Source organism: Mus caroli, unplaced genomic scaffold, assembly GCF_978045245.1.
Source record: "Mus caroli unplaced genomic scaffold, Mus_caroli_1 scaffold_7, whole genome shotgun sequence".
Taxonomy (NCBI): Eukaryota; Metazoa; Chordata; class Mammalia; order Rodentia; family Muridae; genus Mus; species Mus caroli.
The window spans coordinates 18827918-18949813 of record NW_028227262.1 but is presented as its reverse complement, the minus strand read 5'-3'; the positions used below and the strand labels follow the sequence as shown (position 1 = coordinate 18949813).

At 37.1% G+C, this 121896-nt stretch overlaps 2 protein-coding genes and 1 non-coding gene across 5 annotated transcripts; 1 reads left to right on the top strand and 2 right to left on the bottom strand.

Moving 5' to 3' along the window:
- Window positions 1–386: 386 nt before the first annotated feature.
- LOC110288857 (killer cell lectin-like receptor 4) lies at window positions 387–69653 on the bottom strand. The gene is made up of 12 exons (XM_085840856.1): window positions 69572–69653; window positions 52249–52282; window positions 50673–50809; window positions 49330–49419; window positions 48259–48477; window positions 44493–44637; window positions 22843–23003; window positions 20994–21083; window positions 19905–20123; window positions 18698–18840; window positions 16191–16294; window positions 387–522 (listed from the first exon to the last, which is right to left on the bottom strand). Exons 1-12 carry the CDS (start codon window positions 69651–69653, stop codon window positions 387–389), a joined length of 1560 nt encoding a protein of 519 aa, XP_085696982.1.
- LOC147003788 (U6 spliceosomal RNA) lies at window positions 37554–37658 on the top strand. Its single transcript, XR_015047724.1, has one exon. It is a non-coding gene; the product is annotated as a U6 spliceosomal RNA (small nuclear RNA).
- A 9532-nt stretch (window positions 69654–79185) lies between the features above and the next one.
- LOC110288768 (killer cell lectin-like receptor 7) lies at window positions 79186–95760 on the bottom strand. 3 transcript variants are annotated; one of them, XM_021155023.2, is made up of 7 exons: window positions 95649–95760; window positions 94075–94164; window positions 92642–92860; window positions 91321–91359; window positions 90558–90700; window positions 88151–88254; window positions 79186–79321 (listed from the first exon to the last, which is right to left on the bottom strand). In XM_021155023.2, exons 1-7 carry the CDS (start codon window positions 95758–95760, stop codon window positions 79186–79188), a joined length of 843 nt encoding a protein of 280 aa, XP_021010682.1. The 3 variants fall into 3 exon arrangements, with proteins under 3 accessions (XP_021010682.1, XP_085695697.1, XP_021010686.1); XM_085839571.1 differs by lacking the exon at window positions 91321–91359; XM_021155027.1 differs by lacking the exon at window positions 91321–91359 and having other exon boundaries at window positions 94075–94155.
- Window positions 95761–121896: the final 26136 nt, after the last annotated feature.

The following is a 121896-nucleotide window of genomic DNA, read 5'->3' as shown; positions in this document are numbered from 1 at the left end:
AAAATAATGAAGAAAGAAAGAAAGAAAGAAAGAAAGAAAGAAAGAAAGAAAGAAAGAAAGAAAGAAAGAGAAATAAAGACTCAGGCTGGTTATTAAGGTTCTTTATTTACTTCTATTGGTGTTTATGCAAACAAATAATAGAGATTCATCCAAGCTTTGGGGCATCAGAGAAGATCTGTCCAGTCTCCACAAGGAAGGAAGATGGCCTCTGTTCTGTCATGTCACGTTTCAGAGAACATTCCCAAAATCTTCCAGATTGTCTCTCTTTTTGCACTGCAGACTAAGTCCAATGGTCAAAACACTTGTTTGTAAGGAGTAATGAATTATTACAGGAAACAAATGAGAGTCAGAAAATTTCAGTTTTTACCTTAAAACTCATTGTAAAGTCAACCAGGGAATTTATCCAGTCTCTTCCCACAAATACAGATGAATGAATTATTACAGTTAACATTGTCTAGTCTTGTTTTAGATAAGAACATACATCTTCCATCTTTTACATTGTATTTCATTGTGTTTAAGGCACTGAAAAACAAAAATAACAAGGGGCAACTCTTTAATTTTGATCATTCACTGAAATAAGTCATGATTTAAAAAAATCTATTTACTAAAGAAGATAGAATATTTAACCTATTAATCATAATTTTAAAAATGGAATATGTTCCTTTGTATAAGTTCGTTAAAATGAAATGATCTCTATCACAAAAAAATCCCCATCTTTTTCACACATGCAATTTTTGGTCAGTGAGGAAAACCGATTTTCAATATTTCCAAGAAATTATTTTATGCTGCATCTGCCCTCCCACTTGTTGTTATAAATGGTAGGATAAAAGTAAAAACATATGTATAACACACAGAACAGAGTCTTATATGCTCATTGGGTAAGGAGAAAAGGGAAGATTTGAAACACAATCATGGATGAAAGCTTGTAACAATACTTTTGGATTGTTTTTCCCCTTTTCATTACTCACATCCTAGCTAATGGACCTTCACAGAAACATGGCAGTCTGTAGGTTGATATATTACAGGACATAAATAACCTTTTAAATTTTGTATAAATGCTTCAAGATTAAAAAAAATAATTAGAACAGAGAGGAAATTAGCACATATGCTGTAAGAGAATGACTGTGAGTTCTGGGACAGCCTTGGCTATGTAGAACAAGTAGAAGTCAAAAGATAGTTATTTAATAAATAAGATCTTCTTGTATAAACCAATTTAAATCATATCCCTACTCAGGCTGATATATTAGCAGGGGTTGGATCAAACCTCACATTTTCAGAGAAGTAATGCAGCCATTTTTTTTCCTAACAGAGAAATTTGACTAAATAACACACTCAAAGTGAAGATCTTCAATGTTATATTTATCTAGGACTAGTGGACACATTGTAGTCCCAGGATTTTAGAATTGAAGATAGGAGGATTCAAGGTTCAGTGCTAACCTTCCATACACAGGGAGCTTTAGGCTTGACTCAGTTAATGACACTCTTCCAAAGAAGGGAAGAAAATGAAAGCCATCCTTACTACTTGGGATTGAGACTTCAAAGGGACCAGTCATTAGCAAAATATGTCACTGTCTTGAACATTGGGTTTAAGATGAGGAGAAATTGAATATTGATACTTAACATAATTAGGGATGTAAAAGAAACAAGGAATATAAATTAAACCAAGTGTTTTGAGCATAGACATAACAGGTAAAATACATAAGAATGGAAATGCACATGAAATAGTTGTAAGACAGTCTGGTAGGTACAGTTAAAGAATCATGTGTGAATGTTGAATAAAGGCAAAAGTAAGAAAGAATCAGAAGAGAGCAGTTCATAAAAGATAATGACTAAAAAGAATTAAAATTTATATATTCACACAATGATTCAGAGATACATTAGGAGATACATGTGGAAGATACAGAGAAATAGAAGCAAACACAAATCTGTACATAGTACATAACACTCTGCACTAGGCCTTACAAAATTACAGTACAAGAAAGCACATGCCTGCTTGCCTGAGACCAGATGAGGGTTGCAGAAAAGAACTTTGGAAGGTGAAAAAGTGCTCTGTTTTAGTTTGATGGTTTCTATTGCTGTGATGAAATGTCATGACGAAAGCAATTTGGGAAAAGAAAGGATTTGTTTTGCTTAAACCACCACATTATTGTCCATCATTGAGGAACTTTCTAATTGAGGCACTTTCTCAATTCCTTCCTCTCAGGTGACTCCTATCAAGTGGATATAAAACTAGTTTATAGAATGGTGCTTGAAAATATGTACATATTTATTAAAACTCCTATTTATCATGACTTCCAGTAGATGCATTTATATGCAGACTCAACTTCAAGGCTTGGATTTTTGAATTTAATTGTCAGACAAATAATGAGTCAAACTATTTCACAACTTAAGGACATTACATGTGATTGCACTGTAGGATCCTGAATTTAAAGATATATTGATAGTGATAAGATCCAGAACATTAACCACTAGATACATATTGAATTATTGAGGCTTAGTAGGATGCTACACAATATATTGCTTCACCCTTGAAAGTATTTCTGTTCTAGACAGCTTTAATATTATTATCATTATCATCATTATTATTATTAGGGTTCCTAAGACGTAGCACACGGTGACATCAAACATACTATGAAGCCTAGGCTGCCCACAAATTCATACACTTGTATGATTGTAAGTCTTGAGCTTACAAAAGCAGATGGCTGCAGTGAATATATCTGTGATATTTCAACTTTTATCAAATGAATACAAGAGACAGGATGTATGTAGAATACAAAAGTTTGTATAAGAAGCTATAACTGGTCAAGCAAATATTCATTAATTCTAAACACACATTTTACAGCAAATAAATGAACTTTAAAGGTATAAATTATCCTATGTACAAAAGATAACAAACACTAACCAACCAAATAAGAAATTGAAACCTAAAATTACATATTAGTAATTAAGTGTGCTGTCAAAGCAGTGGATTTTGAAATGGTTGATCCTAGTGAGGACAAACTGTGTATTATTTTTCAGGATTATATATTTGTTTCTGTGTCATTTGAGAAACAGAGAATGATTCCTCGGAACTTAAGAAATGGCATCCATTCTACAAATGAAGCTGCTCTTTGTACCAGGGGAAAAATGGGTTTTGCCATGTTAAGACAGACTTTAGAAGAACGTTTCTTCCCTTTCCAGCTCACCAACCTATTTGCACAGTGGATTGAGAAATGTGGTTAAAACATTTGGTAACTAAGTATTCACAAATCATCAGAGAAGTCAACAAATATGACAAAACATTTTGCTTTTACGTTTCCTTCACCTGTCACACTGAATCAGAGAATGCTTCAGTGCTTCTTAGAAAGAGGAACAAAATACAAGAGGAAATATGGAGACAAAGTATGGAATAGAGATTGAAGAAAAGGCCATCCAGGAACTGCCCAACCTGGGGATACATCCCATATACATTCGCCAAACCTGGAAGTTACTGGTGATGCTGGAAGTGTTTGTTGACAGGAGGACAGAAGGCGGGTATGACTGTCTCACGAGATGTTCTGCAAGAGCCTGACAAATACAGAGGTGGGTTTTTGCAGCATTCCATTGTACTGAGTGTGGAGTCCCTGAAGGAGAAGTTAGAGAAGAGACTAAAGGAGCTGGGGGGGGGTGTTGCAGCCCTGTAGTGAGGAGAAACAGTGTTAACTGGCCAAATCCCTGGAAGTTTCATGGACTGGACAACAAACTAAAGATTATACAATAAGGGAACCATGGCTTCAGCCGTGTATGTGGCTGAAAATGGTCTACTTGGACATCAGGGGCATGTACAGCCCTTGGTCCTGTGGGGATTCAATGCCCCAGTGTAGGGGAATGACAGTGCATGGAGGTAGAAGTGGATGGGAGGGTGATGGAGCACCTTCATAGAAGGAGGAGGAGGGGGATGCAATACAGGGTTTTTGGAGGGAAGACCTGAAGAGGGGATAACTTTTGATATGTAAATAAAGAAAATGTTTTTTAAAAATCAGAAATTCAAGGCCTGTTTGGTAAATACAGTGAGTTTGAACCAAGCTAGGTTAATGAGAATTTATGCCAAAAATAGCAGAAAAATACAGACATTCAACAAGCTCATTGGATCTGCAATGTCAAAGAGAAAAATCTTTAACAAATGATCACCTTTCTTTAACATTGGATTTAAACCAGGGAGAAACATAGTGTTAAATTTATTATAGAAACAGAAAAAGAAGATAAATGAAACCAAGGTTGTCATGAACAGACAGGAGGGGAGAGGAAAGAGGAGTCTGGATTCAGTGTACACATTAGCCAGCCATGAGATTTTAATTGGGTACAATCAATGAAGGATGTGTATTGAATGTGAGCAAGGAGGAAAAGAATCCAGCAGACACTAACCCTTCACAAATACACATGATGCATATAGGCTGCATCATGAGATCTTAACTTTACTCCCATAATGATGCTCACCTAGACTTGCACACAAGAAGCACAAGTGAGGTTCACGCTGCTAACTGGGTTCATTAGAAGATGACATTGTAACAGATATGCAAGCATTTGTTCCTTTGCACTGGAGTAAATGCTTGTGGTGGCTGCAGGAACCTTCTCAACACTGAACTCCCTTAGGCAAACCTCAAGTCTGACTCAAGTAACACCATCATCAGGCAACAGTTCTATAGCATAGTCAAGGTACACAAAGATATCTTAACTTGGATGTAGGCATCTTCTCTCTTTCTGGCACCTCATTTTAAATGTTGCCACTTGCTCTTCTCTGACTGTGTATGTTCTATTTGATGTAAACTAATTTATTAATTCTGTGGCACGTCACAGAGGCAAATACCAGGAACTCAAGTGCTTGGGAGAAAGGGTTCGAATTCTAGGGCTAGTATGTGTGAAATTATAATTTATGTAGAAAAAAATTAATAATACTAATAATCTCATTGATTAAAACATATTAATACGTCTTATAGCACTATTTGTCTTCTGGCCACTTCTGTGACAGCCTGCTTTAGAGTGTCCTTCTAAGAAAGAGGAAGGTATTTTCTGGAACCTAGCTGTCCAGACTGACAGGGTCACATTTATAATATAATTGACCCAGAACCAGAATGGCTATGTTCCGGGGCACTGAAGAAAACTATTTCTGAAAGAGTTATCACTGGGGATATGATTCCTCAGATAGTTTCTGTACCTGCCGATGAAGAAGCTCAGTGAATGCCACAATGTAAATGACATTATGAACAAAACCAGACAGGATCAGTACATAAATCTCAAGAAAAAAGAAACAGACAACAGAATTAAAATCTTGCACATGTAAAATAAGCATGATGGATATCTTTAAAGTGAGAATAGACAACCAGACACCCCTGTCCATAGTCCCAACACCAGAGAGATGAAGATATGTGGATATAGAATTCAATGATAGACAAGGTAAGGTGAATTCTTAACTCAAAATAAAAACAAAATAATAAAATTACTTTTATTTGTAAATTATATAAAAAGAAACTTAACATAGAAATACCTAGGAAAGTTATTAAAGGATACACAGAACTATGCGGTGATTTCCTAAACTTTGTGTTTGTAAAAGGAAATTGACAATCAGAAAAACAGGGAAAAACAAAGGTATTAATAATGCAAGAGGGCTATTCTGAGGATCAAGGACAAATGTGGATAAGTACTGGAAAATAGAGGATGGGAGAGAATAAAGGATGGGTTAAACAAAACTAAGGATGTGTGGAAGGTCTTATGGAAACCCAAGAGTTAATAAGCTTATAGTTGACCAACACAAAACACATTCCATGTGTTCTGAATGATTTGGAGTTTTATGGGTTTTTTTTTTTTGTTGTTGTTTTTTTTTTTTTTTTTTTTTGTTTTGTTTTTTTTTTTGTTTAGTTTGGGTTTTCTTTAATGTGTTTGTTTGTTGGGGGCAATATTTTATTGGGCTTTTGTTTCCTTGATTGATTGATTTTATTTTACCTTTTTGTTTTTTGTTTTGTTTTGTTTTGTTTTGTTTTTGTTTGGGGGAGAGAGAGAAGTAACATGAAGTTGAGTTGGTAGGAAGGTAGGAATGTATAAGGAGTATTTAGAGGGGACAGAACCTGATCAAAATGTATTCTATGAAAAATGTAATTAAAAAATAAAATTTTAACAAGCAGCTGAAAGAGTAGGATGCAGGTACTTACACCCAACCAATGGACAGAAGCCAAGGACCTCTGTGGTAGAATTAGGGAAAAGGTGGAAGCTGAGGAAGAGGCCAACCACTAAACTTACCTAGATCCCTGAGATCACTCAGTTACTGAGACACCAACCATTCAGCATACACAAGCTGTTATGAGGTCCCCTATACAAATACAGCAGAAGACTGACTGGTTTGACCTCAGTGAGAGAAAATGTACCTAACCCTAGAAAGATAAGAGGACCCAGGTAGTGAGAAGGCCTGGTGCTGTAAGTGGGGTGTCTGTGGACATCTTCTTGGAGACTGAGGGAGGAAATGTGGGGTGAGGAGGAGCCATATGGCAGACTGGTAGGGGAGTAAAGACTGGACTGTAAAAACATGATTAGAGAATCATAAATAAATAAATAAATAAATAAATAAATGAAAAATTTAACTTTTAAGAATTACAATTCCAGAATGTAAGTTTTTAAAAGAAAACTAAAGTGCAAAGCACAGAATTCCTACAGAGTTATGACTTACTGGCCAGGGAGACAATAGGTGTCTCCCACAAAGCAAAGGCTATTGTTACTGCCTTTGGTTACCCCTCATAACTATATGGTAAGGCCCTATTCCACACATTGGCATCAAAACAGAGATAAATTAACTTCAAACCAACAAGCAATTGTCTTCACCAGAGATGGCTTTCTAAGGGTTAGTAGGTGCTTTGCAGGTTACAGGAAAGGAAATTTATTAATAATCCTATTCTATACTGGACACTGCATCCTGCAATGCTGTCCTGCTTCAGAACAGGCAGATGTGCCCAGTATTTCCATTATATAGGATAAATAGATGCTTTCTTATTGGAGCTGTGGCCTTTACCACAGGGAAAACATGTTTGGTGTTGTAATTCAAATCAAAAGTCCAAGACTGGGGAAGTCTCAGGCTCTAGGTTGGAATTTGCTACAATTACTATGCTAAGGGGTTAGGGGTTAAATTGCATCCTTTATTTTTTCATTAATTTATTTTTAAAATAATTTAACTCCTAATACAACTGATGAATTTGCATTGAGACATAATGACAACTCATGTTTCAATTGAAATATCAGGGCTCACCTGACACTGTTACAAAACCATAATCCTTTGTTCACTTGTCAATGGTCAGTTGTATTAGAGTCCAACAATTACCTGTTAACTGGATCTCTGTGGAACCCCAAATCGATAATGGTAAGTCTGTTTTCAAAATCTACTGCAGCCATTCTAGAAACCATGATCACAAGGACAAATTAAACAAGAGGACCCTCAAGGTCTTTAACATCTGATTGACTGAGAAGACAGTTAAAGCTGAGCCAGTGCAAATCGGAGAAGGGGTTACTGATGGAAAAACTAAGGACTAAGCAGCCCAACAGCAGTGGAGGACAAAACACCTTCACAGTCACCAGCAGCAACACTCACACTGGATGGCACACGGCAGCTGTCCACGAGCAACACAAAAAGCAAGCATCAGTAGTTTTACCCCAGAAAGTGGCAACTGGAGAGCACGGGCAGGCCCTAATTTTACAAAGCAAACAATGGGAGCTTCAAAGCACCTCTCACGGTGTACAAACACACCTAGAAGGCTTCCCAGGTGATGCTGGCCTGTCTTGTGGAAGCTGAGGAGCAGAAAGGCATTGGTTACTGTCACTGACACTGCTTAATAGAATCCACAAGTTACACCATAAAAGAAATAAACCTAAAACAAAACAAAAATCGGACTCTGTGTGAAAAGCAAAAAACAAAGTAAAGAAAACTAAGTAGTAGCTAAAGAAATAGCGTGTCTTTGGGGTCAAACCATATTTTTAAGGCATGTTAGAACAAACTTTCATTTATCTAGTTGCTAGGCAGGTCAGGCTTTAAAATAATATTGATGGTTCAGCTCTCCTCTGCTCCCTGCCATTTCATGTGCTGGCGGGTGTCATTTTCCTGTCCTTGGCTCTTTAATCCCCATCTTGGCAAACATCATGCACAACTCTCAGTCAGACTTGCACTAGAGGAACAGGGAGAGGGTGTGACACAATTTGGCCTGGGGAAGCGATGCCTGGGCACTATGAAGGGCTGGTGTAAACACTGGGCCTTAGGAAGAGCCTGTCCAAATGCCTGGCAAATGCTCCCACATCATACCTTGCCAGGCTTTCTCAGGCTTCAACACCCTTTACATGTTTTCATGGGCTATCCATAACATAAAGTTCCTAATATGCAATATCATAAATTGCTATTCATTATGGGATTCTGAAAAATAGAATGAGTAGGACAAGTTAAAGCCCTCAGAGGTCTCACACTAATATTTGTATTTCAGCAGATGAAACATTCTTCTTCAATTCATTTTTTTCGATATGTCTGAGTCAAAATCAACTTTTACATAATAGACTTTGTTTCAAGAAAACTGTTAGGATTTTTTTGTCCTATAAAATATGGTACTTCCTAAGTGGAGAAAATGGTGCTGAAGATCATGAAGTTAAATTGCATTTTTAACTTTTATATTTATGGCCTAAACCTGGGTTTCTCTCAACCCCCATCAAAGCAGCTTCTTTAACAGTGGGTAGAAGTCAGTGCAGAGAGGTGTAAATTGGTCAAAATGCTTAGGAGAAGCATTTTATGCTCAGCCCTAAAGGAGACATCTACATCAACTTCTTCCCCTCTACACTATCAGCAAGGCTCAGGGAACACATCAAAGAGGACATAGATAGATGTAGGCACCAGAGAAGGGGAAAAGCTCTGTTAAATGCAGTCTCTGGACAAGATGATTTCCATAAAGATGGGCTCAACATTTTACATATTGATTAATAACGTTTCTTATATGACAAATGCTGGAAAGAAGAGATTCATTCCTTTTTTATTATATTTCCACTGCTGGGCTTCTTTGCTCCAGTGGATAACCTATAACCATGCACCATAATTACAAGACATAAGTTAGCAGGGCACATGTCAGAGCTGATGCAGAGGTAGCCTTTAGGGCATAGTGGGGATAACACGATCACATTTTATTATATAAGAATATGTGAAGTACTGAAGAAAAACAAATATTATTAACAAACAGAATCAGTGAAGAGTTTTCTACCAGATTATAAATAATCATAAAACTTGGAGTCTACAAAACACCTGGAAATGGAAGAGACGCATACATATGTATGTATATCTAAACATTTCTATTTTTTTTCTTTTTTTCATATGTGTATATCTATATACATACACACATATGTACATACATACATGCACGCATGCATGCATGCATGCATACATACACACATAAATTAGTTTACAAAGTAGTGGATTTCCATTAGACTTTTTTTAAATGCCATGTTTTGTTTTTTTGTTTTTTTTTTTTGTTTTTTTTTTTTTTTATGAATACACTGTAGCTGTTTTCAGACACACCAGAAAAGGGTATCAGATCCCATTACAGATGGTTGTGAGCCACCATGTGGTTGCTGAGATTTGAACTCAGGACATCTGGAAGAGTGGTCAATGCTCTTTGCTGCTGAGTCCTCTCTCTGGCTCTCCATTAGACTTTTGATACATCTTCAATTTTGGTTAACCCGTCTCTACTCCCTCTTTTGCCCTATCCCTCATTACCATTCCTGCTTAAACATTAAATGCCAATATTAATTCCCTCTGTTTTTTATATCACATGTGCTCTCTTAGCCCCTCTATTTTTTCTTTTTTGTTTTTTAATTGTTTTATTAGGTATTTTCCTCATTTACATTTCCAATACTATCCCAAAAGTCCCCCATACCCTCACCCCCACTGCCCTAACCACCCACTCCCACTTCTTGGCCCTGGTATTCCCCTGTACTGAAGCAGCTAAAGTTTGCAAAATCAATGGGCCTCTCTTTCCAATGATGGCTGACTAGACCACCTTCTGATACATATGCAGCTAGAGACAGGAGCTCTGGCTGGTTCTGGTTAGTTAATATTGTTGCAGAACCCTTTAGCTCCTTGGTTACTTTCTCTAGCTCCTCCATGTGGGGGGGGGGGGCTGTGATCCATCCAACAGCTGACTGTGAGCATTCACTTATGTGTTTGCTAGGCCCCTGTGTAGCATCACAAGAGACAGCTCTATCTGTGCATTTTCAGCAAAATCTTGCTAATGTATGCAATGGTGTCAGCATTTGGACGCTGATTATGGGGTGGATCGTGGGTATGGCAGTCTCTAGATGGTCCATCCTTTCACCTCAGCTCCAAAGGTTGTCTCTGTAACTCCTTCCATGGGTGTTTATTCCCAATTCAAAGAAGGGGCAAAGTGTTCACACTTTGGTCTTCGTTCTTCTTCAGTTTCATGTGTTTTGCTAATTGTAAATTGTATCTTGGGTATTCTAAGTTTATGGGCTAATATCTGTTATCAGTGAGTACATATCATGTGAGTTCTTTTGTGATTGGGTTACCTCACTCAGGATGATGCCTTCCAGGTCCATCCATTTACCTAGGAATTTCATAAATTCATTTTTTTAATAGCTGAGTAGCACTCCATTGTGTAAATGTACCACATTTTCTGTATCCATTCCTCAGTTGATGGGCATCTGGGTTCTTTCCAGCTTCTGCCTATTAGAAATAAAGCTGCTATGAATATAGTGGAGCATGTGTCTTTTTTACCAGTTGGAACATCTTCTGGATATATGCCCAGGAGAGGTATTGTGGGATCCTCCAGTAGTACTATGTCCAATTTTCTGAGGAACCGCCAGACTGATTTCCAGAGTGGTTGGACAAGCTTGAAATCCCACCAATAAAGGAGAAGTGTTCCTCTTTCTCCACATCCTCACAAGCATCTGCTGTCACCTGAATATTTGATCTTAGCAATGCTGACTATTATAAGGTGGAATCTCAGGGTTGTTTGATTTGCATTTCCCTGATGATTAATGATGCTGAATATTTTTTTCTGGTGCTTCTCAGAAATTTGGTATTCCTAAGTTGAGAATGCTTTGTTTAACATGGAGCCGCATTTTTTAATGGGGTTATTTGATTTTCTGGAGTCCACCTTCTTGAGTTCTTTATATATATTGGATATTAGTCCCGTATCTGATTTAGGATAAGTAAAGATCCTTACCAGTCTGTTGGTGGTCTTTTTGTCTTATTGACAGTGTCTTTTGCGTTGCAGAAGCTTTGCAGTTTCATGAGGTCCCATTTGTCAATTCTCAAACATACAGCACAAGCCATTGCTGTTCTATTCAGGAATTATTTCCCTGTACCCATATCTTCAAGGCTTTTCCCCACTTTATCATCTATAAGTTTCACTGTCTATGGTTTTATGTGGGGTTCCTTGATCCACTTAGATTTGACTTTAGTACAAGGAGATAGGAATGGATCAATTCGGATTCTTCTAGATGATAACCACCAGTTGTGCCAGCACCATTTGTTGAAGATGCTGTCATTTTTCCACTGGATGGTTTTTGCTTCCTTGGCGAAGATCAAGTGACCATAGGTGTGTGGGTTCATTTCTGGGTCTTCAATTCTATTCCATTGGTCTATTTGTCTGTCGCTATACCAGTAGCATGCAATTTTTATCACAATTGCTCTGTAGTACAGGTTTAGGTCAGGCATGGTGATTCCACCAGAGGTTCTTTTATCCTTGAGAAGAGTTTTTGCTATCCTAGGTTTTTTGTTATTCCAGATGAATTTGCAGATTGCTCTTTCCAATTCATTGAAGAATTGAGTTGGAATTTTGATGGGAATTGCATTGAATCTGTAGATTGCTTTTGGCAAGATAGCCATTTTTACTATATTGATCATGCCAATCCATGAGCTTGAGAGATCTTTCCATCTTCTGCGATCTTTTTTAATTTCTTTCTTCAGAGACTTGAAGTTCTTATCATACAGATCTTTCACTACCTTAGTTAGAGTCACTCCAAGATATTTTATATTATTTGTGACTATTGAGAAGGGTGTTGTTTCCCTAATTTCTTTCTCAGCCTGTTTATTCTTTGTGTAGAGAAAGGCCATTGAGTTGTTTGAGTTAATTTTATATCCAGCTACTTCACCTAAGCTATTTATCAGGTTTAGGGGTTCCCTGGTAGAATTTTTAGGGTCACTTATATATACTATCATATCATCTGCAAAATGTGATATTTTGACTACTTCCTTTCCAATTTGTAGCCCCTTTATCTCCTTTTGTTGTCAAATTGCTATGGCTAGGACTTCAAATACATTGTTGAATCTGTAGGGAGAAAGTGGGTAGCCTTTTCTAGTCCCTGATTTTAGTTGAATTGCTTCCATCTTCTCACCATTTACTTTGATGGTGGCTACTGGTTTGCTGTAGATTGCTTTTATCATGCTTAGGTATGGGCCTTGAATTCCTGATCTTTCCAAGACTTTTATCATGAATGGGTGTTGGATTTTGTCAAATGCTTTCTCTGCATCTAATGAGATTATCATGTGGATTTTGTCTTTGAGTTTGTTTATATAATGGATTACATTGATGGATTTTCGTATATTAAACCATTCCTGCATTCCTGGAATAAAACCTACTTGATCAGGATCAATGATGCTTTGATGTGCTCTTGGATTCGGTTAGTGAGAATTATACTGAGTATTTTTGCATCGATATTCATAAGGGAAATTGGTCTGAAGTTATATATCTTTGTTGGATCTTTCTGTGTTTTAGGTATCAGAGTTATTGTGGCTTCATAGAATGAATTTGGTAGAGTACCTTCTACTTCTAATTTGTGGAATAGTTTATGAAGAACTGGAAATAGATTTTCTTTGAAAGTCTGATAAAACTCTGCACTAAGCCTATCTGGTCCTGGGCTTTTTTTTTTTTTTTTTTTTTTTGGTTGGGAGACAATTAATGACTGCTTCTATTTCTTTAGGGGATATAGGACTGTTTAGATCATTAACCTGATTCTGATTTAACCTTATTACCTGATATCTGTCTAGAAATTTGTACATTTCATCCAACTTTTCCACTTTTGTTGAGTATAGCCTGTTGTAGAAGGATCTGATGGTGTTTTGGAGTTCTTTAGGATCTGTTGTTATGTCTCCTATTTCATTTCTGATTTTGTTAATTAGGATGCTGTCCCTGTGTGCTCTAGTGAGTCTGGCTAAGTGTTTATCTATCTTGTTGATTTTCTCAAAGAACAAGCTCCTCTTTGGTTGATTCTTTGAATTGTTCTTGTTTCCACTTGATTGATTTCACCCCTGAATTTGATTATTTCCTGCCTTCTACTCCTCTTGGGTGAATTTTCTTCCTTTTTTTTCTAGGGCTTTTAGATATGTTGTCAGGCTGCTAGTGTGTGCTCTCTCCAGTTTCTTTTTGGAGGCACTCAGAGCTCTGGGTTTCCCTCTTAGAAATTGTGTGCCATAAGTTCGGCCATGTTGTGGCCTCATTTTCCGTAAACTCTAAAAGGTATTTAATTTCTTTCATTATTCCTTCCTTGACAAAGGTATCATTGAGAAGAATGTTGTTCAGTTTCCAGGTGAATGTTGGCTTTCTATGATTTATGTTGTTATTGAAGATCAGCCTTAGCCCACGATGATCTGAAAGGATGTATGGGAAAATTTCAATATTTTTGTATCTGTTGAGGTCTGTTTTGCGACCAATTATATGGTCAATTTTACAGGAGGTACCATGAGGTGCTGAGAAGAAGGTATATCCTTTTGTTTTAGGATAAAATGTTCTGTAGATATCTGTTAAATCCATTTGTTTCATAACTTCAGTTAGTTTCACTGTGTCCCTGTTTAGTTTCTGTTTCCATGATCTGTCCATTGATGAAAGTGGTGTGTTGAAGACTCCCACTATTATTGTGTAAGGTGCAATGTATACTTTGAGCTTTGCTAAAGTTTTTTTTTTTTTAATTATTGTGGCTGCCCTTGCATTTGGAGCATAGATAATCAGAATTGAGAGTTCCTCTTGGAAGATTTTACCTTTGATGAGTATGAAGTGTTCCTCCTTGTCTTTTTTGATAACTTTGTGTTGGAAGTCGATTTCATTTGATATTAGAATGGGTACTCCAGCTTGTTTCTTCAGACCATTTGCTTGGAAAATTGTTTTCCAGCCTTTCACTCTGAGGTAGTGTCTGTGTTTTTCCCTGAGATGGGTTTCCTGTAATCGGCAAAATGTTGGGTCCTTGTGTGTAGCCAGTCTGTTAGACTATGTCTTTTTATTGGGGAATTGATTCCATTGGTATTAGGAGATATTAAGGAGAAGTAATTGTTGCTTCCTATTTTTTTGTTGTTAGAGTTGTCATTCTGTTCTTGTGGCTGTCATCTTTTTGGTTTGTTGAAGGATTACTTTCTTGCTTTTTCTAGGGTGTGGTTTTTGTTTTTTGTTGTTGTTGTTTTTTGTTTCTTTGTTTGTCTGTTTTTTCTGCTATTATCCTCTGAAGGGTTGGATTCGTGGAAAGATAATGTATGAATTTGGATTTTTCATGGAATTCTTTGGTTTCTTTAAGTATGGTAATTGAGAGTTTGGCTGGATATAGTAATGTGGGCTGGCATTTGTGTTCGATTAGTGTCTGTATAACATCTTTCCCGGAACTTCTGGCTTTCATAGTCTCTGATGAAAAGTCTGGTGTAATTCTGATAGGCCTGACTTTATATGTTGCTTGACCTTTTTCCCTTACTGCTTTTAATATTCTATCTTTATTTAGTGCATTTGTTGTTCTGATTATTATGTGTCGGGAAGGAATTATTTTCTGGCCCATTCTATTTGGAGTTCTGTAGACTTCTTGTATGTTCATGGCCATCTCTTTCTTTAGGTTTGGGAAGTTTTCTTCTATTATTTTGTTGAAGATATTTGCTGGCCCTTTAAGTTGAAAATCTTCATTCTCATCTACTCCTATTATCTGTAGGTTTGGTCTTCTCATTGTGTACTGGATTTCCTGGATGTTCTGAGTTAGGATCATTTTGCATTTCTCATTTTCTTTGATTGTTGTGCCAATGTTCTGTATGGAATCTTCTGCACCTGAGATTCTCTCTTCCATCTCTTGTATTCTGTTGCTGATGCTTGCATCCGTGGTTCCAGATTTCTTTCCTAGGGTTTCCATCTCCAGTGTTGGCTCACTTTGTGTTTTCTTTATTGTGTCTACTTCCCCTTTTAGGTCTAGTAAGGTTTTGTTCATTTCCATCTCCTGTTTGGATGTGTTTTCCTGTTTTTCTTTACGGATTTATAATTCTTTAGCAGTGTTCTCCTGTATTTCTTTGAGTTACTAAAGTCCTTCTTGACGTCCTCTACCATCACCATGAGATATGCTTTTAAATCCAGCTTTTTGGTTGTGTTGGGATGCCCAGGACAGGATGAGGTGGGAGTGCTGATGATGGTGAATGGTCTTGGTTTCTGTTAGTAAGATTCTTATGTTTGCCTTTCGCCATCTGGTATTCTCTGGAGTTAGTTGTTATAGTTGTCTCTGGTTAGAGCTTGTTCCTGTCATGATTCTGTTAGCCTCTAAAAGCAGACCTAGGAGACTAGCTCTCTCTTGGGTTTCAGTGGTCAGAGCACTCTCTGTAGGCAAGCTCTCCTCTTGCAGGGAAGGTACCAAGATTTCTGGCATTCGGACCTGCCTCCTGGCAGAAGTTCTGTTCCTCTCACCAGAGGTCCTAAGATTGTGTGGAGAGGCCTCTAGGGACATTGGGGGTGTCCATCGACTCCAAGCCCAAGGTGACCAGGTGCTGGCACTGACCGGAAGGGACCTAAACATTTCTTATATTTTTAGTAATCAATAATTATGTAAGTGAACAACAATAAAAAATGTCACATGAATATCCGAGAGACTAAATGTACCTGCCATGATCATTCAATCACTTCACATCATCTCAAGTTGTTTACTTTCTAGGGGCCTTTGCCACTTAGAAGACAAAGACCTGAGATGTATGCAGTATTAAGCCTCTTTTGTTTATCTCCTAGACTATACATTTTCCCTCTGTAACTCTTGTTCAGACTCTGTCTTATGCAACTTGTCCTTACCCCTGAGCTCCATAGAAAATGAGGAAAGTCATAGAAAATAAGGAAAATGTGAAATGAGAGAAAAGCCTTTACACACAATCCTCCCAATTCCCACACTAGTGTTAGAGTCTGAAGGGCTCAGAAACTCACAGTTTAGATGGGCCATTGTCAATCCATGCCCAATCTTTTTTCTTGTTATCATATGACAATCCAATCCAGCAACTTTCTGAAGGAACCACGTGCTGAAGGAAGTTCTGTAAAGGAAAGAACAGACCTTACAATAAAATTTCTGATTAGAGAAGAACAAGAAGGGAAATTTCCCAGCATTCCTGTGTCATTCTCGGGTGGTCTATCCTCCCACTGCTCAGTCCCACTGTATTCATTTTCTAAAATGGATTCCTACTAGTAGCCCATTTAAATCAAAACTATGACACTTCAATAAGTTACTTAAAATAAAACCTCCAGGTGTCCTGAGATACTGGGTTCATTACATGATTTGTGACTATGTTTCTTAGACCTAGACTCTCTACATACCAAGCCTATCCTTGAACTCACAATCTTCTTGCTCAAGGCCCATAAAAATTTATAGATCATTAAAGAACTTCTGATACTCTATGAAATTAATTAAATGTGAATTCTGGAATACTTCATAAGCATTTAGGAAGTATTCATTTGCAAAGTAATGCCCCAAATTCAAGAAAATTTATAAAAATGAAAATTGCTCTGTAAAACACTGCATTAAGATCCATGCTCCAGAGAGGATACATTAGTGATAGAACTGAGTAGATATGGAGATATTTGCTAGTATTTAGAGTATTTTACATATGACACCTGAATGGCATGATGTCTATTTAAGTGAGTAATTATATTTTAAAATATGAATGTGTTTAAATTTTTGTTAGTTCTCCTCCCCCACCCTCTCTCTCTGTCCCTCTATCCCCCTGTTTCTCTGTCTCTCTGTCTGTCTGTCTGTCTGTCTGTCTGTCTGTCTCTCTCTCTCTCTCTCTCTCTCTCTGTGTGTGTGTGTGTGTGTGTGTGTGTGTGTGTGTGTGCTTTCCTCTTTTTTGCTGGTACAGATGTATTTATCTCCTGTGTTTTCCTGTATGGATTAACCTTCTAAGGTTGGATTTTTCCTTCTTATCTCTTCTATAGAGCTGGAATTGTGGAAAGATATTGTTTGAATTTGGATTTTTCTTAATATATTGTATTTTATACATCTATGTTGATTGAGAGTTTTACTGGGTACAATAGTATACATTGTCAATTAAGGTTTGTGATAAGTTGGAAGATATCTGCCCAGACTCCTTTCACTTTTTGAGTCCCTATTGAGAAGTTGGGTACAATTCTTGCTGTTCTGCCTTTTTAAGTTATCTGCCATTTTTCCCTTGTTGTTTTTAATATTCTTTCTTTCCTCTGGAGATTTTGTATTTTGATTATTATATGATGTGAGTATTTTCTTTTCTGTCCCGATCTAATTGTTGTTCTAAAAGCTTCTTCTCTGTTTATGGGCACCTCTTTCTTTAGGTTGGGAATGTTTTATTTTATGATTTTGTTGAAAGTATTTGTGAGCTTAGAGTTGGGCTTTTTAATTTCTTCTATTCCTACTAATTTTATGTTAGGTATTTTCAAGGTATTCCAGATTTACTGGTTGTTTTGTTTCATAATTTTTTATATTTAGCATTTTCTTTGACTAATTAATCAGTTTTATCTATTGTGACTTCTATGCCTCAGCTAAATAGATAATTCTCAACAGAGGAGTCTCAAATAGATGAGAAGCACATGAATAGATGCTGAAAGTCCTTAGCCATCTGGGAAATGCAAAATCAGAATAACTATGAGATGCTCTCTTACACCAATCAGAATGACTAAGATAAAAAACCAAAACAACAACAACCACAACAACAACAACAAAAAAAACAAGTGATAGCTCATGCTGGCAAGGATGTGGAGGAAGGGGAACACTCCTCCATTTCTGATGGGAGAGAAAAATTTCACAACCAGTTTGGAAGTGCATTTGGTTGTTTATGATAAAGCTAACAAGACTTCTACTTGAAGACCCAGCTTATCCTGGGCATAAACCCAAATTAAACCAGAAATGTCAGAATTTTGGAAACATTGTTTTCTTTTAAAGTGTCATTTCTAAAGATGGATATCTTTTTTACAGAACATAACGATACTATGCAGTAATGATTATGAATAGTTTCAGTGAAAATAACCCTGAGGCTAACTGTTCAAACCATATAATTCCACATTTCTCATATCATCCCAGTTTGCAAAGAAGCCCGGGGCTCAGCTACTTTCCCTGTTGTCATCTAATTACTCATCTCAGGCAGCCTCACTTCCAGGTTCCAAAGAGTAAATCCTAGACACAGGCACTCTAAGGAGAAAAATGACTGTCAGTAATAGAATAGGCTGTACCAAAGGATTAAACTTCATCTGGGAAAGACATGCTTTCTGAGAATCTCCTGTAGACTCCCGAGAAAGAGAGGAGACTGAAAGAAGTTTCTCTATACAAACCAGTCTCTACTTTACAGTTTTGTTTTTGTTACAGGAAAACCATATACAAATTAAAAAAAAAAACTGAATTCAGTATCTCATTATTCAGGGTTAGAGATTGTGTCTAAGAGAATAAAAGGCCAAGTAAGAGTTTGCAGTACCAGTTCATGCTCATCATCTATCTTCAGAAGAGATACGCTGGAATTCTGGCAGGTCTGTTTACATCCACTCCATGTTTTTCTTTCCATGACGAAATAATAACATTTTATACCATAACAGAACCAATATATTTCAAAACCTCTGCCTGCAACAGAGTATGTAAATGGGTAAATGTATTGTTTTCTGGTGTTCTTTTATCAGAACAATATATTTATTAAGCCTGTGAAAAAAAGTAAAATCTCACATGGCACAGAAATTGAAATTTTATGATACCCATAGACCCCTGCATTGCCATGTCCTATGAAACATTGTAAATATTATAGAGATATAGAAATATTTCTGGTGTCAATAATGAATGAAGCAGTAGAGAAAATGTAGGACATACAAAAAAAGAAAACTCTTTATCCTTTATAGGGAAATGAATCAGCCTAGCATGATGAATTATGCCTACAATCGGAACACTCCAAAGAGAGAAGCAGGAGGACTGCTTCCAGTTGGAGGATAGCCTAGTCTAAGTGATTACTTTCATACCAGCCTTGGCTATAATTCCAAGTCATTACGGGCTACAGAATGTCAACATGTCTCACAACAAACCCAAAAGAAAGATACTGACCTATGTGACAAACATCACTGAACTTGTGGATGTTTGCAATGTGAAACACACTAGGCTTAGGACAATGAAGAAATCTCCTTGTCTTTTCCAGGGAGAGTCCCCCCTTTTCTTTTTCTTACAAGTAGTTCAAATTTCTCAAGATATGTCAGATGGAAAACACACAAACACATAGAAACAAACACAAAATATTCTTATAACTGCATATATGTAGATTAACTAAGTCCATTTTAGTGTAAATAGCTCATAAATACACTCTTACTACTAAAAACTTCCATTTTCTGTCAGCAACAAAGTCGGAGATTCAGATTTTCCCCATAGACCAGAACAATCAAAATTCTCAGGGATAGCGATTTGTAATATTCTGCCCAGGGGGTCATTCGGAGTATCAAACAGAACCTGACTTTTAGAAATGATAAGATTCTCCTAATCCAAAGATAAATTTCTGAGTTTTCAAGTTCCTACATGAAATATGGAACCCTGAAATTATCCCAAAGATCACCAGCATCTTAATCGGCTGGTTGGACTTTAAAGCTTCCAGAGAAGGAATAATAGATAATAATGCAACTTTGTACTCATTGTATTCCTCTGCTACATACCTGTGTGCTGTGAAGAATCTAAAAAAGTCTTGGTTTCACTGTACCATCTGTTCTGTTCTCTGTTGAGGGATTCCAGAAGATCATTGCCTAGACGACACTCTAGAGCCATATTTTGCAGCATTTTTTCCTTTAAGTCGATGTCACTTTGCATGGTGCTACAGATATTGTGGCAGTTTAGAGTTTCCTGCAGTTCATGTTTTTCTTGACCATACTGAAAAACTAAATTAGTCACAGATAATAATATCAAAAATGCTTATAAGAGTTACATGTTGAAATTTAAGGTAAGAGAAAAAGTTTGATGTTGACAGGCAACACATACCCTTGCTTTCATTGGTACTTGAACATTTATAAATTAGCACTTCAATGAACTCACTATAAAAGAGATACTTCAATTTTTCTTTAAGTTTACTGTTAATACAGCTGAATAAAATTATGGTCGAAGTAACTTCATACCAGTTCTTTTTTGCAACACAGATTTACAAATAATTACCTAAGTAGAATATTTAGTGGATACTTAGCACTCTGAAAATTTGAACTAAAAATCACATTAAGAATGGTGCAGCTCTTATTAGAGCATATGGAATGCAATATATCCACATATATAGTTATGTTTTAGCACGTCCTGAAAGTGATTTCCTCTGTTAATGTGGAGAAAGTCAATTAAGTTTAACCTTTAATATCTCTGTACAGATGAAGTCTTCTTACTTAAGCATGACCTTAATATACCCTGAAGACATATAAAAAGAAGGCCATCAATTCTTTGCACAGCTCTTTCTCAAAAAAAAAAATGTTTGCATTAGGTTCACAATTGCCTGGACTCACAAAATAGACTATCACCAAGTCCTCAGAATGAACATGACCAGAAATGAGACCGAACAGTGGAACTTCCAACATCCCCAGAGCTAACAGAGTAAGTATAAGAGAACAGAACACTGCATTTTTTTTCTGGAAAAAATATTATTACTTGAGAGATTCTGACTCATCCCCTGGTTATAGGCAGAACAATGTACAGCATGTATAACTACATAGTTCCTGTCTAAAGCTATTCTTTAGGCAGAAGTTCAAAGAATGTGTATCTCAATTACTTACTGTTTGTCACAAATACTGCAACAATTACCAGCCGAAGGGAGCAGACTATTCCGAGAGCTATCACAATGACCTGACAGGGGACTGAACACACTTATATCAGCAAAACAAAGCAAAAAATCTCTATTAATAGAATAGATCTCAATGCTAATTACAATTTGTGTAGCATGGAAACAAGGGAAAATTTTGCACAAATCTATGATAGGAACTGACTAAAAATATACACTCAAAATTGTAGATTTCGACCTAAAATGTACAGACTCTAGAAATCCTACAAATATGAAGTCTCAAAAAATTTTGAACAAGTCCTTGGCCTTGTACAACGAATCCTCCTGACTCAGCTTAGAAGGAGCTAGATGACAGGCAGGTGCCCTCACCCAATTCTGTAGGAACAAAAGAACATTCTACCGAAGGCACTTGAGATATGGATACTATCCAAGTTCAAAATACCAAGCAGGGGCATGCAGTCCAACAAGGAAAATAACTGAGAATGGAGAGGAAAGATAGTGGGATGGATGTTTTTGAGAAATGTTAGGGAACCACAGTTGTTTTGGACAATATCTATATACATTCCCATTTTGAAAGTGCCTATAAGTTAAGAATCAATTTTTTCTTGCAAGTTCAAAATTGCTCTATATAATACTAAATACTTTGGTGTATCTATGGCATTTGGAATCTGAAAATCATGCCTTTGTTCACCATTATATAAAAAAAAGAAAACGATCTCATCTTGGAGCATAGCTGTGGCAATGTGTATAGAACAACTAAAATGGATAAAATTTGACATTTTACCTCAGTTACAGTAATAAACAAAATTATTCTTGATATTTTTGGGAACTCAAACTGGGGTTTGTTCATTTCCACATAGACTAATCCTCTTATCCCCTCTCCCTTCATCTCCAACGTTATTCTCAGGAAGAAACTTCCTCTTCTGATGGACCACTGTTTTAGCTTAATTACATTACATATTTGGATATTTATGACTATTAAAATACTTTCCTCAAGAGTGAAAGCATTGTTTCGAATGCATAGCTTCATTTCCTGGGGATTTTGTTTCTCTAGAACATTTGGTGCTTTTCCAGACCCCAGTTTGTCTGTTAGTTAGAAAGTTTGGATATTTATGACAATTAAAACACTTCCTTCTGGCATGAAAGTATTGTTTCTTTTTTCTTTTCTTTTCTTTTCTTTTTTTTTTTGTGGTGGTGGCAGGGAGGGTTTGAGATAGGGTTTCTCTGTGTAGCCCTGGCTATCCAGGAACTCAGTCTGTAGACCAGGCTGGCCTCAAACTCAGAAATCCACCTGTCTCTGCCTCCTGAGTGCTGGGATTAAATGCATGCATCACCAAACCCAGCTATTTGTTTTTTTTTTTTTTTAATGTTTTTTTTTTAAACACTAGTTTTTATGCTAGTTTTAAAGATTTCAAAATTCTTCTTGACTATACATAATAATAATAATAATAATTAATAATAATAATAAACTCCTAAAGGTTTCTCAATCCTTGATTCCCAAGAATTATTTTTTTCTTACAGTTTCCCATTGTTCTACTCAGTATATTTGATTTATTCCCTTACCTACAAGCATTTAAATGTAGAAGGGTTATATTTTTCTTTCTGTTTTTTTTTTTTAATTTTAAAACTTGATTGCTTTATTTTTTAAATTTAATTTTGAATAATTTTGTTCATAATTACCCTCCAACTAATACTCTTTTCTTCTCTCTCATCCTTTTGCATAAATAAGCCCAGGTGAAATAGAACATTATATATTTCAAAAAAAGGTAGTCGGATATTTTTAAATTACTAAAAATTTAAAGTACATTTTTTAAAAAGTGATTTTAAACACTTAAATCACTTACCTCTGAGGCCAGCTTTTCTAGGCCTCTGAGTCTCTTCAAGCCTCACCTGGTTCTGCAACCCTGAAGAATTATGGGATCTCACAGCTGAGAAAGTGACCTCCTGATCACTCATCTTGGGATTATGTAGAGTTTGTTCTCTGTTAAAATATGTCCTTGAGTGACTTCTAAAGAAAACATTAAAATTCCATCCTATTGTAAGGTACCTGGATCTGTTGATACAGAAGTTTGCGAAAGGGTAGTGTTTGACCAACTCCTTAATCTTCCAAACACTACAACATGGAAAGACATCGCTTTCCATTACATGTGAGAAACATTTGCAGATTTGGGTTAAAATTGTTAATATTTCTAATGGTAACAGCAATTTCTAGGAAAAATGGAAGAATTAAAATTTACTTCTAAGGCATTATGGTCACAGCCTGTTTGTTCAAAATATTCAGCACATAAAAATGTTAGGTAAAAGTGCTACCACTGAAAATCAATAACAAAAATTTAAACAATCTCTTCAAATAACGAAGAGTCAGAGATTTAGGAATAAATAAAAATGTTGCTTTAAAATTATTTACACATCTTGATAAACACATGAATACTAAATGATCTTTCAGTCTTTTTTTTTTTTTTTAAGTATGATTCTCATAGTTTTCCAGACACTACAGGAGGTAACTCAAGACACATAAATATCTCTTGGTTTGAAACTCCAGTCAGCTGAGATGTCCAACCTCTCCACCCAGCCACAGTCTACACATTCATCTACATGCTGGGACTAGGTAAGTGGATTCAAAAACATCCTACTGAGTGGGATAATTCAGGCCCATCAAGGCAATACTGTATATTCTCTCTCATCTGAGGCTTCTGGCTCAAAGTCTTCAGAAATGATTTGTTATCTTTAGTATCTGAAGCAACCAGGAAAGTAGAAAGGGGACTTTGCCAGTGGGGTCCCATGAGCAACAGAAAAAGGCATAGAGGATACAACACAATGTTTCAATCTTAAATCTACACAGTCATGTCACATATAACAAATTCATACATAATGTTGCAAGAGGAAGTTATATAAACAAAATTTCATTATGCAGCATACATGATCTAATGTCCATAAAAGATAAAATCTGATAATAGATATCAATGTATTAGTAAAGAATAAACATTTGTAACTGGCATTACCCTTACATTAATAACTTAGCTAAGAGCCAGCAGATAGTAAACACAAGCTGCACTTGTGATAGCATTCTTTTCTATTTTTTTTAATTTATGAAATTTACTGAAGTGATTCACTATTTGTCTTATTTCTTGAAAAAAGACATCCTTCAATTTCAGAATTCTTTTCCAAATTGTTATTGATTAATATTGCTCTTAGGTTGGGTGTGACAAGCCAGTGGGCATGTGTCCAGAAGCCACATTTTCAAAGTGAGTTCTCCCACTCCACTTTCTTTGATTTACAGGGATCAAGCTCAGGTATTCAGTAGGCAGTACATTTACACACTGACACACTCTACCTGGATACTATTATCACATCTGTCAAATATGTAATATATAAACATGTAATCCAGTTAAAGAGTCATGAACTCCATAGATTCCTCTACCTTGATTTCTTAGCGCACAAGTTCCCACATACTCTGAAAGAAAATCCCTGGTGCAGAATAACAGTTTCCACACGCTGCCAGATTTAACCTGATATAAAACAGCCAAAAGGGCTCCCATCAATCCTGCTCTCACATCACATCATATGAAATTCTCTAGAGTTTATTTGAACAATTGATTGAAAAACAATAAAAGCAACTACTGTTACCTGTGTCTCTACCTGAAGTGATGTGGGTAGAAGGAATGGATGCCCCAGTTGGGATGATGTGGGCCTTTCCTGGTCGGTATCCTCTTAGAGGCTCCAAGAAGAAAGGCAGAACTAAATTTCCTCTGAACAACACTCAATCTCACGGTTTTCTGCTCCTCCTCTTTAACAAATCAAAAAGAGGAAATTGCTTTTGAAAGCTGAGTCTGAGAGTAAGGGAAAGAAGCAAAATATTTTGCCACATGCTGCAAAACAAATGTATATACATGATATTTGAAGAGAGAAAAGATTAGCATTCCTGCACAGAGAGCAAAACCTGTGTATTTAGCAAAACCATTGGTAAAAAGATGGACTTAAACTTGTCTGCTCACAATTTTTTAATTGACTTTTGGAAATCTTCTATTATGTTGCTATTTTTTATATTTATTTTTTGATCTTGAATCATGCTAATGAATCTTAGTGTTTATTAGAAATGCCTTTAAAGCACATTTACACTGGTAATGTCTGCCTGTACATGCTTCTAGATTTTTAATCATAGGTAATATAGACTGTGAACAGTGATGTCATTCCATATAAAGTGGTTGACTGCTGATATTTTCATGGTACTGGGGTATCAAATCTAAGACAATGAGCATGCTCAGCAAATACTTTTTCCCTGGGCTATAGACTCATGCCTCGGTTTGGTTTCCTTCTGATGTTTTGTTTTTGGTTTGTTTTTGTGGTGGTGGTGGTTGTTGTTGTTTTGAGATAGTTTTGCATCAGTAGACCTTATGTGAAAGCCCTTGCTGTGCAAACATTGCTACTGAGGTTGCACATTCTTGTGATGATTCACATGCTGGATAGTTTAGACACTTCGTTGGGATTGAGGGTATGATTCAGGGTAGGGCATGTACAAAGTCTTGACCTCATATGACACAGTAATCATAATAACAACAATAATAGTAAAAATGACAATGAGTAACACAATCAATGATAATTACAGAATAAATAGAGGAAATTAAGGACTATTTGGTTTCAATAGTCTATTGCTATGAGTGCACCAATTTTACAATATGTTCACAACTTTCAAAAAGCTTTATTTTCATTTGATTGTAGGTTTTCCAACTGTCTGTCTTCTTTTTCATGAAAACAATTTAAATTGTTCTTTACTCAAGAGACAGTGATTAACCACGCACTGGAAAATTGAGGACGGTTCAAGACTAGAAGAGGAGCTGAAGATACACTGTCAAGCCTGATGCCTAAGAGCATAGGTAGGAAGGGACCCCCTGCTTTTCTCTTCCATTACAAACTAACTTTCAGCCAGCCTTGAATTATAACTACTCAGTGGCTTCTTTAGTTCTTTCTTTCATTCCACCTCTAATTTTTTTCTCCCAGTTTATAAACTATTCATGTGCTTATCAATAGACAGTGCTGCCTGTTTCTTATATGACCAAGGTCTGACTCCTTAAATTGTTTATTTTTATAGATGTACGAGAAGAACTTTTATGTTGATTATTATTGTTTCATGTGTGTATGTTTACAAATCCTTGAGTGCATACAAGCCATGTGGTATACAGAGGAATACTTTTGGGGTTAACTCTTTTCTTCTACAGAGAATTCAGTGAAACAATTTCTTGGCTCTCATCAGGCTATGTTGTAGTGCTTTTACCCACTAAGACAATTCAAATTCCAGTTTTTGATACTTTAACCCAAATATGTATGAATTACCACTCAAGTCTACCATTATCATGTACCTGACCTTCATTGAAACAGATGACAGACTTTACATCATCTCAACAGTGTAATAATAGTTCCGTGGATGAAGTGTGGATGATTCCATAACACCTCCAGCTAGTCACTTTTATCTGTAACCCCTCATCCTGGGGAAATCATTCTATTTATAAACTACACACATGCACAAGCACACGCACACGCAAACACACACACAAACACACACACATACACACAGAGGACATGGGAAGTGGGGTGAAAAGCAGCAGTATTGAACAAAGTGGTCGAAGTGTCCCTGTGCAGGCAGATGCTTGTGCCATATCAGCTTTCCTCAGAAAAGACTCTGAAGAAGTCAGCTGACTGACTTAAGGACACTATGGACCTATATTCCAAATACATCATTAATTCATGCATGAAATATGGATAAAATTGACACTTAAACGGGTCTGGGTTTTAGCTTCCCATGAAGCATGAGTCTGCCAGCTGAGGTGTCATTCGTGGAAATACCAAACCAGGCACTTGTGACTTCATGTCCCACCATTCACAGTTTCTTTCACCACAGTACATCAGAAGTCCTGTTTGTTTATAAGGTTGCTGTGAAGGTTTAATAAGATATACAAATAGCATTTTGTTTTCTTGTGTGTGAGACAGGGCCTCACTATTTAGCCCTATCTGGGCTGGAGTTTACCATATAGAACAGGTTGGCCTCAAAATCACAGAGATTGAATGATTCTTTCTCCCAGTTGCTTGGATTAAATGTATGAATCACCATTGAAGCTTCAAATAATGTTTTTAATCATAACCTGGCAACTGAATAGGAAGGTAATTCAATATCAAACATTACATGGGGGGCAACACTCCAGTCTTTGCTTACCATTTTAATATGATCAAAAGACTGATACTTTAAGCTTATGTTTTCCTGTAGTCATCAAGTTTGGGTCCCCTCCTTCTTAGGTTTGGTGTAACTGTAATCTGGAATACTGAAAGAACCTGTTAGGTTTCAAGAGAAGGTTACTTTTTCATGTTGACTTTTGAGCATTTTAGCTTCAGAAGCTTCTCTAAGACACAAATAGGCTAGATTTTCTAAGAGTGCAGGTTTTTGGAAGGACAGGATAGGGAGGGTATATGAGCAAAAGTGAGAAACTGACACATCTACAGCCTTGAGCTATTGCTGCTCTCAAAAACCCACATTCCTCCCTCATCTAAGAAGTTTATGTCACCTTGCACACGGAAATATCAATGGTGCTGAGACCTTCTTGCATCCTTATCTCTGCTAAGAGGGTGTCATCTCTACCACAGAGGCTAACCACATGCTCAGGGAACACTTCTTTGTGATTTCTGCATATTGTATGCGTCCTCTAACATCATGCAAAGTCTGTGAACAAGTGTGTCTCCAGTTGCATATGTAGCAGAGGATGGCCTAGTCGGCCATCAATGGGAGGAGAGGCCCTTGGTAATGGGAAGATCATATGCCCTAGTACAGAATATGCCAGGGCTAGGAAGGGAGCAGGAATGGGTGGGTTGTTTAGAAGGTTCAAGGGAGGGCATAGGGGGCTTTGGGGATAGCATTTGAAATGTAGATGAAGGACATCTGGGTTCTTTCCAGCTTCTGGCTATTATAAATGAGGCTGCTATGAACATAGTGGACCATGTGTCCTTATTAGCAGTTGGAACATCTTCTGGGTATATGCCCAGGAGAGGTATTGCTGGATCCTCTAGTAGTACTATGTCCAATTTTCTGAGGAACTGCCAGATTGATTTCCTGAGTGGTTGTTCAAGCTTGTAATCCCACCAACAATGGAGTAGTGCTCCTCTTTCTCCACATACTTGCCAGCATCTTCTGTCACCTGGATTTTTATTCCTAGCCATTCTGACTGGTGTGAGGTAGAATCTCAAGTTTGTTTTGATTTGCATTTCCCTGATGATTAAGGATGTTGAACATTTTTGTTTTCCGGTGCTTCTCAGGTCTTCGATATTCCTCACTTGAGAATTCTTTGTTTAGCTCTGTACCCCATTTTTAATTGGGTTATTTGAATTTCTGGAGTACAGCTTCTTAAGCTTTTTGTATATATTGGATAGTAGACCCTTATCGGATTTAGGATTGGTAAAAATCTTTTCTCTATCTGTTTGTGGCCTTTTTGTCTTATTGACAGTTTCTTTTCCCTTACAGAAGCTTTGCAATTTTATGAGGTCCCATTTGTCAATTCTTGATCTTACAGCACAAGCCAGTGCTGTTTTGTTCATGAATTTTTCCCCAGTGCCCATATCTTCGCGGCTTTCCCCCACTTTCTCCTCTATAAATTTCAGTGTCTCTGATGTTATGTTGAGTTCTTTGATCCACTTAAACTTGAACTTTGTACAAGGAGATAAAACATGGATCAATTCACATTCTTCTACATGATAACAGCCAGTTGTGCCAGCACCTGTTGAAAATGCTGTCTTTTTTCCACTGGATGGTTATAGCTCCTTTGGCAAAGCTCAAGTGACCATAGGTGTGTGGATTCATTCTGTGTCTTCAATTCTATTCCATTGATCTACAAATGTGGTACATTTACACAATGGAGTACTGCGCAGCTATTAAGAACAATGATTTATGAAATTCTTGGGCAAATGGATGCATCTGGAGGATATCATCCTTAGTGAGGTAACCCAATCATAAAAGAAGTCATTAGATATGCACTCAATGATTAGTGAATATTAACCTAGAAACTTAGCATACCCAAGATACAATTTGCAAAACACAAGAAAAATCAAGAAGAGGGATGACCAAAGTATGGATACTTCATTCCTCCTTAGAATAGGGAACAAAATACCCATGAAAGGAGTTATAGAGACGAAGTTTGGATCTAAGGAAAAAGGATGGACTATCCAGAGACTGCCCCACCCGGGGACCCATCCAATAATCAGCCACCAAATCCAGACACTATTGCATATGCCAGCAAGATTTTGCTGAAAGAACCCTGATATAGCTGTCTCAAATGAGGTTATGCCAGTGTCTGGCAAATACAGAAGTGGATGCTCACAGTCATCTATAAGATGAAACACAGGGTCCCCAATGGAGGAGCTAGAGAAAGTATCCAAGGAGCTGAAGGGGTCTGCAACCCTATAGGTGGAACAACAATATGAACTAACCATACCCCTAGAGCTCGTGTCTCTAGCTGCATATGTTTCAGAACATGGCCTAGTCAGCCATCATTGGGAAGAGAGATCCCTTGGTCTTGCAAACTTCATTTGCCATATATAAAGGGGAATGCCAGGGCCAAGAAGTGGGAGTGGGTGGGTAGAGGAGCAGGGTGGGGGGAGGGTATAGGGAACTTTCGTGATAGCATTTGAAATGTAAATAAAGAAAATATGTAAAAAAAAAAAAAAAGAAAAAGAAAAAGAAAAAGAAAAAAGAAACAGCTTCATGAGAGGCCCTTGGTATTGCAAAGGTCATATGCCCCAGTACAGGGGAATGCCAGGACCAAGAAGGGGGAGTGAGCAGGTTGGGAGCAGGGCAGGAGGGAGGGTATAGGGAAATTTGGGGATAGCATTTGAAATGTAAATGAAGAAAATATGTAATAAAATGCCTTAAATAAAATAAAAAAGATAATAAAAAAAACAAAGAAGAAGGAAAAGTAAAACTTTAGAGCTGTTTGTTCATTATTGTGGCTATAGCATTAATGAGAGATGAGTGCCTTACCAGTGTACTTGAGGAAGAGGGATGTTATTAAGAAAGACTAAACACAGAGTGGGTGTTTCCCTTTTGTATGGACAGAAGAAAGCATGCCTATAACTGTAAAGCCAAAGAACCACAGCTTTCTCTAAGCTTTGTACTTTTGAGCTCTAAATTTATAAAATAATGTAAACTGTTAGGAGGCAGAATTAGCATTGAAGAGTGACTACTAATGAAATGGACTTGATTGACAATTCAGTTTTGTTTCTTGAACCAAAGTGCAGCATAAACCATGACATACTAAACTCACATCTCTTATGACCAGGTTATAAATCTTTGAAGTGAAAAACTAGAAGGAATATTTGTTTTCTGGAGTTTTGTCTTTAAATTTATTGTAAAAAAAGAAAAACAAACAAAAACAAAAACATTTATAAGCACACACAAATACACATACACACACATACACACCCACACACAAACACACACACACACACACACACACACACACACACACACACACACACACACACACACACACGCATACGTTCCTGGTTGCTTTGCTGTAAAAGCCTTTATTTGTGAAAACACAATTGCCCATTCCTAAATGTTGAGATAGACACAATCACAATTCCACATTCAATCCTTCCAATCAGACCCTCAGACCTCAGTGCTATCATTGCACAACTGCAAGCTGTTCTTCCTGTCCCAGGCTGAGGTGAGGGATACCTGGAGTAGTAACCTGCCCACAGCAAAGGATGGGCTGATATCTTGCTTCACTGGGAGGACTGGTTTACCTTGGCCAGCATCTCACCTCTTCATGATGTCTTTTCTGGTAAAACTTTTACTACCGTAGAATATCGTAATTCATAGGTCTTAAGAAAACATGAAACAGTTCTATTTTGAGATTTCCTCTGTTTGTATTCACCCTGGGCATTTGTACTCATAGCTGCTTTAACACTCTGCCTAATCTGCCTACATACATAGTCCTTGATAGAATCAAGCACTGAGAACAAGAAAATGAGAAAGATGATTCAGGAATGTAGTAAGAATTATAAAAGGGGATCATATAGGGTTTCCTGTGGATATCTGGGCTCCTAAATACCCACGGATACAAATTACTATTGGAGAAGTAAGTTTGGAAACAATCTGTAAGACCTTTGCCTTTTCAGAGCAGACTCTAATCCAGCTCCACTGAACTCTCTGTGGAGTCTGTGGGCTCAGTTCATCCTCCTTCAGCACTCTTTTAGGTTTATTTCTTTCTCTTTTATTTCTTTTTTATAATGTGTGGTTTCATATAGTTCAGGGTGGCCCAGAATTAATATTTAGATGAAACTTCCCTAAACACTTGATCTTATTCCTTCTAACATTTTAGTTCCAAAATTTCAGGGTGATCTGCCATATGCAGCTGTCATATCATTCTTTTACTTTTGATTGTGTGCTTACTTTGGTGTTCCTTCATCTTGAATTTCATGTATTTTGGGAACTGTATTTTGGGTATTCCTAGCTATTGGGCTAATATCCACTTATCAGTGAGCGCATATCATGTGTGTTCTTTTGTGATTGGGTTACCTCACTCAGGATGATATACTCCAGATCCATCCAATTGTCCAAGAATTTCATGAAATCATTGCTTTTAATAGTTGAGTAGTATTCCATTGTATAAATGTACCACATTTTCTGTATCCATTTCTCTGTTTAGGGTCATCTGGCTATTATAAAGAAAGCTTCTATGAATATAGTGGAGCATGTGTCCTTATTACATGTTGGCGCATCTTCTGGGTATAAGCCCAGGTATGGTATTTCTGGAACGGGTAGGACTATATTGAATTTTCTGAGGAACTGTGAAACTGATTTGCAGAGTGGTTGTACCAGCTTGCAATCCCACCAGTAACGGAAGAGTGTTTCTCTTTCTCCACATCCTTACCAGTGTCTGATGTCACCTGAGTTTTTTATTTTAGCTATTCTTACTGTTGTTAGGTATAATCTTAGTGTTGTTTTGATATGCATTTCCCTGATGACTAAGGATGTTGAACTTTTTTTTTAACGTGCTTCTCAGCCATTTGGTATTCCTCAGTTGAGACTTCTTTGTTTGGCTCTGCACCCCATTTTTAATAGGGTTATTTGGTTTTCTGGAATCTAAGTTCTTGAGTTCTTTGTATATATTGGATATTACCCCTCTATTGGATTTAGAATTGGTAAAGATCTTTTCCCAATGTATTGATTGCCTTTTTTGTCTTATGGACACTCTCCTTTTCCTTAGAGAAGCTTTGCAATTTTATGAGTTCCTATTTGACAATTCTTAGAGCATACACCATTGGTGTCCTGTTCAGGATATTTCCCCTTGTGCACCTGTATTGGAGGCTTTTCCTCAAAATCTCTTCTATTATTTTCAACACCAGTTTATGATAAAAGTCATTGAAAGATTAGGACTTCAAAGCCCATACCTAAACATAGTAAAAATAATATACACCAAACCAGTTGCCAACATCAAACTAATTGGAAAGGAACATGAAGCAATCCCACTAAAATCAGGAACTAGACAAGGCTGCCCACTCTTTCGCTATCTATTTAATGGAGTACTTGCATTCCTAGCCAGAGCAATTAGAAACAAAAGGAGATTAAAGGGATACAAATAGCACTGTAAAATGTTAAGGAACACAGTATGCAATTGTTAACTGTGTAGCATGTGCAGAACTAATAAATCTTTATATATGTTGTCTTAGAATTATTAGTTTGAAAACAAATAGTGTTCATACACCTCTTCAAGGTCTATAACCCAATATAGTTAGTCACATTTACAGATGACCTCATTGAGTCTCAGGTGTCTCCCTTATCCCAGGTCTCTGTCTCACTCTGGACACTAAACCAAACAAACTTAACAAGAAATGTATTATTTCATTTCACATGTTACTACTGAATGTTATAGGAATATAGAATAAGAACTTAGGTGAAGGCTCAAAGCTGAAACCACACAGGAACTATTTTTCTGACTTGAAACATGGCTCAGATTTAGCTATTTCTCATTTCTTTGTTTTTTAAATAATTTATTTATATATTTGCCACTTTCTTTTCTCTGACCACTTCCAGGCTCACATACCACTACCCCATTAACCATTTGCCATTTCCTCAGAGAAGGTGAAACCTTCCATGAGTAAGAACAAAATGATCATAGGAGCGAGGGCCTTTGGAGTGAGGGAGGAGGGTGATGGGTAAAAAGGGTGACAGGATCAGGTGTGGCATGAGATTGGGGAGATGTACAACAGATCAGGAAATTGAACAGAGTTGTGTAGCAGTGAAGGATTGGGAACTGGGGAAAGCCACCAGAACGTCTCAGATCCCAGAAAAGCAAGAGGCTTCTAGGACCCAAAAAGAATGATATTAGCTGAAATACAAAATAAAGGGGAAAGAGAACCTCTAGAGACCATATCCAGTGGTTAGATGTGGCCCATATTTGAGGGATGAGGCCAACCATCCATCGACAAAATTTTAACCCAGAATTGGTTCTGTCTAAAGGAAATACAGGGACAAAGAGTGGATCAGAGACTGAAGGAAATTCCATTCAGAAACTGCTCCTTCCAGATGTGGATCCATACCATATGCAGTCATCAAACCCAGATACTATTGCTGATACCAAGTAGAGCTTGCTGACAGGATCCTGCTATAGCTGTCTCAAGAGAGGCTTTGCCTGGGCCTGAACAATACAGATGCTGATTCTTGCAGCAAACCCACAGACTACAAAGCATTGGGAGCCAAATGGAGGAGTTAGGGGAAGGACTGATGAAACTGAAGGGATTTGCATCACCATAGGAAGAACAACAATGTCACCAACCACAAACCCCAGAGTTCTCAAGGATTAAACCACAAACCAAAAAGTGCACATGCAGGGACCCTTGGCTCCACCTACATATGTATCAGAGGATGGCCTTATCTAGCATCTATGGGAAGAGAAACCGTTTATCCTGTGATGCCCTAGCATAGGGGAATGCTCTGGTGGTGAGGCAAGAGTGGGCATATGGGTGGAGGAGCACCCTCATAGGGTGTACAAGCAGGGGAAATGGAGGATACGATAAGGGGTTTGCTAAGGGGAAACTTTTAAGAGGACAAAGTTTGAAAAGTAAGTAGAGTATCAAATAAAAATAACAATTAATATAAAATATAATAATTCATTAAAAAACCTGACCTGGCACCTCTAATTACAGCACACACATCCTTTAACACTAAAGCCAGACAAGGCAGTCCAGATTAAGAAAGGGGATCCGAGGTAAGCAACAGAGCAGCAACAGCCATGAAGGGCCGAGTGTATGGGGGAAAGAGGGGAGTGAGAAAGAACCCATGTCCTGCCAGAGTTCAGGTGCTCTGGGTGGGTGGAAAGCCGCACACTATACATATAGCAGTGTGTGGGTGTCTGGCTGTGTTAATCCACTGATCCCATCTAGGTGGGTGGTAGACAAGGGGCAGCCCTAGGTACCAGGTTCTCAGCCTCTGGCATACCACCCTAGATACAGCAGAGGTACTGAAAACAGAATAGGGTCTTTGGAGTGGCACTTGACCTCAGAGATGAAGGGAGGTGAGGGCAGGGTGATAGGGGGCACTGGATGGTTACCACATGGGAGTGTTTGGACAGGTCCCTGTCTGGAGCACAGTGTGGCTTTCTAGAGGGAGGTTAGATGCTGATCATTATGGGAAAGCCCATCCCATCCTACAAGCATGGTTGGTCTTGATGAGCAGAAACAATCTATGGTTTTAGAGCTTTATTGTAGAAAGGCATGGAGAAAGGAGGGAAAGAAGAAATAGAGAGGCTTCCCATGGTCATAGCTATAGCCATGTGGAGAGAAGAGGGAAGGGAAAGAGAGAAGGAGGGCTAGAGAGTAAAGCAGGTGAAAGCTAAAGAGAGCAAAGAGGGGCCAAGCAGCCCCTCTTGTAGTGGGCTGAGCTGTCTTTCTCTTGCCAGGTAACTGTGGGGAGGAGTATAGTATAGGCAATAGTCAGGTAACTGTGGGGGTGGAGTCTAGCCAGAATGCCAGAAGCTTGGGACATTGCATAACTGATAATCATATAATTAAAACAGGCACTTGATTCTGGGAACGTGGGTCACCTTTCCATCCCTTGTAGATTTCTCTATTGGGTCACTGGAGCAAACGCCATTCAACAAAAATAGGCAGCCTAACACAATCCCACAAGCCTCTTCTCTGATTCTTAGAGTACCCATATGAAAACCAAGCTGTACATCTGTTAAAAATGTATAGAGGTCATAGATCCAGGGCTTACATGCTCTTTGGTTGGTGGTTCAGTTTCTGTGTTCACACATATGTCCAGGTCAGTTGTCTCTGTAGGACTTCCTGTGGTGTCCTTGACCTCTCAGGCTCTCTAAACCCTATCCCCCACTGTTCCACAAGATTCCCCGAGCCTTGCCTAATATTTGACAGTGGGGACTCTACATTTGTTTCCATCAGATGGATGAATGGATGAAGACTTCTTCCATTCATTCAGGAGACAGTTATGCTAGGTTCCATTCTGCTCGCACAGGAGAGTATCCTTAATCTTGTTATAGTTTGAGTCTTTCCCAAGAAATGGGTATCAAGTTGGAGAAGTCATTGGTTGTCCATTCCTACCATTTCTGCTCCATCTTAATTCAAGTGAATCTTGTAGGCTGGACAAAATTTGACTCAAGGTATTGTGGGTAGATTGTTGTCCATTTCCCTCCAATGGAAGTCCTACTTGGCTACTGGAGGTTGCCACTTCAGTCTATTTCTCCAGCTGCCAGGAGTTTCAACAAGGATGAACAGCATAAACACTAGGAGCTTCCCTGACCCCAGGTCTCCAGCTATTCCCAGAGATGCCCTCTTATTGGTTTTCTATCTCTGTATCAGTCTTTTGCTGCACCCTCACATCCACCACACTGGATCCCCATCCCCATTCCTCTCTTCACCCACTCTCTTACCTAGTTCAGTCCATTTATCTATCATGCATATTTTATTTTTCCATCTGAGTGAGATATAATCTTCTTGACTTGAGTCCTCCTTGTGACTTAGATTCTTTGAATCTGTGGATTATAGCATGGTTATTCCGTACTTTATGGCTAAAGTCCATTTACAAGTGAGAAATATGTTTGTGTCATTTTGTTCAGGGTTACCTACTTAAGATTATATTTTATAGTTCCATTCATTTTCCCGCAAATTTCTTGATGTTATTGTTTTGAATGGCTATATTGTTTTCCATTGTTTAGATTTACCACATTTTCTTCATTCATTCTTCAGGTGAAGGGCATCTAAGTTGTTTCACATGTTTTGATAGTACAAATAAAGCCTCTATAAAAATATAGGGAATCCATCCCATTATCAGCTTCCAAATGCTGACACCATTCCATACACTAGCAAGATTTTGCTGAAAGGACCCAGATATAGCTGTCTCTTGTGAGACTATGCAGGGGGCTAGCAAACACAGAAGTGGATGCTCACAGTCAGCTATTGGATGGATCACAGGGCCCCCAATGGAGGAGCTAGAGAAAGTATCCAAGGAGCTAAAGAGATCTGCACCCCTGTAGGTGCAACAACATTATGAACTAACCAGTACCCCGGAGCTCTTGACTCTAGCTGCATATGTATCAAAAGATGGCCTAGTCGGCCATCACTGGAAAGAGAGGCCCATTGGACTTGCAAACTTTATATGCCCCAGTACAGGGGAACACCAGGGCCAAAAAAAATGAGAATGGGTGGGTAGGGAAGTGGGGGGGGGAGGGTACGGGGGTCTTTTGGGATAGCATTGGAAATGTAATTGAGGAAAATATGTAATAAAAATATTAAAAATAAAAAATATTTGGGAAGATTTCCTTGTGATATATTGGAGCATATTTTAGATAATGCTGAGTATTTTTATTTGATTTCCTGACCATATAATACTTCTTTCCTATCCCCTTCATTACCTTATCCTGCCCCTCTTTTTTTTCCTACCACCTCCTGTCTCCCTCCCAGGTCGCCCCTCCCTCCCTCCCTCCCTCCCTCCCTCCCTCCCTCCCTCCCTCCCTCCCTCCCTCCCTCCCTCCTTCCCTCCGTCCCTCCCTCCTTCCCTCTATCTTCTGTGATTATATTGTTCCCCCTTTTATGTAGAATTGAAGTATGTATGCTTTGGTCTTCCATCTTCTTTAGCTCCATAGGGTTTCTGGGTTGTATCATGGATATTCTGAGCTTATGGGCTAATATACAGTTATCAGTGAGTAGGGACCATGTGTGTTCTTTTGTTTCTGGGTTGTCTCATTCAGAATGATATATTCTAGTTCCATCCATTTGCCTGTCCATTTTATGAACTCAATGATAGCTTTATAGTATTCCATTGTGTAAGGTATCATTTACATTTTCTGTATTCATTTCTCTGTTGAGGGACATCTGGGTTGTTTCCAGTTTGTGTCTATTATAAAAGTCTGCTATAAACATGGTGCAGCATGTGTACTTGTTATATGTTGGAGTATGTTTTGGGTATATGCCCAGTAGTGGTATAGCTGGGTCTTCAGGTAGAAATATTTCTAATTACCTGAGGAACTTCCAGATCGATTTCTAAAGTTGTTTCATCAATTTTGGCAGCACATAAAAAAAAAAAAATAGAACGACACAGAAAAGATTAGCATGGCCTCTGTGCAAGGTGGGTCTATTTTTTTCACTTCATTGTCTCATTCCTAGAGTTCATTTACAAAATATCAAGTTGAAATCAAACAAAAAACAATACAAAACAAAATAAAACAAAAACTTGCATGCCTGTAATCTCATCACTCAGGAGGCAGAAGCAAAGGAAAGTTCCTTTCAATCCTACAGAGAGATTTCCAGAACAGCTAGGATAGCACATAGAAAAGCTTTCTCAGAAAAAACAAACAAACAAACAAACAAACAAACAAACAAAAACATCCCAAACAAAGAAACAAAAATTCAGGATAAAAAGACATTAAATTGACACCATCACTGAATGTACCTGAACCTGAACATGAACATGAAGGAAACTCAGAGAGTGGTAGTATCCAGTTAGTTGATAGGTACATGGCTCCCAGATTAAAACAAGTTACTGTATCAATAGTAACTGTCTTGAGTTTGATCATTTGGGTACAGTTGTATAATATAAAGTGTTGTCCCTTCAATAAAATGAGGAACATGTATGACTCAATTTTGTTTGTTTGTTTGTTTTTGTTCTGTGAGCTAGGCTTTTGCTATATTCATTTTTCAACAATTGTGTCTTAGCCTATTAATTGCCAGAATCACAGTGTAATCTACAACATTTAGAAAACTTGAAGTATTATGACCTTTTTTATTAGGCCTAAAATTATATATCAATTAAAGTGGGTAGATAAGACAATTGATGACTTGGGTAAAAGATATTCCACATATCCTTGAACTACCCTTGCAACTGTTTACCAAATTTGATATTATATTTTATGGACAAAGGAAACATTTATAAAATTGAGAAAAACCTCTACATGAAACAAAAATCAAAACAAAACAAAATGGTAATCAACTAACATTAAAAATCAAAGCCTATAAGACATTTCTTCTCATAATTGCAGTTTCAATTAAGACAATATGTTTCTCCTGACAGTGGTGGCACACACCTTTGATCCTAGCTCTTGGGAGAAAGTGGCAGGATTTCTGAATTCGAGGCCAACATGGTCTTCACAGTGAGTTCCAGGACAGTCAGGGCTAGGCAGAGAAACCCTGTCTTGGAAAACCAAAAAAAAAAAAAAAAAAAAAGACAATTTGCCTTATCATTAATGGAAACTCAGGCTGGTTTTTTTGGGGGGGGGTTCTTTATTTAGTTTTATAGGAGTTTAAGAAATCAGAAAGAATACAATTCTGAAAGCTTTAGGGAAAAGGGTACCCGTTCACCAGAGTAGATATGTTCTGTTCCCAACAGGAAGGAAGATGTCCTGTTCTGCATGTTAGATACCAGAGAACAGTCCCAATGCTCCTGCAGCTTTGTCTCTATTCACAGCAGACTCTGTTCTGTAATCAAAATATGTGTTTGTTGGAGTAATGAATTATTACAAGAAACAAATAAGGATCAACACATTTTACTTTTACCTTTAACTCTGGTTGGAGAGTTAATGAGGGAATTTATCCAGTTTCTTCCCACAAATACAGTAGTAGAAATTATTACAGTTAGTATCTTCTAGTCTTGTTTTAGATAAAAATACACATCCTCCAGGCTTAAAGTTCATTTTCCTTATTTTCATGTCACTGAAGAGCAAAGACAAGAGTAGGCAACTGGTAAATTTTGAACATTCACTGAAAAAAATCATGATTTTAAAAATTCTATTGGCCAAAGTATACAGAATATATAACTGTTTATCCTAAGTTCATCACGAAAATATTTTCATCTATGTTCATTTAAAAGAAATGGTCTCTTATCACACAAAAACCCTACATCACATTTCACACTCACAAGTGTGTTTGATCAGAGGTTAAATCTGATTTTCAATATTTCCAAAGAATTATTTTACCAATCTTGCTTTCACATTTATATTTTGTCAATAAGAATGCAAGGACAATAGTAAAGCAGATGTGTTTGCACCCAAAACAAGGATTTATAGGTTTGTGTTTTAAGGAGAAAGGGCATATTTGAAATATAGTCACAAATGAGTGCTTGTGACTAATGTTTTTGTATTGTTTCCCTATAGTCCTAACCACCTGATAGCTAAAGGGTCTTCACAGACACATAGTAATCTACTGAATTCCCTGTCTGCAACAGAACTCTGATTTCTGCAGGATGATATTTTAGGGGCCACAACTACCTTTCTGTATAAAAACCTGCAGCTAAATAAAGAAAGTAAACTAGAACACAGACAAATTACCACAAAAACAGGATAAATGTGTATTCTGGGACACATGGGCTACACAGCAAAACTAGAAGTAAAAAGGTAATTAATTAATAATTGATAATTAAAATCCTCTTGTATAAATCAAAGAAATGGGACAAATCTCAGATGGTCAGGGAAGCACTGTTGCTAGTTTGTCCCCTAGTAGCAGAAGCTGAATAAAGAATGTACTGAAAACAGAGATCCTCAGTAATAAATCCAGCCAGGCCCAGTGGGACACAATCCATCATCCCAGTTGTGAGGGGATAAAGGTAGATGGATCACAGTTCAAGTGTAACCTTCGATATTTGAGGCTAGATTGGGTTAATGATACTCTGTCACATGAGAAAAAGAGAATGAAATCCACTGAAACCACATGGCACCTAGACTTCCAAAGGATGAGTCTTTAGCAAAATAAAGCACTTTTGAATTTTGGATTTAGGATGAAGAGAAATTGAATATTCAAATTCAAAAAATTTAGGAATGGTGAAAAAAATTAACAAATCAGATAAAAGTGAAAAATATGTGATTTGGATTCTGAGGGTTCAAGGACAAAGGAAGATTGTGAACTGGAAAAAAAAAATGAACAGGAGAGATTAAAGGATGCGTAAACTAAAACTAAGGATGTATATAGGCCTTAAGGTAAACCACTATTTAGTAAGCTTATATTTGACAAAGACAAAACAGACCCCATGTTTCTTCAGTGGTTTAGAGTCTTGTGAACGTGCATGCGTGCAGGCATGCACATGTGCATGTGCGTGTGCGTGTGTGTGTGTGTGTGTGTGTGTGTGTGTGTGTTTGGGTGTTTGCCTATTTGTTCTGGGGGGGTAAATTTTATTATTGGGATTTTGGGTTGTTTAGTTACCTGCTTTATTATATTTTCCTTTTGTTGTTGTTTTGCAGTGAGTAAAATAATATGATGTTGAGTCTGTAGGAAGGTAGGGAGCAACAAGGAGTGAGAAGGGACACAGGTCAAAATATATTTTATGAAAAATGTAATTAAAATCAAAATTAAACTTTAGTAAAGAATAGCAATTAAAGAAGATAAGAGTTTTTAAAAGAAAACCAAAGTGCAAGGCAAAGGATACCTTCAGAGAAATTCCTAATTGCTCAAGGAGATGACAGAGAGCTCCCACATAGCACAGGATATTGCTCCTGCCCTTGGGTTCCATAACTATGTAGTAAGGCCTTGTTGCTGAAGATCCTCCCCATCTTGACATCAAGATATGAGAAGCCAATCTCAAACAGACATGGAAATACCTTCCCCTGGGCAGGCAAAGGGTTAATAGTTTATCTACACGTTGCAGGGGAGAAAGGTATGAGTAGTCCTATCCTGCACTGGACCCTTTTGCTACAATGGTGACCTGCTAGGCAAGATATGTTTTAAGATAAATAAATGTTTTCTTATTGGAACTGAGGCCTTTACCATGGGAGGCAAGCATGCTTGATGTTATAATCTAAATAAAAATTCCAGTGTTGGGAAGGGAACATGCCCTAGGTTGGAACTTGTTATAATCTCTCTGCTAAGTGGTCACTGGTTAACATTTTCTGTTGTAGCCTAGAACTGTGATGCTCTCAACCGCCATGAGAAAGCTACTTTATTCAGTGAGGGGAGTCAGTGCAGTGTGGCAGAATTGGCAAAGGACTTTAGAGAAGTGTTTATGTGCTGAGCCCAACTCTCTACATCAACTTCTTAGTCTCCATACCACCAGCAAGACTCAGGGAACAACAGGGAAGAGGAAATTAAAAATTGTAAGCACCACAGAAGGGGGAAGGCTCTGTGAAATTCTGCCTTCTGGAAAAGAAGAAATTTTGTAAATATTAGTTCTTTTTAGAAATCATTATTAGGTGACAACTGCTGGGAAAGTGAGATTCAATTCTTTATTGAGGGTGTGGCTACTGGTGGCTTTCCTTGTTCCAGAGCATGGCCTACCACCATGCAGCTGTGCACAGTTAATTAGGAAGGCTAGAGTTATCATGGCACATCTTAGAGATTTGGGTAGGAGAAGGAGCATATATGTTCATATATTATTTGATGTATATGTGATACTCAAGAAAAAGTAATGTCATTAAAAAGTTAATAAGTAAACACATTTCTTCAGATTATAGATAAACAATAAATTTAAGATTCATTCACACTTAACATCTTTAAATGGAATGTAAGCATACATATGTATGTATACATAAACATGCTCTTATATTTATAAATAACTGGCAATAATATAAGCTAAGAACAATAAAAAAGTCAAATGAATATCTGCTATACTCAGACTCATTGTAGCTGTCATGACCATTCCCTCACTTTAAACCTTCTTAAGTTGTTGACTTTCTCGTGCCCTTCCCATGTTAGAACACACCATCCTTAGATGTGTGCAATACCAAGTCACTTTTGGTCATCTCCTTGACTATACATCTTCCTTTTGTAAGACTTGATCAGGAACTGCCTTATACAACTTGTCCTTACTCCTGAGCTCCATAGAAAATGAGGAAAACCATGAGAAATGAAGAAAAGCCTTTGCAGACAACCCTCTCAATCCCCAAACGAGGGTTAGAGTCTGAAGCATTCAGAAACTCACAGTTTAGATGGGCCATTGTCAATCCATGTCCATTCTTTTTTTTTTCTCATCATATGACAATCCAATCCAGTAACTGTCTGGAATAACCTGGAACTGAAGGAATTTCTGTAAAGAAAACAAGATAGCTTATGATGGAATTTCTGTCTGTTGGATGATAGAACAAGCAGGAAAAGTTCCCAGCATCCCTATGTCATTCTCTCCTGTCCTGTCCTCCCACCACTCAGACCTACCATATTCATTTTCTAAACCGACTTCCTATTTATTTCAAATTGATGTCTGTTCAATAAGCTATTAAAAAAATAACTTCAAGAGTCCTCAGTTTGTTATTGTTTTTCTTATACCAAGTCTCTGAATTTAACCAAGGTTGTCTTTGAACATACAATATTTCTACTTAAGGCTGGCATGTTTTAGATTTATCATTTTTTCACTGATGCATCAATTCCTTCTATTGCATCTCCTATGTCTGAGCTAAGAAGGGAATTCTCAACAGAGGAATCTCGAATGGCCAAGAAGCACATTAATAGATGTTCAAGGCTCTTGTCCACTAGGGAAATGCCAATTCAAACAAAACTGAGATCAAGTCTTACCCCAATAGGAAATGCTAAGTTTAAAATTCAAGTGATAGCACATACTGAAAAAGATATGGAGAAAAGGGAACCCTACTGCACTCCTGGGGGGAGCACTTGTAAAAATCAATTTGGTGGTTTCTCAGGGTACTGGGAATAGTTCTACCTCAAGAACCAGTTATACCACTCCAGGGCTTATACTCAAAAAGTCTCCACCATCCCAAAAATCTCATTGTCAGATATGTACATAGAAGTTTTATTCATAATACCTTGAAATTAGAAAATCTTAGATGTCTCTTCACTGAAGAATAAAGAAAATGTGCTACATCTACACAATGGAGTACTATTCAGCTATGAAAAAAAAGCATCATGAATTTTGCAGGCAAATCTATGTAAGTTCTGAAAAACTGGAATTGGCACTATCCGAAATGCTGTTGCTTATACATGGGTTAAGTTCTTGTAAGTGGACTTCATTGTCTAGCCTCAGTGGGAGCACATTCATCTTATCTCAGGGAAATGTGTTGGTCCAGGTTGTGGGGATATCTAGGGGGCCCCCATGCAATCATAGTAGAAGGGTTTCTAGGGATGTATTTTTGACAAGGAGAGGGGCAGTGAGCAGGATGTAAAATGAATAAATAAAATACTACTACTACTACTAATTCTCCTCCTACTATTATTAAGGCTGCTAATAGTAATAATAATAATAATAATACATTTTTAAAATTGGTTATATTTACTCTATCAAAAGGAAAATTACACTATTATTTGACATTAAATATCCTTTTAGAATGTTATTTAAACATCTATTAAATTGATGTATAAATATCATACCATGTTAAAAATAACAAAGTTTTAAAGGTGATCCTGCAATCATTTCTCTAGAAAAATATAGTTTTCATATTTGAAAAGATTTTATACATAAAAATTAAAAGAGAAAATTGCAGAATATTGGAAACTTTGTTTTCTTTTAAATAGTCATTTCTAATGATGGATATCTTTTTTACAGGACATAAGAATAGTATGCAGTAAATATTGTGGATATTTTCAGTGGAAATCACTATGGAGTTAACTGGTCAATGATTATGTCTACATTTCTTCTATCATCTCATTTTGCAGACAGGACCAGAGCACAACTACTTTCCCTGTTGTCATCTGATTACTCATCTCAGGCAGCCTCATTTCCAGGTTCCAAAGAACAAATCCTAAAAACAGGGTTTTACTTGGCACTCGATGGAGATCAATGATTGCCAGTTACAGGATGTGCTATACCTAAGGATTAGATTTCATCCGGAAAAGACATGCTTTCTGAAGGATTCTCTTGTACACTCCTGAGAAAGGGAGGAGACTGAAAGACACAAGTGTCTTTGTAATAATGAGTGCCCACTTAACAGACTTGTGTCCCACAGTTTTGTTCACATTACAGGAAAATCATAAATGAAAACAAAACAAAACAAACAAACCTAGATTCAGTACCTCATTATTCAGGGTTAGAGACAGAGTCTAAGAAAAAGAGGGGAAAGTTAGCCTCCACAGTACCAGTTCATTTTCATCTTCTATCTTCACAAGGGGTAAGCTGTAATGCTGGCAGGTCTGTTTACATCCACTCCATGTATTTTTGTTCATGATGAAATAATAACATTTAGTACTGTAGCAGAACAAGTATTTAACATGTGCCCCTACAACAAAGAAGGTAAATGGTTAAACATATTATTTTCTGGTATTGTGTTTTCAGCAGAATATATTTATTAGTCTTTGTTTTTTTTTTAAGTGGTTAAATCTTATAGTTCTCAGAAAGTGAGATTCTATAATGTCCAAACACCCCTGCACACCCATGATCTATGCAACATTTTTAATACAACTACAGATCTAGAAATATTTCCTGTGTCAATCATGGATGAATCATTAGAGAAAATGAAGCACATACACACAAAAAATATTGTTTATCCTTTAAAAGAAAATGAATCAGTTTAACAGGATGATTTATGCCTATGACATGAGAACTACAAAGAGAAAGACACTAACAGTTTGAGTCCTTCCTTGACTAAACAAGGACTTTCATGTCAATCTTCTCTACATTGTGAGTTCCCAGTCATCCTGGGCTTCAGAAGGACATCGTGTCTCACAACAATCCCAAAAGCAAGATGCTGACCTATGTGACAAACATCACTGAACTTGAGGATGGTATGCAGGTGAAACACTTTGGACAAAGGACCACACGATATGATTTCATGCAGATAAGGTTTTTTAAAAAACCAAGTTCTTTGAAGCAGAGGCTTGTGAGATACCAGGGGTCAGAGGCAGACAATGAGCACTTGCTACTCAGAGGCAGTTAAACTGCTGACAGAATTCTAGATATGCAGTAATGCATTGTGCCCATACTTGTCCACACACTTCTCTGCACTTAGCATTGTGCCAAAATCTGTGCCAAATTCTTTTACTTTCCAGCAATACCTCTCCTGGGCATATATCCAGAAGATGTTCCAACTGGTAACAAAGACACATGCTCTACTATGTTCATAACAGCCTTATTTATAATAGCCAGAAACTGGAAAGAACCCAGATGCTCCTCAACAGAGGAATGGATACAAAATATGTGGTACATTTACACAATGGAGTAAGACTCAGCTATTAAAAAGAATGAGTTTATGAAATTCCTAGGCAAATGGATGGACCTGGAGGGCATCATCCTAAGTGAGGTAACCCAATCACAAAAGAACTCAAATGATATGTACTCACTGATAATGGGATATTAGCCCAGAAACTTAGAATACCCAAGATGTAAGATACAATTTGCAAAACACATAAAACTTAAGAAGAATGAAGGCCAGTGTGGACTCTTTGCCCCTTCTTAGAATTGGGAACAAAACACCCATGGAAGGAGTTACAGAGACAAAGTTTGGAGCAGAGACAAAAGGATGTACCATCTAGAGTCTGCCATATCCAGAAATCCATCCCATAATCAGCTCTAAACGCTTACACCATTGCATACACTAACAAGATTTTGCTGAAAGGACCATGATATAGTTGTCTCTTGTGAGATTATGCTGGGGCCTAGCAAACACAGACGTGGATGCTCACAGTCATCTATTGGATGGATCACAGGGCCCCCAATGGAGGAGCTAGAGAAATTACCCAAGAAGCTAAAGGGATCTGCAATCCTATAGGTGGAACAGCAATATGAACTAACCAGTACCCCGGAGCTCTTTTTTTTTTTTTTTTTTTTTTTGCTGCATATGTATCAAAAGATGGCCTACTTGGCCATCAGTGGAAAAAGAGGCCCATTGGTCATGCAAACTTTATATGCCTCAGTACAGGGGAATGCCAGGGCCAGGAAGTGGGAGTGGGTGGGTAGGGGAGTAGGGTGAGGTTATGGGGTACTTTTGGGATAGGATTGGAGATGTAAATGAGGAAAATACCTAATAAAAAATTAAAAAAAATCTTTTACCTTAAGAGAAATAAGAGACAAATGAGAAAGATTTTGGTGATGAAAGACTGTTCTCCTGATTATGTTGATTCCATCAGTGTTGTGCCCACATGTCCAAATGTTTAGAGTTGAATACATGAAAATGTATGCAGTTGGTTTTGCAAGATCCTCTCAATATGAATGTTTTGTTTAGAGAGTTGATGGGAATGCCCATGCTCTATTTGGTAAGTTTATTTCTAACCATTACTTTTCTGTGAAGAGATATCAATGTGTAGCTCAGGCTTTCCTTGAAATTTCTGGGATGTCCTTATATTACTGAATGTTATAATCGTCCTCCCTCAACCTCACAGTCATAGGGATTAAATCATTTTGCTATCCTATACAGATAATTAAATTATTTTAAAGTAATGGCACAAAAGTTTTTCCATGAGTCTGGAATACTTCAAAGATTGTTTTGTAGTTATTTTTTCCTGTCACAAATTTTAATTTATTCATTATTTATTTATTTTATTAGACATTTTCTTATTTACATTTCAAATGTAGTCCCCTATACCCTCCCCCCTCCCTGCTTCCCAAACCACCCACTCTGCTTCCAGGCCCTGGCATTCCCCTGTATTGGGGCATATGATCTTTGCAAGACCAAGGGCCTCTCCTTCCACTGATGGCCAACTAGGCCATCCTCTGCTACATATGCAGCTAGAGATACAGTTTTGTGGGGTACTGGTTAGTTCATATTGTTGATCCTCCTATAGGGTTTCCAACCCCTTTACCTCCTTGGTTACTTTCTGTAGCTCCTTAATTAGGCGACCTGTGTTCCATCCAATAGATGACTGTGAGCATCCACTTCTGTATTTGCCAGGCACTGGCATAGTCTCACAAGAAAGAGCTATATTAGGGTCCTGTCAGCAAAATATTGCTGGCATATGCAATGTTGTCTGGGTTTGTGGTTGTATATGGAATGGATCCCTAGGTGGGGCAGTCTATAGATGGTCGTTTCTACTGTTTCAGCTCTGAACTTTGTGTCTGTAACTCCTTTCATGGATATTTTGTTCCCCATTCTAAGAAGGAGCAAGTATCCACATTATGGTCTTCCTTCTTCTTGTACAATGTATCTGTTTTAAATATATTAATCCTGAAATAATGAGAATCATCACATCCTATTGTCACAGAGTGGTGGGATTATATATAAGAGCTCTTTGTTACAAATCTTGAAAAAAAAAAGTTAGTGATGATTTAGAAACTGTGTCAGTAAAAATGACCAATCACATGCAAGTTTAAGACAGGTTCCTGTGACTCTTAATCTTTCATTTTCCCAGCCTCATTCACTGTGTCACTGATAGAGTTGCAACATTTACACACCGTGCTGAAACTCCCTTGTCTGTTCCAGGGAGGTTCACATTTTACAAACAATCCAGCTCTCCCAAAATATGTCAGACAGGAAACACACATACACAAACAAAAAAATTTCTTCTTATAACTTCATTCATGTAAATTCTCTAAGTCCATTTTCACATAAAAAGTTCATAAATACACTCTTACCAAAAACTTCCATGTTCTGTCACCAACAAATTTGAAAACTCAGATTATCCTGTAGATTAAAACAATCAAAATTCTCAAGGGTACTGATTTGTAATTCCCTCCCTAGGGGGCAGAAGGAGTGCCAAACAGAACTTGGCTTCTAGAAACTATAAGATTATCCTAATCCAAATATGAATTTATGAGTTTTCATGTCACTACATGAAGTAAGGAACCCCCAAATGATTAACTGAAAGATCACAAGCATCTTAAGCTACTGGATGTACTTCAAAGCTTCAGAGAAGAAGTAATAGATAATCATGCAATTCTGTACTCATAGTATTCCTCTGCTACATACCTGTTTCCCGTGAGGAATCTAAATCTGTCTTGGTTTCACTGTACCATCTGTTCTGTTCTCTCTTGAGGGATTCCAGAAGTTCATTGCCTGGCCTAGAATTTATAGACTTATTTGTCAACATTTCTTCCTTTAATTTGAAATCACTTTGCATGTTGCTGCAGTTATGGTGGTGGTATAGAGTTTCATGGATTTCTTGTTTGTGTTGACCACACTGAAAAACTAAATTAATCACAGATATAAACTCTAAATGCTTATAAGAAATACATATTGAAATTAAAGTTAGAGAAAAAGCTTCATGAGGACAGCCAACGCATATCATTACTTTCATTGGTATTTTAACATTTATAAATTAGCAGTTCAATTAACTCACTATAGAAACAGATACTTCAATTTTTTCTCTAAATAAAGCTTACTGTAAAATAAATAATAAAGTTGAATAAAATTATGGTGGAAATAACTTCCGTTCACTTCAATTTTACAGCACAAATTTACAGATAATTACCTAAGTAAAATATTCAGTGAATACTTAACACACTATTAAAATGTGACCTAAAAAACACGTTAAGAAATCACACAATTCTTCTTGGAGCATATAGGAGTAAATTATATCACATGCATAGGTATGTTTTAGCCTAGCATGAAAGTGATTCCCTGTGCTAATATAGAGAAATGCAATTAAATTTAACTTTAATGTTTCTGTACAGATGATCTCAATCATTGAAGAAATATAAAAAAGAAAAAGAAAGTCATCAATTCTTTGCACAGGTGTTTCTCAGAAAATGTTTACATTAGATTCACAATCACCTGAGCTCAGTAAGTAGACTATCACACAGTCCTCAGAAGGAACATGACCAAAAATGACAGAACAGGGGTACTCTCAGCAGCCCCAGAGCCAACAGATTAAGATAGAGAACAAAACACTCCATTTTGTTGGTAAAAAATAGTATAACACGAGAGATTTTTGACTCATTGCCTGATTATAGGCAGAATCATAGACAGTGTGTATAGCTGCATAGTTCATGTGTAAAGCTTTAGGCGGAAGGAAAAGAAACATATCCCTCAATTACTCACTCTTTACTGCCAACACTGCAATGATTACCAGAAGAACGAAACAGAGGATTCCAAGAGCTTTCACAATGAGCTGCCAGAGTACTGAACACTCTTAAATTAAAAAAAAAAAAAAGAACACATCTCAATACTAATTATAATATTTTGTAGCATGGAAACAAAGGGAAATTTTGCATAAATGAATGATACAAATAGACTGAAAATATGCTCTCAATATTTTAGATTTCTACCTAAAATTCACCCATTATAGAAATCCTATGTGTGTGAAATTCCACAAAATTTTGAACTTATTTAAGGCTTGACCTTGTATTGTGAATCCTCTGACTCAACATAGAATGAGCTGGATAGCAGGCATGTGCCCTCACCGGTTCTACATAAAGAAAGGTACATTCTATAGAAGGCACCAAAGGTATAGATATAATCTAAGACAAGATGTCAAACTGGAACATGCACTCCACAAAGAACAATAACTGAAGATGAAGAGAAAGAAAGAGCAATGGATGTTCTTGAGAAGTGGTAGGGAACCACAGCTGCTATGGACCTGGATACATCCTGATCCTTGAAAGGGCCTAAAGTCACTATCTCTTTGTCCATTTATGTGTGATTTTGTTCTCTGTAATAGTAATATTTTGTTTTATGTAAGGTATTTGGAATCTGAACCTCCTGCCTTTTGTTACCACTACATCGAAGAAGAAAAAGATGTCAGCTTGGAGCACACATGGTATAGTGTAAAACGAGTAAAAAAAAAAAAAAGATTAAAAAGTGAGATTTCTGCTTTTCCTTGATAAATGATATTAGTCTTCGACATTTTCATGAACTATCACTGGGGTTTAGTCATTTCCATTCCCCACTATCCTTCCAACTCCTCTTTTTTCACCTGAAACGATTTCCAGTGGGAGATTTCTTGTTCTGATAGACAACTGTTTTGGCCTGTTGCATTAGATGTTGGGGATATTTTAAAAAGTTCCTTTGAGGGGGAGAAATGTTTTTTCATTTCTTCTTGATTCTCAAGAAATTTTTTCTTATATATTTCCATCATTCTTCTCTACCCATTTGATTTTCTTTGTAGCTGGCTACAACTAAATGTACAAGTGGGGCCATATATTATTCTTTCTTTTTAAAAATTTACAACCGATTGCTTTTTATTTAAACTTAGATTTGAACAATTTTGTATATGATTACCATTCAACTCATACTCTTTTCTTCCCTCCCATCCTTGTGCATAACCAAGCCCCGATGAGATGGATCAATATAGTTTTACCTAGAAACTAAGAATATTTCTAATTTTTAAAAGTTTAAAATGCATTTAAAACATAGATGTGATATTAGATACTTAAAACACTTACTTCTGTAGCCAGCTTCTCTGGGCCTTTGAGTCTCCTCATGCCTTACTAGTGTCTGCAACCCTGAAGACTTATGAAGTCTCACAGTTGAGTAAGTGACCTCCGGCTCACTACTCGTGGGAGTACATGAAGTATGTTCTCTGCAAAATAGGGATTTCAGTGAATTCTAAGAAAAATGTTAGAATGTTCTCCTATGGGAACATACCTGGATATGATGATACAGAGAGATTAAAAATGGTAGAGCCTGACTAACTCACTTAATAATCCAAACACCCTGACATGGACGGATCCCAATTTCCATCACAGGTAAGAACTCATTGTAGATTTCTGTTAAGTTAGTTTATCTTTTTAATGGTAATAGCAATTATTGCTAAGAAATATGAAAAATTTTAAAACTTTACTAAATCATTCTACCATTGATACAACCTATTTGTTCAAAATATTCACCACATAAAACCACTAAAAATCATTGAAATATGTTCAAATAATCATTTCAAATAACGACTCAAAATTTTAGGAATAAATACAAATGTTGTTTTAGAATTATTTATACATTTTGATAATACATAAATATTAATTTTTCAGTCTTTTTATTTATACATGACTCTCAGAGTTTCCCAAAACTTAATTGAAGATTAATACTGCAGGTGATTCAAGGCACATAAATATCTATTGGCTTGAAGCCCCAATCAGCTGAGATGTCCAACCTCTTCAACCAGTCATATTCTATACATTCTTATCGATGGTTGTACCTCGTAAGTGAATTCAACTGGATAAGTTCCTAATGATTTGGATAAAACAGACTCAGAAAGAAAAATGTGGTATGTTCTATCTGATCTGAGACTCCTGGCTCAAAGACATCACAAATGTTTTGTAATTTTTAGTAACTGCAGCAAACAGAAAGGTCATAAAGGGACATTGCCAGCTAGGGTGTGGGAGCAACAGAAAGATGTACAGAGGATAAAATATGAACTTTAATCTCACATCATTCCATGTACATGATCATGTCACATATAATAAATACACACATGATGCTGCAAGAGGAGGCTATATGAAAATAAATTTTGCCTCTATGCAGTACACATTAGTTAATATCCATGGATACCATCTGATAGTAGACATAAACTTATTTGTAAATAGTATTTATAACTGACATTACCCTTTCATTAATAACTGTGCTGAGAGCCAGCAGGTAATAAATATAAGATGCACATGTGTGAGCATTATTATCTAGTTTTTCAATTCATGAAGTTTTCAGAATTGATTCACAATTTTCTTTGACAAACAAAGCATCCTTCCATTATAGAATTCTTTTTCAAAATTCTTATTTATTATCATTGTTCTTCAGCTGGGTAAACTGTGGCGCCCATGTCCAGAAGACAATTTTACTAAGTGAGTCCTCCCACTCCACCTTCATGTGAAGTCCAGGGATCAAACTAGGTGGTCAGTCAGCCTTGTGTAGCAAGTACATTTACACACTGACCTGTTTTACCTGGATCCTATTATTACATCTTTCAGATGGATAATATATAAACATTTGATGCAGTTATAGAGTAATGAACTTCAGAGATCCCTCTACCTTAATTTCTTAGCACACAAGTCACAGTATACTCCTAAGAAAACAATTAGTGCAGAATAAGAGTTGTCACATGCTGCCAGAGTTAACCTGATCTAACACAACCAAAAGCACTTCCCCATCCATCCAGATCTCATATCAAACCCCCTGAAATTCTCTTGAGTACATTTGATCATTTGGTAGGAAAAAAAGGCAGTTACTTTTACCTGTGTCTCTACCGAAGTGATTCTGGTGGAGGGAAAATTTGTGTAAAAGTTGGCGTTTTCTGGTCTATATCCCCTACGAGTTTCAAAAAGAAAGACAGAACTAAATTTCCACCGAGTGATACTCAACCTCATGAATTTCTGCCCCTCCTCGTCATCAAAGCAAAAAGAGGAAATTGCTTATTGCAATCTGAAACAACATATAGTATCAGATGGACAAAACAAATGTGAATAATTTATATTTGAAGAGAGAGAAGATGGACATGCCTGCAGAGAGGGGAAAACATTGTCTTTAGCAAAACAAATAGGAAAAAGCAGGACTGAAGTTCATAAGTTAATTTTGTCATATACAGTTTTAAATTTACTCTTATGTTACTAATTTTTTAGTTACTCCTTGATTTTTAATTATGCTAATTGCAGCTAAGTATATATTAAGAATGCTTTTAACCACTCACATTTCTACTGAAGTCTTCCTTTTAATTTTTTACATTTTCAATCATAGATAATATTTCAATTGAACATTAATGTCATTCTGTATGGAGTGTTTTGAAGCTGATGTTGTCATGGTGCTGAAAATCAAATATAAGACAATGAACATGCTCAGCAAATATTTTTTCCCTGAGCTACAGACTCAGGACTTGGTTTTGCTTTGTTCTGGTGGTTTTTTCTTTGTTTTGTTTTGTTTTGTTTGTAGCATAGGCTGACCTTACACTCACATTCCTCAGTTCTCTCTCTTTTCTGTCTTAGAATTATAGCTGTACACCATGACAACAATGTATTCCAGGTTAATAAACAAATAACAAGCATTTCATATATATATATATGTATATATATATATATACATATATATATGTATATATATATACATGATTTAAAGCTGTATACAATTACTAATTACTTATGTACAGCATAAATTAATTATCTAACCCATTTTATCCATGAAGTCATCTGATTCAAGGAGATATACATTTAAAGAACTCTAACATAGGATATCAGATAACATCTAGTTTATTTTCATTCTATTGGTAAATAGTGAAAATACTCACAGTTGATATTTTTAGAGAGTAGATAAGGAGATTTTTCTTCTATGAGTTTTGCCCATTGGTTTGTGATGAAAATTGTTGGAAAGAAGCTGTTTCAGCAAAGACAGATTGAAAGTCCAAAGAAGGGAGGACTTGTAGTTTTGTGAATCTAACAAGTAATTGTCTTACCAGATTCTAGGTTTAGCCCTATAAGTAACCTGTGTCAGAACAAACATCCTGTCACTGGTAGATAAAACCTTCATGAAATCTATGAACCTACTGGACCACTACCTACCACCAACATGAAGGCAAAGAATGTCCTCAGATGTTCTATAGAAAAGATTCTCCCATCTTGCTGCAACCTCCTCTCTGATGTATTCACCAATGTATGCTAAAACTGGCTGGATTTATGACTACCTGGGTTCTTTAAAACTTCAAAACTACATGAAACTGCTTCCACATTGAAACATGGAGATGTGATCACTCAAAATTTTTCCAGAATATACTTTTATTCCATATAAGGTGAAAGCTGGTTTCTGCAACAATAATCCTCTATTCAAAGCTCTTGCTGTGCATATTACTAGTAAGGCTGCACATACTGAGTACTTCAGACACTTCACTGGGATTGAGGGAGCAGTTCAGTGTAGGGCCATGCTTGTCATATACAAAGCTTTAACCATACATCGTACAATAATGATAATAACGATAAAATAATAATTAAAAATAATAATACAAATGATGGTAACAAAAACAATGATTATATTAATAGAATAAAGAGACAAGGTAAAAGACTATTTGATTTCAATAGTCTGTTCCCATGAAAAAATATATAAGTCTCTCACTAAACTGCACTTTCATTTGATTGTAGTTTTTCTGAATGCTGGCTTGTTTTTGATGAAACAGTTTAAATTGTTCTTCAAATCAAGTGACAGTGATTATCCAAGCACTGGGAAAAGGCAGATGGTTTGAGACTATAAAAGGAACTGAAGATGCACTGACAAGCCTGCCTCTTAATACTGATGTGTGTGTGTGTGTGTGTGTGTGTGTGTGTGTGTTTATTGGGAAATAGAGATTGAGTGCATACTTGCCATGTAGTGCACATGGTGGTCAGAGGACAACTTTAGGGAGATATGGGGAGCTAGTTCTTGTCTTCTACCAAGTATTCCGTGGATCAAAATTGGGGATATCATTAGGTTTTGCGTGACCAGTGTTTTTACACTTTGAGATATTTCAAGAGTCCAGTTTTTGGGCCTTTAAACCAAATATCTCTGAGTCAACTTTAAAGTCTGCCATTATCATGCATCCAAGGTCCCCATGAAACAGATGACAGATTTTAACTTATCTCAAAAGTGTAATAAAAGATTCTTTAGAACAGTGTGGATGCTTCCATAATACCTTCAGGTAGTCTATTTTTCTCTATCCCCTTTCCTAGGGGTAATCCCCTGGAAAAGAGAGAAAGATATAAGTATGCACACACACACACACACACACACACACACACACACACACACATACCCTTAGAGAATGTGGGAAAGGAGTAGCAGCAGTGTTGACAAAAGTGGTTGTAGTAGCAGTATTGACAAAAGTGGTTGCACATTCCCTGTGAGGTCTTTCCACATGAAAGACTCTGAAGAAGTCAGCCAACTTATTTAAGGACACTGTATATCCACACTGAGCCTATGCTTCAAATACATCATTAACACCTGCACAGGATATGCATACAATGATAACTTAGAAGGGCCTGGGCCTTGTCTTCCCACAAGCCAGGAGTCTGTGAATTAAATAGACAGGAGTGGAAACACCAACCCACGCTCTTGTGACTTTCTTGTAAGTCCCATCATTCAAAAGTTCTATGACCACACAAATTAGGCTGTCCATTTCCTTACAAAGTTGCTTTGAAGTTTTAATAAGATACACAAAGAACATTTGCTGTGTTTTGTTATGTCTGAGACAGTGTTTCACTATTTAACCCTGGCTGGCCTGCACCTCTCTATAGGCACCTGGTTTGCCTGAGTCTGTTTCCCAAGGTCTAGGATTAAGGTATGAATCAACACACCCAGTTTCAAATAAAGTGTGCAATGATAATCTGGCAAATGGGTAGAAAAATGCATTCAACATGAAAAATTATTATTTGCAGAGCAACACTCCAATTTTTTTAGCCTATAAAACTGAGCAAAACACTGAGTCTTCAAGCCTGTGTTTTTCACATTGTCAAGAGTGTATCACCTATTTCCTAGGCTTCGAATCATTGTAATCAGGAGTATAGACAGAAGCTCATAAATTTCAAGAAAAGTTTTTTTTTTTTTTTGAGCCTTCTAGTCTGGAGAACCTACTCTAAGACACAAAATGGGGCAGATTTTCTACCTGATCATTTCAAAGAGTGCAGGTGTTTTAAAGGACAGGACAGGGACAATATATGAGAAAAAGAGAGAAGCTGACACTTCTACAGCACTGCAACAGTGTTGCTCTAGAGAACATACTCCTCCCTCATCTGAGAGGTTTATATCACTCTATACACAGAAATATTAATCGTGCATGCTTATCTCTGCTGAGATGGTCCCATCCTTACACGGACGTAAACCACATAGAGAGGGTACATTTTTTTGTGCTTTAAGCATATTGTTTGTCTTCTCTAACATGTAAACACTATGAGCACAAACTTCAGAGCTGTTTGTTCATTACTGTGACTACAGCATAGTTAGGAACATAGATACCTTCTAGTGTGCTCAATGAAGAAGGAGGGTAGTTAATAGAAACTGAACAGAGAGGTTGTTTCTTTGTTTGTTTGTATCTTTGTTTTTTTAAACAGATATAAGACTGTGACCAAAACTGCACAGGCAAAGAGTAGCAGCTTCCTCTAAGCTCTGTACAACTCAGCTCTGAATTTATAGATGAATGTAAACTGCTAAGGAACACATTTATCATAGACAGATATACTGACAGCAGTTGTAGTGAAATTGAGTGACAGTCCATTTTTGTTTCCTTCACCAAAGTGCAGCATAATACAGGAAGTAGCACACTCACATGACCGACTAATAAAACAGAGGAGTGAGAAAGGAGTAAACATTTTTGTTTTCTTAAGTTCTGTCTTCTAAATTCATTTTTTTTTGTGAAAAAAGCAAACAACAAACAAAACAAAACCTAAACACAAAAAATACATATACAGATATACATATATATGCATATGTATGCATACATATTTATTTCCTGGTTTTATGGTACAAGACTTTAGTTGTGAAACCACAATTGCCCAATCCTTTATGTTGAGACAGACACAATATTAATCCCACATTCAAACCTTCCAGTCAGACCCTTGGACTGTAGTGCTATCATTGTACAGCTGCAAGCTGCTCTTCCTGTCCCAGGATGAGATGTGGAAAACCTGTTGTTGTCACCATCCCACAGGAAAGGGATGATCACTTGCTTGATTGGGAGGACTTGTTTATCCTGGCCAGTATCCCACCTCTTGGTGCATCTGTCTTTTAAGGTGCAACATTTACACCATGAAATATGGTAAACTTCACATGTCTTAGGAAAACCACAAACAGCTCTATTTTGAGATTTCCTGTGCTTGTATCCACCCTGTGCATTTATACTCACAGCAATTTTAACACTCTGCCTTATATGCCAACACACATAACCCTGGGGTGGCTCAAGCACTGATAGCAAGGAAATGAAGAAAGTGATCAGGAATGTAATAAACATGATAAGAGGGTCCCACAAAAATGTTTCTTGTGGATATCAGGACTCTTTAATATCCAGGGATACGATTATTCACTTTTGGAGAAGACAGTAGGGCAACAATCCATAAGACCTTTGCTCTTCATTCCCTTTTCTCTCACTGTGTCATACTTCAGAGCAGACTTTAATCCAGCTCTACTGCATCCTCTGTGGAGTCTTCAGGATCAGCTCATCTGCCTTAAAGCACTCATTTTCTTACATTTATCTCTTTTTCCTGGTGTATGGTCTGCTGTAGTTCAGGATGACAATGCAGTTGAGACTGCCCAGAAACACATGATCTTATTCCAACAAACTTGTGAACTCTGAGATGACAGGGTGATCTATCATATCTGGCTTTTGTATCACTTGTAGTTTTGAATGTGTATTTTTTTCTTAATTTGATGAGAAGTTTTATGCTAGGTCATTATCTAATAAGCCTAGGGATCACACTATTAAAAGTTGAAAACCTGCCTGAGGTTTAACTTATACCTCAGTCTTTGTGACAAACAGCTCTCACTCATTTTAACTAAGATATAGGAGACTAATAGCACAATTTTCAAATAATCTCAGATATCATGCATAGTCTTGATAACAGTATGGAGTAGACATATTCCTAGTAGCTACTCTTAAATAGCACCCAGATTTGAAAACAAAACACACCCACATTTAACATCTAAGTGATTTTTTAGTCTAACGACATATTTTATGGTTGCTTTTCATTTCAAATCACTACAAAGTTGAAGCAGCTGATGTTAGTGCAAGCATTTCCAAGCATACAACATGGGTGAAGAAACAGCTGCTCCCTGGGAACATTAAAGTTTTTCCATGCCACTCTAGGATTACTGAGTGTCAAACCATTGTTGACCAAACAACTACTGGATTGTCAGTCCCCCAGGGAGTGACAGTGATTGTAAAACTACTCCAAGTGTTGAGACACCAGCCATGAGATCCAAGAAAATAATTGTGTCCTCCTCTCTCCATTTTGATTCAACTGTTGTTAAACTTATAGCAATACAGAACTAATAAAACCTTATATATGTTGTCTTAGAATTACTAGTTTGAACACAAATATCCCTAATCGGCCTGTTTAGTTTCCATGTATCCAATATGGCGTGGAACATCTAAAGCTACCTTCATTGATTCTTGGGTGTCTCCCTTACTTGAGGTCTATGTCTCATCCTGGACACTGAACCAAAAAAACATCAGAGGGGATGGCTTATTTTATTTCACATTTGCTATTTAACAGACTATTAGAGGACTAATACCCAGTATACACAATGAACTGAAGAAGTTAGAGTCCAGAGAATCCAATAACTCTATTTAAAATGTGATAATGAGCTAAACAAAGAATTCTCCACTGAGGAATATCGGATGGCTGAGAAAAAACTAAAGAAATAAATGTTCAGCATCCTTAGTCATGAGGAATATGTAAATCAAAACAACACTGAAATTCCACATCACACCAATCAGAATGGCTAAGAGAAAAAACTCAGGTGACAGCAGATGCTGGCATATATCTGGAGAAAGAAAAATACTCCTCAAATTTTGATGGGATTGCAAGCTGGTACAACCACTCTGGAAATCACTTTGATGGTTCCTGATAAAAGTGGACATAGTACTACCTGAGGACTGAGAAATACCACTTCTGGGAATATACCCAGAAGCTGTTCCAACATATAACAAGGACACACGCTCCACTGTGTTCATAGCTGTCTTATTTTTAATATCCAGAAGCTGGAAAGAACCCATATGTCACTCAACTGAGGAATGGATACAGAAAATGTGGTACATTTAAACAATGCAGTACTACTCAGCTATTAAAAACAATGAATTTATAAAATTCTTAGGCAAAAGGGTGGATCTGAAGGATAAAATTTTTTGAAGTAACCCAATCACAAAAAAATAAATATGATATGCACTCACAGATCAGTGGATATTAGCCCTGAAGCTGAAATACCCAATATACAATTCACATGACACCCAAGAAGGAGGAATACCATATTATGGATCCTTTGATCCTACTTAGAAGAGGGAAAATACCCATGGAAGGAATTACAGAGACAAAGTATGGGCTAGAGACTGAAGGAATGACCATCCAGAGACTGCCTTACATGGGAATCCATCCCATATACACTCAACAAACCCAGACACTATTGTGTATGCCAACAAGTGCTTGCTGAGAGGAGCCAAATATAGCTGACTCCTGAGAGGCTCTGCCAGCTCCTGAAAAATACAGATGTGAATGCTTAAAGCCATTCATTGGACTGAGCACCTGTTCCCAATGAAGGAGGTAGAGAAAGGAGTTGAAGGCCTTGTAGCCTCTTAGGATGAATAATAATATGAACTAAACAGTACTCCCAGAGCTCTCAGGGACTAAACCACTAACCAATGAGTACACATGTTAGGACTCATGGCTCCAGATACATATGTATCAGAGACTGGTCCAGTTGGTCATCACTGGGAGGAGAGGTCCTTGGTCCTATGAAGGTTCTATGTCCATGTATAGAGGAATGCCAGGGCCAGGAAGCACAAGTGGGTGGGTTTTTGAGCAGGGCAAGGAGGAGGGAAAAGGGTGAGTGAGGTTTTGGAGGGGAAACTAGGAAAGGAGATAGCATTTGAAATGTAAATAAAGAAATAAAAATAATTATTAAAATAATATTTCCTGTATAGCTTGGGATACATAGTAAGTTCCAGGACAGTAAAAGGAACAGTATAAGACTCTGTCACAAAACAATTTGAAATGATTTAAATTTCAATAGGAGTAAGAGAGAAAATTACAAAATTATGCGTTCACATATAAATGCAAACATCCATTAAATATATAGTCCAAGTGCTTAGGAAGAAGGAAGGAATGTCACAATACACTTGTAGGGATATGCTATATATGGCATGGAGATGCCACTCATCAAGTTATAGCATCATTGGTTTTTTGCTTAGAGTGTGCACAATAGTGATCTTATAGGCTCTCATTCATAGATAGGACCAGCTAATAAGACTGCACAAGAAGTATTGCAAAGAAGCTACTGTCTCTCTGTGGCATTTGGAGGAGAGGAAATCACTGTCTCCAGTTATGTAACCTCTCTTGAGCTACTCTAAATCCAGTTAATACGCTATAAACCATGCACCTTTGAGTGACCAAGGTTAAGTCCAGTGGGTCACAAAACAAAACCGAAACCACAAAAAAGTCATGATAGAGGGATGATGATTTCACAGGCATAGGGTCAATGGTGTACGCAGGGTTAAGATTCAGGGAGATAAGTATGACCCTAATGTATTAAATGCATTTGGGAAACTGTCAAATACTAAGTAATTTTGTATAAACACATCTTCCAAGCAGAGAAAGCTATATAAAATAGATAAGAAATATACCAAGATCAAATGTGGTATCTCCACAGGTAGAAGTACATTTAACAGTTAATCAATGGTGAATGCATTTGTCTATGAGTAGAGACGAAATATTGAAAAGTTAGGCAGATGCAATTTCAGTTTATCTAAAGAATAGTATCCAGTTACATGTTATTGTAATAAAATACATAATATTGGGTAATTTGTGAAGAAATGGCTTCTATAAGCTCACATTCTCAAAGGATGGAGATACAAGACTGGAAAACAAATATCATATTGTTGATGTTTACCCAAATAGATAGATGATAGATAGATAGATAGATAGATAGATAGATAGATAGATAGATAGATTGTTTGAAATGATAGATAGATAGAACATAAATATATAAAATATATTTCACAAAGCAACAAATACATTGGCATGACAACTTCATTCAAAATTGTAAAACTTGGAATCATATGATATGCTCACATGTGAATGGAGGAATATTATGGATATTAGTATAACAGGAAAGTGCTGATTAATAAAAAAATGATTCACTGACTTGTGAAAAATTATGAGCTAGCTAATAACATCAATATTAGTAGAGCATATACAGAGAAAATTCAGTCAAATACTAATCTCTACAGAATATACTACACTCTGAAGTAGGTCATACTAATATTTATTACAAGACTACAAATATCTACTTGCTTGGGTCATAATGTTGTACCACCTATAGGGTTGCAGTTCCCTTTAGCTCCTTGGGTACTTTCTCCAGCTCCTCCATTGAGAGCCCTGTGATCCATCCACTAGCTGACTGTGAGCATCCACTTCTGGTTTGCTAGGCCCCAGCATAGTCTCACAAGAGATAGCTATATCAGGGTCCTTTCAGCAAAATCTTGCTAGTGTATGCAATGGTGTCAGCGTTTGGAAGCTGATTATGGGATGGATCCCTGGGTATGGCAGTCTCTAGATGGTCCATCCTTTCGTCACAGCTCCAATCTTTGTTTCTGTAACTCCTTCCATGGATGTTTTGTTCCCAATTTTAAGAAGGGGTACAGTGACCCCACTTTGGTCTTCATTCTTCTTGAGTTTCATGTGTTTAGCAGATTGTATTATATATCTTGGGTATCCTAAGTTTTGGGCTAATATCCACTTATCAGTGAGTACATATCATTTGAGTTCTTTTGTGATTGTGTTACCTCACTCAGGATGATGCCCTCCAGGTACATCCATTTGCCTAGGAATTTCATAAATTCATTCTTTTTAATAGCTGAGTAGTACTCCATTTTGTAAATGTACCACATTTTCTGTATCCATTCCTCTGTTGAGGGGCATCTGGGTTCTTTCCAGCTTCTGGCTATTATAAATAAGGCTGCTATGAACATAGTGGAGCATGTGTCTTTCTTACCAGTTGGAACATCTTCTGGATATATGCCCAGGAGAGGTATTGCTGGATCCTCCGGTAGTTCTATATCCAATTTTCTAAGGAACCACCAGACTGATTTCCAGAGTGTTTGTACAAGCTTGCAATCCCACCAACAATGGAGGAGTGTTCCTCTTTCTCTAACATCCTCGCCAGCATCTGCTGTCACCTGAATTTTTGATCTTAGCCATTCTTACTGGTGTGAGGTGGAATCTCAGGGTTGTTTTGATTTGCATTTCCATAATGATTAAGGATGTTGAACATTTTTTCAGGTGCTTCTCAGCCATTCGGTATTCCTCAGGTGAGAATTCTTTTTTTTTTTTTAAATATTTTTTATTACATATTTTCCTCAATTACATTTCCAATGCTATCCCAAAAGTCCCCCATACCGCCCACCCCCACTTCCCTACCCACCCATTCCCATTCCTTTGGCCCTGGCATTCCCCTATATTGGGGCATATAAAGTTTGCAAGTCCAATGGGCCTCTCTTTCCAGTGATGGCCGACTAGGCCATCTTTCGATACATATGCAGCTAGAGACAAGAGCTCCGGGGTACTGGTTAGTTCATCATGTTGTTCCAACTATACGGTTGCAGATCCCTTTAGCTCCTTGGGTACTTTCTCTAGCTTCTCAATTGGGAGCCCTGTGATACATCCAATAGCTGCTTGTGAGCATCCACTCCTGTGTTTGCTAGGCCCCGCATAGTCTCACAAGAGACAGCTATATTTGGGTCCTTTCAGCAAAATCTTGCTAGTGTATGCAATGGTGTCAGCGTTTGGAAGCTGATTATGGGATGGATCCCTGGATATGGCAGTCTCTAGATGGTCCATCCTTTCATCACAGCTCGAAACTTTGTCTCTGTAACTACTTCCATGGGTGTTTTGTTCCCAATTCTGAGAAGGCGCATATTGTCCACACTTTGGTCTTCATTCTTCTTGAGTTTCATGCGTTCAGCAAATTGTATCTTATATCTTGGGTATCCTAAGTTTTGGGCTAATATCCACTTATCAGTGAATACATATTGTGTGAGTTCCTTTGTGATTGTGTTACCTCACTCAAGATTATGCCCTCCAGGTACATCCATTTGGCTAGGAATTTCATAAATTCATTGTTTTTATAGCTGAGTATTGCTCCATTGTGTAAATGTACCACAATTTCTGTATCCATTCCTCTGTTGAGGGGCATCTGGGTTCTTTCCAGCTTCTGGCTATTATAAATAAGGCTGCTATGAACATAGTGGAACATGTGTCCTTCTTACTGGTTGGGACATCTTCTGGATATATGCCCAGGAGAGGTATTGCTGGATCCTCCGGTAGTACTATGTCCAGTTTTCTGAGGAACCGCCAGACTGATTTCCAGAGTGGTTGTACAAGCTTGCAATCCCAACAACAATGGAGGAGTGTTCCTCTTTCTCCACATCCTCGCCAGCATCTGCTGTCACCTGAATTTTTGATCTTAGCCATTCTGACTGGTGTGAGGTGGAATCTCAGGGTTGTTTTGATTTGCATTTCCCTGATGACTAAGGATGTTGAACATTTTTTCAGGTGCTTCTCAGCCATTCGGTATTCCTCAGGTAAGAATTCTTTGTTCAGTTCTGAGCCCCATTTTTTAATGGGGTTATTTGACTTTCTGGAGTCCACCTTCTTGAGTTCTTTATATATATTGGATATTAGTCCCCTATCTGATTTAGGATAGGTAAAGGTCCGTTCCCAATCTGTTGGTGGTCTTTTTGTCTTATTGACAGTGCTTTTGCCTTGCAGAAGCTTTGCAGTTTCATGAGGTCCCATTTATCAATTCTTGATCTCACCGTGCAAGCCATTGCTGTTCTGTTCAGGAATTTTTCCCCTGTCCCCATATCTTCAAGGCTTTACCCCACTTACTCCTCTATAAGTTTCAGAGTCTCTGGTTTTATGTGAAGTTCCTTGATCCACTTAGATTTGACCTTAGTACAAGGAGATAGGAATGGATCAATTCACATTCTTCTACATGAAAACAACCCGTTGTGCCAGCACCATTTGTTGAAAATGCTGTCTTTCTTCCACTGGAAGGTTTTAGCTCCCTTGTCGAAGATCCAGTAACCGTAGCTGTGTGGGTTCATTTCTGGGGTCTTCAATTCTATTCCATTGGTCTACTTGTCTGTCACTGTACCAGTACCATACAGTTTTTATCACAATTGCTCTGTAGTAAAGCTTTAGGTCAGGCATGGTGATTCCACCAGAGGTTCTTTTATCCTTGAGAAGAGTTTTTGCTATCCTAGGTCTTTTGTTATTCCAGATGAATTTGCAGATTGCTCTTTCTAATTCATTGAAGAATTGAGTTGGAATTTTGATGGGGATTGCATTGAATCTGTAGATTGCTTTTGGCAAGATAGCCATCTTTACAATTTTGATCCTGCCAATCCATGAGCACGGGAGATCTTTCCATCTTCTGAGATCTTCTTTAATTTCTTTCTTCAGAGACTTGAAGTTTTTATCATACTGATCTTTCACTTCCTTAGTTAGATTCACGCCAAGATATTTTATATTATTTGTGACTATTGAGAAGGGTGTTGTTTCCCTAATTTCTTTCTCAGCCTGTTTATTCTTTGTGTAGAGAAAGGCCATTGACTTGTTTGAGATAATTTTATATCCAGCTACTTCACCGAAGCTCTTTATCAGGTTTAGGAGTTCTCTGGTGGAATTTTTAGGGTCACTTATATATACTATCATATCATCTGCAAAAAGTGATATTTTGACTTCATCTTTTCCAATTTGTATCCCCTTGATCTCCTTTTGTTGTTGAATTGCTCTGGCTAGGACTTCAAGTACAATGTTGAATAGGTATGGAGAAAGTAGACAGCCTTGTCTAGTCCCTGATTTTAGAGGGATTGCTTCAAGCTTCTCACCATTTACCTTGATGTTGGCTACTGGTTTGTTGTAGATTGCTTTTATTATGTTTAGGTATGGGCCTTGGATTCCAGATCTTTCCAAGACTTTTATCATGAATGAGTGTTGGATCTTGTCGAATGATTTTTCCTCAACTAATGAGATGATCATGTGGTTTTTGTCTTTGAGTTTGTTTATATAATGGATTACGTTGATGGATTTCCATATATTAAATCATCCCTGCATCCCTGGAATAAAACCTACTTGGTCAGGGTGGATCATTGCTTTAATGTGTTCTTGGATTCGGTTAGCAAGAATTTTATTGAGGATTTTTGCATCTATATTCATACGGGAAATTGGTCTGAAGTTCTTTTTCTTTGTTGTATCTTTCTGTGGTTTAATTATCAGAGTAATTGTGGCTTTATAGAATGAGTTGGGTAGAGTTCCTTCTACTTCTATTTTGTGGAATAGTTTGTGCAGAACTGTAATTAGATCTTCTTAGAAGTTCTGATAGAACTCTACACTAAACCCATCTGGTCCTGGGCTTTTTTTGACTGGGAGACTATTAATGACTGTTTCTATTTCTTTAGGGGATATGGGACTGTTTAGATTGTTAACTTGATCCTCATTTAACTTTGGTACCTGGTATCAGTCTAGATATTTGTCCATTTCATCCAGGTTTTCCAGTTTTGTTGAGTATAGCCTTTTGTAGAAGGGTCTGATGGTGTTTTGGATTTCTTCAGGATCTGTTGTTATGTCTCCCTTTTGATTTCTGATTTTGTTAATTAGGATGTTGTCCCTGTGCCCTCTAGTGAGTCTAGCTAAGGGTTTATCTATCTTGTTGATTTTCTCAACGAACCAACTCCACATTTGGTTAATTCTTTGAATAGTTCTTCTTGTTTCCACTTGGTTGATTTCACCCCTGAGTTTGATTATTTCCTGCAGTCTACTCCACTTGGGTGAATTTTCTTCTTATTTTTCTAGAGCTTTTAGATGTGTTGTCAAGCTGCTAGTGTGTGCTTTCTCCAGTTTCTTTTTGTAGGCACTCAGAGCTATGAGTTTCCCTCTTAGAAATGCTTTCATTGTGTCCCATAGGTTTGGGTATGTTGTGGCTTCATTTTCATTAAATTCTAAAAAGTCTTTAATTTCTTTCTTTATTTCTACTTTGACCAAGGTGTCATTGAGAAGAGTGTTGTTCAGTTTCCATGCCAATGTTGGCTTTCCATTATTTATGTCGTTACTGAAGATCATTCTTAGTCCATGGTGGTCTGATAGGCTGCATGGGACAATTTTAATATTTTTTGTATCTGTTGAGGCCTGTTTTGTGACCAATTATATGGTCAATTTTGGAGAAGGTCCCGTGAGGTGCTGAGAAGAAGGTATATTCTTTTGTTTTAGGATAAAATGTTCTGTAGATATCTGTTAAGTCCATTTGTCTCATAACTTCTGTTAGTTTCACTGTGTCCCTGTTTAGTTTCTGTTTCCACGATCTGTCCATTGATGATAGTGGTGTGTTGAAGTTGCCCACTATTATTGTGTGAGGTGCAATGTGTGCTTTGAGCTTTACTAAAGTGTCTTTAATGAATGTGGCTGCCTTTGCATTTGGAACATAGATATTCAGAATTGAGAGTAGCTCTTGGAGGATTTTACCTTTGATGAGTATGAAGTGTCCCTCCTTGTCTTTTTTGATAACTTTGGGTTGGAAGTCGATTTTATTTGATATTAGAATTGCTACTCCAGCTTGTTTCTTCAGGCCATTTGCTTGGAAAATTGTTTTCTAGCCTTTTACTCTGAGGTAGTGTCTGTCTTTTTCCCTGAGATGGGTTTCCTGTAAGCAGCAGAATGTTGGGTCCTGTTTGTCTAGCCAGTCTGTTAGTCTATGTCTTTTTATTGGGGAATTGAGTCCATTGATATTAAGAGATATTAAAGTAAAGTAATTGTTGCTTCCTTTCATATTTGTTGTTAGAGTTGGCATTCTGTTCTTGTGGCTGTCATCTTTTTGGTTTGTTGAGGGATTACTTTCTTGCTTTTTCTAGGGCGTGATTTCCTTCCTTGTATTGGTTTTTTTTTTTTTTTCTGTTATTATCCTTTGAAGGGCTGGATTCGTGGAAAGATAATGTGTGAATTTGGTTTTGTCCTGGAATACTTTGGTTTCTACATCTATGGTAATTGCGAGTTTGGCCAGGTATAGTAGCCTGGGCTGGCATTTGTGTTCTTAAAAGAACATCTGCCCAGGCTCTTTTGGCTTTCATAGTCTCTGGTGAAAAGTCTGGTGTAATGCTGATAGGTCTGCCTTTATATGTTACTTGACCTTTCTCCCTTGCTGCTTTTAATATTCTATCTTTATTTAGTGCATTTGTTGTTCTGATTATTATGTGTCAGGAGGAATTTCTTTTCTGGTCCAGTCTATTTGGAGTTCTATAAGCTTCTTGTATGATCATGGGCATCTCTTTCTTTAGGTTTGGGAAGTTTTCTTCTAAAATTTTGTTGAAGATATTTGCTGGCCCTTTAAGTTGAAAATCTTCTGTCTCATCAACTCCTATTATCCGTACGTTTGGTCTTCTCATTGTGTCCTGGATTTCCTGGATGTTTTGAGATAGGATCCTTTTGCGTTTTGTATTTTCTTTGATTGTTGTGCTGAAGTTCTCTATGGAATCTTCTGCACCTGAGATTCTCTCTTCCATCTCTTGTATTCTGTTGCTGATCCTCGCATCTATGGTTCCAGATTTCTTTCCTAGGGTTTCTATCTCCAGCGTTGCCTCACTTTGGATTTTCTTTATTGTGTCTACTTACCTTTTTAGGTCTAGTATAGTTTTGCTCATTTCCATCACCTATTTGGATGTGTTTTCCTGTTTTTCTTTGAGGACTTCTATGTGTTTGGTTGTGTTTTCCTGTTTTTCTTTAAGGACTTGTAACTCTTTAGCAATGTTCTCCTGTATTTCTTTAAGTGAGTTATTAAAGTCCTTCTTGATGTCCTCTACCATCATCATGAGATACGCTTTTAAATCTGGGTCTAGCTTTTCGGTTTTGTTGGGGTGCCCAGGACTAGGTGGGGTGGGAGTGCTGTGTTCTGATGATGGTGAGTGGTCTTGATTTCTGTTAGTAGGATTCTTGCATTTGCCTTTTACCATCTGGTAATCTCTGGGGCTGTGCAGAATACACTGGGCGGGGTCCCAGAACCAAGATTTCTGTTGCTGATGCTCAGGCAAAGCTCTCCCTCTCCGCTCAGACCCCTTTCCTCTGTCCAGTAGGTGGCCAGATGTCTGGGGCCTGTGCAGAATACACTCGGCGGGGTCCTGGAACCAAGATGTCTTCTGCCGATACACAGGCAAAGCATTCCTGGGCCAGTCGGATCCCTAACCACTGGCCAGAAAAGGGGCCAGCTGTCTGGGGCTCGAAAAGGGGGCTGCCTTAGAAGCTCTGTGGCTCCCAACGTCCCAGAAGCTTTTAGCTTCTGTATTCCGTACTCTCACTTGTGCAGAATACACTCGGTGGGGTCCGGGAAACAGGATGTCTGCTGCCGATGCTCAGGCTAGGCACTCCCTCTCCACACAGACCCCTTTCTTCCGGCCGGAAGGTATTGTTTCCAATTCTAAGAAGGTGCAAAGTGTCCACACTTTGGTCTTCGTTCTTCTTCAGTTTCATATGTTTTACAAATTGTCTCTTATATCTTGGGTATGCTAAGTTTCTGGGCTAATATCCACTTATCAGTGAGTACATATCATTTGAATCCCTTTGTGATGTCCCAACTGGTAAGAAGGACACATGCTCCACTATGTTCATAGCAGCCTTACTTATAATAGCCAGAAGCTGGAAAGAACCCAGATGCCCCTCAACAGAGGAATGGATACAAAAATTGTGGTACATTTACACAATGGAGTACTACTCAGCTATTAAAAAGAATGAATTTATGAAATTCCTAGGCAAATGGTTGGACCTGGAGGACATCATCTTGAGTGAGGTAACACAATCACAAAAGAACTCAAATGATATGTAAACTATATTCTTATTATTACTACCATCATTATCAGGCTTCATGAGACAGTCTCACTCTATAGCCAATGATGTTCAAATGTACCATATAGCCTAGGCAGCCCTCAAATTCATGTATGTAGAAGGTTTATAATTCTGGAGCCACCATGTCCAGCTGGCCTCAATATATTTTACTATATCTATGTAGTTTCAATTTATCATCAAATGTATCATAGAGAGACAGAGAAAGAATGAAAACATATTTGGAATATGTCAGATTCTATGAATTTTTTAACTAGCCTGACAACCACTCATGAAGTCTGAAATTGTATTTGACGTCAAACAAAAGCCTTTTTCTAAAGATAAATTTATCTACAATCAAGAAACAACAAATAGTAACTAACCAACAAACAGACTCCCACAACTACAAATTAGTTATTAATTGTGCAGTCAAAGCCCTGGGATATAAATATATCCTAGTGATATTACTGTGTGTTTCCTATTTATAGAGTTCTCTATATGGTTCTGTGTATCATTCAGAAAAAAAAAAAAAACTGAATCCTCAGGGTGTTGGAGCAAAGGGCGACCATTCTCCAGACACAAGCTGCTCTGTGTGCCAGGAAAGAAGATGACTTCCCCTGTTTTAACCCAGATTTCAGAAGAATAATTTTTCCCTCAATAGCTCATGTCTCTGTTCACACAGGAGACTGAGACCTATGATTAAAACTTCTAGTTGGTTACTAGTCACAAATCATCACATGAAACAAAGAAAGATGATATTTCATTTTTACCTTTCCTTCGTACTGCACATGGATGCAGGGACTTAGTCCATTCTCTTTTCACAGATACAAGGATGTCTTTTACCACAGTCATCATCGAAAAGACCTGTCACACTGAAATGTATACTGTCTCCCATTTTCTATAGTGATTTAATTTCCATTTAATCACTATAAACAAAGAATCAAATAGAAAGTTATTAAAATTTGAAGCTTATATTGTTATAGGTCATGAGTTATGAAACAAATTGAATTGACAATTATGTATATAATATAGAATTAATTATATAATATAATTCTATATATAATAATTCTATATATATAATTCTATATATAATAATTCTATATATATAATTCTATATATAATTAATTCTATATAATATAGAATTAATTATATATATATATATATGCACATACATCCACACAAAAATAATAATCATTTTAAAAACAAAAGATAGAAATTGTCTCTTGAGCACAGCTCAATGTCTTATCTTTTTGATAATACTAGTTTTGTCCAGTAAGCAAAATTTTCTCCAGCATTTGAAACAATAAGTGATCATTTTATATTGATGTTATTTTCTGAGATACTTTGTGCAATGATGACAGACAAAAAGGAAGAAATAAATGTCTGTGACATCCCAGGACAATGTCCAAAGTCTTAGATGCCTGATTTTAAAGAGAAATATGAAGTGTGTAGGATAATTTCAAAATACAGTTGTGATTACTATATTGACTCTTAATTTTGAGTTCTGTTCATCAGGGCTATCAGGTCTGCATTGAAACATGGTGATTGAATATCTTCCCTGCATTCAACTCAACTGCAATCTATACTGTTTAGTGTATTAGGCACCACACTTAACTTCTGGTAAAAAAGGAATCTTAAAAGTTGAGTAGAAAATAAATTAAAGGAAAGGTGATACATACTTATGAACTCAGTATTTGGGGGTAAACACAGGTGATAAGGCTTTGGGAATCTGAATGACTATTATTACAAAACATGCCAGAATTGGATTTTGAACAAGAACCTGGTCAAATATTAACTAATAATTAAAATTTCATTCAATACATTTGTGAAAGAAAATGATGCTGATTCCTATACAGACTAAGGTTCAGTAGCTGTGAGTAGTAATTTGATCCAAAGGCAGTCAGGGGAAATTTGGTTTCCCCTTGGCTAGTTAAAGGGTTTCAAAGCCTACTCTCACACTGACATACTTGCTCCAACCAGGGCACACCTACAAAATTACCAAAACTCCTAAAAATCCACTTCCAAGGTCAAACATATTCCAAATACCATAACTGGATACACTCAAACTTGGTCAAAAATCTTCATTTTATAATGGGAAGTAGTCAGTACCAAGCAGCAGGGTGGGTCATAGTCCAAATGGAAACAGAATATGTTCCCAGCCCTATAGGGCCATTGTCATAAACCTCTTCCCCAAAAACAACCAGCAAGAATCAAGGAATAGCAGGGACGAGGAAGTAGCAAGAATATAAGGGCCAAGTGTTTCAGAAAAGCTCTGTGACATGATCATATGTGGACATGACAAAGCTATGTCACACAGGACAGACAACACAGCAGCTGTGGTTACATATATGCAACTACACAAGATCAAGACTGCTAAATTCCTGCATAGATGGGGAGGAACCTCTGCCCTTAATGAATCACTATTGTTAGGTTACACTTGTTGCAAATAGAGATTAATTATTTTTGAGGGTCTGGTCATTGGTAGTTTTCCTTGCTCCAGGACATGCCCTACAAACATGGACCTTTGAACATTACTAATTAATAAAACATGGTTTAGGGTAGAACATGTTAGGGCACATGCAGGGAAAGTTTGAGGGGGCAAGGAGGTGATGGTTAAGATATGATCAAATTTGCTTTTATATCTATTAGATTTTTCAAGAAAAATAGATACTACTTATAAAGAAGATCAATGAAACTTTCTACCATGTCAGAAATGAGCATAAACCTTAGTGTTTATAAACTACAATACCTTGAAATGGAAAGTAGACATACATATGTACATTATAAGAGTTTATTCTTATGTTTCTAAGTGACAGTTGTCCTACTAAGCAGTGCCTCAGTCCTGGGGAATACCTAGTGTACAGCCAGCCCTCAGCTCAGGTGAAGCAGAATGAAGTCTTTAATAGTGGTCCTCAGTCTATGTATTCCTTTGCCAGAAAAGTAAGGGAAACAGAGTGGTTTGTCAAAAATGTATTGATTCCTGGTCCCCATTTACCTTCATGGTGTCCACATGCCAGGCAAGAAGGAATAGGCACAGCTTGGGAGGTGCAGAACTGGTCCTATTCTGAGTTAGCACCTGCAGTCGAGACAGGCTGTAGGAGAATTCATTTTCTTCTGGAGATTTAGTCTCCTGATTAAGATGAACACCTTCCCACGGTCTTCAGAGAGATAAACTTTGCTTGTTCATACTGGTTTATTTGATGGTGTATGTGAATGCAAATACTTTTATTTGTGGTGAAACAGGAATTAAATAGCTTCTGTGTGAAGGAATGCCCAGGAAGGAAGTTCACTGACTGAATGTTAGGAGGTTATCTCCATAAACCTTACCTTGAAGAATTAAAACCATCTGGCTCTGGGCTTTATTAGTTGTGAGACCTTTAATGACTGCTTTTATTTCTTGAGGGGTTTTAATGCTTTTTTTCAGTAGTTTCTTCTGATCTTCATTTACCTCTGGTATCTTTCTAGAAAATTTTCCATTTCCTTAAGATTTTCCAATTTTGTGGAGTACATGCTTTTGAAGTAAGACCTACTGATTCTTTCCCCTGAAGACATCATATTCTGAGGAATCCCAGAAGATCAATAGCACTCAGAGCATTTAGTAAGTACCCACTGAAAGTCCAACAGTTGCTGCTAGGAGCCCAGTGGTCTTGGAACATATCATCCCCCAAAACTCTTGCCCATTAAATACCACTACCTTTCTGCTGAGAAAGACTGCTAGCTAGTCTGCTCCCCTGAACATACCTCATCCTGAGGTATCCCTGGAGATTTAGTGCACTCAGGGCATTGGACAGACACCGCAGCCTGAGACATCCCAGTTCAACCACTGCAATGAGAATAACTGAAACCACAGCCTGGAGACATCTCAGGAGTTAGTCTGCACACAAGGAAATTGGGTAAAATCACCAGATTCTGAAGATATCCCAGAGGTTCTGTGGCATGAAGGGCAACAGACACAAAGGACTGAAAGCCTTCCTGGCATTCTGGTACACACAGGGAAACTGAAAACACATTCCATACAGGTCCCCTCCCAATAACAGCTTGACCACAACTTGGCTGCTCCTCCAAAGATCCAACAGTCTGAAGGTCTCACAAGAGATCTACTGCAGCCAGGGCAACAGATCAGCTCTTTGTCTTCCCCTCTGAGGACTCCCTCCCCCAGACACTCAGTTGGAAGGCCTGACAGGAGTCTTCTACAGCCAGGGCCACAGACCAAACAGGATACCTGAAGTAACCCAAGGGAAAAAGCAATCTCCACAGAGTAACCCAAACCAGCAAACACCAGGGAATTTGTTCAATGTCTTTTATTATGTCTCCCATTTCCTTGCTGTTTTAGTTTATTTGGATTCTGTCTCTGTATCTATTGGATAGGTTTGCTAAAGGGTTTGTTTATTTCCTTGATTTTCTAAAAGAATCAACACTTGGTTTTGTTGATATTTTTGTATTTTCTTTGTATCAAACTAATTGATTTCAGCTCTGATTTTTATTATTTCTTACCTTCTACTAGTCTTTTTTTTCCTGGAGCTTTCATGTATACTTTTAACTTTTTGTAAGAGAACTTTCTAATTTCATTGTGGCAGCACTTAGTGTGGGCTTTCTGGTGTTTTTACTGTTGAAGTTCAGTTTTAATTCATGGTAGTCTGATGAGGCACGGAGGAGCACTATTTCAATTTTCTTTTACCTGTTGAGGGTTGATTTGTGACTGAATATAGGGTCAGTAAAGGAGAAGGATCCATGAGGTGCTAAGAAGAACATATTTTGTTTTGTCTTTGGGTGAAATATTCTACAGAAGTCTGATAGATCCATTTCATTCATAGCATCTGTTAGTTTCATTATTTCTCTTCCTAGTTTCTGTCTGGATGACCTGTCACTTCATGAGAATCAGGTGTTGAATTCCCCCATTATTAAAATGTAGAGTTTGATTAGGGATTTAAATTTAGTAATGTTTCTTTTTAAAATGTGTGTAACATCGTGTATAATTATTCAGAATTGAGATAATCATCTTGGTAGAATTTTCCTTTGATGAGTATCAAGTTTCAGTCCCTGTCTCTCTTGATTCATCTTGACTGAGAGTCTACTCTATAAGATATTAGAATGTCTACTGCAGCTTGCTTTTTGGGTTCATTTGCTTGGAAGTCTTCTTTTCTAGCCATTTACTCTGAGGTAATCTCTATTTTTATTGCTGAAGTGTGTTTCATGTATGTAAAAGAATTCTGGGTCATATTTTTGCATCCATTAAGTTAGCCTGTTTGTTTTATATAGAAATGAGCCCATTGATATTGAGAGATATTAATGGCCAATGGTTGATATTTCTTGTTATTTTACTGTTGGTGGCTTTAGTGTGTGTGTGTGTGTGTGTCTGTGTTTGTGTGCGTGTGTGTATGTGTGCATCCTTTCCCTTGATTTTGCATGTATGGAGTTACTTATTTCCTGTGTTTTCTTGAATGTAGTTATTATCCTTGGGTTGGAGTATTTCTTCTAGTATTTTTTAGGCTTTATTTGTGGATAGATAATTTTTAATTCAGATTTGTCTTGAATTAATTTATATTCTCCATCTGTGGTGATTGAGAGTTTTGCTGGATATTATAGTCTATGTTGAAGTCAGGATTTTTAGAGGTTGCAAAATATCAGTACTGGTCCTTCTAGCATTTAGAGTCTTTGTTCAGAAGTTCATTAATTCTGTATGGTCTGCCCTTTACCCCTTTATTCTTTTCATACTCTTTCTTTGTTCTGTAGATGTCTGTTTTGTTTACTAAGAGGGAGGAGAATTACATTTTCTGATCCATTCTATCTGTTGTTCTGTAGACATGTGTATTTTTATACACATCACTTTCTTGAGGTGGGGATTTATTTTCTCTGACTTTTTGAATATATTTTGTGGGACTTGGAGCTGGGACACTTAAATTTCTTATATCTCTATTATTCTCAGCTTACTTCTTTCAATGGAATTCTTGATTTCCTGGAAGATTTGTGTCAGGAATTTTTTAGAGTTTATTTTGCTTCAATTGATTTATCAATATTTTCTCTTGTGTTTTTACACCTCAGATTTTCTCATCCATTTCCTGTACTCTGTTGATGAAGCTTGTATCTGTTGTTCCTCTTCTCTTCCCTAGATTTTCCATAACTAGAATTCCCTAAGTTTATGTTTTCTTTATTGCTTTTATTTCTATCTGTCATTGTTGCTTCTATTCCTTATGAGAAAAAAAAAAGTGTTCCTGTTGTGGCAGGCTTCAGATTAGTATTCTTGGTTTGTATGTATTTGGATCTACAGGTCTGTATGATTCAGGATGTGCAGGTCTGTTGAACAGCCATAGATCTGATGAAAATGAGCATATGAGTGGATGTGAAATAGAGATTCCCCCTGATATAGTTGCTAGCCAGTTCAGCTCAGCTTGCTGCAGAGGACTTGGCAAGAAGGGAAGATGGCTGGTGAAGGGCTATATTGTAGCTCTTAACTGTGCTTTAATTAAGATAATTTATTTTATTCATAATGAAAAACTCAGAAGAGAACTGGTCTCCAAGGAATGTGGCACATATGTGAGCACAGGTAAGACCACACTTTCTACTCCAAGGGACCCACCTGGGGACCTCAGGCCACAGGAACCAAGGAATGACTTGGGACATGAGCCTTCAGATTTCTATTTGTGCCCTGAACTGACCCTGGGCCACAGTTCTCCATAGACAAACACTCCCACGACAGAGTTGGTCTTCCAGGAGTGCTACACATCTGTGAGCACAAGTATGACCAACACTTCTGCTCAAATTCCTGGACAAAGAGGCACCCACCCAGAGCCATCAGGACCGATGAACCAAGGAACAGCTGAACAGGATCCTGCTGGTATTAATATGGAAGTTAAACTGACCCTATGCCACAGCACTCTTATGCAAATTTCACCCAGAAACAGTTGGTCTTTCAGGAGTGCTGACACTTACGTTGACAGGAGGGATGAGCCATAGTTAGAGACAACAAGATTAGATCAAATGAGAGATAACCAGATGGCATGAGGCAACAACAAGAGCAAAATCAACAGAAACCAAGGATACTTGGCATAATCAGAACCCTCTTCCCCACCTCAGAGAGCTCTGGATATTCCAATGCACCAGAAAAGCAATACTATACTTTAAAAGCATATCTCATGATGATGATTGAGGATTTTAAGAAAGACAAAAATAACACCCTTAAAGAAATACAGAAGAAAAGAGGTAAACTGGTAGAAGTTGTTAAAAAGGATACACAACAATTCCTTAAAGAACTATAGGAAAACACAACTAAAGAGGTGAAGGTATTGAACAAAACCATCCAGATTCTAAAAATGAAAATAGAAACAATAAAGAAATAATAAGGGAGACAAAAATAAAGGTAGAATGCCTTGGAATTAGGTCAGTACTCAAACATACAAACACCACCAAAAGAATAAAAGGGATGGAATACGGAAGTTCAAGTGCAGAAGATACCATAGAAAATATTGACTCCATGGTCAAAGAAAATGCAAAAAGGTCCAAATCCCCGAATCCAGGAAATTTAGGACACAACGGGAAGACCAAACCTAAGGATAGTAGTTATAGAAGAGCAAAGATTCCCAACAAACAGCCAGTAAATATCTTCAACAAAATTATAGAGGAAAATTTCCCTAACATGAAGAACGAGATGTCCATAATCAAACAAGAGACCTACAGGACTTGAAATAGACTATACCATTAAAGAAATTTGCCCTTTCATACAATAATCAAAACACCAAATGCACAAAACAAGATGGAATATTAAAAGCAGTAAGGGAAAAGGCAAAGTAACATATAAAGGCAGACCAATGAGAAATAAATCAGACATCTCTCCAGAGACTATGAAAGGTAGACAATCCTGGGCAGATGTCATACAGACCCTAGGAAGAATACAACTACTAGCCCAGCCTGCTATTCCCATGAATAAAACAAAATTACACAATATCTTTCCTCAAATCCAGCCCTACATAGGATAATACACAGAAAGCTCCAGCACAAGTAGGGAAACTATACCCTAAAAGAGAGCAAGAAATTAATCTTCTTTAATCTAACCTAAAAGAAGATAGCCACACAAACATAATTCCACCTCTAGCAACAATCATTATTTCTTAATATCTCTTAACAGCAATGGACTCAATTCTGCCAATCAAAGTCAAAGACTAACAGACTAGATACGTAGACCAGATCCAGCATTTTTATACATAATGGAAACACATCTCAGTGGCAAAGATAGTCTGTACCTCAGAGTAAAGGCCTGAAAAATTATTTTCCAAGCAATTGGTCCGAAGAAACAAGCTGGAGTAGACATTCTAATATCGAATAAAATCAACTTTAAGCCAAAATTTATCAAAGAGATAAGGAAGGACATTTCATACTCATCACAGGAAAAAAATCTACCAAGAAGAAATCTCAATTCTGAACATCTATGCTCCAAATGCAAGGCCACCCACATAAATAAAAGAAACTTTGCTAAAGCTCAAAGCACACATTACACCTCACTCAATAATAATGGGAGACTTCTACATGCCATTCTCATAAATGGACAGATCATGGAAACTGATACTAAACACAGTGAAACTAGCAGAGTTATGAGCCAAATGGATCTAACTGATATTTATAAAATATTTTATCTGAAAGCAAAATTATATACCTTCTTCTCAGAACCTCATTGTACCTACTCCAAAACTGACCTTATAATCATTCACAAATCAGTCCTCAGCAGATAAAAGAAGATTGAAATAATCCCATATATCCTATCAGATAACCATGGACAAAGGCTTATCTTCAATAACAACATAAACCAGAGAAAGCTAACATACACGTGTGGGCTGAACAACACTATACTCAAAGATAACTTGGTCAAGGGAGAAATACAGAAAGAAACCAAAGACAGTTTAAAATTTAATGGACATGAAGGCACAACATACCAAAATTTATGCAGCACAATGAAAGCAGTGTTAAGCAGAAAATTCATAGCTCTAAGTACCTGAAAAAGAAACAAGAAAGAACATACTTAATAGCACACCTGAAAGTTCTAAAACAAAGGGAATCAAAAACACCCAAGAGGACTAGATGGCAGGAAATATTCAAACTCATGGAACTGGAATTAATCAAACTCAGGGCTGAAATCAACCAAGTAGAAACAGAAAGAATTGCACAAAGAATCAAGAAAACAATGAGCTGGTTCTTTGAGAAAACCTTTCTTCCTTCCTTCCTTCCTTCCTTCCTTCCTTCCTTCCTTCCTTCCTTCCTTCCTTCCTCCCTCCCTCCCTCCCTCCCTCCCTCCCTCCCTCCCTCTCTCTCTCTCTCTCTCTCTCTCTCTCTTTCTCTCTCTCTCTCTTTCTTTCTTTCTTTCTTTCTTTCTTTCTTTCTTTCTTTCTTTCTTTCTTTCTTTCTTTCTTTCTTTTGCTTTCTTCTTTTTTCTTTCTTTTTTTCCACTCTTTCTCTTTCAATCCTTTCTTTTCTTTTCTTTCTCTCTTTCTTTCCCTATCTCTTCCTTTCTTACTTTTTTTTCTCTTTCTTTCTTTCTCTCACACTTTCTTGTGTTTTTTTTTTTTATTAAATATAGTCTAATAGGAGTCAAATTGAAAAAGGAGACTTTAGTTGAGAAAATGCTTCTATCTGATTGTCTAGCAGGCAAAAGATCATTAACTACATTTTGACTGATGATTTACTATTACATGTGCCATCCCTGGACAGCTGGAATAAGAAATCAGTCTGCACAAGATAGTAATTCTATTCCTTCATTATCTCTTCTTCAGTGCCTGCCTCTGAGGTCATGTTTGATTTCCTGTTCTTACTACCATCCATAATGTACTGTAAGATATAAGATGGAATAAACTCTTTACTCTCCCCTAAAATAAAGAAGAAAGAAGGAAAGGAAGAAAGGAAGAAAGGAAGAAAGGAAGAAAGGAAGAAAGGAAGAAAGGAAGAAAGGAAGAAAGGAAGGAAGAAAGAAAGAAAGAAAGAAAGAAAGAAAGAAAGAAAGAAAGAAAGAAAGAAAGAAAGAAAGAAAGAGAGAGAAATAAATAGAGAGAGAAAAAAGGAAGGAAGAAAGAGAAAAAAGAAAGAAAGACTCAGTCTAGTTATTAAGGTTCCTTATTTACTTTTATTGGAGTTTATGCAAACAAACAAACAAACAAAAAAACAGATTCATCCAAGACCAGAGAAGATCTGTTCAGTCTCCACAAGGAAGGAAGATGTCCTCTGCTCTGTCATGTCATGTTTCAGAGAAAATTTCCAAAACCTTCCAGATTGTCTCTGTCTTTGCACTGCAGTAAGTCCAATGGTCAAAACACTTTTTTGTAAGTAGTCATAAATTATTACAGAAAACAAATGAGGGTCAGAAAATGTCTTTTTTTTTTTACCTTTACCACTAGTTGGAGAGTCAATGAGGGAATTTATCCAGTCTCTTCCCACAAATACAGATGTATGAATTACCACAGTCACCATTGTCTAGTCTTGTTTTAGATAACAACATACATAATCCATCTCTTATATTATATTTCCTTGAGTTCAAGGCACTGAAAAACAAAAATAACAAGGGGCAACTCTTTAATTTTGATCATTCACTGAAATGTCATGATTTTAAAAAATTCTATTAATCATAGTTTTAGCTCTGGAATATTTCCTTTGTGTAAGTTCCTTGAAATGATCTCTGTCACATACACACACAAAAATTCCCATCTTTTTTCATACTTGCAATTTTTGGTCAGTGAGGAAAACTGATTTTCAATATTTCCAGGAAGTTATTTCATGGTGAACCTGCTCTCCCACTTATTGATATAAATGCTAGGATAAAAGTAAAACCATATGTATATCACACAGAAAACAGTCTTATATTCTCGTGGTGTAAGGAGAAGGGGAAGATTTGAAATACAATCATAGATGAAAGCTTGTAACTATACATTTGGATTGGTTTTACCATTCTCATTCCCCACATCCTAGCTAATGGACATTCCCAGAAACATGGCAATCTGCAGGATTATATATTACAAGATATAAATAACATTTTAAATTTTGATTAAATGCTGCAAGATAAAAAATAATTAGAACTGAGAGCAAATTAGCCCATATGCTGAAACAGAATGACTGTGAGTTCTCAGACAGTCTTGGCAATGTAGAAAAAGTAGAAATCAAAGGATAATTATTTAATAAATAAGATTTTCTTTTATAAACCAATATACATCATATTTCTTCTCAGTCTGATATATTAGCAGAGGTTGGATCAAACCTCACTTTTTCAGAGAAGTAATGCAGCCATTATTTTTTCATAATAGAGAAATCTGACTAAAGAACACACTCAAAATGAAGATCTTCAATGTTATATTTATCTAGTTCTAGTGGACACAATTGTAGTCCCAGGATTTTTGAATTGAAGTTAAGAGGATTCAAGGTTCAGTTCTAACCTTCCATAGACAGGGAGTTTTAGGCTTGTCTCAGGTAATGACACTCTTGCAAAGAAGTGAAGAAAATGAAAGCCACCATTACTACATGAGAATGCGATTTCAAAGGGATCAGTCTTTAGCAAAATATGTCACTGTCTTTGAACTTTGGGTTGAAGATGAGGAGACATTGAATATTGATACTTAACATAATTTGGGATGTAAAATTAACAAGGAATAAAAATTAAACCAAGTGTTTTTTTTTTTTGAGCATAGGCATAACAGGTAAAATACATTAGGAATGGATATGCACGTGAAATAATTATAAGACAGACTGGTAGGCCCAGTTAAGGAATCATGTGTAAATGCTGAATAAAGGCAAAAGTAAGAAAGAACCAGAAGATTGCAGTTCATAAAAGATAATGACTAAAAAGAATTAAAATTTATATTCACACGATTCAGACATGAATTCTCATGAGAAGTTGTATACATTTCAAATATTCATAATTATCAAAATTTGGAAACATGTGTTCATCTGTGATGGAAGAATATTGTGGAATGTTACTGCAATACAAAAGTGCTTTGTGCTCACTCCTTTAATCCCAGCACTTGGAAGGCAGAAGCGGGCAGATTTCTGAGTTCTAGACCAGCCTGGTCTATGGAATGAGTTCCAGGAGAGCCAGGGATACACAGAGATATACTGTCTCAAAAAAAAGTGCTTTGTAAGATGGAGAATGAAACACTGATCTAAGAAAAAAGCTTGAGTTAGATAAACACCATAGCAAAAATGATAACAGTGGAAGATGCAGAGAAATAGAAGCAAACACAAATCTGTACATAGTACCTAACACGCTGCACTAGGCCTTACTCAGTTACAGTACAAGAAAACACATGCCTGCTTGCTTGGGACCAGATGAGGGTGCAGAAAAGAACTTTGGAAGGTGAAAAAATTGCTCTGTTTTAGTTTGATGGTGTCAATTAATGTGATGAAACACCATGGCCCAAGCAATTTGGGAAAAGAAAAGATTTGTTTTGCTTAAACCTCTACATTATTGTCCATCATTGAGGAACTTTCTAATTGAGGCACTTTCTCAATTCTTTCCTCTCAGGTGACTTCTATCAAGTGGATATAAAACTAGTTTGTAGAATGGTGCTGAAAATATGTGCATAATTATAAAACTCATATTCTTCATGACTTCCAGTGGATGCTTTTATATGAAGACTCAACTTCAAGGCTTGTATTTTTTAATTTAATTGTCAGACAAAATATGAGCCAAACTATTTCACAACTTAAGGACATTACATGTGAATGCAATGTATGATTCGGAATTTAAATATATATTGAGAGTGATACGATCCAGAACACTAACCATTGCGGATAATGTGGGTTATGGACTAAAACTTATTACTAGATACATATTGAATAATTGAGATTTAGTAGGATGCTACACAAGATATTGCTTCACACTAGAAATTATTTCTGTTCTAGACAGGTTTAGTATTATTATCATTATCATCATTATTATTAGGCTTCCTAAGTCAAAGAATCTAACACTCTAGCACACGGTGACATCAAACATACTAGGAAACCTAAGCTGCACACAAATTCATACAATTGTATGATTGTAAGTCTTGAGCTTACATAAGCAGCAGGCTGCAGTGAATATATCTGTGAGATTTCAAATTTTATCAAATGGATACAAAAGAGATAGGATGTGTTTAGAATACAAAAGTTTGTATAAGAAGCTATAGCTGCTCAAGCAACTATTCATTAATTCTAAACACATATCTTACAGCATATATATGAATTTTAAGTGTATACATTATACTATGTATAAAAGGTAACAAACACTAATAAACCAACTAACATATAGAAACCTAAAATTACATATTAGTAATTAAGTGTGCTGTCAAAGCAGTGGATTTTGAAATGGTTGATCCTAGTGAGGAGAAACTGTATTATTTTTCAGAATTATATATTTGTTTCTGTGTCATTTTAGAAACAGAAAATGATTCCTTGGGACTTGAGCAATGGCAACCATTCTACAGATGAAGCTGATCTTTGTACCAGGGGAAAAATGATTTTGCCATGTTAAGACAGACTTTAGAAGAGCATTTCTTCCCTTTCCAGCTCATCAACTGATTTGCACATTGGATTGAGAAATGTGGTTAAAACATTTGGTAACTATGTATTCACAAATCATCACTAGAAGTCAACAAAGATGAAAAAAAAATTCTGCTTTTACCTTTCCTTCACCTGTCACACTGAATCAGAGAATGCTTCAGTGCTTCTTAGAAGGAGGAACAAAATACAGGAGGGAATGTGGAGACAAAGTGTGGAACAGAGATTGAGAAAAAGGCCATCCAGAGACTGCTCAACCTGGACATACATTCCATATACATCCACCAAACCTGGAAGTTACTGGGGATGCTGGGAAGTGTTTGTTGACAGGAGGACAGGAGGTGGGTATGACTGTCTCATGAGATGTTCTGCAAGAGCCTGACAAATACAGAGGTGGATTCTTCCAGCAAACCATTGTACTGAGTGTGGAGTCCCTGATGGAGAAGATGGAGAAGATATTTGAGGAGCTGGGGAGGGGCTTGCAGCCCTGTAGTGAAGAGCTACAGTGTTAACTGGCCAAATCTCTGGAAGTTTCAGGACTGGACAACCAAGTAAAGAGTATACATTAGAGTAATCATGGCTCCAGCCATGTATATGGCTGAGAATGGTCTAGTTGGACATCAGGGGCAGGTACAGCCCTTAGTCCTGTCGGGGTTCAATGCCCCATTGTAGGGGAATAACAGTACATGGAGGTCCGAGTGGATGGGAAGGTGAGGGAGCACCCTCATAGAAGGAGGAGGAGGGGGATGGAATACAGGGTTTTGGAGGGGAGAACTGAAGAGGGGATAACTTTGACATGTTAATAAAAATATTTTTAAAAAATCAGAAATTCAAGGCATGTTTGGTAAGTACAGTGAGTTTGAACCAGGCTAGGCTAATGAGAATTAATGCCAAAGAATAGCAGAAAAATACAGACATCCAAAAATCTTATTGGATCTGAAATGTCAATGAGAAAAATCTTTAACAAATGATCACCTTTCTTTAATCTTGGATTTAAACCAGGGAGAAACACAGAATTAAATTTACTATAGAAACAGAAAAGGAAGATAAATGAAACCAAGGTTGTCATGAACAGACAGAAGGGGAGAGGAGAGTGGATACTGGATTCAGTGTACACATTAACCAGCCATGAGATTTTATTTGGGTACAATCAAGGAAGGATGTGTATTGATTGTGAGCAAGGAAGAAAAGAATCCAGCAGACACTGACCCTTCACAAATACACATGATGCATATAGGCTGCATCATGAGATCTTAACTTTACTCCCACAATGATGTTCACCTAGACCTGCACACAATAAGTACAAGTGAGGTTCACACTGCTAACTGGGTTCATTGGAAGATGACATTGTAACAGATGTGCAAGCTTTTGTGACTCTGCACTGGAGTAAATGCTTGTGGTAGCAGCAGGAACCTTCTCACCACTGAACTCCCTTAGTCCAACCTCAGGTCTGACTCTAGTAACTCCATCATCAGGCAACAGTTTCATAGCATAGTCAAGATACACAAAGATATCTTAACTTGGATGCAGGCATCTTCTCTCTTTCTGGCACTTCACTTTAAATGTTGCCACTTGCTCTTCTCTAACTGTGTATGCTTCTATTGGATGTAAACAAGTTTAACTCTGTGACCAGTCACAGAGGAAAATACCAGGAATCCAAGTGCTTGGGAGAAAGTGCCCGAATTCTAGGGCTAATCTGTGGGAAATGATAATTTATACAGAAAACAATTAATAATACTAATAATCTCATTGATTAGAACTCACTTATAAATCTTATAGCACTACTTGTATTCTGGCCACTACTGTGACAGCCTGCTTTAGAGTGTACTTCCAAGAAAGAGAGGAAGGTATTTTCTGGAACCTAGCTGTCCAGACTGATGGGGTCACATCTATAATATAATTGACCCAGAAGCAGACTGGCTATGTTCCGGGGCACTGAAGAAAACTATTTCTGAGAGAGTTATCACTGTGGATATGATGCCTCAGATAGTTTCTGTACCTGCTGAAGAAGAAACACAGTGAATGCCACAAAGTAAATGACATTATAAACAAAACCAGACAGGATCAATACATAAAGCTCAAGAAAAAAAAAAAAAACAGACAACAGAATTAATAACTTGCATATGTAAAATAAGCATGATGGATATCTTTAAAATGAGAATAGACAACCAGACACCCCTGTCCATAGTCCCAACACCAGACAGATGAAGACATGTGGATAAAGAATTCAAGGACAGACAGGGTAAGATGAATCCTTAACTCAAAATAACAACAAAATAATAAAAAAATACCTTTATTTTTAAATTATATAAAAGCAACTTAACTTATAACTACCTAGGCAAGTTATTAAAGGATACACAGAATTATGAGGTGATTTCCTAAAATTTGTATTTGTAAAAGGAAATTGATAATTAGCAAAACAGTGAAAACAAGGTATTAATAATGGAAAAGGGCTATTCTGAGGATCAAGGACAAATGTGGATAAGTACTGGAAAATAGAGTATAGGAGAAAACAAAGGATGGGTTAAACAAAACTAAGGTTGTGTAGAAGGTCTTATGGAAACTCAATAGTTAATAAGCTTATAGTTGAACAACACAAAACATATTCCATGTGTTCCTAAAGATTTGGAGTTTTATATTTTATGTTTTGTTTAGTTTGGGTTTTCTTTAAGGTGGTTTGTCTGTGTGTTTCTTTGTTTGTTGGGGGGCAATTTTTTTCACATTGGGCTTTTGTTTCCTTGATTGATTGATTTTAGTTTTTTTTTGTTGTTGTTGTTGTTTTGTTTTTGTTATTTTTCCTTGGGAAGAGGGAGAAATAATATGAAGTTGAGTTGGTAGGAAGGTAGGAATGTACAAGGAGTATTTTGAGGAGACAGTATGGTATCAAAATATATTCTATGAAAAATGTAATTAAAAATAAAATTTTAACAAGTAGCTGAAAGAGTAGGATGCAGATACTAAAACCCAAACAATGGATTGAAGCCAAGGAGTTCTGCAGTGGAATTAGAGAAGAATCTGAGGCCAACCACCTAACTAATCTTGATCCCTGAGATCACTCAGTCACTGAGGCCCCAACCATTCAGCTTTTATGAGCTGTTATGAGGCCCCCTACTCATATACAGCAGAAGACTGCCTGGTCTGACCTCAGTGAGGGAAAATGTACCTAACCCTAGAAAGACAAGAGGACCCAGGTAGTGAGGAATCCTGGTGCTGTAAGTGGGGTGGGTATGGACATCCTCTTGGAGATTGTGAGAGGAGGTGTGGGATGAGGAACACCCAGATGGCCGATTGGGGGGAGCATAAAGACTGGATTGTAAAAAATGATTAGAGAATCATAAACAAACAAACAAACAAACAAACTATTTAACTTTGAAGAAGAGTTACAATTCCAGAAGTTAATTTTTTAAAAGAAAACCAAAGTAAAAAGCCTAGGATTCCTCCAGAGGTAGTACTTACTAGTCAGAGAGACAATAGGGGTCTCCCACATAGCAATGGCTAATAATACTGTCTTTGTTTACTTCACATAACTATATAGTAAGACCCTATTGATGAATATTTTCCACACATTAACATCAAAACATAGATAAATTAACCTCAAGCCAATAAGGAAATGTCTGCACCAGGGATGGCTTTCTAAGGGTTATTAGGTGCTTTGCATGTTGCAGGAAAGGAAATTTATGAATAATCCTATCGTGCACTGGACACTGCATCCTCAAATGCTGACCTGCTGCAGACCAGGCAGATGTGCCCAGTATTACTATTATTATAGGATAAATAGATGCTTTCTTATTGGAGTTGTGGAATTTACCATGGGAAAACATGTTTGGTGTTGTAATTCAAATCCAAAGTCTGAGACTGGGAAGGTCATAAAGCTTACATTGGAATTCGCTACAATTACTCTGCTAATAGTCAGGGGTTAAATTGCATTCATTTTTTTCCATTAAATAAATTTAGTGTTACAATAATTTAACTCCAAATACAACTTTTGAATTTTCATTGAGTCATAATGACAATTCATGTTTCAATTGAAATGTCAGGGCTCACTGGACTCTGTTACAAAACAATAAACCTTTGTTCACTTTTCAATGGTCAGTATTAGAGTCCAAAAATTAGCTGTGAACTGGATCTCTGTGGAACCCAAATTAATAAAGGTAAGTCTATTTTCAAAATCTACTGCAGCCATTCTAAAATCCCTGATCAAGGTTTAATAGATACACAAGGACATATTAAAGAAGAGGACCCTCATGGTCTTTAACATCTGATTTGCTGAGAAGACAGAAAAAGCTGAGCCAGTGCTAATGGGAGAGGGGGGTTACTGATAGAGAAACTAAGCAACTAAGCAACCCAACAGCAGTGGAAGACACAGCACATTCACAATCACCAGCAGCAACCCTCACACTGGATGGCACACGGCAGCTGTCCATGAGTAACACAAAAAAGCAAGCATCAGTAGTTTTACCCAGAGAGTGGCAACTGGAGTGCACGGGCAGGCCCTAATTCTACAAAGCATAGAGTGGGAGCTTCAGAGCACCACTCATGGTGTACAGAAACACCTAGAAGGCTTCCCAGGTGATGCTGGTCTGTCTTGTGGAAGCTGAGGAGCAGAAAGGCATTGGTTACTGTTGCTGATACAGCTTAAAAGAACCGGAAAGTTACACCATAAAAGAGAGAAACCTAAAACAAAAACAAAAACAAAAACAGGACTCTGTGTGAAAAGTAAAAAACAAAGCAAAGAGCTGGGCAGTGGTGGTGCACGCCTTTAATCCCAGCACTTGGGAGGCAGAGGCAGGCAGATTTCTGAGTTCGAGGCCAGCCTGGTCTACAAAGTGAGTTCCAGGACAGCCAGGGCTATACAGAGAAACCCTGTCTCGAAAAACCAAAAAGAAAAACCAGAGGAAATAAAAAAACAAAGAAAACGAAGTATTAGCTAAAGAAATAGTGGGTCTTTGTGGTCAAACCATATTTTTAAGGCATGTTTGAACAAACTTTCATTTATCTAGTTGCTAGGAAGATCAGGCTTTAAAGAAAGATTGATGTGCCAGCTTTCCTCTGCTCCTTGCCATTTCATGTGCTGTTGAGTGTCATTTTCCTGTCCTTGGGTTTTTATCCCCATTTGGCAAACATCATGTGCAACTATCAGTCAGATTTGCACACGAGGAACAGGGAGAGGGTGTGACAAAATTTGTCCTGGGGAAGTGATGCCCGTCATGGCTGGTGTAATCACTGGGCCTTAGAAAGAGCCTGCTCAAATGCCTGGTAAATGCTCCCACATCACACCTTGCCAGGCTTTCTCAGGCTTCACACACTTTACATGTTTTCATGGGCCATCCATAACATAAAGCTTCTAATACCCAATATTATAAATTGCTATTCATTATGGGATTCTAAAAAATAGAATGAGTAGGACAAGTTAAAGGCCTTACCTGGAAATGTAAGGCAGGCATACATATGTATGCATACATAAATATTTCTTATATTTTAAAAAATCAATAATTATGTAAGTGAACAAAATAAAAAAATGTCACATGAAAGTCTGTGAGACTCAATGTATCTGTCATGATCATTCAATCACTTCATATCATCTCAAGTTGTTTACTTTCTAGGGTCCTTTTCAATTTAGAAGACAAAGTCCTGAGATGTATGCAGTATTAAGCCTCCTTTGGTTAACTCCTAGTCTATACATCGTCCCTCTGTAACAGTTGTTCACACTGTGTCTTATGCAACTTGTCCTTACACCTGAGCTCCATAGAAAATGAGGAAAGACAAGTGAAATGAGAGAAAAGCCTTTGCACACAATCCTACCAATTCCCGACCAGTGTTAGAGTCTGAAGGGCTCAGAAACTCACAGTTTAGATGGGCCATTTTCAATCCATACCCAATCATTCTTCTTATTATCATATGACAATCCAATCCAGCAAGTGTCTGAAGGAACCAGGAGTTGAAGGAACTTCTGTAAAGGAAACAACAGACCTCACAATAGAATTTCTCTCTGATTAGAGAAGAACAAGAAGGGAAATTTCCCAACATTCACATGTCATTCTCTGTTGGCCTATCCTTCCACTGCTCAGTTCCACTGTGCTCATTTTCTAAAGTGGATTCCTACTAGTAGCACATTTAAATCAAAACTATGTCAGTTCAATAAGTTATTTATAATAAAACTTCCAGGTGTCCTGAGATACTGGGTTCATGGATTGATTTGTGCCTATGTTTCTTAGACCTAGACTCATTACGTACACACAATCTTCCTGCTCAAGGCCCATAAAAATTTATATATCATTAAAGAACTTCTGATGCTATATGAAATTATTCAAATGTGAATTCTGGAATACTTCATAAGCATTTAGGAAGTGTTCATTTGGAAATTAATGCCCTGTCTTCAAAGGAAATTTATAAAGATGAAAATTGCTCTGTAAAACTCTGTGCATTAAGATCCATGCTCCAGAGACTATTCAGAAGTGACAGAACTGAGTAGATGGGGAGATATATTTAGTATATTTTACATGTGACACCTGAGTGGCATGATGCCTAATTAATTGAGTATTATATTTTAAAATATGAATGTGTTTACATTTAATTATGTTAGTTCTCTCTCTCTCTCTCTCTCTCTCTCTCTCTCTCTCTTTCTCTCTCTCTGTGTGTGTGTGTGTTTCCATGTGATTTCCTCATTTTTGCTGGTATGAATTTACTTATCTCCTGTGTTTTCCTGTATATCATTACTTATCCTTTTAGGTTAGATTTTTCCTTCTTGTATTTTCTATATAGCTGGATTTGCGGATAGATATTGTTTGGATTTGGATGTGTCTTAAAATATCGTCTTTTCTACATCTATGGTGATTGAGAGTTTTACTGGGTACAATAGTCTACATTGTTAATTATGCTTTGTCCTTAGTTGGAAGATATCTGCCCAGACCCCTTTCACTTTTTGAGTCTCTATTGAGAAGTTGGGTACAATTCTGGTAGTTCTGTGTTTGTATGTTACCTACCATTTTTCCCTTGTTGTTTTTAATATTCTTTCTTTCCTCTGGAGATTTTGTATTTTGATAATTATATGATGGGTGTATTTTCTTTTCTGGCCCATTCTAATTGGTTTTCTAAAAGCTTCTTTTATGTTTATTGTTACCTCTTTCTTTATGTTGGGAATGTTTTCTTCTATGATTTTGTTGAAAACATTTTTGAACTTAGAATTGGGCTCTTTTTAAGTTCTTCTATTCCTATTAATTTTAGGTTAGGTATTTTCAAGGTATCCCAGATTTCCTGGGTGTTTTGTATCATGAATTTTTTATATTTAGCATTTTCTTTGACTAATGAATATTGTATCTTCTATGCCTCATCTAAACAGAGAATTCTCAACTGAGGAGTCTCAAATAGATGAGAAGCACATAAATAAACGCTCAAAGTCTTTAGCCATCTGGGAAATGCAAATCAGAATAACTCTGAGATGCTCTCTTACAACAATCAGAATGACTATGATCAAAAACAAGTGATAGCTCATGCTGGCAAGGATGTGGGGCAAGGGGAACACTGCTCCATTTCTGATGGGAATGAAAAATTGCACAACCAGTTTGGAAATGCATTTGTTGGTTTCTGATAAAACTAGCAATACTTCTATCCCAAGACCCAGTTTATCCTGGGCATATACCCAAATTAAACAGGAAATGTCAGAATCTTGGAAACTTTGTTTTCTTTTAAATTGTCATATCTAATGATGAATATCTGTTTTACAGAACATAAGGATACTATGTAGTAACCTGCCATTTTTCAGGTTAGTGGATAGTTTCAGTGAAATTAACCCTGGGACTCACTGGTCAAACTATGTAATCCCACATTTCTCATATAATCCCATTTTGCAAACAGGCCCAGGGCTCAGCTACTTTCCTTTTTGTCATCTGATTTCTCATCTCAGGCTGCCTCACTTCCATGTTCCAAAGATCAAACCCTAGACAGAGGGAGTTTTCTTGGCACTCTAAGGAGATAAATGACTGTCAGTAATAGAATATGCTGTACCAAAGGATTAAACTTCATCTGGGAAAGACATGCTTTCTGAAGGACTCTCTTGTAGACTCCTGAGAAATGGAGGAGACTGAAAGATAGAAGTGTTTCTATACAAACCAGTCTCTACTTTACAGTTTTGTTCACATTACAGGAAAACAATATACAAATGTTAAAAAAAAAATACCTGAATTCAGTATCTCATTATTCAGGGTTAGAGACTGTGTCTAAGAAAATAAAAAGCCAAGTAAGAGTCTGCAGTACCAGTTCATCCTCATTGTCTATCTTCAGAAGGGATAAGCTGGAATTCTGGCAGGTCTGTTTACATCCACTCCATGGTTTTCTGTCCATGATGAAATAATAACATTTTATACCATAGCAGAACCAATATATTTCAAAACCTCTGCCTGCAACAGAGAAGGTAAATGGTTAAATGTATTGTTTTCTGGTGTTCTGTTATCAGAACAATATATTAATTCTGTGGAAAAAATTAAAATCTCACTTGGCACAGAAATTGAAATTTTCTGATGTCTGTAGACCCCTGCATCGATCGCCATGCTAGCCTGATTCATTTCCCTATAAAGGATAAAGAGTTTTCTTTTTTGTGTATGCCCTACATTTTCTCTATTGATTCATTCATTATTGATACCAGAAATATTTCAATATCTCTATAATATTACCAATGGTCTTGGGTAGATCAAATGTGCCAGTACAGGGGAATGCCAGGGTCAGGAAGCAGGAGTGGGTGGGTTGGGGAATAGGGTGGGGGGAGAGTATAGGGGGCTTTGTCGATAGAATTTGAAATAAATGAAGAAATTATCAAATAAAAAAAGAAAAGAAAAGAAAAGAAACGACAAGAAAAGAAAAGAAAAGAAAAGAAAAGAAAGGAAAAGAAAAGAAAAGAAAAGAAAAGAAAAGAAAAGAAAAGAAAAGAAAAGAAAAGAAAAGAAAAGAAGAAAATACAGGGTATCATGTGACCCAGGCTGACTTCAACCTTACTATATAGCCAAGATGATCCTGTACTCACCCTTCCCCTCTGCCTTGGAGATGGGTCTTTTGTGAACACCTATAGAAATTAAAGTGTAAATGATGTGAAGAAAAAAAATAGAGAGAAATAAGAGACATATGACGGAGGTTTTGGTGTTGATTGACTCTTCTCCTGATTATGTTGATGTCTTCAGTGTTGTGCCCATATGTTCAAATGTTAAAAGTTGAACACATTGAAATGCATGAAATTTAGGTTGCAAGATCACCTCAATATGAATATTTTGTTTAGAGAGGGGCTGGGAATGTCCATGCTCTCTTAAGTAACTCTATTTCCAACCTTCATTTTTCTCTCAGGCTGGCTTGGAATTTTCTGGGATGTCCTAATATTTCTGAATGTTAGAATCCTCCTTCTTCAACCTCATAATTATAGGAATTATTTCATTATTATTATTTACAGATAATTAAGTGGTTTTTAATTAATGTGTCCAAAACTTTTTCATGGGTCTAGAATATTTCAACGGTTGATTTGGAGTTTTTTTTTCCTTTAACAAATTTTATAATGTAGCATTTTTAAATATATTAATCCTGACACAATGAGAATCATCTTATCCTACTATCACAGAATGGTGATATTATATACAAGAGCTCTTTGTTATCTCTAAATCTTCTAAAAATAACTAATGATGATTGATAAACTGTGTCAGTTAAAATAAAATGACAAGTCACACTGAAGTTTAAGAGAAGTTCCTGTGAATTAATCTTTTCATCTTACCAGCCTCAATTACATTGTCATTGACAGAATTGCAATGTACACAAACAATGGGGAACCTTACTTGTCTTCTCCAGGGAGAGTCCCTTACTTACCAACAGTCCAACTCTCTCAAGACATGACAGATGGAAAACATAGTCTCTCTCTCTCTCTCTCTCTCTCTCTCTCTCTCTCTCTCTCTCTCTCATACACACACATTGTTCTTAAAAGTTCATCCAATAAATGATCTAATCTACTTTAGTGTAATAGTTCATAAATACATACTAAAAACTTCCATATTCTGTCAGCAACAAAGTTAGAGAAATTCCAATGGACCAAAACAATTAAAAAAATTCAACGGCACTGATTTTGTAATTCCTTCCCCAGAGGAGAGTAGGAGTGAAAAACAGAACCTGACTTTTAGAAACTATAAGGTTCTCATAATCCAAAGATGGACTTCTGAGTTCCCAGATCTCTACATGAAATAAGGAACCCCCAAATGAACCCAAAGATCACCAGTGTCTTAAGCTGCTGGTTGGAGTTCAAAGCTTCCAGAGAACAAATAAAAGTTAATGATACAATTCTGTATTTATTGTATTCCTATGCAACATACCTGTGTGCTGTGAGGAATCTGAAAAAGTCTTGGTTTCACTGTACCATCTGCTCTGTTCCTTGTTGAGGGATTCTAGAAGATCATTGCCTGGCCTACATTCTATAGACTTATTTCTCAGCAGTTGATCCTTCAAGTTGATGTCACTTTGCATGGTGCTGCAGTTATCGTGGCAGTTTAGATTTTCCTGCAGTTCATGTTTTTGTTGACTATGCTGAAAAACTAAGTTAGTCACAGTTTAATATCAAAAATGCTTATGAGAAGTACATAAAGAAATTTAAGGTTAGAGAAAAAGCTGCATGTTGACACCCAACAGATATTATTACTTTCATTGATACATTAACATTTATAAATTAGCCCTTTATTTAAGTCACTATAAAAACTAATTCTTCAATATTTCACTAAGTTAAGTTTACTGTAAAACAAAGCATATAGAAATAAAATTACAGTGGAAGTAACTTCCATTCACTTCATATTTACAACACAAATTTACAAATAATTACCTAAGTAAAATATTCAGTGAATACGTAACACACTATGAAAATATGAAGTAATAAAACAGATTAAGAAATGGCACAATTCTTATTGGAGCATATGTAATGCAATATATCCGCATGCATAATAATATTTTACCAGAGCCTGGAAGTGATTTCCTCTGTTAATGTAGAGAAATTCAATTAAGTTTAACCTTTAATACCTCTGTACAGATGAATTATTTTTACTTGAGCATAGCCTCAAAATATATTGAAGAAATGTAAAAAGAAGGTCATGAATTCTTTGCACAGCTCTTTTCCAGAAATGTTTACATCAGATTCACAATCACCTGAGTTCAGAAAGTAGACTATCGCCAACTCCTCAGAAGAAATATGACCAAAAATGAGACAGAACAGAGTAATTCTCAAGAGTCCCAGAGCTAACAGATTAAGTATGAAAGAAAACAGAACACTGCATATTGTCAGGAAAATACTTAACTCCAGTGATTCTGACTCATCCCCTGACTACAGGCAAAACAATATATAGCATGTATAACTGCATAGTTACTGTCTAAAGCTATTCTTTTTTTAATTACATATGCACTTTAGCTAAATAAAATATCCAAATGTTTATGCAAATGTTATCCCCTTTCCTGGTTCCCCTCCAAAACCCCCTATCTCCTCCCCCTCCTCCCTCCCCCTGCTAAACAACCCACCCACTCCCGCTTCCTGGCTTTGGCATACCCCTAAACTAGGACATAGAGCCTTCACAAGATCAAGGGCCTCTCCTCCCATTGCTTTCTGACTAGGCCACCCTCTGCTACATATGCAGCTGGAGCCGTTAGTCCCACCATGTGTATTCTTTGGTTGGTGGTTTAGCCACTGAAAGCTCTGGGATTACTGGCTAGTTTATATTGCTGTTCTTAATCAGAAGGAAAAATAATATTTCTCTCAGTTACTCACTCTTTATTGCCAACAATGCAACAGTTACCAGGAGAAGAAAACAGAGGATTCCACAAGCTATCACAATGAGCTTCCAGGGGACTGAATACTCTTAAAAAAAACAAAAAAAACAAAAAACAAAAACAAAAAAACAAAAAGAAAGACACACAAACAACAACAAAAAACAAAAAGAAAGTAAAATCATCACCACAAAAAGAGCACATATCAATACTAATTACATTTTTGTAGTATGTATACTAGGGGAAATATTGCACAAGTCGATGATATAAACAGATTGAAAGTGTACACTCAAAAATTGTAGATTTCTACCTAAAATGCACCCAATGTAGAAATCCTATGCATGTGAATTTCCACAAAATGTAGAAGTTATTTCAATCTTGGCATTATATTGTGAATCTTCCTGACTCAACCTAGAAGGAGCTGGACAACATGCATGTGCCGTCACACAACTCTACAAAAAGAAAAGCATGTTCTACAGAAGGCAGTGGAGGCATAGATACAATCCAAATACAAGATACCATTTTGATGCATGAAGTCCACCAAGAAAAATAACTGTAGATAGAAAGGAAGAAAGAGGGATGAATGTTCTTGGGAACTAATAGGGAACCACGGCTGCTCTAGACCTGATTTGTATACATCCCCATCCTTGAAAGGGCCTAGAAGTCAACTATCTCTTTGTCCCTGTAAGTTTGATTTTGCTCTCTGTAATACTAAACATTTTGGTTTATCTAAGGCATTTGAAATCTGAAACTCGTGCCTTTGATTATCACTACATCAAAGAAGAAAAAGATATCAGCTTGGAGCACACAAGACACAGTGTGTGCAAAGTAAAAAAAAGAGAGAACAAAAAGTGAGATTTCTACTTTTTCATTAATAAATGAAATTATTCTTTGATATTTTAAGGAACTCTCACTGAGGTTTACTTTTCCCCACCCCCACTAACCTGTCATCTCCTCTTCCTTCATCTGCAACTTTATTTCCAGTAGGAGACTTCCTGTTCTGATAGACAACTATTGTTGCTGTTGCACTAGACATTGAGGATATTAAAAAAAAAGTCTATCTTCAAGAATAAAAATATGCAATAATTTCATTATCTAATGATTTTGTTTCTCTAGAATATTTGGTGTACTTTCTAACTCTAGTTTGTTAGATTTACATTTTTCAAAATTCTTTTTGATTAGTATAAATAACAAACAACAACACACTCCTAGTGGTTTCTCATTTCTTCTTGATTCTCAAGAATTGTTTTTTTTTTTTTTTTACATATTTCTTTTGTTCTTCTCTGCCCATCTGATTACTTTAGTAGATGGCTAAAACTAAAGAGTAGAAGTAGGGTTATATTTTCTTTCTTTTTTAAAATTTTAAACTCTTTCTTTTGAAAACTTAGATTTGGATGATTTTTTACATTATTACTCTTTAACCAATACTGTTTTCTTCCTTCCTGTACTTGTGCATAACCAAGCCCCAATGAGATCAATCATTATAGTTTTACATAGAAATTAAGAATATTTATAATTTGTAAAAGTGTAAAATTCATTAAAAAACATGTGATATTAGATACTTAAAACACTTACTTCTGTAGCAAGCTTCTCTGGGCCTTTGAGGCTCCTCAGTCCTCACTAGTTTCTGCAACCTTGAAGACTTATGAAATCTCACAGTTGAGTAAGTGACCTCCTGCTCACTCATCTTGGGAATGGTGTATGAAGTATGTTCTCAGTTAAAATGGTGTCTTGAGTGGTTTCTATGAAAAATGTTAAAATGTTAACCTACAGGAAGATAACTGGATATGATGATACAGAGGTCTGGAAAAGAGTGGGGTCTGACTAACTCACTTAATGCTATAAACACCCTGACATGGACTGACTCAATTTCCATTACAGGTGAGAACTTATTGTAGATTTTTGTTAAAGTAGTTCATATTTCTAATGGTCACAGCAATTATTTCTAAGAAATATGGAAAGAATTAAAAATTTAATAAGTCATTCTACAATTGATATAGTCTCTTTGAAATTTTAGGAATAAATAAAAATGTTGCTTTTAAATTATTTATACATTTTGATAATAAATGAATATTAATTGTTTTTTCAGTCTTTTTATTTATACATGACTGTCAGACTTTCCCTGACACTACCTTAAGAAAGATATTTGAAGGTTAATACTACAGGTGATCCAATATACACAAATATCTCTTGGATTGAAGCCCCAATGAGCTAAGATGTCCAACCTCTCCACCCAGCCACATTCCCTAGACTCTTCTCCATGCTTCAACTGGGTAAGTAGATTCAACCAGAAAAGTTCCTAATGAATGGGATAAACCAGACACAGAAAGAAATATGTGGTATATTCTATATCATCTGAGTCTCATAGCTCAAAGTCAGCAGAAATATTTCTAACCTTTAGTATTGACAGCGAAAAGAGAAGAAGAAAGGGGTCATTGCTGGATGGGGTGTGGGAGCAACAGAGAGAGGCATATAGGGTACATTATGAACTTTTAATCTCACAGCATTTCATGTTCATGATCATGTCACATATAAAATATACACACATGATGTTGCAAGGGGAGGCTATATGAAAATAAACTTTGTCATAATGCAGTACACACAAGCTAATGTCCATGAAGGAAACCATCTGATAGTAGATAGCACTGTATTTATAAAGAGTAAGTACTTGTAAATAGTAAGTATTTGTAACTGACATTACCTTGATATTAATAACTGAGCTGAGATCCAGCAGATAATAAATACAAGTTGCACATGTGAGAGCATTCTTCTCAAGTTTTTCTAATTTATGAAATTTTCTGAAGTGATTCACCTTTTGCCTTTTATCTTGACAAAATAAAAAGAATCCTTCCATTACTGAATTCTTTCTCAAAATAGTCATTTATTATTATTGCTCTTGGGATAGTTGAGCCAAGGTGCAAGTGTCCAGAAGGCAATTTTACAAAGTGAGTTCTCCCACTCCACCTTCATGTGAAGTCCAGGGATCAAACTAGGTGGTCAGTCAGCCTTGTGTAGCAAGTTCATTTACACACTGACCATTTTTATCTGGATCCTATTATGACATCATTTATGTGGGTAATATATAAACATTTAACCCAGTTAAAGAATAATGAACTCCATAGATCCCTCTACCTTAATATCCTAGCACACAACACACATCACAGCATACTCCTAAAGAATATAATTAATGCAAAATCACAGTTGTCACATGCTGCCAGATTTAACCTGATCTAAAACAACTAACAGGCCTTCCTCATCAATCGAGTGCTCACATAACATTATCTGAAATTATATTTGATCATTTAGTAGAAAACCAATAAAAGAAGTTATTGTTACCTGTGTCTCTACTGAGAAGTGATTCTGGTGGAGGAAAAAGTTGGCTTTTTCTGGTTGATACCCCCTAAGTGTCTCCAAAATAAATAGTAGAACTAAATTTCCACTGAGTGATACTCAACCTCATGATTTTATGCTCCTCCTCTTCATCAAAGCAAAAAGAGGAAACTGCTTAATGAAACCTGACTCTCAGAGCAAAGGAGAGAAGTAACGTACTTTTCCAGATGCTGCAAAACAAATGTCCATAACTGATATTTTTAAGACAGAGAAGATGAATACTCCTGCAGAGAGAGGGAAAACACTGTCCTTAGCAAAACAACTAGGAAAAATGTGAGTGTGATGCTCCTAGTTTTGCAATAGACTGTTGGAAATTTACTCTTATGTTACTAATTTTTAAGTTATTTCTTCATTTTGAATTATGCTAATTGCAGCTAAGTATGGTGAAGTCTTCCTTTACACTTTTCTAGATTTTTAATCATATATAATATTTCCTATTAACATTGATGTCATTCTGTATGGAGTGTTTTAATGCTGATGTTGTCACGGTGTCGGGAAACAAATCTAAGACAATGAACATGCTCAGCAAATATTCATCCCCTGAGCTACAGACCCAGGACTTGGTTTTGTTTTGTTTTTGTTTGTTTGTTTTTCTTTGTTTGTTGTTGTTGTTTGAGACAGATAATTTATTTTACTATGTAGCACAGGTTGACCTCACACTCATGTTCCTCGGTTTCCATACATTTTTGTCTTAGAATTATAGCTGTATAATCATGACAGCAATATGCTCTAGGTTAATAAATAAATAATACACATTTCTTCATTTTATATATATTGATCTCAATATTTTAAAGTCATATAAGTATTAATTACTTATGTGCAGCATAAATAACTGATCATCTATTACTGTGGATCATCCCAGTTGTTCTATAATAATTTGTTGTTGTTAGTTTAAAAACTACATGGGACATTCTTTAGAACATACTAAAAAAGGCATCTTATGCATGAAGTCATAGGATTCAAGGAAATATACATTTGAAGAACTCTAATAAAGTTTATCAGATGACATCAAATTTATTTACATTCTATCCATTGGCATGAAAATACTCACAGCTAGATTTTTAAAGATGAGATGATGTGATTTTTTTTTTCTTCTGTGAGTTTTGTACTTCAGTTTGTGATGAGAATTCCTGGAAAGAAGCTGTTTCAGCAACGAAGGATTTAATGTACAGAGAAGTGAGACTTTATAGTGTTGTGAATCTCAGGAATAATTATGTTACCAGAGGCTAGGTCTAACCCTCTAAATAATCTGTGTCAGAACAAACATCCTGTTACCAGTAGATAAAAACTTCAAGAAATATGTGAATGTAACAGACCACTAGCTTCCACAAAACTGAAGGCTAAGAATGTCCTCTGATGACCTATAGAAAAGTTTCCCCCATATTGCTGCAACTACCTCTCTGATATATCCACCAATGTATACTAAACTTATCTGGCTTTATGACTTTTTAGGTTCTTTAAAACTATAAAACTTCATGAAACTTCTCCCACATTGGAAAATGGAGCCACGGTCACTCTAAATGGATCCAGAATATAGTATCTTTTATTCCATATACAGTGAAAGCTTGTTTTTGTGTCAATAGCTCTCATTCAAAGCTTTTCCTGTGCACATTACTAGTGAGGCTGCACATGCTGAATAATTCAGACACTTCACTGGGATTGAGGGTGCAGTTTAGTGTATGGCCATGCTTGGTATATACAAAGCCTTAACCACATATCATACAATAATGATAATAATACAAATGACAATGATAGTAGCAGAAACAATGATAACAATAATAGAATAAAGAGAGGATGTAAAAATTAAAACTATTTTATTTCAATTGTCTGTTGCCATGATAAATATATTCAAGTCACTCACTAATCTGTACTTTCATTTTATTGTAGCTTTTCAAACCTGCTGGCTTGTTTTTGATGAAACAGTTTAAATTGTTCTTCAAATCAAGTGACGGTGATTGAAAAAGCACTGGGAAATGGTGAATGACTTGAGACTAGAAGAGGAACTCAAGATGTCTGACTCCTAATAAATTGTGTGTGCATGTGTGTGTGTGTGTGTGAGAGAGAGAGAGAGAGAGTGAGAGTGAGAGAGAGAGAGAGAGAGAGAGAGAGAGAGAGAGAGAGAGAAATAGAGAGAGACAGAGACAGAGACATAGAGAGAGACAGAGACAGAGACAGAGACAGAGACAGAGACAGAGAGAGAGAGAGAGAGAGAGAGACAGAGAGAGAGAGAGAGAGAGAGAGAGAGAGAGAGACAGAGAGAGAGTTGGGAAAGCGAGTTTGAGTGCATATTTGCCATGAGGTATACATGGTGGTCAAAGGACAACTTTGGGGAGTTATGGGGGGTTAGTTCTTTTCTTCTACCAAGGATTCCAAAGATCATATTCAGGGATATCATCAGGCTTGGCGTGGCCAGTGCTTTAATACTCAGAGATAATTCAAAAGTCTTTAATTTTTGGTTATTTAACTCATATATCTCTGAGTCACCATTCAAGTCTGCCATTTTCATGCACCCAAGGTCCCCTGACACAGAATACAGATATTATCTCATAAGTATAAGAGAAGTTCCTTGAGTACAGAGTGGATGCTTCCATAATACCTCCAGCTAGTCTGTTTTGTTTCTACCCCCTTCACCAGGGGGAATCCCTCTATTTTGAACACACACAAACACACACACACACACACACACACACACACACACACACACACACACACCACAATTAGAGAATATGGGAAGTAGGAAGGAGTAGCAGCAGTGTTGAAGAAAGTGGTTTCTGTGTCCCAGTGCAGGCAGCTGCTTGTGCTGTCTCAGCTTTCCACAGGAAAGACTCTGAATAAGTCAGCCGACTGACTTAAGGACACTGTATATCTACCACTGAGACTATGCTTCAAATACATCATTAAGCACAAATTATGGACACAATGAGTATTTAGAACGGCTGGGGTTTCCTCTTTCCAAAATATATGAATCTTGGTGCTGGGTAGACATGAGTGAAAACACCAACCAAGGCTCTTGAGATTTCTTGTAAGTCCCATCATTCACAAATTCTTTGACCACACAATTTAGAACAGTCACATTTCACAAGATTGCTGTGAAGGTTTAAAAAGATACACAAATAGATTTTGTCTTGTTTTGTTGTATCTGAGACAGGGTTTCACTATTTAGCCCTGGCTTACCTGAAACTCATTACAGACACCTGGTTTGCCCAAATCTCTTTCCCAAGTTTTTGGATTAAGGTATGAATCACCACCTCCAGTTTAAATAATGTTTGTAATCATAACCTGAAAATGGATAGAAAGTTGCATTCCACACAAAATATTATCAATTCCAGGGCAATACTCCAGTTTTTCTAGCAAATGAAACTGAGCAAAACCCTGAGTCTTCAAGCCTGTTTTCACGTAGTCAAGAGTGTTAGTCAAGAGTGTCACCTCCTTCCTAGGTTCTGATTAACTTCAATCAGGAGTATAGGCAGAAGCTCATATATTTCAAGAAAAGTTTGCTTTTAAGCCTTCCAGCCTCAAGAAGACAGAAAACGGGGCAGATCTTCTACCTTATCATTTCAAAGAGTGCAGGTGTTTTGAAGAACAGGACAGGGAGGCTACATTAGAAAAAGAGGGAAACTAACACATCTACAGCCTTGAACTATTGCTGCTCTTGATAACCTGTTCCTCCCTCAACTGATAGGTTTGTATCACAATGTTCACAGAAACAATGATGTCACTGAGACCTTCTTGCATCCTTATCGCTGCTGACAGTGTGTCATCCTTAACAAGGAAGCTAATCACATGCCCAGGGAACATGACTTTGTGCTTTCCAAACATTCTTTGCCTCCTGTAACATCGTGCAAAGACTTTGAGAAGGAACTCTAGAAATGTTTGTTCATTATTGTGACTATAGCATAACAGAATCTGAGAGGCCCACCAGTGTGCTTGATGAAGAAGGAGGTTAGTTAATAGAAACTGAACACAGAATGGGTTTCTTTGTTGGTTTGTTTAAACAGATATAGGAGCAGTCCCCAAACTGTAAAGCAAGAGCAGCAGCTTCCTCTAAGCTCTGTGCAACTGAGTTCTGAATTTAGAGATGAATGTAAACTGGTAAAGAGCATCATTATCACTGAAAGATACAGTGATTGCAGATGGAATGAAATTGAGTGACACTCCTGTTTTGCTTCTTTGACCAAAGCAGAGCATAATACAGGAAATAAAGAACTCACATTACCATCTAATAAAACAGAGGAGAAAGAAAGGAGAAAAAGGTTTTGTTTTCTTAAGGTTTGTCTTCTAAATACACTTTTGTGAAAAAAAAAAAAAAAACAGCAACCAAAACCACACATAAACATACAAAAATACATATACATATGTACACACATACACACACAACATATATATGTATATATATTTACATACACATATACATAAATAAAATATATATATATGTACATATATTTACACATATATGTACATATATATACATATGTAACTGCATATATATTTATTTCACTGGCTTTGTTGTAAAAGACTTTAGTTCTGAAACCACAACTTTATGTTGACACACACACAATATTAATCCCACATTCAAACCTTCCAGTCAGACCCTTGGTCTGTAATATTATCATTGCACAGTTGCAAACTGCTCTTCCTGTCCCAGGCTGAGGCCAGGGAAACCTGGTGTAGTCACCATCCCACAAAAATAGGCTGATCACTTGCTTCACTGGGAGGACTTGCTTATCCTGGCCAGTATCCCACCTCTTGGTGCATCTGTTTTTTAAGGTGCAACATTTCCACCATGAAATATGGTAAATTTCACAGGTCTTAGGAAAACCACAAATAGCTTTATTTTGAGATTTCCTGTGCTTGTATCCACCCTGTGCATTTATACTCACAGCAATTTTAACACTGCCTTATATGCCTAAACACGTAGTCCTTGATGGGCTCAAGCACTGAGAGCAAGGAAATGAGAAAGATGATTCAGGAATGTAATAAGCAATAACTAGTCATGAAGTCTGAAATTATATTTGACAGCAAACAGAAACTTTTTTAAAAGGATTAATTCATCTACAACAAAGAACAGCAAACAGTAACTAACCAACAGACAGACACTAACAACTACAAACTAGTTATTATTTGTGCAGTCAAAGTCCTGGGATATAGAAATATCCTGTGACAATGTCGTATGTGCCCTACCTATAGGGTTCCCTATATGGCTCTGTGTGTCATTCAGGAAAAACATGACTCCCCAGGGTGTTGGAGCAAAGGGTGCCCATTCTCCTGACACAAGCTGCTCTTTGTCCCAGGAAGGAGGATAGCTTCTGCTCTGTTAAGCCAGATTTCAGAACAACATTTCTTGCCTTATCAACTAATCTTTCTGTTCACACAGCCAACTGAGACCTATGATTAAAACTTTTAGCTGATAACTAGTCACAAAGCATCACATGAAACACACAAAGCAGATAACATTTCATTTTTAACCTTCCTTTGCACTGCTCACTGATGCAGAGACTTAGTCCATTCTCTTTTCACAGATACATGGCTGTCTTTTACCACAGTCATCATCATGAAGACTTGCCATACTGAAATCTGTACAGTCTCCTTTGACTGTAGTGATTTTATTACTACCAAAACAACAATCAAACAGACAGTTATTAAAATTTGAAGCTTATATTGTTGGAGGTCATGAGTTAATGAAACACTGTATTGACAAAATGCACAGAATATAGAATTACTTATATGTATATCTATGTACACACATGCACATATAACCACACAAAAATAATAAATATTAAAAACAAATTAAAAATAAAAAATAATTTAAAAAGATAGAAATTCTTTTTGATAATACTAATTTTCTCCAGCAAGCAAAATTATTTTTCAGCATTACTGAAATAATAAGTGATTAGTGTATATTGAAGTTATTTTTCTGAGACACTTTATGCAATGATGACAGATTAAAAAGAAGAAATAAATGTATGTGGCACCTGAGTAGGAGATCTCATATGCGTGGTTTTTAAAGAGATAAATTATGTGTTTAAGATAATTAAAAGATAGCTTGTGAGTACTATTTTGGCTGTTTTTAATTGTTTATTTTTATTTTTATTTTTATTTTGCAGGAAAACCAGGAGAATTTACAGAGATGTAAGAGCTTGAACATTAATTTACCACACACCAGCTCTTTTATTTTCCCAATTTTATTAGATATTTTCTTCATTTACATTTCAAATGAAATCCCAGAAGTCCCCTATACCTTTCCCCCTGCCGTGCTCCCCTATCAAACCACTCCTAATTCTTGGCCCTGGCATTCCCTTTGAGCATCCACTTCTGTATTTGCCAGGCACTGGCATAGCCTCACAGGAGACAGCTATATCAGGGACCTTTCAGCAAAATCTTGCTGGCATACACAATAGTGTCTGCATTTGGTTACTGATTATTGGATGGATCCGTGGGTGGGGTAGTCTCTGGATGGTTTATCCTTTCGTCTGAGCTCTAAACTTTGTCTCTATCACTCTTTCCATGGGTATTTTGTTTGCTATACTAAGGAGGAATGAAGTATCCACACGTTGGTCTTTCCTCTTGAGTTTCCTGTGTTTTGCAAATTGTATCTTGGGTATTCTAAGTTTCTGGGCTAATATCCACTTATCAGTGATTGCATATCTAATGACTTCGTGATTGGGTTACCTCACTCAGGATTATATCTTCCAGATCCATCCATTTGCCTAAGAATTTAATAAATCCATTGATTTTAATAGCTGAGTAATACTCCATTGTGTAAATGTACCACATTTTCTCTATCCATTGCTCTGTTGAGGGTTATCTGGGTTCTTTCTAGCTTCTGGCTATTATAAATAAGGCTGCTATGAACATAGTGGAACATGTGTTCTTATTACCAGTTGGAACATCTTCTGGATATATGCCCAGGAGAGGTATTGCTGGATGTTCCTTTAGTACTATGTCCAATTTTCTGAGGAACCGCAAGACTGGCTTTCAGAGTGGTTGTACAAGTTTGCAATCCCTCCAGCAATGGAGGAGTGTTCCACATTCTCCACATCCCTGCCAGCATCTGCTGTCACCTGAATTTTTGATCTTAGCCATTCTGACTTCAAGTAGTATATTGAATAGATAGGGAGAAAGTGGTCAGCCTTGTCTAGTCCCTGATTTTAGTGGAATTGCTTCGAGTTTCTCTCCATTTAGTTTGATGTTGGCTACAGTTTTGCTGTATATTGCATTCATTATGTTTAGGTATGGGCCTTGAATTCCTGATCTTTCCATGACTTTTATCATGAGGGGGTGTTGGATTTTCTCAAATGCTCTCTCAGCATCTAACGAGATGATCATGTGATTTTTGTCTTTTAATTTGTTTATATAGTGGAGCACATTGATGGATTTCCATATATTAAACCATCCCTGCAACCCTGGGATGAAGCCTACTTGGTCATGATAGATGATTATTTTGATGTGTTTTTGTATTACCTGTGTGAGGATTATATTGGGTATTCTCGCATCAATTTTCATAAGGGAAATTGGTCTGAAGTTGCCTATCTTTTTGGGTCTTTGTGTCTTTTAGGCATCAGAGTAATTGTGGCTTCATAAAATGAATTGGGAGAGTTCCTTCTGCTTGTATTTTGTGGAATAGTTTGAGGAGAATTGGAATTAGGCCTTCTTTGAAGGTCTGATAGAACTCTGCATTAAACCCAACTGGTCCTTGGCTTATTTGGATTGGGAGACTATTAATGACTGCTTCTATTTATTTAGGGGATAAGGGACTGTTTAGATCATTAATCTGACCCTGATTTAACTTTAACACCTAATATCTGTCTAGGAATTTGTCCATTTCATCCAGGCTTTCCAGTTTGGTTAAGTATAGCCTTTTGTAGTAGGATCTAAATATGTTTTGGATTTTCTCAGGTTCTGTTGATATGTCTCCTTTTTCATTTCTTATTTTGTTAATTAGGTTACTTGACTTTTGCCCTCTAGTGAGTTTGGCTAAGGATTTATCTATCTTGTTGATTTTCTCAAAGAACCAGCTCCTGGTTTGGTTGATTCTTTGAATAGTTCTTTTGTTCCACTTGGTGATTTTAGCCCTAAGCTTGAATATTTCCTGCTGCCTAATCCTCATGGGTAAATTTGCTTCCTTTCTTTTACTGCTTCTAGATCTGTTGTCAGGCTGCTAATGTATGCTATCTCTAGTTTCTTTTTGGAGGCACTCAGAGTTATGAGTTTTCCTCTTAGGACTACTTTCATTGTGTCCCATACGTTTGGTTATGTTGTAGCTTCATTTTCATTAAACTCTAAAAAGTTTTTAATTTCTTTCTTTATTTCTTCCTTGACTGAGGTATCATTGAGTAGAGTGTTTTGTTTAGTTTTCACATGAATGTTGGCTTTCTATTATTTATGCTCTTATTGAATATCAGCTGTAGTCGATGGTGATCTGATAGGGTGCATGGGATAATTTCAATATTTTGTATCGGTTGAGGCCTGTTTTGTGACCAGTTATATGGTCAATTTTGGGGAAGGTACCATGAGGTTCTGAGAAGAAGGCATATCCTTTTGTTTTAGGACAAAATATTCTGTAGATATCTGTTAAATTCATTTGTTTCATAACTTCTGTTAGTTTCAATGTATCTCTGTTTAGTTTCTGTTTCCAGGATCTGTCCACTGATGAAAGTGGTGTGTTGAAGTCTCTCACACTTTTTGTGTGAAGTGTAATATGTACTTTGAACTTTTCTAGTGTTGCTTTAATGAATGTGGCTGCCCTTGTGGAGCATAGGTATTTTCAATTGAGAATTCATCTTGGTAGATTTTACCTTTGATAAGTATGAAGTTGCCCTCCTTGTCTTTTTTGATAACATTGGGTTGGAAGTCAATTTTATTTAATATTAGAATGGCTACTCCAGCTTGTTTCTTGGGACCATTTTCTTGGAAATTTATTATCCATCCATTCACTCTGATGTAGTGTCTGTCTTTTTCCCTGAGGTTGGTTTCCTGTAAGCAGCAAAATTTTGGGTCCTGTTTGTGTAGTCAGTTTATTAGTCTATGTCTTTTTATTGGGGGAATTGAATCCATTGATGTTAAGAGATATTAAAAAAAATAATTGTTGCTTCCGATTGTTTTAGTTGTTAAAGTTAGGATTCTGTTCTTGAGGCTGTCTTTTTTTAGGTTTGTTGAAGGATTACTTTCTTGTTTTTTCTAGGGCATAGTTTCTGCCCTTATGTTGGTGTTTTCCCTTTATTATCCTTTGTAGGGATGGATTCATGGAAAGACATTGTGTGAATTTGGTTTTGTCATAGAATATTTTGGTTTCTCCATCTATGGTAATTGAGAGTTTTGTTAAGTATAGCAGCCTAGGCTGGCATTTGTGTTCTCTTAGGTTCTTTATAGCATTTGCGAACACTTTATCAGTCTCGGGTGAAAAGACTCGTGTAATTCTGATAGGCCTGACTTTATATGTTACTTGACCTTTCCCCTTACTGCTTTTAATATTCTACCTTTATTTAGTGAATTTGTTATTCTGATTATTATGTGTCAGGAGGATTTTCTTTTCTGGTCCAGCCCATTTGGAGTTTTGTAGGCTTCTTGTATGTTCTTGGGCATCTCTTTCTTTTGGTTAGGCCCTTTGCTGGCCCTTTAAGTTGAAAAATCTTCATTTTCATCTACTCCTATTATCTGTAGGTTTGGACTTCTCATTTTGTCCTGGATTTCCTGGATGTTTTGAGTTAGAATCTTTTATAATTTTGCATTTTGTTTGATTGTTATGTCCATGTTCTCTTTGGAATCTTCTGCATCTGAGATCCTCTCATGCAATGCTTGTATTCTGTTGCTGATGCTCTAATGTATGTTTCCTGATTTCTTTCCTAGGCTTTCTATCTCCAGAGTTGTCTCCCTTTAGGTTTTCTTTATTGTTTCTACTTCCATATTTAGATCTTGGATGGTTTTGTTCAACTCCATCACCTATTTGGTTGTGTTTTCCTGTAATTCTTTAAGGGATTTTTGTGTTTCCTCTTTAAGGCCTTCTACCTGTTTAGCCCTGTTCTCCTGTATTTCTTTAAGTGAGTTATTAATTCCCTTTTTAAAGTCCTCTACCAGCATCATGAGATATAATTTTAAATCTAAATCTTGCTTTTTGGGTGTGTTGGTGTATCCAGGACTCATTGTGTTTGGAGTGCTAAGTTCTGGTGATGGTGAGTAGTCTTGGTTTCTGTTAGTAAGAGTCTTATGCGTTCCTTTCACCATCTGGTAATGTCTGGTGCTAGTTGTTATAGCTGTCGCTGGCTGGAGCTTGTTCCTCCTGTGATTCTGTTAGCCTCTGTCAGCACTCCTGGGAGTCCAACTCTCTCCTGAGTCCCAGTGGCCAGAGTACTCTCTGCAGGCAAGCTCTCCTCTTGCAGGAAGATGCACAGAGGTCTGGCACTCAGATCTGCTTCCTGGCTGAAGATGAAGGCCAGAAACAGGGCCTGTCCCAGAAGCTGTGTTGCTTATTCAGTCTGCATGCTCACCTGTGCAGATTGGTCTCTGAGGGACCTGGGATACAAGATTGGCTCTTTTTATTTTGAATTATGCACCTCATAGCTATCAGGTCTTCATTAAAACACAGTGATTGACTGACTTCCATTCATTCAACACAACTGCAGTCTCTGCTGTTTAGTGTATTAGGTGCTACAACTACCTTCTGGTAAAAAATAAATTTTAAAAGTTGAGTAAAAAATAAAACAAAGGAAAGGTGATACATGTCTATGAAATCAGTATTTGGTGGTAAACACAGGTGATAAAGATTTGAGAGTCTGAATGACTAGTATTACAAACGATTTTTATTTGAATTTTGAACAAGAACTTGATCAAATATTAACTAATAATTAAAATTTTATTCAATACATTTGTGAAAGGAAATGATGCTGATTCCTCTATAGACTAGGGTTTAGTAAAGATGAGACTCCCAAAGAATTAGAAGATTGTTGTAGACAGTCTTTCTTCTAATAGGCAGGGCAAGAAGAATAGTGACTCTATGGGAAATGTTCATTCAAATCCTAAATAACTAGCGTGGACAGATGCATTGGAGGACATCTGTAGCCTCAGCATTTGGGAGCCAGTGGGAGGAGGATTAGGAGTTTAAAGCTGAGAGAGGGTTTTTGGATGGGAAACTAGGAAAGGAGATAACATTCAAAATGTAAATAAAGAAAATATTTAATAAAAATAATTATTAAAAAGAAAAGATTTCCTGTCTAGCTTTGGCTAAATAGTAAGTTCGAGGACAGTTAAAGGAACAGTATAAGTCTCTGTCACAAAACAATTTAAAATGTTTTAAATGTCAATAGGAGTAAGAGAGAAAAATACAAAACTATGTGTTCACATACAAACATCCTTTAAATAAATAGTCCAAATGCTTTGGAAGAAGGAAGGAATGTCACAATACATTTGTAGGAAAAGGATATATATGGCATGGAGATGGCACTCATGAAGTTATACCATCTTTGGTTGTTTGCTTAGAGTGTGGACAATATTGATCTTATAGGCTCTTATTCATAGGTAGGACCAGCTAATAAGACTGCACAAGAAGTATTGCAAATGAAGCTACTGTCTCTCTGTGGCGTTTGGAGGAGACAAAATCACTGTCTTCAGTTATGTAACCTCTCTTGAGCTACTCTGACTCCAGTTAACATGTGATAAAACATGCACCTTTGAGTGACCAAGGTTAAGTCCAGTGGGTCACAAACCAAAACCAAACCACAAAAAAGTCATGATAGAGAGATGATGATTTCACAGGCATAGGGTCAATGGTGTAGGCAGGGATCAGATTCAGGGAGATACATATGACCCTATTGTATTAAATACATTTGGGAAACTGTCAAATACTAAATAATCTTGTATAAACACATCTTCCTAGCAGAGAAAGGTATATAAAGTGGATAAGAAATATACCAAGAACAAATGTGGTAAAGTATATTTAACAGTCAATCAACAGTGAATACATTTGTCTATGGGTAGAGATGAAATATTGAAAAGGTAGGTAGATGCAATTTCAGATTGTCTAAACAATAGTATCCAGTTACATGTTTTTGTAATATAATACCTAATATTGGGTAATTTGTGAAGAAATGGCTTCTATAAACTCACATTCTCATAGGATGGAGATAAGACTGGAAAACAAATATCATAGTATGGATATTTACCAAAATAGATAGATAGATAGATAGATAGATAGATAGATAGATAGATAGATACATAGATAGATAGATACATAGATAGACAGATCAATAGATAGATAGATACATAGAAAGACAGATCAATAGATAGATAGATATATAGATTAGTTGAATTGATAGATAAAACATAAATGTATAAAATATATTTCACACAGCGACAAATAAAATTGGCATGACAACTTCATTCAAAATTGTAAAACTTGGAATCATATGATATGCTCACATATCAATGGAGGTATATCATGATTATTTATATAAAAGGAAAGTGCTGATTAATAAAAAATGAATCACTGATTTTTGAAAAAATGTGAGCTAGTTAAAAACATCAATATTAACAAAACATAAATAGAGAAAATATAGTCAAATACTAATCTGTACAGAATATACTACACTCTGAAGTAAGCCATACTAATTTACACTATAAGACTGCAAATATCTACCTGCTTGGGTCAGGCATGAAGTACATGGGGCATGTGATGGTTTGTATATCCTTGGACCAGGCAGTGGCACCATCTGAAGGTGTGGCCTGGTTGGAATTGGTGTGTCACTGTGGGTGTGGGTATAAGATCCTCACCCTAGTTGCCTAGAAGTCAGTTTTCCACTATCAGCCTTTGAATGAAGACGTAGAACTCTCAGCTCTGCCTGCACCATGCCTGCCTGGATACTGCCATTCTCCCACCTTGAAGATAATGGACTGAACCTCTGAACCTGTAAGCCAGCCCCAATTAAATGTTGTTTTTTATAAGACTTGCCTTGGTCATGGTGTCTGTTCACAGCAGTAAAACCCTAACTAAGACAGAAGTTGGTACCAGGAGTGGGGTATTGCTGTGATAGGCCGGACCATGCTTTTATTTGAAAGAATGTGGATTTTGGGACTTTGGATTTGGAAAGCAGTGGAATGCTTTAAATGGGGCTTAATGGGTCATCCTAGTAGGAATATGGAAGACTTTGTTGCTGGGAGTGATTTGAACTGTGTTGACCTGGTCCAAGAGATTTCAAAGGAGAAGAATTTCAGAATGTGGCATAAAGACTGGTTTTGTGGTATTTTGGTGAAGAATGTGGCTACTTTTTGCCCTTGTCTGAAAAGTTTACTTGAGGCTAAAGTGAAGAGACTTGGATTAATTGCATTGACAAAAGAAGTTTCAAAAAAGCCCAGCAGAGACTTTGTTCTCTGGTTAAGTCTCATGAAGAGAAGTTTGAACAAGCATAGCAAGCTTAGAAAGGCAAAATATAAAATATATGGTTTGAGTATTAAAGGAGTATCAGGAAGTGAAATGGAGCAAAATCGTGTGTTCTAGGAGATAAAAGATTAAGGGAGTGGGACCTTGGGGCAAGATTCTACCCAGCTTAATTAGAACCAGGCATGGTGGTACACACCTTTAATCCCATGAGACAAGTATGCTGATCTCTGCATTCAAGGTCAATCTACAGAGCAAGAACCAGAATAGCCAAGCTTAGGCAGTGAAGGATTTAGAAAGCATAAAGCTAGTGATAATGTAATAGTACAAGGGGATCATATTCTAGTTCCTGTAAGCAGCAGAACTTGGCAGCTTCAGCCATGTGGCTCTGGCTCTAGATTTAAGAATGAAAGGAACTACTGGAAAATTGATGCTGGTTAGCTGGAGCTAAGGAATTAGTGGTGATTAAGAAGAGACCAGCGTCATTGAGGTGAAATCTTCTGGAAATTGTTTTCTGGGAGCACAAAGAAGCTGTATTCCAGGGATACCCAAGGTTGTACCTCATGCTGCGGCTGGACTTGGTAATGTGTAAGAGTCACTCAGGTGGTACTGCTTGTGAAGGAATGAAGGGATCATGGAGAGAAGCTGAGGTTTAGCACTGTGAGAGGCCAGGGAAGGCCATTGGAGAAGGTGAAGCCTCAGCTGTAGTTGATGGCCCAGGACTGAAGGGGTTATGCAAAGGATTTGAGGCTTGGCACCCTGAAGGGAGCCTATGAGAGGCTATTGGTGAAGCCTAGTTGGAGTGGAACACCCCAGTGTATTGGAGATGTCAGTACCATGGGATGATCACCAAGAACAGCAGCCAACGTGGAGTGGATCAACCTGAGCATAGAGTGCTACAGAGGACAGAGATGGAGAAGTGATGCCAGCCCTGGGGAGTCCAAAAGATCAAGTGGAATCCCAGACACTGAAACAAGAAGCTGTAACATTGAAATTGCCTTGGAGACTCAAAGATGTTAAAGATGCCAGAGCCATGGGATACATGCTGAGGAAAGCTGCTCAAAGGGAGTGGAACCAACCCAGGAGAAAGCAGTTAGTTGCAGTCAACAAAGATGAAAAATGAGTGGAGATCTGAAGACTGCTTTGACATCAACCATGGAGATGCAGAGTTTGGAGTTTGCCCAGCTGGTTTCCTGCATTGCTTTGGGGATTACAGTTAATTAAGTTGAATGAATCTCAGAAGAGTCCTTGAACTTTGGACTTTTAACATTGTTGAGACTGCTATAGACTATGAGGATTTTGAAAGTTGGACTAAATGCATTTTGCATTATGCTATATTTAAGTATGGCCCCCATAGACTCATGTTTTTGAACAAGTCTATGGGGACCAGAGAGTGGAATGTGATGGTTTGTATATCCATGGACCAGGGAGTAGCACCATCTGAAGGTGTGGCCTGGTTGGAATGGGTGTGTCACTGTGGGTGTGGGTATAAGATCCTCACCCTAGTTGCCTGGAAGTCAGTTTTCCACTATCAGCCTTTGAATGAAGACGTAGAACTCTCAGCTCTGCCTGCACCATGCCTGTCTGGATACTGCCATTCTCCCACCTTGAAGATAATGGACTGAACCTCTGAACCTGTAAGCCAGCCCCAAATAAATGTTGTTTTTTTTATAAGACTTGCCTTGGTCATGGTGTCTGTTCACAGCAGTAAAACCTTAACTAAGACAGGGCAGAAATGAACTTTGGCAAGTAAAGCATTTCTATGTTAGGGCTAAGTGGATCTCTTACTCTGGCATGATTTTGTTGTGATGTAACACTATGATGAAAGTAAATTGGAGAGAAAGAATATTTTGTTTGAATTTCCACATCACAATCTGTTACTGAAGAAAATCAGGACAGAAACTCAAAACTGACAGGGACCAGGAGGAAGAAGCTGATGCACAGGTCGGGGGTGGTACTGATCATTAGTTTAGACCCCATAGCTTGCTCAGCCTTCTTTATTAGAGTTCCCAAGACCACTAGCCCAAAGGGGGCAGCCACAATGAGACTGGATTTCACATACACATCATTTCATGAGGAAATGCATACACGCTTACTTAGAGCCAGATCTTATTAAGGCACTTTCAGAATTGAGGTTCCCTCCTCTGATAAGATTATATCTTGTGTCATATGGTCATAAAACTACTTGGAACAATGGTTGAAAGTGAGTGCATATTTGGTACAATTCTTATTTCTTATGACTTACTATAGATACATATTGTTACATACACACTCCAACTTTAAGACTTGATATTTTTCAGTATCAGGATCAAAACCAGAAATAAATCCCAAGTTAATAACCACTTCAAAACTGAAGGTCACAAGAAAGGAAACTACACATGACTATACAGAATGATATTGACCATGTGGATGTAGTGAAATCATCTAGAACACTGACAAATATGAATGTGGATCAGAGAAAGTAACATATCACTAGATCAATAATAAATGCCTTGAGTTTAGTCAATTTACTAAAATTCTATCAAAGCAATTGCTTCTCCCTTCAAAAATATTTATAAACTATATTCTTATTATTACTACCATCATTATCAGGCTTCATGAGACAGTCTCACTCTATAGCTAATGATGTTCAAATGTATAATATAGCCTAGGAATCCCTCAAATTAACATTTGTAGAAGGTTTATAACTCTGAGTCACCATGTCCAGCTGGCCTCAATACATTTTACTGCATCTATGTAATTTCAATTTATCATCAAATGTATCATAGAGAGACAGAGAAAGAATGAAAACATATGGGATATGGCAGATTCTATGACTTTTTTTAACTAGCATGGCAACCAGTCATGAAGTATGACATTGTATTTGACAGCAAACAAAATCCTTTTTCTAAAGATAAATTTATCTACACCCAAGAAACAACAAATAATAAATAACCAACAAACAGACTCCCACAAATATAAATTAGTTAATAATTGTGCAGTCAAAGACCTGGGATGTAAATATATCCTAGTGATATTACTGTGTGTTTCCTACTTATAGGGTTCTCTATATGGTTCTGTGTATCATTCAGGAAAAAACTGAATCCTCAGGGTATTAGAGCAAAAGGCGACCATTCTCCAGACACAAGCTTCTCTGTGTGAAAGGAAGGAAGATGTCTTCCCCTGTGTTAACCCAGATTTCAGAAGACTAATTTTCCCTTAATAGCTCATGTCTCTGTTCACACAGGAGATTGAGACCTATGATTAAAACTTCCAGGTGGTGGGGTTGGGGATTTAGCTCAGTGGTAGAGCACTTGCCTAGCAAGCGCAAGGCCCTGGGTTCGGTCCTCAGCTCTGGAAAAAAAAAAAAAAAAAGACAAAATAACAAAACTTCCAGGTGGTAACTAGTTAGAAATCATCCCATGAAATAAACAAAGATGTTATTTCATTTTTACCTTTCCTTTATACTTCACATTGATGCAGGGACTTAGTCCATTCTCATTTCACAGATACCACAGTCATCATCATATAGGCATGTCACACTGAAATGTACACAGTCTCCCTTTTTCTGTAGTGATTTCATTACCATCTAATCACTATAGACAAACATTCAAATAGGCAGTTATTAAAATTTGAAGCTTATATTGCTGTAGGTCATGAGTTATGAAACAAATTGAATTGATAATAATGTATATAATATAGAATTATATATATATATATACATGTATATGTGCACATACATCAACAAAAAATAATAATCATATTAAAAACAAAAGATAAAAATTGTCTCTTGAGCACAACTCAATGTCTTATCTTCTTGATAATACTAATTTTGTCCAGTAAGCAAAATTATTCTTCAGCATTTGAAGCAATAAGTGATAATTTTATGTTGTTATTTTTCTGAGATATTTTGTGCAAAGATGACAGTCAAAAGGGAAGAAATAAATGTATGTGACATCCAAGGACAAAGTCTTAGATGCCTGATTTTAGTGAGAAATACAAAGTGTTTAGGATAATTTCCAAAGACAGTTGTGAGTACTATATTGTCTCTTAATTTTGAGTTCGGTACATCAGAGTTATCAAGTCTGCATTGAAACATGGTGATTGAATGTCTTCCCTGCGTTCAACACAACTGAAATCTCTGCTGTTTAATGTATTAGGTGCCCCACCTACATTCTGGTAAAAAGGAATCTTAAAAGTTGAATAGAAAATAAAATAAAGGAAAGGTGATACATACTTATGAACTCAGTATTTGGGGGTAAACACAGGTGATAAGGCTTTGGGAATCTGAATGACTAGTATTACAAAACATGCCAGAATTGGATTTTGAATAAAAACATGGTAAAATATTAACTAATAACTAAAATTTCATCCAATACATTTGTGAAAGGAAATGATGTTGATTCTTATGTATATGACTAAGGTTCAGTAGAGGTGAGGCTCCAAAACAGAGTATTGCAGTAGGCCTTTCTCCTAATTGACATGGCAATAAGAATAATGAATCTATGGAAAATAATCATTCAAACCCTGAATGATTAATGTGGACAGACACAGTGGAGGACAAGTGTAGCCTCAGCATTTGGGAGGCAATTGCATGAGGATCAGTTTAATGTTGGCTTGGGCAAGTGACTTTGAATCTAGGTTGTGTACTGAGAAGGTTTATCAAAGAAGACGAAGCAGGAGTAAAACATAGATAACTCACATGACATAGGGAAAATCTTCAACAGAAGCCAGTGCTATTGAGCCCTAGATATAAGTTTGAGGAAACAGACTATTTAGAATTACCATAGAACAAAAGAGGAAGATAAGTAGTTAAGTTGCATATGAATAATAGAAAAGAAGGTAAAATAAAATAGGAATGAGTGTGCACATTAGCCAGCCAGAGATATGATAGGTACAGTCAAAAAAAGCATTGTAATGAACATGAGCAAAGACAGAAAGCATCTGGAAGACACAAATTATTCACAGATACACAGGAAACACAACATTTGAATCATGACCTCTTGACGTTACCTCAGATAGTGATACCCACCTACTGCTATATACATGAAACATAAGTAAGGATCACAACTGCTCATTGGGTTCCTTAGCATCTCACATTATAACAAATGTAGAGGTTATTGCATCTTCTCACAGGAGAAAGAAATGTGGAAGTACCAGGAACCTTCATACCACCAAACTTCCAACCCTAGTAATACCACCACCAGCAGGGATACATTCTGTAGCATAGTAATGGTTTATGAAGCTCTCAACCTGGATGAAGATATGTTATCAGCTTCTGGTACCTCAATCCAAATATTATCTGCTGCCCATATATGACTCTATACGGTGCTGTAGACTATAAATAATTTTGTTAACTCTGTGTCCAGTCACTGTCAATTGTAGACTGGTAAACAACTGGTAGGATAAAGAGTTGTAGCATCTTTAATATGTTGCATTATTCAGAAACTTTATATGGTTTTCTGCTTTTATATTGAAAAACAAAATTTAATAACAATTTATATGATATGAACATATTACTACATCTGATAAGGTATAATCTATCCCTTAAGAACCCCTGTTGCTTACTTGATTGATTTTCACATTTCTTTTCTTTTGGTACTCAATGATATGTGATTATTAGGCAAAAAAGTACATAATACCCATGTTACAACTTACAAACCATATGCAGTTCAAGAAGAAGTAAGACCAAAATGTGGGTGTTTTGGTCATTCTTAGAAGAAGTAACAAAATATTCCTGGGAGCAAATAAAGGAGACTATGTAGCAACGGAAGGAAAGGCCATACCAAAGACTTCCCCACCAGGGGATATATCCCATATACAGTAACCAAACAGAGACACTCTTGTTCATGCCAAGAAGTAAATGTTGACAGGAGCAAAATATACCTGTCTCTTGAGATGCTCTGTCAGAGCCTAACAGAGACAGATGCTCACAACTGATCATTGGATTGAGCACAGGATCTCCAATGGAGGAGTTAGAAAAAGGACAGGAGGAGATAATGGGGTTTGCAAGTGCATCGGAAGAACAGAAATATCTACCATCTAGACCACCCCAGAGCTCCCTAGGTACTTCAGTACCAACTAAGGAGTACAAATGAAGGGACCCATGGATCCTGCCACATATGTAACAGAACATGACATTGTTGGGCACCAATGGGATAAAAGGCCATTGGTCTTGATGCCCCAGAGTAGGGGAATATGTTGGCAGGGAGTCGGGTGGGTAGAGGAATACCAACATAGAAGCATGTGGAGGGGCAATTGGATAGAGGATTTCCTGGGAATGGGGAAACAGGGAAAGGGGATAACATTCAAAATATAAATAAAGAAATTATCCAATAAAAAGTAAAAATGGAATGTAAATAAATAAAATATGCAATAAAAACATAAAAAGGCCCCAGATAAAACATACCATAGTCCCCCAAATTCATAGCCCTCAAATCTACATTCTTGCAAACAAAAGTATTTTCAAGCTTTTCACAACAATACCACACGATATAACAACTTTTTTCTTTGTGTTTTATTGCTGGAGGGAAACAGTAAGACCAATGCAACACATATAAAGGACAATATTTAATTGGGACTGGGTTATAGGTTCAGATGTTCATTCCATTACTAACACTGGAGCATGGCAGCATCCAGGCAGATGTGGGCTGAGAGGAGGAGCTGAAATTTCTACAGTTTGATCCAAAAGCAGACAGGGGAAATTTGGCTTCCACATGGCTAGGTAAAGGGTTTCAAAGCCTATTCTCACACTGCCATACTTGCTCCAAACAGGACACACCCCCAAATTTACCAAAATTTCCTTCCTAGATCAAACATATTCCAAATACCATAACTGGATACACTCAAACTTGGTCAAGAATCTTCATTTTATAATGGGAAGGAGTCAGTACCAAGCAGCAGGGTGGGTAATAGTCCTAGTGGAAACAGAATATGTTCCCAGCCCTATAGGGCCATTGTCATAATTCTCTTCCTCAAACACAACCAGCAAGTGTCAGGGAATAGCATGGATGAGGAGTTAGAAAGAATATAAGAGCCAGGTGTTTCAGAAAAACTCTGTGATATAATCACATGTGGACATGACAAAGCTATGTCACACAGGACAGACAACACAGCAGCTGTGGTCACATATATGCAACTACACAAGGTCAAGACAACTAAATTTCTGCATAGATGGGGAGCTCCCTCTGCCCTTAATGAATCACTATTGTTAGGTTACAGGTGCTGCAAATAGAGATTAATTCTTTTGGAGGATGTGGTCATTGGTAGTTTTCCTTGCTCCAGGATGTGCCCTACACCATGGACCTATGAACATTACTAATTAATAAAACATGGTTTAGAGTTGACTGGCTAATAAATCAGAGGAGTGAGAAAGGAGAAAACATTTTTGTTTTCTTAAGTTCTGTCTTCTAAATATATTTTGTGAAAAAAGCAGTCAACAAACAAAACCACACATAAACACAAAAAGTACATACACACACACACACACACACACACACACACATATGTATGCATATATATTTATTTTCCTGGTTTTTTTAAAAAAAGATTTAAATTTTTTTTATTACGTATTTTCCTCAATTACATTTCCAATGCTATCACAAAAGTCCCCCATACACTCTCCCCAACTTTCCTAACCAACCATTCCCATTTTTTGGCCCTGGCATTCCCCTGTACTGGGGCATATAAAGTTTGCATGTCCAATGGGCCTCTCTTTCCAGTGATGGCCAACTAGGATTTTAAAAGATTTTAGTTGTGAAACCACAATTGCCCAATCCTTTATATTGAGACAGACACAATATTAATCCCACATTCAAACCTTCCAGTCATACCCTTGGTCTGTAGTGCTATCATTGCAGAGCAGCAAGCTGCTCTTCCTGTCCCAGGATGAGTTGTGGAAAACCTGTTGTAGTCACCAGCCCACAGGAAAGGGATGATCACTTGTTTGACTGGGAAGAATTGTTTATCCTGGCCAGTATCCCACCTCTTGGTGCATCTGTCTTTTAAGGAGCAACATTTACACCATGAAATATGGTAAACTTCACAGGTCTTAGGAAAACCACAAACAGCTCTATTTTGAGATTTCCTGTGCTTGTATCCACCCTGTGCATTTATACTCACAGCAATTTTAACACTCTGCCTTATATGCCAACACACATAACTCTGGGTGGGCTCAAGCACTGACAGCAAGGAACTGAAGAAAATGATCAGGAATGTAATAAACATGATAACAGGGGCCCACAAAAGTGTTTCTTGTGGATATCAGGACTCTTTAATACCCAGGGATACAATTATTCACTTTTTGAGAAGACAGTAAGGCAACAATCCATAAGACCTTTGCTCTTCAGTCCCTGTTCTCTCACTGTGTCATACTTCAGAGCAGACTTTAATCCAGCTCCACTGCATCCTCTGTGGAGTCTTCAGGATCAGATCATCTGCCTTAAAGCACTCATTTTCTTAAATTTATTTCTTTTTTTCTGGTGTATGGTCTGCTGTAGTTCAGGGTGACAACGTAGTTGAGAAAGCACAGAAACACATGATCTTAATCCCCCTAACTTGTGAACTCTGGGATGACAGGTTGATTCTACCATATCCGGCCTTTGTATGATTTGTAGTTTTGATTGTGTGTTTATTTTTCTTAATTTGATGAGTAGTTTTATGCTAGCTCATTATCCAATAAGCCTAGGAATCCCACTATTAAATTTGAAAACCTACCTGAGGTTCAACTTATACCTTAATCTTTGTAACAAACAGCTCTCACACATTTTAACTAAGATATAGGAGACTAATAGCACAATCTTCAAATAAACTCAGATATCATGCATAGCCTTGATAACAGTATGGAGGAGACATATTGCTAGTAGCTACTCTTCAATAGTACCCTGATTTGATTTTCACTCCCACATTTAACATCTAAGTGATTTTTTAGTCTAAGGACATTTTTTTCTGTTTGCTTTTCATTTCAAATCACCACAAGTTTGAAGCAGCTGATGTTAGTGCAAGCTTTTCCAAGCATCCAACATGGGTGAAAAATCAGCTGCTCCCTGGGAACACTGAAGTTTTTCCATGCCATATTAGGAGTACTGAAGGTCAAACCCTTGTGGACCAAACAACCACTGGATTGTCAGTCCCCCAGGGAGTGACAATGATTGCAAAACTTCTCCAAGTGTTGAGACACCAGCCATGAGAACCAAGCAAATAAATGAGTCCTACACTCTCCATTTTGATTCAACTGTTGTTAACCTTATAGGAATACAGATCTAATAAAGCCTTATATATGTTTTCTTAGGATTACTAGGTTGAACACAAATGGCCAAAAGAGTCCTGTTTAGGTTCCATGTAGCCAATATAGTGTGCCACATATAAAGCTACCTTCATTGATTCTTGGGTGTCTCCCTTATTTCAGGACTCAGTCTCATCCTGGACACTGAACCAAACAAACTTCAGAGGAGATGGCTTATTTCATTTCACTATTGCTATTTAACAGACAATTAGAGGACTAATATCCAATATATACAATGAACTGTAGAAGTTATACTCCAGAGAATGGAACAACCCTATTTAAAATGTGGTACAGAGTTAAACAAAGAATTCTCAACTGAGGAATACAAGATGGCTGAGAAAAAAAACTAAAGAAATGTTCAGTATCCTTAGTCATGAGGAAATGTAAATTAAAACAACCCTGAAATTCCACCTCACACCAATCATGATGGCTAAGATAAAATCTCACATGACAGAAGATGCTGGCAATTATGTGTAGAAACAGGAATATTCCTCCACTATTTGATGGGATTGAAGCTGGTACAACCACTCTTGAAATCACTTTGAGGGTTCCTGATAAAAGTGGACATAGTACTACCTGAGGACCCAGCAATACCACTCCTTGGCATATAACCAGAAGATGTTCCAACATATAACTAGAACACATGTTCCACTGTGTTCATAGCAGCCTTATTTTTAATATACAGAAGCTGGAAAGAACCCAGATGTCCCTCAACTGAGGAATGGGTACAGAAAATATGGTACATTTAAACAATGCAGTATTACTTAGCTATTAAAAACAAAGGATTTATAAAATTCTTAGGCATAAGGATGGATCTGAAGGATAACATTTTGATTGAGGTAACCCAATCACAAAATAATACATATAATATGCACTCACTAATAAGTGGATATTAGCCCTGAAGCAGAAAAATCCCAATATACAATTCCCATGACACCCAAGAAGGAAGAATTCCATAGTATGGATCCTTTGATCCTCCTTAGAAGAGGGATAAATATACCCATGGAAGGAATTACAGAGACAAAGTAAGGGCCATAGACTGAAGGAATGACCATCCAGAGACTGCCTTACATGGGGATCCATCCCATATACACTCAACAAACCCAGAATCTATTGTGTATGCCAACAAGTGCTTGCTGAGAGGAGCCAAATATAGCTGACTCCTGAGAGGCTCTGCTAGTTCCAAAAAAAAAAAAAAAAAAAAAAAAAACAGATGTGAATGCTTACAGCCATACATTGGACTGAGCACCAGTTCCAAATAAAGGAGATAGAGAAAGGAGTTGAAGGCATTTCTAGCCTCCTAGGAGGAATGATAATATGAACTAAATAGTACTCACTGCGCTCCGAGGGACTAAACCATCAACCAGTGAGTGCACATGTTAGGACTCACGGTTCCAGCTGCATATGTATCAGAGACCTGTACAATTGGTCATCTATGGGAAGAGAGGACCTTGGTCTTATGAAGGTTCTATGTCCATGTATAGGAGAATGCCAGGACCAGGAAGCAAGAGTGGGTGGGTTTTTGAGCAGGGCAAGGAAGAGGGAAGAGGGGGAGAGGGTTTTTGGATGGGAAACTAGGAAAGGAGATAACATTTGAAATATAAATAAAGAAAGTATTTAATAAAAATTATTATTACAAAAAGATTTCCTTACTCACTGATAAGTGGATATTAGCCCAAAACTTAGGATACCCAAGATATAAGATACAATTTGCTAAACACATGAGTCAGGCACGAAGAGCATGGGGCAGAAATGAACTTTAGCAAGTAAAGCATTTCTATGTTAGGGCTTGGTAAATCTCTTAT

Coding starts and splice junctions, on each gene's coding strand:
- LOC110288768 (XM_021155023.2), bottom strand. CDS start 95,760: ATGAGTGAGCAGGAGGTCACTTACTCAACTGTGAGATTTCATAAGTCT. Junction 94,165..95,648: donor CAGAGAAGCTTGCTACAGAA/GTAAGTGTTTTA, acceptor GTTTTTTTTAAG/AGTATTCAGTCCCCTGGAAG. Junction 79,322..88,150: donor GAAAATGGCCCATCTAAACT/GTGAGTTTCTGA, acceptor TTTGTTTTTCAG/TGCCTTGAACTCAAGGAAAT.
- LOC110288857 (XM_085840856.1), bottom strand. CDS start 69,653: ATGACTGTGGTAAAAGACATCCTTGTATCTGTGAAAAGAGAATGGACT. Junction 49,420..50,672: donor CAGAGAAGCTGGCTACAGAA/GTAAGTGTTTTA, acceptor TTTTAATTTAAG/AGTGTTCAGTACTCTGGCAG. Junction 23,004..44,492: donor GATGAAAATGAACTGGTACT/GTGGAGGCTAAC, acceptor TTTCTTTAGAAG/TCACTCAAGGACATATTTTA.